This window comes from Macaca fascicularis, chromosome 19 (genome assembly GCF_037993035.2).
Source record: "Macaca fascicularis isolate 582-1 chromosome 19, T2T-MFA8v1.1".
In the NCBI taxonomy this organism is placed as follows: Eukaryota; Metazoa; Chordata; class Mammalia; order Primates; family Cercopithecidae; genus Macaca; species Macaca fascicularis.
In genome coordinates, this window is record NC_088393.1 from 13,216,648 (window position 1) to 13,352,173 (window position 135,526).

At 52.5% G+C, this 135,526-nt stretch overlaps 9 protein-coding genes and 1 pseudogene across 37 annotated transcripts in view; 5 read left to right on the plus strand and 5 right to left on the minus strand.

The window, feature by feature from the left end:
- Positions 1-442: 442 nt before the first annotated feature.
- RTBDN (retbindin) lies at positions 443-11,406 on the minus strand. 12 transcript variants are annotated; one of them, XM_065534516.2, is made up of 7 exons: positions 11,050-11,213; positions 10,752-10,813; positions 5,971-6,157; positions 5,033-5,117; positions 4,820-4,930; positions 2,623-2,719; positions 443-502 (listed from the first exon to the last, which is right to left on the minus strand). In XM_065534516.2, the coding sequence occupies exons 1-7, from the start codon at positions 11,063-11,065 to the stop codon at positions 443-445; spliced, it is 618 nt and encodes a 205-aa protein (XP_065390588.1). In that variant the 5' UTR covers positions 11,066-11,213. The 12 variants fall into 12 exon arrangements, with proteins under 12 accessions (XP_065390588.1, XP_005588211.3, XP_015295959.3 ...); XM_005588154.4 differs by lacking the exon at positions 443-502 and adding an exon at positions 1,328-1,779 and having other exon boundaries at positions 11,050-11,406; XM_015440473.4 differs by lacking the exon at positions 443-502 and adding an exon at positions 1,328-1,779 and having other exon boundaries at positions 5,033-5,192; positions 11,050-11,202.
- MAST1 (microtubule associated serine/threonine kinase 1) lies at positions 9,808-52,831 on the plus strand. Of its 4 annotated transcripts, none has more exons than XM_005588150.5 (27): positions 9,808-9,973; positions 14,110-14,141; positions 16,270-16,358; positions 16,816-16,891; positions 19,263-19,341; positions 23,658-23,818; positions 23,950-24,025; positions 24,186-24,395; positions 28,827-28,928; positions 29,008-29,140; positions 29,221-29,288; positions 36,381-36,460; positions 36,550-36,758; positions 44,145-44,283; positions 44,384-44,516; positions 44,654-44,819; positions 45,056-45,157; positions 45,320-45,442; positions 46,016-46,125; positions 46,843-47,021; positions 47,099-47,346; positions 47,999-48,205; positions 48,410-48,639; positions 49,910-50,032; positions 50,122-50,258; positions 51,187-51,374; positions 51,487-52,831. In XM_005588150.5, the coding sequence occupies exons 1-27, from the start codon at positions 9,935-9,937 to the stop codon at positions 52,746-52,748; spliced, it is 4,701 nt and encodes a 1,566-aa protein (XP_005588207.3). In that variant the 5' UTR covers positions 9,808-9,934; the 3' UTR covers positions 52,749-52,831. The 4 variants fall into 4 exon arrangements, with proteins under 4 accessions (XP_005588207.3, XP_045236150.2, XP_045236148.2 ...); XM_045380215.3 differs by having other exon boundaries at positions 14,113-14,141; XM_005588151.4 differs by lacking the exons at positions 9,808-9,973; positions 14,110-14,141 and adding an exon at positions 14,369-14,485.
- A 253-nt stretch (positions 52,832-53,084) lies between these two features.
- Positions 53,085-59,667, minus strand: DNASE2 (deoxyribonuclease 2, lysosomal). The gene is made up of 6 exons (XM_015440152.4): positions 59,521-59,667; positions 59,204-59,384; positions 59,034-59,112; positions 56,575-56,739; positions 56,287-56,484; positions 53,085-54,256 (listed from the first exon to the last, which is right to left on the minus strand). The coding sequence occupies exons 1-6, from the start codon at positions 59,604-59,606 to the stop codon at positions 53,883-53,885; spliced, it is 1,083 nt and encodes a 360-aa protein (XP_015295638.3). The 5' UTR covers positions 59,607-59,667; the 3' UTR covers positions 53,085-53,882.
- Positions 59,668-62,939: 3,272 nt separating this feature from the next.
- KLF1 (KLF transcription factor 1) lies at positions 62,940-65,719 on the minus strand. Its single transcript, XM_005588163.4, has 3 exons — positions 65,575-65,719; positions 63,830-64,655; positions 62,940-63,575 (listed from the first exon to the last, which is right to left on the minus strand). The coding sequence occupies exons 1-3, from the start codon at positions 65,659-65,661 to the stop codon at positions 63,400-63,402; spliced, it is 1,089 nt and encodes a 362-aa protein (XP_005588220.3). The 5' UTR covers positions 65,662-65,719; the 3' UTR covers positions 62,940-63,399.
- A 4,680-nt stretch (positions 65,720-70,399) lies between these two features.
- GCDH (glutaryl-CoA dehydrogenase) lies at positions 70,400-81,350 on the plus strand. Of its 8 annotated transcripts, none has more exons than XM_074026100.1 (11): positions 70,400-70,632; positions 70,725-70,939; positions 71,075-71,218; positions 71,360-71,422; positions 73,666-73,836; positions 76,471-76,600; positions 76,684-76,900; positions 77,376-77,479; positions 77,768-77,893; positions 78,168-78,328; positions 80,857-81,350. In XM_074026100.1, the coding sequence occupies exons 3-11, from the start codon at positions 71,185-71,187 to the stop codon at positions 80,928-80,930; spliced, it is 1,080 nt and encodes a 359-aa protein (XP_073882201.1). In that variant the 5' UTR covers positions 70,400-70,632; positions 70,725-70,939; positions 71,075-71,184; the 3' UTR covers positions 80,931-81,350. The 8 variants fall into 8 exon arrangements, with proteins under 8 accessions (XP_073882201.1, XP_045236082.2, XP_073882203.1 ...); XM_045380147.2 differs by having other exon boundaries at positions 70,725-70,760; XM_074026102.1 differs by lacking the exon at positions 78,168-78,328.
- On the plus strand, positions 74,562-75,494 carry LOC102118933 (small ribosomal subunit protein eS6-like; annotated as a pseudogene).
- Positions 80,472-100,274, minus strand: SYCE2 (synaptonemal complex central element protein 2). Of its 2 annotated transcripts, XM_005588164.5 has the most exons (6): positions 100,241-100,274; positions 99,339-99,454; positions 85,617-85,791; positions 81,856-82,044; positions 81,385-81,498; positions 80,472-80,775 (listed from the first exon to the last, which is right to left on the minus strand). In XM_005588164.5, the coding sequence occupies exons 1-6, from the start codon at positions 100,253-100,255 to the stop codon at positions 80,731-80,733; spliced, it is 654 nt and encodes a 217-aa protein (XP_005588221.1). In that variant the 5' UTR covers positions 100,256-100,274; the 3' UTR covers positions 80,472-80,730. The 2 variants fall into 2 exon arrangements, with proteins under 2 accessions (XP_005588221.1, XP_065390589.1); XM_065534517.2 differs by lacking the exon at positions 81,385-81,498 and having other exon boundaries at positions 80,604-80,775.
- Positions 100,275-103,226: 2,952 nt separating this feature from the next.
- Positions 103,227-114,498, minus strand: FARSA (phenylalanyl-tRNA synthetase subunit alpha). The gene is made up of 13 exons (XM_005588171.5): positions 114,337-114,498; positions 111,081-111,218; positions 110,898-110,996; positions 110,701-110,819; positions 109,399-109,491; positions 109,179-109,307; positions 108,985-109,100; positions 105,834-105,918; positions 105,648-105,747; positions 105,383-105,551; positions 105,194-105,271; positions 104,876-104,990; positions 103,227-103,634 (listed from the first exon to the last, which is right to left on the minus strand). Exons 1-13 carry the CDS (start codon positions 114,481-114,483, stop codon positions 103,496-103,498), a joined length of 1,527 nt encoding a protein of 508 aa, XP_005588228.2. The 5' UTR covers positions 114,484-114,498; the 3' UTR covers positions 103,227-103,495.
- Positions 114,499-120,773: 6,275 nt separating this feature from the next.
- CALR (calreticulin) lies at positions 120,774-127,257 on the plus strand. The gene is made up of 9 exons (XM_045380150.3): positions 120,774-120,935; positions 121,297-121,398; positions 121,591-121,794; positions 122,217-122,311; positions 122,404-122,613; positions 122,701-122,814; positions 122,904-123,047; positions 126,307-126,399; positions 126,477-127,257. The coding sequence occupies exons 1-9, from the start codon at positions 120,845-120,847 to the stop codon at positions 126,675-126,677; spliced, it is 1,254 nt and encodes a 417-aa protein (XP_045236085.1). The 5' UTR covers positions 120,774-120,844; the 3' UTR covers positions 126,678-127,257.
- Positions 127,258-128,453: 1,196 nt separating this feature from the next.
- Positions 128,454-135,526, plus strand: part of RAD23A (RAD23 homolog A, nucleotide excision repair protein) — a 7,731-nt gene continuing 658 nt past the window's right edge. Inside the window, exons 1-10 of one of the 7 annotated variants that reach the window (XR_012428451.1) lie at positions 128,454-128,612; positions 130,413-130,574; positions 130,735-130,916; positions 131,053-131,108; positions 131,242-131,369; positions 131,637-131,715; positions 131,834-131,964; positions 132,055-132,239; positions 135,227-135,391; positions 135,474-135,526. The exon at positions 135,474-135,526 is cut by the window's right edge and continues 658 nt beyond it. Coding sequence is in view for 5 of the 7 variants with exons in the window: in XM_005588173.4 (XP_005588230.1) it covers positions 128,541-128,612; positions 130,413-130,574; positions 130,735-130,916; positions 131,053-131,108; positions 131,242-131,369; positions 131,637-131,715; positions 131,831-131,964; positions 132,135-132,239; positions 135,227-135,391; positions 135,474-135,526 (1,136 nt within the window). In the remaining 2 variants the exon portion in view is untranslated. Of the gene's footprint in view, positions 128,613-130,412; positions 130,575-130,734; positions 130,917-131,052; positions 131,109-131,241; positions 131,370-131,636; positions 131,716-131,830; positions 131,965-132,054; positions 132,240-135,226; positions 135,392-135,473 lie in introns of those variants that run through there. The other 6 variants (XM_005588173.4, XM_005588174.4, XR_012428450.1 and 3 more) reach the window with 6 other exon arrangements.

Below are 135,526 nucleotides of genomic sequence, written 5' to 3' on the forward strand. Positions count from 1 at the left end.
GCTCTGTCGCCCAGGCTGGAGTGCAGTGGCGCGATCTCGGCTCACTGCAAGCTCCGCCTCCCGGGTTCTCGCCATTCTCCTGCCTCAGCCTCCCGAGTAGCTGGGACTACAGGCGCCCACAACCGCGCCCGGCTAATTTTTTGTATTTTTAGTAGAGACGGGGTTTCACCGTGGTCTCGATCTCCTGACCTTGTGATCTGCCCGCCTCGGCCTCCCAAAGTGCTGGGATTACAGGCGTGAGCCACCGCGCCCGGCCCATGCGTGTAGTCTTAGCACTTTGGGAGGCCGAGGTGGGTTGATCACCTGAAGTCAAGAATTTGAGACCATCCTGACCAACATGGTGAAATCCCATCTCTACATTTTCATCCCATGGTGAAAAATTAGCCGGGCTTGGTGGCAGGCACCTGTAATCCCAGCTACTAGGGAGGCTGAGGCAGGAGAATTACTGGAACCTGGGAGGTGGAGGTTGCAGTGAGCTGAGATCCTGCCATTGCACTCCAGCCTGGGCAACAAGAGCGAAACTCTGTCTCAAAAAAAAAAAAAAAAAAAAAAAAAAATTGGGGTCTGGCTTTTGCCCAGGCTGCAGTACAGTGGCAGGATTATAGCTTACTGCAGCCTCGAATTACTGGGGTCAAGTGATCTTCTTACCTCAGCCTCCCAAGTAGTTTGGAGTTCAGCACATACTACCATGGCCAGTTTGGTATTCTGTGTCTGCATGTCTTATTATTTTTTATTTGAGACAGGCTCTCACTGTGTCACCCAGGCTGGAGTACAGTGGTGTGATCATGGCTCACTGCAGCCCTGAACTGAGCTCAAGTGATCTTCCTGCCTCAGCCTGCTGAGCAGGTAGGAATACAGGCATGCACCACTACACTGGGCCAATTTAAAATTTTCTTTTTGTTTTTTTTTGGTAGAGACAGGTTCTCACTGTATTGCCAAGCCTGGCCTTGAACTCCTGGGCTCAAGCAATGCAACCACCTTGGCCTGTGAAATTGCTGGGATTACAGGCACGAGCCTCTGCACCCGGCCTTGAAGTGTGTCTTGAGGCCTATACAAGTTAGGCAGCTTTTTGGGAGCCCTGGTGGCACACAGTGGGAAGGAACCCCTCCTGCCCTTGTCAGCCCCTGTTCTGACCCCCTCTCCATTTCCAACACCTGGGTGTTCCGAGTTATGTTGACTGCTCTAGGGCACAGGCCATCCATCATTTACACTGTAGTATGAATCAGTCACTGCTTCTAGGATCTGAGGATTAGACGTGAGACATCTGTTACTTTCTGGCAATTCTCCTTCCCACCTGTTTCCCCAAGAAGCAGACACACACATCACGTGCTCTTGCTGGCGACTTTATTCAAAGGGGAGAGGGAAGAGAGAGAGAGTTGGGTCATTTCTGGGATAACCTGGAGAGGGGTGAGTCTCTGGAGCTCCAGGGAGGAGGGACAGACATCTCAAAACTATTATAGAAGGCCGAGAGGGCGAGGGGTGGGGTTCTGGGTGTTCTGAGGGGCAGGGCTGGAGGAAGGGACCCTCCCCCAACTCAGGGCCACGCGTCCGCTAGGGGCCGCTGCCGCTTCCACTGCCACTCCCGCTGCCCCCAGCGTCCAGGATGGAGGTGCGAGGGCGGCGGGAACGCCAGGAGGGAGCTTCCCGGGCCCGCCGTCCTGGTCTGGGACGAGGTAGTGCGGAGATGGAGATATTGAAGCAGTGACGGGCTCCAGGAGCGGCCACCGGCAGGGCGTGGCCCAGAGCCGAGCGACAAAGGTCCGTCCCGTCTGCGAAGGTCTACGAAAAAGTGGAGTTAGGGCCGTAGTGGGCGGAGTCCAGAGGGGCATGGCTTTCTCTCAGGGGCGTGGCCTCGGGAAGGGAAAGTCTGTAAGTTCCTTTGGGATTGGGGTCAGAGGCGGAGTGTGCAGTTTGGGTGTCTGGGTGCGGGGCCAGAGTGGTGGCAGGTCCTTGGGGAGTGTGCATGTTCTTACTGGGCCCTAGCGGGATGAATCAGGGTTGGGGCAGTCGGGGGGCGCGCAGAGAGGTCTGTATCAAGGCTGGGGTTTTGTAGAGGGTGACTGGGCTTCTGGGTCCTCCATGGTAAACTGGATGGACCCAGAGCAGGGATGGTTCCTTGGGAAGGGCAAATCTGGACTTAGGGAGCTTTTGGGGTCAAAGGGCGCAACCCAATGGGAGGTTGGGCTAGGGAAGGGTTGGAGTAGGGACCTGGGGAGTGCCAATCCGGTCTCTGGGGTCTAGACACGGTAAGAAAGAACTTGGTGGGGGTCAGGGGCAGTAGCTCATGCCTGCAATCCCAGCACTTTGGGAGGCCGAGGCGGGCGGATCACCTGAGGTCAGGAGTTCGAGACCAGTATGGCCAATATGGTGAAACTCTGACTCTACTAAAAATACAAAAATTAGCTGGGCATGGCGGCGAATGCCTGTAATCCCAGCTACTCGGGAGGCTGAGGCAGGCAAATCACTTGAACCCGGGAGGCAGAGGTTACAGCGAGCAGAGATTGTGCCACTGCACTCCAGCCTGGGCAACAAGAATGAAACTCTGTCTCAGAAAAAAAATAAATAAAGAACTTGGTAGGGAGGATCTCAGTCTCTTCTCTTCACCTTCTGCCTCACACTAACCTGTCCATAGGTAAGGCAGCTAGGCTCACAGCCCCTTTTTTCTGAGAGTGGGAGCCAAGTCGGGCCACAGGTGATATCATCTTCGCAGTTGGCGAACCTGGAGATGGCGAGTGGAGAGGTGGGTAAAGCTTTTGTAGCTACATGCCAGCGGGATTCCGGTTCTTCTAGACTGTGTTCAGTATATGTCCCCCGCTGGGATCCAGGCCCTGCCTCTTAGAACCACTCCCCTGCTAACTCCAGATTTCATCTCTCCAGATTTCATCCCACCCCATATTCTATCAGATCTTTCCATACTCTGGGCCATGTCACAACTGGCCTCGTCCCTGCAGACCTCAGACCATTTGTTACGGGCCAGTCCCTCATATTTTCCCACTCTTTCATTTTCCTTTTATTTATTTTTGAGACAGGGTCTTGTTCTGTGACTCAAACTGGAGTGCAGTGGCACAATCATGGCTTATGGCAGCTTTGACCTCCCAGGCTCGAGCAATCCTTCCACCTCAGTGTCTCAAGTACCTGGTACTATAGGCACACGCCATCATGTCTGATTAGTACTTTTTTTTTTGTTTTTTGAGATGGAGTCCTGCTCTGTCTCCTGGGCTGAAGTGCAGTGGCCCAATCTCTGCACACAGCAATTTCTGCCTCCCAGGTTCAAACAGTTCTGCCTCAGCCTCCCGAGTAGGTGGGATTACAGGCGCCCACCACCACGCCTGGCTCTTTTTTGTGTTTTTAGTAGAGACAGTGTTTCGCCATGTTGGCCAGTCTTGTCTCAAACTCCTGACCTCAGGGGATCCGCCCACCTTGGTCTCCCAAAGTTCTGGGATTACATGCGTGAGCCACTGCGTCTGGCCCATGTCTGATTAATTTTTAAACTTTTTGTTGAGACTGGGTCTTGCCATGTTGTCCAGGCTGATCTTGAACTCCTGGCCTCAACCAATCCTCCTATCTTGACCTCTCAAATGACGGAGATTATAGGCGCCCTCCCTTTTACCTTCTCTTTTCAATCAGGAGGACTCACTCCTTAAGAAATCTCAGGGCCTGGCTGGGCATGGTGGCTCACCCCTGTAATCCTAGCACTTTGGGAGGCCAAGGCAGGCAGATCACCTGAGGTCAGGAGTTAGAGACCAGCTTGGCCAACATGGTGAAACACCGTCTCTACTAAAAATACAAAACTTAGCCGGACGTGGTGACGGAAGCATGTAATCCCAGCTACTAGGGATGCTGAGGCAGGAGAATCACTTGAACCCAAGAGGCTGAGGTTGCAGTGAGCCGAGATCGTGTCACTGCACTCCAGCCTGGGCAACAAGAGCAAAACTCTATCTCAAAAAAAAGAAAAAAAGGCCGGGTGCGGTGGCTCACACCTGTAATCCCAGCACTTTGGGAGGCCGAGGCGGGAGGATCACGAGGTCAGGAGTTCGAGACCGGCCTGACCAACATAGTGAAACCTCGTCTCTACTAAAAATACAAAAATTAGCCAGGCGTGGTGGTGTGCACCTGTAATCCCAGCTACTCAAGAGGCTGAGGCAGGAGAATCGCTTGAACCTGGGAAGTGGAGGTTGCAGTGAGCCGAGATTGCACCACTGCACTCCAGCCTAGGGGACAGAGTGAGACTCCATCTCAAAAAAAAAAAAAAAAAGAAAAGAAAAGAAAAAAAAAAAGAAATCTCAGGGCTATGAAAAGCCACATCGCCATATGGCAGGTATCTTAAAAACTGGGGGCTTCGGCCGGGTGCGGTGGCTCAAGCCTGTAATCCCAGCACTTTGGGAGGCCGAGACGGGCAGATCACGAGGTCAGGAGATCGAGACCATCCTGGCTAACACCGTGAAACCCCGTCTCTACTAAAAATACAAAAAACTAGCCGGGCGAGGTGGCGGGCGCCTGTAGTCCCAGCTACTCCGGAGGCTGAGGCAGGAGAATGGCGTAAACCCGGGAGGCGGAGCTTGCAGTGAGCTGAGATCCGGCCACTGCACTCCAGCCCGGGCTACAGAGCAAGACTCCGTCTCAAAAAAAAAAAAACAAAAACAAAACAAAACAAAACTGGGGGCTTCTACCTGGGCTCTAAACATTAAGCTGCATCTCTTAAACCTTGGCCCTGTTGGAGGCCACTCCCCTTTACACAGAAGGCCAAGCAAACTGCAGGCTCCGCCCCCTCTCCCCTGCCCAAGTCACAAGCCACGCCCCTTGCCCCCGCATGTCCTACCAGGCCTGGCAGAGCTCCTCGCAGAGCGGCTGTGCTTGGCGTACCCCCAATAGCCGCAGGCGGAAGCGACTGCGAAGGGCATGTTGGAGGTGTTCCAGGAAGGATTCGCACCTAGACATCGGGAGAGAGAGGGTTGGATGGGTTAGGACCCAAGGGGAGTTCCAGGGCAATGGGCAAAGTACGCGAGAAAACAGTGGAGGGTGCTGTACTCACTCGGGGCTCGGCACTCCACAGCGTTCTGGATGGTTCCCAGGGCTCGATATCTCTGTTGTGTCCATCTCTGAGGGACAACAAGTTCCTGGCAAAGGGGAACCCTGTGAGCCAGGGTCTTGGATCCTCAGATAAGGTTTGGGAACTGAGGGCTGGGGATCCCCTGGACAAGGGAGAACCCAATTACATCAATCCTCACAAACCCCTAACTTAAGACCCTTCCTTTGGAATGCAAATGCAGCTTCAAGTAGTAATGATCATTTATTGTTTATAATAATCAACTTATTTGTCATGTGCCTGGTAGTGACACATGTGCTTAATCCTTTTCCTTTATTTTTCTTTCTTTCTTTTGAAACAGGGTCTTGCTCTGTCGCCCAGTCTGGAGTGCAGTGGCATGATCTTGGCTCACTGCAACCTCCACCTCCCAGGTTCAAGCAATTCTGGTGCCTCAGACTCCCAAGTAGCTGGGATTTCAGGCGCATGCCACCTCATCCAGCTAATTTTTGTATTTTTAGTAGAGACAGGGGTTTCACCATGTTGGCCAGGTTGGTCTCAAACTCCTGACCTCAAGTGATCTGCCCACCTCGGCCTCCCAAAGTGTTGGGATTACATACGTGAGCCACCGAGCCCCGCTCATATGCTCATATGCTTAATCTTAACAACAGCTTTGTGAGGTATGTTTGTTATTTCTCTCTTTTTGGGGGTCCATGTGAGACCCAGAGAGGTTAGATGACTTCCTCAGGATCACATAGTTACAAAGTGACAGAGTTGAATTTGAACCCAGGCAGTCTAATTCTTATCCACCATTCTTCAGCACTATCCCTGCCTCCCACCTTCGTGGCCCTGCTAGGCCCCTCTCATAAGGAAATTCTGACATTACCATGGCAGGGTAGGTGTGGGTTTCTGGGTGTTGGTGGTGAGGCAGGGTCTGGGGTGCTCACCTGCCAAGTGTAGCTTGCCTTTGCCCAGATCAGCTGCCAGCCCATGGTGTCGCTGGGACCTGGCTTGGAGTGGGTGGCTCCCTCCACAGGCTTCTAGCAGGATCCATGCCAGGGTCAGTTGCAGGACCCAGGTCAGGCCAATGGGTCGCATGTGGACCCTGCAGGCCATGTCCACCTGAGATAAGAGCTGGCAGGCATAGTGTGGGGTTCAGCCATCCCTTTCTGTGAGCTTAGGGTGGCACCCACCCAATGCATACCCAAGAAGCAGTGCCAGACAGAGTAGGGAAAGTGCAGCTGAGGAGAAGCCTGGGGCAGTGGCCAAGGATATTCAAATCCCAGGAGACCACCAGGGCCTGCCTCCATCCTAGGAACCCCCCTCCCATCAGAACCCTGACCTCTCTGTCCCCCACCAAGTGCCACCCCCACCAAGCTTAGACCACAGTCGCCCTCCCCCATCCAGCAGGATCTCCCACCTTTTTAGTCCTCAAGGGACCCCTTTTTTTCTCAGAATGAAGGGGACCTCCCTAGCTCTTCCAATCCCCCTCTACTGTTCAGTAATTCCTTCTCTTCTATGCGGCCTCCCTCCTCCCTCTCTCACTCTCTGCCAGCCCTTCTCTGGGTCACCTTCTCTCGGCCCACAATCGGCTTAGGGGCCACCCAGAGCTGGGCCTTTGGGACCAAGCGTGGTGTGGCAGGGCTCAGGTTCTGTCACTGGGGCCCAAAACTACAAGGCAGGGACAGCTAGCCGTCTATGGAGACAAGACTGTCCCCTTCCTGCCTCCCCGAGTTCAGCCCCTCACCTGTTAGCTGGATTGGGGTATAGAGGCTGATAAGACACCTCAGGATCCACTCCAGGAAACTGGCAACTGAAAGGGGCATGGCTTAATGCAGAGGCGGGACCTCCCACCGTCCCGCCCACATGCCTGCTGACCAAAGGCTGGCCAACTTGGGCTGGTGTGTATATATCCTTGTGTTTGCTTTTATGTTGAGCTTGTGGCTTAAGCTGTGGTATCTGTATATGAGGGGAGTGCGTGTGTGTGTGTGAGGAAGGTGTGTTTGGCCTGCAAATTAACACACATACAAACACATACTCAGCAAATGCAAACACACGCAAACATCCACAAATACAGATACACACAAACTCACACTCTGCAGCCATACAAACACATGCTTAGGAAACATAGACATACACACACTCATCCAATGCAAACACACACAAACAACACATATAAACACTCAACCAGTGTCAACCAGTTCAGAACTTCAACAACTTCTGAAGTTTCTGCGAATGTGTGTTGCTTGTGAACACTCCCTTAACTCATCCATTCATTCGACAAACATTTATTGAGCACCTACTGTGTGCTAGATTCTGGGGATGCAGTAGTGAACAATACATGAAAATTTCAGCCAGGCATGGTGGTTCACACCTGTAATCCCAGCACATTGGGAAACCGAAGTAGAAGGATTGTTTGAGCCCAGGAGTTTGAGACCAGCCTGGCCAACATGGTGAAACCCCATCTCTAGTAAAAATAATTAAAAAATAAATTAGTTGGGCATAGTGGCACGTGCTTATAATCTCAGCTGTTCAGAAGGCTGAGGCATGAATATAGTTTGAACTTGGGAAGCAGAGGTTGCAGTGAATCAAGATTGTTCCACCGCACTCCAGCCTAGGCAACAGAGTGAGACTCTGTCTCAAAATAAATAAATAAATAAATAAATAAATAAAAATAAAAGACACACAAATCTCAACTTTCATAAAGCTGACATTCTAGGGGGGAGAATCGGATGAGAAAAACATCCCTGCAGTGGGTACGGGTGTGTGTGTCTATGTGTTGTGTTGGGAGAATAATTTGTTTTAGATTATAATTTGTGTGCAACTGGACATCCCTTGGTTTTGGAAATATGTGGCTGTGCTTCCACTGGTTGAGTGTTTATATGTGTTGTTTGTGTGTGTTTGCATTGGATGAGTGTGTGTATGTCTGTGTTTCCTAAGCATGTGTTTGCATGGCTGCAGAGTGTGAGTTTTTGTGTATCTGTATTTGTGGATGTTTGCATGTGTTTGCATTTGCTGAGTATGTGTTTGTATGTGTGTTAATTTGCAGAATGTGTGGGTCTGTGTTTGTGGAGTATATGTTTGCAGAGTGTGTTCGAATAAGTGTTTGCGTGTCTGTGTTTCCTGAATATGTGACTGTATGTAAGTGTTTGTGTGCCTCTCATCTCAGGGCAAGAGAGGCTTTTTGTCTGCCTCTTTTATCGCTGTATTCCCTCCCAGATCCCAAAATACTACATTGCACATAGTAGGTGCTCAATATGTGGTAAGTGAACGAATCAGTAGATACTATCTCTGGGTCCCTCTGTGTGCACCCAGTGATGTGCTGGAGGCCTCAGTAAGCAAGATCTGCCGGACCTAGCCTTCTCCTGGTCCATCTTGAGGTGGTCGCAGATGTTTGTGGGTCAGATCTGTTCAGCTCTGGGCCATGCCTCACGCCAGAGCCTCCGCACCCTTTGTCCTTCCCTAATCTCAGCCCCCGACCCTGCGCTTGGATTTCAGCACCGTGGACAGGAGCGCGCGAGACCAGCACCAAGGAGAGCTCCCGCGGTCGTCATCGTGAGCTAGGTCGCCAGGGGCGGAGTCCGGGCCATGGACTGAGAGATGTGCGAGCAAGGGACTCAGCGAGACGGTGGCACAAACATGCCGACAAACATATAGAGACACAGACAGATATAACCCAGGCAAAGGCGCGAACTTGAGGCGACAAGCTCCTGGGGAAAACCCGGACCCAGCCTCGCCGTCGTCCAGCAGGGGTCGCTCTTACCCAGCAACCACGCCCTCCCGGACCTTGGGGCCAGATACTGGCCACCACCCCTTGGGAAGCCCTTCTGTCCCCCAGTGCCAAGACTTGGAGTTCGGAGGGCTCGGACACCCTCCTCTCCAACTTCGGGAAGCATGGTGGATTTGGCCTCACCTGTGTGAACATGGAGGAGCGTCGAGGGAGCTGAAAAGCGCTTTAACTGCCCCCCTCTCCAACTACCAGCTAATCGCTCCTATAAATACAGACGGCCTGGCCTGGCTCCTTAATCCGGACCATGAGGGAGGGGTCGCTAGAGGGGCTGCAGGGTTCCCTGAGGAGGCTCTGATTGCGGGGGACGGGGGACGTAATATGCAGGCACATGTTTTTCTGAGGTTGCCTCTCCTGTGAAGATGGGTCTCCTCAGTGAAAATGTTTCTCTGTAAGCATGACATCTCCCCTGGGGCTGTAGAGGTCTCATGGGTGGGGACAGTTTTCCACAGAGGATACGGCTTTTAGGGGTCTCTGATTGGAGGTATCCCCCCCAGGGTCTCCACGGGAATTGTTACTCCTGGGATCTTTCTCTTTGGGGAATGCCTCTTCCGTGGGGAGGGGGATGGCTTTTGAGAGGAAAGTCACCTCTCAGGGACCATATCTCTTAGGAATGATTTTCAGGGTTGGGGGACTTCTTGATTGGAGAGGGCGTCCATGTGGAAACTATCTCCCCCGGGAAATGTGTCTCACCAAGGGGGGTCTCTGGGGGATGAATGTGGGGGAAATGTATCTCAGGGAGAAGGCTTCCTTTGGGGTGTTTCTTAAGTGGGGGTTCTACCCCTGAGAATGTCTCTCCCCTGGGGTGTGTCTTTTTATAGGGGTCTCTCGGCAGCTTGGCTCCCATGGGGGCACCAGGAGGCTCCGCCTCCCCGCCCACCCCTTCCCCCCCCAGCGCGGGCAGCGGTGGCTGAGCTCGGGCTCGGGTGCCCAGACGCAGTGACGGCGCCGGGCCCGCCCCACTTCGCTCCGCCCCCTCCACCCCCCCCAACCAGCCGCCGCCGCCGCCGCCGCCGCCGCCGCCGCCGCGGTCCCCGCGGCTTCTCACTCCCTCCCTCCTCCCTCCTCCCGCCGCCGCTGCCTCCCTCCTCCCTCCCCGGGCCGAAGTCGCCGCCGCTGCCGCCATGGACGATTCGGGCCTCATCCGCCGCCGGAGGCTGCAGGTACGCGGCTGCCTGGGCCCCGGGTGGAGAGGAAGGGGTCAGCGCCCTGGGGCGGGGCCGGGCAGGAGGCGGGCGAACTTGCACCAGGGTCGGCCGGGACTCCCCCACCCATGGGCTCGGGACGCTAACCGCAGGGAACGCTGTGGCCGCGCGTCCCGCCGCGCTGGGGACCCCGCCCCTCAGGCGCCGCCCGGCGATCCAGGGAGCTGCCGGAGGGGTGCAGCCTAGCGCTCCCCCTCGAGGATCGCCTGATGGGCGCTTGGCCCGCCCTAGGGGGAGGGGGCTGGGGCCGAAGTCATCGTCCTGGCGCCTCGCCAGGCTGGGGGTGAGGGGGCGCAGAGCAAAGTTATTACCCTAGGGTTCGTGCCCCTCAGGGCCATCGGCGCCGCTGGAGGCGTAAACATGTTTGTGCAGCAGCCTCGCCCCTCACCACCCCAGGAGCCCCCTCCCGAGGCATAGGACGCCCTGCGTCCCCCACGCACCTGCCTGGCCACCAGGATTCTTCCTACTGCCCTAATTGGACAGGCACCTAGACAGCTTTCTCACTCTTCATTCCACCTCCTCCACTACAACATCCGCCCCCCCACCGCGATCCTCAAGTCCAGCCCAGCTTGTGGGTGGGCGGGAGCGATTTTTAGCTCCTTGCAGCCTTAGAAGATGCTGGTCTCGAGGCTGCGCAGGCGCAGGAGGCGTGCGTCCACTGCACGGAGTGGGACACTGAGGATCGCTGTGGAGTGTGGGGAAGGTGGGGACAAACTTAGGTGTCGGGAGCTCCTACCTCCAAGGTGGGGAGGGATTCTGTAGCCGAGAAGCGTCCTCTGCTCGTCTTCAGCTGCGTTTCTGAGGGGTTAGTAGGGAAGTTCAGGGTTAACACAGAGGTTCGGTCCCAAACATTCCAGAGAGGAAGGTGATGATATCTGTGCCCCAAGGCCCTGCGTGGGGTCTGGCCCTTCTGAGCCTCCTTGGAGCTCAGCCCCAGGCTTGGTAATCTGGAGTTTAGATAAAGCCAAGAATCGGCCCAGACTCAGGCTCCATCCCCAGCCTGAATCTTGGGAAAGGAGGATTCAAACCCTCACCTAGGGCTTCGTCCATTTCTAGACTCCCCTAATCCATCATTCCCGAGGTTGAAGACCAAGGGGAGCTGATAGGTCAGTGCAGCAGGAAAAATGGTGATCAGACTGCAGGAAGGACCTTCCAGGCGTCTGGATAACGCTGGAGCCAGACATGAGTTGGAAAACTAATTTGCTTTCAGAGCCCAGATGGCCCGCTCTCTGGAGCTTAGGCCTCTCTGAAGTGCTCCCCACATTCTCTCCCCCTCCCAGGGGTGGGTTAGGAGAGTGGGTTCCGGGAAAAGGGAGGCAGCTGCGGCAAAGTTAGAGCAAGTGCTGCAGCAGCCAGGCTGGGTTCGCGCCGTCGGGTCTCCGAGAAAAGGGAGGAAAGAGGCGGGGCCTGCACTGTGTGTCCCCGCCCTCCGGGCCGGCGTCAACTCTCATTGGCTCGTCGCCACGCGGGACTTTAGACTCCCGCTCAAGACACCGCCCCCAACGCGGGATGCTTTCACTCACCCACCCACCCACTCAACCCGAGGCATGCTCTGGGTCTGGTGACCCATGTCGGAGTCCTGTCCCCACCGCTTCCCTTCTGGTGGGATTAACCACTTCGTTGCCTGGATACACCCACACACGTTGCTGCAACCTCTTAGAAACTGTCGCATCACTGCTGAGCGCCCGAGGGTCCCCTGTGTGCAGCTAGGCTCTAGTAGCTGGGATTACAGGCGCACGCCACCATGCCCGTCTAGTTTTGTAATTTTAGTAGACAGCGAGTTTCGCCATGTTGGCCAGGCTGGTTTTGAACTTCTGACCTCAGGTGATCCGCCCGCCTCGGCCTCCCAAAGTGCTGGAATTACAGGCGTGAGCCACCACGCCCTGGGATCTTATATATAGACAGCATCCTGAGTTCGAATGTCCTGTCTGCAGTGTCAACTATTAATCCCGTGCAGGAGAAGCGGAATCCACTTGGCAGAGCGGCTCTGCAGCTGAGGTTGGAGGTGGCGTCTATCTACACTGACGTCAAAGATCCGAACTTTCGCCGCTCCAGTTTGACCCTTTCTTCGTCCCTAGAATGTTTGGGGGCGCTAGCGGATGGGGCTGGGTTCAAGGTTTTCTTCGTGTTGTGCTTAAAAGCCCTCCAGGGGCTTACCCTCCAAGGCTGGGTTATACGGGTCTGGACCCCCCGGGCTCTGGGCCAGAAAATCCAGGTCTTGATTTCTCTTGGACCATTGCAGACGCGCAGCCAGGTCAACTGGTCCTGGCTGCGGCTCATTCACGCCGGTCGTGCAAAGACAGAGGGAAAACCTGGTTTGGATTACCGGTCACCCGTGGCTCGGGAGGGCAGGGCTGCCCTTTGGCACCGCTTATATGTTTGTTCATTGTACAAGGGGGTGGGACGACCCTCTGGCCCATCCTCTGTCATGCAGCATGTCCCTCCTTAATAACGCCTGTTCTCCGAACTTAGTATTCATTGAGCATTTGCTATGTGCTAGGCACCATGCTAAGGGGCTAGGCATCTGCATCAATTCACAAAATCCTCAAGGAGACACGGGAGTATTGGAAGGTCATTTGCCAAGGTCATAAAAGGCAAAATTGAGATTTGAACCTAGGGTTTTCTGCTTTTAGAGATCCTAGAAATAGTCTAGAACATCCCTCATTTTCCTCTTGTTGGAGGTTTTGAAACTCTCCCCCAAACCTTTCCACCTGCAGCCCCACTGAGTTTTCTTCCTTCCACCTCACCCTGTGGATAGAAAACTGGCTGGAAGGTGCTGCCCCTTGTCCCCCATTCCTTTCCTCAGAAAAGGGCCAAGACCCCATATCTCCTGATCCCTACAGAGACTTCCTGAGAGCTTGACAAATGGAAGGCGACCTTCTTCAAATGCAGACACATAAACTTAATACCCACTAATAATTATTATTATTGTCATTATAAAAAATGACTACGTGGCCATCACCTGAATTTCCATTTTTATTTTTTTATTTTTTAAATTTTTTATGTTTTTGTTTTTATTTTTGTTTTAATTGAGACCGTGTTTCACTCCAGCAGTGGTGTAATCACAGTTCACTATAATCTCGACCTCCTGAGCTCAAGTGATTCTCCCACCTTAGCCTCCCTGGTTCCCATTTTAAATCTCAGTTGTGAGTCACTCTACTTACCTACCCCCCACCCCCTACCCCAACTCTGTGACTCTAGCTGGGAGTCAGATCGATCTGTTGAGGTGTAGATGAGTCATTCATTCTTTCAACCTTTCATTCATTCAACCTTTCATTCATTCATTGAGCATGCCAAGCTTATTCCCGCCTCCAGGCCTTTGCCCTTGCAGTTCCCTCCACCTGGAATTCTCTCTCCACAGATCCTCCCATGGCTGGCTCTTATCTTTCAGCCACCAGCTTAAAAGCCACCTCCACAGAGCAGCCCTCTCTGACAATGTGTCTCCATCCCAGCCATTGTCCATCATATCACCCTGTTTAATTTATTCATAAGACAAATTACTGTCTAAAATGATTTTGTTCACTTCTACACTAATCTTGTTTAGTGTCCCCTTTACCCTACAAATACTAGTCCCAAAAGGCCAGAAACTTTTTTTTCTCCTTGAGACAGAGAGTCTTGCTGTGTTGCCCAGGCTGGTGTTGCCCTGGACTCAAGCGATTCTCCTGCCTCAACCTCCCAAGTAGCTGGGACCAGAGGTGCACACCACCACACCGGGCTTGTAACTTATTCACTGCTGTGTCCCTAGTGCCTAGGATAGGGTCAGCATACAGTAGTGCTCAAGACATATTTTTCAAATAAAGATTCCTATTTCATTTGCACAAACACACACTGAGATGCCAACTCACTTGCCTTTATACGGGACCCCGCCTGTGTACTTGGATCTCTGTTGGTCTCTGAGGGTCAGGAGAGGAATCACCCGGGGATCCTCTCCCCCAAGAAACTTGGCCCGCAGTGCATGGCCAAGGGTGAAAGTGACAGTGCTGAAGAGGGGCCTGTCTTACCCTGCTTCTGCTCCTCCAGGGAGCTGAGCATGCTTGTGGGCAGCAACGGTAGGTCCACGCTGACCTTCATCGTTTTGCTTCTTTGCCTTCCAGAAGGATTTGCCCCTGCCCCGGAAAAGCAGCAGGTGAGCCTTGGGGAGAGACATGGCGGGGGCTGGCCGCCCCTTCTCCCGCCGGGGTGGGGGCGCCAGGCGCGTGCGCGGGCGGGGCCTGGCTCGCCCGCACACAGCAGCGCCCCCTCCCGGCCAGCTGCAGCCGCAGGGCCCTCCCCTTCCCTGCCCTCCCCTGCCCGCTGCGGCGGCTCCAGCCTCCGCCCCGCGCGCTTGCTCCCCGCGCCGCCGCCGCCGCCGCTGCCGCACCTGCCACCATGTCGCCGCCGCCGGGTCATGTCTGACTCTCTCTGGACCGCGCTTTCCAATTTCTCGATGCCCTCCTTCCCCGGCGGCAGTATGTTCCGCCGCACCAAGAGGTAGACCCCCGATCCCCTAGACACTGTCCCAGCCCTCCCCGCAAAAGCCTCCGCTCCGGGTGCTGCTGCAGGGCGGGGCCCGGGATGCTGCGCCCGGTACAGCTGCGCCAGAGGTGCCCGAGCTGCGCCTTCCCGCCGGGGATGGGGTTGAATGGGGGTGGTGTGGGCCGAGTCTGGGGGGATTGCACGCTGGAGAGGACGGCCGCGGGGGGAGGGGGCTGCGCCACTGGGGGTTTGTGGCGTCTTTGTCTGCTGGAGCTGCGGGCTCCAACAGCCTGGTGGGGGTAGAGGAAGAAGGGGAGGCTGGGGGGCTTGGCACCCTCAGAACAATAGCCGCAGCCTGGCCTCCCCCCACCCCCATGCCGCGTGCTCCTGGACGCGCTAATATGCTCAGTCACTGCGGCTGTGGGTGAGGGGACGGACGGAGGGGCTTGGGGCTCCCTCTTCGGGAGTTGGGATGCTGAGGGGTAGAAAAAAGGGGGGGTTTATCATAACACAACCCCCCCCAGAACACAGCCTTACACTGAAAATAGTGACACACAGCGTCACACAGGACATGATGTCACACACACATACACACACAACAGCCCTAGTGGCCCAGATACACTGGGAGGTGCCACACATACCTAGCCTTGCAGCTGCCACAGGTTAGAACCATGCACAGACACACAGGGGCACCACGTCGTGTACACCTAGTAAGATGTCACTTGCATGGTGATCCACACACACAATTATGTCATCCAAGATGCACACATGTGTGGCAATATCCCATCCATGCATCCAACAATGTCACAACACATGATGTCATATCTAGGAATCTCACATACTGTGTCACACTAACATCAACATAAACAGATGTAGGGATCTTACAGAGAGAGAACTACGCAAAATCACACGTTATCACATGCGATACTCACCTAGAGAATGTCATACGTGGTGATATGTTTGGGCATGGCCAGTGTCACAAGATGTTAAATTCACACAATAGATGCTACATACACATGGACACATATGGTGAATGTCACACCCAGACGGAAGGACAGTATCGGACATAGACTCAGAATGCCACACAAAGACATAGATACATGTAGGGGGGATCATGCATCCTGGCCAGGCATGGTGGCAGGCGCCTGTAGTCCCAGCTACTCAGGAGGGTGAAGCGGGAGGATAGCTTGAGCCCAGGAGTTTGAGGCTGCAGTGAGCCACTGCACACTGAACTCCATCCTGGGCGACAGAGCGAGACATTGACTTAAAAGAAAAAAAAAAAAATGCAGCCTCCCTGTGTTACAGCACACATTGTTATGGACAAGTGGCATTTCACACTGTGTCACATAGACACACAAATGCTCAAATTGTGTCACACAAGATAAACCCACGTTGTGTCACACATATCACACTAGAATGCGTTCAGGGTCACACATTGTGGAATTCATACAGTGGATGCCACATGTGGATACCTACAGTGAATGTCCCGCATAGACCGAAACACACTATCACCAATAGTGTCACCTAGACACAGTGACTATCACACCATGACAGACACTGCCGTACACATAATCAACACTGGGAGTTTCTCACACACATGTCACATGCAAATCCCCTGCTATACACAGTCCTGCCGAAGCCTCCACCACCTTTTCCTTCGAGAAACCCTCCCAGGGAGCCTCCAAACACACATAGATGGGAGATAGGCGGGGATCTGAGACGGGAGGTCAGCTGGTGGGGCACAAGAACTCACTGGGCTGCGGCCCGGCCCGGCCCCCCTGCCTTGCCTTCCCCCGCAGCTGCCGCACCAGTAACCGGAAAAGCCTCATCCTGACCAGCACTTCGCCCACGCTGCCGAGACCCCACTCCCCGCTGCCAGGTCACCTAGGTGAGACCAGTGGCAGAGACTTGGTGGGTGCGGAGTGGCCTACAGGAGGCGGGGCCTCGGGCGAGGAAGCGTGGTCATGCTACAGAAGGGGAGCAGTTTGAATGGAGGCGAACTGATTTGGATAAGGAGCGGGGCCATGCTTGTGTGGGTGTGGTCAGTCGTAGAGGGACGGGCATTGGAGGGCGGAGACTCAGGTGGGCGGAGACTCAGGTGGGACGGAACAGAAAGGAGGAGTCGTACCTGAGGGGCGGGGCCATCCCAGATGAAGGCAGAATCTCCTTGGAAGGGGCCGGGCTGAGTTGGCAACGAAAAAATTTAGAAAGGCTGGGCCACAGGCGAAGGGGCGTGGTCTCCCCATAATAGGCGGGACTAGACTAAAGACAGGACATGCTGCTGTTTGCACGCCGCTTTAGGGAACAAGAGGCCTGAAGGGATTTGCCCCCTCTTTCTCTCACAGGCAGCAGTCCCCTGGACAGCCCCCGAAACTTCTCCCCCAACACCCCCGCCCACTTCTCATTTGCCTCCTCCCGAAGGTGAGTCCCTCCCCTCCAGGGCCCCAGAACCCTGGGCAGACCCTCTCCACCCACCGTCTGGGCCACCATCTGTTCTCTTCCTAATAGCACCCGAGCTAGGGCCTGAGGGGACCAGCAAGTGCCCCAAGGTCCCAGTTTTGCGGCTGGTCGAAAGCGCGTGCGCCCTGGGCGTGGAGTCTGTCTCCCCGAGCCTAGCTCTCCTGGCCAGGTGTTTCCATAGCAACAGGACGGGGTAGCCAAGATGAGGTGCGTAAGCGCAGATTGCGCGATGCCTATCGAGGGACTCTTGGTCCCCGAGGTGGGGGAGGACGACTAGGGCTGTTTCTCAAGGGGAGGAATCTCAGGTTTCTTTCCAAGAATCTCTGAGGGTTTCTGGGGTGTCCTTAAATGAATTTTCTATGGGCCTTTGGTGAAACTGGGGGAGGCAGAGAGGTTTCTCTGATGTTTTCTAGAGAAACTTTTCTGGGAGTTTAGGCCCGTCTCTTTTTCTTTGAACTCTATTCATTTTAAAAATGGTGTCTAAACACCTGCTATGTTCTTAGGAGCTGGGCGTATGGGGTCAATGACGTTCTGTCTCTACCCTCTGAGTTGAATAGAGCAGGCAGGCCAGAGAATGGGGATCGTTACAAAGGCTGATGAAGGCTGTGTTGTGAGAGTCAAGAGAGACTGTGGGGACAGAGGACAGCTCCCTTGGGAAAGTGGGGGAAACCGCTTATTGACCATGGAATTTAGCTGAGGGCAATAGAAAGGCAGGGTAAGGCTCTGGGATTGGGTCTCACGTGTTTATCCGCAAGCGGGGAAGGCTGAGCGAGGGGACTGCTGGGAGGAAGGAGGAAGGGAGGAGTCCAATGAATGGGTGTGCGTGTGTCCTTGTAACTGTGCAATCTGTGTGCTGGTGTACGTGTGTGATTGTGACTGTGTGAGGAATTACGTGCCTATGCAATGGCACGAGTCTCCGAATGTGAACGTGTGAACGTGTGTCTGTAGGATTGTAAGCATCCATGAATATTCGAGGGGAGCAAGTCAGGTGTGTCTCCAGGTGAGCGTGCAATCTGTGTGTGGGTGTAAGCGTGTGTGAGTGTGTGGCTGTGAGATAGTAAACGCAAAGTCACAGTGTTTTCTGTCTCTCTCTCTCTTTTTCTTTTCTTGAGACAGAGTCTCACTCTGTTGCTCAGGCTGGAGTGCAATGGCAGGATCTCGGCTCACTGCAATCTCTGCCTCCCGGGTTCAAGCGATTCTCCTGCCTCAACTTCCCAAGTAGCTGGGATTACAGGCGCCCGCCACCACACCCGGCTAATTTTTGTATTTTTAGTAGAGATGGAGTTTCACCAGTTTGGTCAGGCTGGTCTCGAACTTCTGACCTCAGGTGATCCACCTGCCTTGGCCTCCCAAAATGGTAGGATGACAGACGTGAGCCACCGCGCCTGGCCAGTGTTTACAGTCTCACAGCCACACACTCACATGTGCACGTGCCAATGTGTGTTGTGCACTCACATGAGTATGGGCCGATGTGTGTCCCTGTGAGTGTGTATCTGCGTGCAAGTGTGAACGAGCGTGCCGCTGTGTGCAAGTTTCAATGTGTGGCAGTGGGCGCGGGTGTCTGGAACGTGCGTCTGTGTGAATGTGAAAGTGTAGAGTATGTCTGGGTGAGTCTGTGTGTCAGAGTGTGAGTGCTGAGTCTCTGTAAGCTCGTGTGTCTGCAGATGAGCCCATGTCTGGTCTTGCACGTGCGATTGTGCATTAGTGTGTGAGAGTGTGATATTTGGGCCCCTGGATGGGAGAGTCAATACGTGTGGCTGTCTGTGTTGAGGAGTCATGTGTGAATGTGTGTCTTGGGGGTGTGTGAAGTGTAAATGTGTGCACTGCCAGTATGTGAACCTGACCTGATAGTCACACCAACATTAATGGGTTTGGCTACAGCAGTGATTGTGTCTGTGTGCACGAGAGCATAAGGACACAAGATTCTATGTCAGTGTGTTGGGGGATGGGAGGGGTCTTTCTTCTCTGAGAAGATCCAAGGGTCCCCCTCTGAGAGCTTTCTCATGGAGTGTTCACTCGGGGAAAAATTCTAGAATCTCTCTGGAAAGGCTTCATTGGGTGGGGGCTTTTCCAATTCTTGGTGTCCACTCTGGATGATAAGAGAGGGGACCGTGGGGAGGAGAGCGGAGATGGATCCTCCCTCCAATTCCCGGTGTCTGCCTGGAAGAGTCCCTCTTTACCCCCTTGATTCTGAGGGCCTTGAGTAATCTTAGAGTGCAGACATATTCCCCCAGCCCCCACCCTGGCCGTGGCCAGTGGCTTCACCCACACCCTGAGGAGTAGGGGGACCTCTGGGGCCTTGTGGCCTCTGAGCACCTTGGCTGGGTTCCAGGGCGGACGGACGCCGGTGGTCTCTGGCCTCGCTCCCTTCATCTGGCTATGGCACCAACACGCCCAGTTCCACCGTCTCGGTGAGTGTGGAAAGTGGGTGGGTGGGCCGGTGGGTAAGGAATTCAGGGGGCCCTCCAGCCTGAAGACCCACACCCAGGCCAGCAGTCCAGGCTGGGCTTGATGGCAGTTTAGGGCCAGGCACAGTGACTCATGCCTGTAATCCCAGTACTTTGGAAGGCCAAGACAGGATTGCTTGAGCCCGGGAGTTCCAGACCAGTCTGGGCAACACAGGGAGACCCTTGTCCCTACAAAAATTAAAAATTATCTGGGCATGGTGGTGCGCACCTGTGGTTCCTGCTATTTGGGAGGCTGAGATGGGAGGATCGCTTGAGTCTGGGAGGTATAGGCTACAGTGGAGCTGAGATTGCATCACTACATTCCAGTCTGGACGACAGAGTGAGACCCTGTCTCAAAAGAAAAAAATAAAAAAAGACAGTTTGGGTTTCCCCATCCTCAAGGGTGTTCACTTGTCCATCTATTAGAGAGTTATGAGTCTGCTCCACTCAAAGCCCTATGCTCTGCCCTCAACACATTTATGGGAGGGTCCTTCCTACTCATTTCTGACTCACTCATTTACAGCTGGTGACATAAGGCTCTGTGAGTTAAGCCATTTACCCTGATATCAGCAGCTGGGCTGGGCCAGGCCACAGCTTTCACCCAGAGCCCATTTGCTCACCCTTTGCAATACCCAAAGTCTCTCCATCTGCTCCCTTTTCTATCCATGCCCATGGTTCCCTTATTCATCCATTGGCATGATGTTCAGCAGACATTTGTCATGAGACTGTCATGTGGTAAGCGGGTTCTGCAAGCTGGGTCAGAGTGTAAAGATTCACACAGCCCTCATGGGGGAAGACAAGCCAGTAAGAAGGCATTCACAAAATAGAATGGTCAGAACTTTGATGCAAGTAGAACAAGGGGAGGTGATAGCAAAGGAGACGCATGTGATTCAGCTTAGGGGGTTGTCAAGGAAGGCTTCCTGGAGGAGGTGACATTGAATCCAAGACAAAGGACCAGCAGGAGTTTGGCAGGTGGAAGAGAAGGGAGAAGAGTGTTCCAGGAAGGGGAAGAGCATGTGCAAACCCATAGAGGCCACAGAACTTGCTGCATTTGAAAAGTTGAAAGCTTTGTGGGGCTTGGCCGGGCGCAGTGGCTCAAGCCTGTAATCCCAGCACTTTGGGAGGCTGAGGCGGGTGGATCACGAGGTCAGGAGATCGAGACTATCCTGGCTAACATGGTGAAACCCCGTCTCTACTAAAAATACAAAAAAAAAAACTAGCCAGGCGTGGTGGCGGGCGCCTGTAGTCTCAGCTACTTGGGAGGCTGAGGCAGGAGAATGGCGTGAACCCGGGAGGCGGAGCTTGCAGTGAGCCGAGATCACGCCACTGCACTCCAGCCTGGGAGACACAGCGAGACTCCGTCTCAAAAAAAAAAAAAGAAAGCTTTGTGGGGCTGAAACTTTGGGATGCGGGGGAGGAATAGAGACGATGCAGGCAGTGCCCTTGATCAGGCTGGAACCTTGTCAGCTGGGGCAGCAAGGGAAATTTTATTCTAAATCCAGTGGGGGAGCCATGGAATGGCTTTATTTCTTTTTATTAAATTGTACTAAAATTTCAGTTTGAACCATTTGAAATTGTGATTCTGTAGGCCATAGATAATGTACACTCATTTAAAAACTAAAAGAGATGGGTGGGGTGGGGAATTTTAACCAGGGGAGTGAGCAATGTGATGTTTAAAAATATCATTCTGGCCGGGCGCGGTGGCTCATACCTATAATCCCAGCATTTTGGGAGATTGAAGCGGGTGAACCATTTGAGGTCAGGAGTTCAAGACCAGCCTGGCCAACATGGTGAAACCCTGTCTCTAGTAAAAATACAAAAATTAGCCAGGAGTGGTCGTGGGTGCCTGTAATCCCAGCTACTCAGGAGGCTGAGGAAGGGAGAATTGCTTGAACCTGAGAAGTGGAGGTTGCAGTGAGCCAAGATCACACCACTGCACTCCAGCCTGGGTGACAGCTGTATGGCTGGGCACAGTGGCTCACACCTGTAATCCCAACACTACAGGAGGTTAAGGTGGGAGGATTGCTTGAGCCCAGGAGTTTGAGGCCAACCTGGGCAACATGATGAAACCCTGTTTCTAAAAAAAAAAAAAAAAAATTAGCCAGGTGTGATGGCTTGTACCTCAAGTCCCAGCTACTCAGGAGGCTGAGATGGAAAGATTGCTTGAGCTCAGGAGGTGGAGGTTGAGCCACTGCAATCCAGCCTGGGGGACAGAGAAAAACCCTGTCTCGAAATAAAAATAAAATAAAATAAAATAAAATAAAATAAAATAAAATAAAATAAAGCAAGAGGAGGACCAGGCATAGTGGCTCATGCCTGTAATCCCAGCACTTTTTTTTTTTTTTTTTTTTTTTTTTGATACAGAGTCTCACTCTGTTGCCCATGCCTGGAGTGCAATGGCAACGTGTCAGCTCACTGCAACCTCCATCTCCTGGGTTCAAGCAATTCTCTTGCCTCAGCCTCCTGAGTAGCTGGGATTACGGGTGCCCACCACCATGCCTGGCTAATTTTTTTATTTTTTTAATAGAGATAGGGTTTCACCCTGTTGGCCAGGCTGGTCTGGAACTCCTGACCTCAGTTTTTCTGCCCGACTCAGCCTCCCAAAGTGCTGGGATTACAGGCGTGAGCCACCATGCCCTGCCCTCAAGCCCAGCACTTTGAGAGGCCAAAGCAGGAGTATTGCTTGAAGCCAGGAGTTGGAAGCCAGCCTGGGCAACATAGGGAGACCCTGTCTCTACAAAAAAGAATTAGCCACGCATGGTGTAGTCCCAGCTACACAGAAGGCAGAGGTGGAAAGATTACTTTAGCCCAGGAGTTCAAGGCTTCCATGAGCAATGATTGCATTACATCACTCTAGCCTGGGTAATATAAGAAGACCTTGTCTCTCTCTCTCTCTCTCTCTTTTTTTTTTTTTTTTTTTTTGAGACGGAGTCTCACGCTGTTGCCCAGGCTGGAGTGCAGTGGCGCGATCTCGGCTCACTGCAAGCTCCGCCTCCCAGGTTCCCGCCATTCTCCTGCCTCAGCCTCCTGAGTAGCTGGGACTACAGGCGCCCGCCACCGCGCCCGGCTAATTTTTTTTTTGTATTTTTAGTAGAGACGGGGTTTCACTGTGGTCTCGATCTCCTGACCTTGTGATCCGCCCGCCTCGGCCTCCCAAAGTGCTGGGATTACAGGCTTGAGCCACCGCGCCCGGCCTCTCTCTCTCTTTTTAAAAAAATTTGAAATAATTTTAATAAACAGAGACAAGGTTTCATTATGTTGCCAACTCCTGGGATCAAGTGATCCTCCCGCCTTCACCTCCCAAAATGCTGGGATTACAGGTGTGAGTCACCATATTCAGTGGAGACCCTCTCTCTAAAATAATAATAATAATAATAATAATAATAATAATAATAAAGCAAGAGGAAACAAGATAGGGTAGGGATCGGGAAGAATGGGTGTGTGTTCAGAGGACGTCTTCCCAAGGTGTGACATTGAAGCAAAGATTTGAAGGATAAGAAGGAGGGATCCATAGTTGATGTGTTCCAAGCAGAAGGAATAGCTAGTGCAAAGGACCTGAGGAAGGAGGTTGCCTGGCTTGTCCAAGGACCATCAATGAGGCCACTAGGCTGGGCATGGTGGCTTGCGCCTGTAATCCCAGCACTTTGGTGGATCACCTGAGGTCAGGAGTTTAAGACCAGCCTGGCCAACATGGTGAAACACTGTCTCTACTAAAAATACAAAAAATTAGCCGGGCATGGTGACAGGCACCTGTATTCCCAGCTACTCAGGAGGCTGAGTCAGGAGAACCGCTTGAATGCGGGAGGCGGAGGTTGCAGTGAGCTGAGATCACACTCCAACCTAGGCAACAACAGCGAAACTGCAATAAAAAAAAAAAAAAAAAAAGGAGGCCACCATAGCTGGAGCAAAGGAAGTAAGCAGGAGACTGATAAAAACCCATGGCAGGGACACAGGGCGGGATGAGGCAGGACCTTGTATAACTGGGGAAGGACTTGGGGGTTCACCCTGAGTAAGGTGGGAGCCACGGAGGGTTCTGAACAGAGAAGGCTCATGAATTGACCCAAGCTTTAACAGAATCACTGTCTCCACCCCTGTCTGTCCCTGTCCACCTGTGTGTGGCCAAGAATCCCAGTCAAGACCCTAGGATCCAAGGATGGTAAATCAGGTCCTGATCCTGGCCTTGCCCAGTGACCCCATCAGCCTTGGGAGTCCCAGCTCAAGATCCTGAGCTGTTGGGGGGCCCATGGTGGCTCTGACCCCGGCCCTGCCCCTCTCCCCAGTCCTCCTGCTCCTCCCAGGAGCGCCTGCACCAGCTGCCCTACCAGCCCACGGTGGACGAGCTCCACTTCCTCTCCAAACACTTCGGGAGCACCGAGAGCATCACAGACGAGGATGGTGGCCGTCGCTCCCCAGCCGTGCGTCCCCGCTCACGGAGCCTCAGGTGGGCAGGTCTTAGGACTTGTGCATAGAGAGACCCCTGTCCCCGCGAATAAAAGGGTTACATCTCGGGGCGAGGGCTCTCTGCGGGCTTGGAGGCAGAGGACTGGACAGAATGGGCTTCTCTCCCCGCAGTCCCGGGCGCTCCCCCTCCTCCTACGACAACGAGATCGTGATGATGAATCATGTCTACAAGGAGAGGTTCCCGAAGGTGAGGTGGGACCCGAGGCGGTCGCGGGGTGACCTGGCGGCTTGCACTCTCGCTCGCTTTATCCCCGCTCGCCCCCTGGCGGCGTCGGTGCACAGCGCAGGCTCCTGGCGGCCACAGCCTCCGGGCACAGCCCCGTGCCCCTCCTCCGTCCCTCCCGCAGGCCACTGCGCAGATGGAGGAGAAGCTGCGTGACTTCACCCGCGCCTACGAACCCGACAGCGTTCTGCCTCTGGCCGATGGCGTGCTCAGCTTCATCCACCACCAGATCATCGAGCTGGCCCGGGACTGCCTAACCAAGTCCCGTGACGGCCTCATTACCACGGTCTACTTCTATGAATTGCAGGAGAACCTGGAGAAGCTCCTTCAAGACGTGAGTGCACCCGGAGGCCGGGCTGATCTCAGGCTCAGCACCGCCAAATTGTGCCCAATGCACCCCTTTCTTCACCCCACATCCATTTAGGGAGCTCCTACCACGTTCCAGGCACTGGCGTGGAGCTGAGGACTCAGGGGTGGAAATGTTCCCTTCCCTAGGTCTGACTGACTGAAGAGGCAGGAATTTCACCTCGCTCATTACCCTTAGGTCTTTACTCAAGTATCACCTTCTCAGGTGGCTTCTTAGGCGGTCCCCAGCCATTTAAAATATTAAACTCGGCCGGGTGCGGTGGCTCAGGCCTGTAATCCCAGCACTTTGGGAGGCTGAGGCAGGTGGATCACCTGAGGTCAGGAGTTCGAAACCAGCCTGGCCAACATGGCAAAACCCCGTCTCTACTAAAAATACAAAAATTAGCGGTGCGTGGTGGCTTGCACCTGTAATCCCAAGTACTTGGGAGGCAGGGGCGGGAGAATCGCTTGAACCTGGGAGTCGGAGGTTGCAGTGAGCCAAGATCATGCCATTGCACTCCAGCCTGGGCAACAAGAGTGAAACTCTGTCTCAAAAATAAATAAATAAATGAAATAAAATAAAATGTTAAACTCTACTCATATTTATCACCCACTTTCTCTTTAGTTTCTCCTTGACACTCAGCACTATCCATCATACAGTATATTTTTGCTTATTTTATTTCATGTCTATCCTTCTCCAATGTCAGCCCCATAGGTGGCAAGGATGGGGGGGCGGGGTTGTCTGTTCTGTCCACTGCTGTGTCCCTGCTGTTTGGAACAATACCCAGCACACAGTAGGTACTCAATTAATGCTAGGTAAATTGATGCATGAATGTCCCTTTGCAGTGGCATGCACCTGTAGTCCCAGCTACTTAGGAGGCTGAGATGGCAGAATTGCTTGAGGTCAGGAGTTTGAGACCAGCTTGGGCAACATAGCAAGACCCATCTCTAAAACAATAAAAAAAAATTAAGCCAAGTGAGATGGTTCACAACTTTAATCCCAGCACTTTGGGAGGCTGAGGCGAGCAGATCACGAGTTTGAAACCAGCCTGGGCAATAAGGTGAAACTCTGTCTTGACTAAAAATACAAAAAAATTGGCCGGGCGCGGTGGCTCAAGCCTGTAATCCCAGCACTTTGGGAGGCGGAGACGGGCGGATCACGAGGTCAGGAGATCAAGACCATCCTGGCTAACACGGTGAAACCCCGTCTCTACTAAAAAATACAAAAAACTAGCCGGGCGAAGTGGTGGGCGCCTGTAGTCCCAGCTACTCGGGAGGCTGAGGCAAGAGAATGGTCTAAACCCGGGAGGCGGAGCTTGCAGTGAGCTGAGATCCGGCCACTGCACCCCAGCCTGGGCGACAGAGCAAGACTCTGTCTCAAAAAAAAAAAAAACAAAAAAAAAAACAAAAAAATTAGCCAGGAGTGGTGGTGTGTGCCTGTAATCCTAGTTACTGAAGAGGCTGAGGCAGAAGAATCTCTTGAACCCGGGAGGCAGTGGTTGCAGTAAGCTGAGGTTGCACCACTGCACTCCAGCCTGGGCGACAGTGAGATTCTGTCACCAAAAAAAAAAAGTTTTAAATTAGCTAAGCATAGTGGCACACACCTGTAGTCCCAGCTACTTCAGAGGCTGAGGCAGGAGGATCACTTGATCATTCATTAATTCCACCAATATTTATTTATTATTTACTTATTAAAAATTTTTGTTTTTGTTTTTGTTTTTTTGAGACGGAGTCTCGCTCTGTCGCCCAGGCTGGAGTGCAGTGGCGCGATCTCTGCTACCGGCGCCCGCCACCGCGCCCGGCTAATTTTTTGTATTTTTAGTAGAGACGGGGTTTCACCGTGGTCTCGATCTCCTGACCTTGTGATCCGCCTGCCTCGGCCTCCCAAAGTGCTGGGATTACAGGCGTGAGCCACCGCGCCTGGCTACTTATTAAAAATTTTTAGAAATTTTTTGGAGACAGAGTCTCGCTTTATCCCCTGGGGCTGGAGTGCAATGGTGCGATCTTGGCTCACTGCAACCTCCGCCTCTCAGGTTCAAGCAATTCTCCTGCCTCAGCCAGAGTAGCTGGGATCACAGGCACCCACCACCATGCCTGGCTAAGTTTTGTATTTTTAGTCCCAACAGGGTTGCACTATGTTGGCCAGGCTGGTCTCAAACTCCTGACCTTAGGTGATCCACCTACCTCTGCCTCCCAAAGTGCTGGGATTACAGGTGTGAGCCACCATGCCCAGCCCCTACCAATATTTATGAAGCACCTATTATGGGCCTGACACTAGCCTAGAAGCTGGGAAATCAACTGGAAATAAAACAAAAATTCTTGTCTTTGGGGAGCTGACATTCTGTTAATAGCAGGAAGAGACCGAGGATAAACAATAGGTATTAGAAGCTCACCCCTGGAATCCCAGCACTTTGGGCAGCTGAGACAGGAGGCTTTCTGGAGCCCAGGAGTTGGAGACCAGCCTGGGTAACATAGCGAGACCCTGTCTCTACAGAAAAACAAGTCAAACAAACAAAAACCCAATAGACATTAAGGCTGCGACCAGGACCAAGGTGAAGCAAGTGATTATTTCTTCCCCCAGAACATTAGATTAATTTTTGAAAAACTTGAAAAGTAGATAAATGAAAACCCAACATTATTTTAAGTTTACATATTTTATTTATAACCAAGCCAGAATCTGTTATAATTTTACTGTCCTGGTTTTAATGAAAGCAAACTCATCAATAATACTATTTTCATTGAAGCTATTAGCCGTTTCCTAAGACACATTAAAACACATATAGGCCGGGTGCGGTGGCTCAAGCCTGTAATCCCAGCACTTTGGGAGGCCGAGACGGGTGGATCACGAGGTGAGGAGATTGAGACCATCCTGGCTAACACGGTGAAACCCCATCTCTACTAAAAAATACAAAAAACTAGCCGGGCGAGGTGGCGGGCGCCTGTAGTCCCAGGTACTCAGGAGGCTGAGGCAGGAGAATGGCGTAAACCCGGGAGGTGGAGCTTGCAGTGAGCTGAGATCGGGCCACTGCACTCGAGCCTGGGCGACAGAGCAAGACTCCGTACTCTGTCTCAAAAAAAAAAAAAAAAAAAAAAACACACATATAGGTTGGTGCACACTTTTTTTGACTCAAGTTAAAATATGACTAGGCACAGCCTGTTGAATTCTGTCTTTATTTAATTTTCTTTTTCTTTCTTTCTTTCTTTTTTTTTTTTCATTTGAGATGGGGGACTCTCTATGTTGCCCAGAGTGGTCTTGAACTCCTGGGCTCAAGCAATCCTCCTGCCTTAGCCTCCTGAGTAGCTGGGATTATAGGCATGTACCACCACATCTGGCTTAAATTTTGATATTTTGCTTATGATAGATTTTTGGCATTAATTTTAGGCTTTTCAAGTATTACAATAAGATATTAGTTCTTTTTTTTCTTTTCTTTTTTTTTTTTTTTTTTTTTTTTTTTTGAGACAAAGTCTCACTCTGTCACCCAGGCTGGAGTATAGTGATGTGATCTTGGCTCACTGCAACCTCCACCTCCCGGGTTCAAGTGATTCTCCTGCTTCAGCCTCCCAAGTAGCTGGGATTACAAGTGTGTGGCACCATGCCCAGCAAAGTTTTGTACTTTCAGCAGAGATGGGGTTTTGCCATGGTAGGCAGGCTGGTCTCAAATCCCTGACCTCAAGTGATTCGCCCTCCTCTGCCCCCCCAAAATGCTGGGATGACAGGCATGAGCCACCGTGCCTGGCCTCTTTTTCTTTTCTTTTCTTTCTTTTTTTTTTTTGAGACGGGGGATCTCTCTGTAACCCAGGCAGGAGTGCAGTGGTGCAGTCAGCTCACTGCAGCCTTAGTCCCCCCGGGCTCAAGTAATTCTGTTTACTTCAGCTTCCCAGGTAGCTAGGACTACAGGCACACACTACCACACCTGGCTAATTTTAGTTTTTGTAGAGACAGGGTCTCACTATGGTTTTGTTGTTTGTTTGTTTGTTATTGCTTTTGTTTTGAGACAGAGTCTCGCTCTGTCACACAGGCGAGAGTGTAGTGGCATGATCTTGGCTCACTGCAACTTCTGCCTCCCAGGTTCAAGCTATTCTCCTGCTTCAGCCTCCCAAGTAGCTGAGATTACAGGCATCTGTCACCACGCCTGGCTAATTTTGCGTTTTTAGTGGAGATGGGGTTTCACCATGTTGGTCAGGCTGGTCTCAAACACTTGACCTCAAGTGATCCACCCACCTGGGCCTCCCAAAGTGCTGGGATTACAGGCATGAGCCACAGTGCCCAGCCTCATTATTTTTACTGTGTGGCTTGGGCCTCAGTCTCCTCACCTATAAGATGGAACATAGCAGCAGTATGTACTCCAAGGTGCTGAGAGAGGGGCCGGGGTGAGGCAGGGTGCCTGTGAGCCCTGTCCCTCTGTGTCCCCTGCCACAGGCCTATGAACGCTCTGAGAGCTTGGAGGTGGCCTTTGTTACTCAGCTGGTGAAGAAGTTGCTTATTATCATCTCACGTCCCGCGAGGCTGCTGGAGTGCCTGGTGAGGGGGCTGGGCATGGGTAGGGGTGGGGGGGTGGATCTGGGGAGCCTGTGGTGAGCCCACTCCTGCCCTGCCTCAGGAATTCAACCCCGAGGAGTTCTACCACCTGCTGGAGGCAGCCGAGGGACACGCCAAGGAGGGCCACCTTGTCAAGACAGACATCCCCCGCTACATCATCCGCCAGCTGGGCCTCACCCGTGACCCCTTTCCAGGTGCTGGCTGGTGGGCGCAGGGGGACTGGGGGTGAGCAGGCACAGACCCCAGCTCGTGCTCACTCTCGGTCCCTCCCTAGACGTGGTGCACCTGGAGGAACAGGACAGTGGTGGCTCCAACACCCCTGAGCAAGATGATCTCTCTGAGGTAAAGCTGGGTGGCCAAGTGGTCAGTACCCTGGTTCCTGGGAGGGCAGGGCAGGGCCCAACTCCAGCTTCTTTGCCCCCAGGCTTTGTGGATCTCTTGGTCCTGCACTCTGAGCCTCAGTTTTCCCATCCATAAAATGGGGTTAATAATAGTTCTTCCAGGGCCTGACGCGGTGGCTCATGCCTGTAATCCCAGCACTTTGGGAGGCCAAAGTAGGCGGATCACCAGAGGTCGGGAGTTCGAGACCAGCCTAACCAACATGGAGAAACCCCATCTCTACTAAAAACAAAAAAATTCAAAAATTAGCTGGGTGTGGTAGCACATGCCTGTAATCCCAGCTACTTGGGAGGTTGAGGCAGGAGAATCACTTGAACCCAGGAGGCAGAGGTTGCTGTGAGCCAAGATCGCGCCACTGCATTCCAGCCTGAGCAACAAGAGCGAAACTCTGTCTCAAAAAATAAAATAAAATAAAATAAAATTGAATTAAATTAAATTAAATAATAGCTCTTCCCCTGTGACCTCTTTATTTGTCATGTTAAAATCCATGAAACATAAAATTTAATTTACCTTTTTAACCATTTTAAAATGAACAATTCGTGGCCGGGTGCAGTGGTTTAGGCCTGTAATACAGCACTTTGGGAGGCCGAGGCAGGAGGATTGTTCATGCTTAGGCATTTGAGACCAGCCTGGGCAGCATAAAAAATCAGCTGGGCGTGGTGGCGCATGCCTGTAGTCCCAGCTACTCGGGAGGCTGAGGTGGGAGAATTGTATGAGCCCAGGAAGTCAAGGCTTCTGTAAGCCATGATCACACCACTGCACTCCAGCCTGGGCAACCGAGTGAGACCCTGTCTCAAAAAATGAAATTAAAAATAATAAAGAATAGGCCTGGTGCAATGGCTCATGCCTGTAATCCTACTACTTTGGGAGGACGAGATGGGCGGATCACTTGAGGTCAGGAGTTCAAAACCAGCCTGGCCAACATGGTGAAACCCCATCTCCACTAAAAATACAAAAAAATTAGCTGGGCGTGGTGGCACATGCCTGTAATCCCAGCTACTTGGGAGGCTGAGGCAGGAAAATTGCTTGAACCTGGGAGGTGGAGGTTGGTGTAATGTGAGCTGAGATCGCACCACTGCACTCCAGCCTGGGCAACAGAGTGAGACTCCATCTCAATAATAATAATAATAATAGTAATAAAGACTAATACTAATAAGTAAATAATTTAGCAGCATTTAGTAATTCACAATGCTGTATAGTCATTAGATCTATGTAGCTGCAGAACTTTTTTATCACCCCAAAGGGAAACTTCACACCCATTACACCCTCCCTCCTCATTCTTCCCTCCTCGCAGTCGCTGGCAACCTCTAATCTATTTTCTCTCTCTGTGGAGTTGCTTTTTCTGGATATTTCCTTTTTTTCTTTTCTTTTTTTTTTTTGAGACAGAATTTCGCTCTCGTTGCCCAGGCTGGAATGCAATGGCATGATCTAGGCTCACCACAACCTCCACCTCCCAGGTTCAAGCGATTCTCCTGCCTCAGCCTCCCAAGTAGCTGGGATTACAGGCATGTGACACCACACCCGGCTAATTTTGTATTTTTAGTAGAGACAGGGTTTCACCATGTTGGTCAGGCTGGTATTGAACTCCTGACCTCAGGTGATCCGCCCACCTTAGCCTCCCAAAGTGCTGGGATTACAGGCGTGAGCCACATGCCTGGCGTTTTTCTGGATATTTCCTATAAATGGGATCATATGCTCTGTGGCCTCTTACGTCTGGCTTATTTCACTTAGCGTAACATTTCTGAGGTTTATCTATGTTGTTGTAGCTTGTATCACTGCTTCATTCCTTTTTAAAGCTAAGTAATATTCCATTGAATGGTAGATCCATTCATCCACTGGTGAACCTTGGGTTGTCCATCTTTCATCTGTTATAAATAGTGCTCCTATGAACATGGGTGTACAAATATTTGGCTGGACAACTGTTTTGAGTTATTTAGGGTACATGTATAGAGGTGGAATTTCTGGGTCATATGGTAGCTCTATATTTAACTTATAGGGGAATCCTGCATGGGCTTTTGAGCAAGCTAACTGGCTGTATGTGTTAACGGCAGCTCAGCATGGGGAAAATTGCCAATTCTATTTCCAGGCCAGCCACACTTTGGCAGATCTTCCAGATGTCCACTGGAGAGTCCTACCCCAGTGGTCACACATGTGTTTTCTCTGAACTGCCTAGTGTTTTTCAAAAATTTGGGCAGGACATGGTGGCTCACAGCCACCCAGCACTTTGGGAGGGTGAGGCGACTGGATCACTTGAGGTCAGGAAGTCGAGACCAGCCTGGCCAACATGGTGAAACCCTGCCTCTACTAAAAAAATACATAAAATTAGCCAGGTGTGATGATGTCCACCCGTAATCCCAGCTACCTGGGAGGCTGAGGCAGGAGAACCGCTGGAACAAGGGAGACAAAGATTGCAGTGAGCCGATATTGAACCACTGCACTCCAACCTGGGTGAGAGAGTGAGACAGTGAGGCTCCATCTTAAAATAAATAAATAAATAAAAATAAAAGAAGCAAAATATAAAAATTGAAAGATTTCTGCTTCAAAATCTGGGTTTGGGCCTTCTCTTGAAAAATCAGAAGTTCTAGGGCTGGGTGTAGTGGCTCATGACTATAATCCCAGCACTTTCGGAAGCCAAGGTGGCAGGATTGCTTGAGCCCAGGAGTTCGAGATCAGCCTGGGCAACATAGCAAGACCCTGTCTCTACTTAAAAAAAAAAAAATAGACGAAGAAGAAGTTCTAATAAAACTGTGGTGGAACCAGCTGAGTGGGGGTGGTCCTGTGATATTGGGTACCTGCCCCTTTGTCACCCATGGCCTCCACCCTGGTCTACTGGCCCCTGAAGATGCTTAAGTTTGTAATCTTTGTTTCAAATTGTGTCTATACAGTCACACAAATATATACACACACCTTTCCTTCATGTATATATTTAAAAGGAATCTCATGATACATGCCATTTGTTTAATTTTTTGAATAGGTAATGGAATGACATCACTCAAAAGTCTAAAACTCTAAAAAGGTATTTATCTCTCATTGTTTGTAGGATTCTGTTATTCCATTTAATCAAACTTGTTAATTGAGTGATTCAAATCTTCCATCTCCCTATTCATTTATCTTGCCTGATTAATCTAAATAGTTTCTGAGAGATATGTGAAACCTTATTCTAAGCAACTTCTTGTAATTCTGCCAATTTTTATGTCAGATATTTTTAGGCTACATTCTTTGGAGCATATAAGTTCAATATTTTTATATATCATAGGTCTTTTTATGTAATGTCTATGTAATATATCTCTTCGTCCCTAAGAAAAATCAAAATAGCTGGGCGTGGTGGCTCAAGCCTGTAATCCCAGCACTTTGGGAGGCCGAGACAGGCGGATCACAAGGTCAGGAGATCGAGACCATCCTGGCTAACACGGTGAAACCCTGTCTCTACTAAACACAAAAAACTGACCAAGCGAGGTGGCGGGCGCCTGTAGTCCCAGCTACTCGGGAGGCTGAGGCAGGAGAATGGCTTAAACCCACGAGGTGGAGCTTGCAGTGAGCTGAGATCCGGCCACTGCACTCCAGCTTAGGCGACAGAGCAAGATTCCATCTCAAAAAAAAAAAAAAGCCGGGCGCGGTGGCTCAAGCCTGTAATCCCAGCACTTTGGGAGGCCGAGGCGGGTGGATCACGAGGTCAGGAGATCGAGACTATCCTGGCTAACACGGTGAAACCCCGTCTCTACTAAAAATACAAAAAACTAGCCGGGTGTGGTGGTGGGCGCCTGTAGTCTCAGCTACTCGGGAGGCTGAGGCGGGAGAATGGCATGAACCCGGGAGGCGGAGCTTGCAGTGAGCCGAGATCACGCCACTGCACTCCAGCCTGGGAGACACAACGAGACTCCGTCTCAAAAAAAAAAAAAAAAAAAAAAAAGAAAAGAAAAATCAAAATAATCTTCAAGAAAGATATACAGTGAAAAAATCTTACTCCTACCTTTGTTCTCCATTGCCCTATAACCCTGAAATATGATTATATAGTTTTACTTTGCCACTTTTTTTTTTTTTTGAGACAAAGTTCCACTCTTGTTGCCCAGGCTGCAGTGCAATGGTGTGATCTTGGCTCATTGCAACCTCTCTTTCCTGGGTTCAAGCGATTCTCCTGATTCAGGCTTCCAAGTAGCTGGGATTACAGGTGCCCACCACCACGCCTGGCTAATTTTTTTGTATTTTTGGTAGAGACGGGGTTTCACCATGTTGGCCACGCTGGTCTCTAACTCCTGACCTTCAGGTGATCCACTCGCCTTGGTCTCCCAAAGTACTGGGATTACAGGCGTGAGCCACCACACCTGGCCTTTGCCACATTTTTTAACACAAAAACATACAATACATATTGCCTGTTGCATTTTTACACTTCATAAAATACTTTAGAGAACTTTCTAAATCCCTAGACAGTTTCCTCATTATTTTTAACAGTGGCACAGTGTTTCTTTATATAACTACCCCACATGTGTTTGTTTGGCTAATTTAACATGTGGATTATTATTTCCAATCTCACAATGAGCAAGATAGTAGATATACCATTTTTCACATGTGCAAGTATATCTGTAGCATAAATTCAAAAGTGAAATTGCTGAGTCAAAGGGAACATGTATTTGTAATTCTGATCTGTACCAAACAGTAATTTACACTCCCAACAGCAAGGTATGAAAGTACCTGTTCATGGCCGGGCGCGGTGGCTCAAGCCTGTAATCCCAGCACTTTGGGAGGCCGAGACGGGCGGATCACAAGGTCAGGAGATCGATCGAGACCATCCTGGCTAACATGGTGAAACCCCGTCTCTACTAAAAATACAAAAAACTAGCCGGGCGAGGTGGCGGGCGCCTGTAGTCCCAGCTACTCGGGAGGCTGAGGCAGGAGAATGGCGTAAACCTGGGAGGCAGAGCTTGCAGTGAGCTGAGATCCGGCCACTGCACTCCAGCCTGGGCGACAGTGCGAGACTCCGTCTCAAAAAAAAAAAAAAAAAAATAGAAAGTACCTGTTCAGCCAGGCGCGGTGGCTCACGCCTGTAATCCCAGCACTTTCAGAGGCCAAGGCAGGTAGATCACGAGGTCAGGAGATCGAGACCATCCTGGCTAACATGGTGAAACCCCGTCTCTACTAAAAATACAAAAAATTAGCCAGGCATAGTGGTGGGCGCCTGTAGTCCCAGATACTCAGGAGGCTAAGGCAGGAAAATGGAGTGAACCCGGGAGGTGGAGCTTGCAGTGAGAGGAGATCGCAGCCACTGCACTCCAGCCTGGGTGACAGAGCGAGACTCTGTTTAAAAAAAAAAAAAAAAAAGTACCTGTTCATCCACATATTTGCCCATAGAGGGTGTCAGGTTTTGGATTTTTTTTCTCCCAATCTACTAGGTGAAAAATGGTATTTTGTGGTAATTATAATTTGTCTTTCTGTTATTATAAGTGAGATTGAGTTTTTTTTTTTTTTTTTTTTTTTTTTGAGCTGGAATTTTGCTCTTGTTGCCCAGGCTGGAGTGCACTGCCGCGATCTCAGCTCACCACAACCTTAGCCTCCTCTGTTCAAGTGATTCTCCTGCCTCAGCTTCCCGAGTAGCTGGGATTACAGGCATGCACCACCATGCCCAGCTGATTATATATTTTTAGTGTAAATGGGGTTTCTCTATGTTGGCCAGGCTTGTGTCGAGCTCCTGACCTTAGGTGATCCACCTACCTTGGCCTTCCAAAGTGCTGGGATTACAAGCGTGAGCCACCACACCCGGCCGAGATTCCTTTTTTATTTTTTATTTTTTTCTCTTTTGAGACGGAGTCTCACTCTGTCGCCTAAGCTGGAGTGCAGTGGCGTGATCTCTGTTCACTGCAAGCTCCGCCTCCCGGGTTCACACCATTCTCCTGCCTCAGCCTCCCGAGTAGCTGGGATTACAGGCACATGCCACCACACCCTCCTGATTTTTAAAATTTTCAGTAAAGACGGGGTTTCACCATGTTAGCCAGGATGGTCTCGATCTGACCTCGTGATCCACCTGCCTCGGCCTCTCAAAGTGCTGGGATCACAGGCATGAGCCACTGCACCCGGCCCAAATCTTTTAATATGTTTAAGAGCTACAACTGGCTGGGTACAGTGGCTCATGCCTGTAGTCCCTACTCTTTGGGAGGCCAAGGCAGGCAGATTGCTTCAGTCCAGGAGTTCAAGAGCAGCCTGGGCAAGATGGCAAAACCAAATTACTAAAATTAGCCTGGCGTGGTGGCATGTGCCTGTTGTCCCAGCTACCTGGGAGGCTGAGGCAGGAGAATCACTTGAGCCCTAGAGGTGGAGGCTGCAGTGAGCACCACTACACTCTAGTCTGAACATCAGAGTGAGAACCTATCTCGGCCGGGCGCGGAGGCTCAAGCCTGTAATCCCAGCACTTTGGGAGGCCGAGGCGGGTGGATCACGAGGTCAGGAGATCGAGACTATCCTGGCTAACATGGTGAAACCCCGTCTCTACTAAAAATACAAAAAACTAGCCGGGCGTGGTGGCGGGCGCCTGTAGTCTCAGCTACTTGGGAGGCTGAGGCGGGAGAATGGCGTGAACCCGGGAGGCGGAGCTTGCAGTGAGCTGAGATCACGCCACTGCACTCCAGCCTGGGAGACACAGCGAGACTCCGTCTCAAAAAAAAAAAAAAAAAAAAAAAAAGAGAACCTATCTCAAAAAAAAAAAAAAAAACTCTAACTGTAATTTGTAATTGACTTTCCTCACCTACTTTTTTTCTCTTCAATTGTTAGGCTTTTGTTATTGATTTTTGGGAACTCTTTATATATTTATATATTAGGGTGACTATTTTGTAGGTTTCCTGCTATCTTTTCTAAAGGAAGAAAATGAGAATATGTCTTCAGCGTCAGTCTTGGGTTCAATTCCTGACTTTCTCTTTCATTATGGCACTTGGATGAAGGACTTTCTCATCCTTTCTGTGCCTCAGTTTCTCCATGTGTAAAATGAAATTAAAAGCATCCTACCGTCATGATGATGATGGAGGTGTGGTCTTCATCTTTTCCCTGAAGGGCCGCAGCAGCAAGGCCAAGAAACCTCCCGGGGAGAATGACTTTGACACCATCAAGCTCATAAGCAACGGTGCCTACGGGTGAGCCACCCGGGGCTCTGGCGGGGGGAGGGTGGCGGAGGCCGGGTGTCTCGGAGGTGACGGCCGGTCCTCGCTCTCTCCCCCTGCAGGGCTGTTTACCTGGTGCGGCACCGTGACACACGGCAGCGCTTTGCCATGAAAAAGATCAACAAGCAGAACTTGATCCTCCGCAACCAGATCCAGCAGGCCTTCGTGGAGCGCGACATCCTCACCTTCGCCGAGAACCCGTTTGTGGTTGGCATGTTCTGCTCCTTCGAGACTCGGCGCCACCTCTGCATGGTCATGGAATATGTGGAAGGTGTGGCTGCCTGTGGGGAAGATGGGGCATGCTCACTGGTCAGGGCTGCGGGGTGGCCTGCTTGAGCCACATTCACCATATTGATTAGTCAGCCTGTATGTTTATCCATCTATTTATTTCTGCAGTCGTTGATTTGTCCATCCATTCTCCCTATATATTTATTCAGTCGTCTATTGGTTTATTTGTTTTTCATGTCATTCAATATAGATATATTCAGTCTGACCCATTATCCATCCATCTATCCTTCTATCTACTGATTTGGTAATCTATCTGTTTTTCCATCCATACATCCATGAACCTCTTTATTTTTATTTTATTTATTTATTTATTTATTTTTTTTTTGAGATGGAGTCTTGCTCTGTCGCCCAGCCTGGAGTGCAGTGGTGCAATCTCGGCTCACTGCAAGCTCCGCCTCCCGGGTTCACGCCATTCTCCTGCCTCAGCCTCCCGAGTAGCTGGGACTATAGGCGCCCGCCACCTCGCCCAGCTAGTTTTTTGTATTTTTTAGTAGAGACGGGGTTTCACCGTGTTAGCCAGGATGGTCTCGATCTCCTGACCTCGTGATCCGCCCATCTCGGCCTCCCAAAGTGCTGGGATTACAGGCGTGAGCCACCGCACCTGGCCATTTATTTATGTTTTGAGACAGAGTCTTGCTCTGTCACCCAGGCTGCGGTGCAGTGTGCAATCTCGGTTCACTGCAACCTCCGCCTCCCGGGCTCAAGCGATTCTTATGCCTCAGCCTCCTGAGTAACTGGGATTATAGGCCTGTACCACCATACATGGCTAATTTTTCTATTTTTAGCAGAGACAAGGTTTTGCCATGTTGACCAGGCTGGTCTTGAACTCCTGATCTTAAGTGATCTGCCTGCCTGGGCCTCCCAAAGTGCTGAGATTACAGGCATGAGCCACTGTGCCAGGCCTATTATTTGTTTATTTATTTATTTATTTATTTATTTATTTATTTATTTATTATTGAGACGGAGCCTCGCTCTGTCGCCCAGGCTGGAGTACAGTGGCGCAATCTCAGCTCACTGCAAGCTCCGCCTCTGTGGTTCACACCATTTTCCTGCCTCAGCCTCCCAAGTAGCTGGGATTACAGGCATGTGCCACCATGCCCGGCTAATTTTTTGTATTTTTAGTAGAGACGGGGTTTCACCGTGTTAGCCAGGATGGTCTCGATCTCCTGACCTCCTGATCCGCCCACCTCGGCTTCCCAAAGTGCTGGGATTACAGGCGTGAGCCACCACGCCCGGCCCTATTTATTTATTTTTGAGACAAGATCTCACTCTGTTGCCCAGGCTAGAATGTGCGATCACAGCTGTGCGATCGATCGCACAGAAGGTGCGATCACAGCTCATTGCAGCCTCAAATGCCTGGGCTCAAGCAATCCTCCCACCTCAGCCTCCCAAATACCTGGGATTATAGGTGCAGGCCACCACACTTGGCTAATTCTTGGGAGGCCAAGGCGGGCAGATCATGAGGTCAGGAGTTTGAGACCAGCCTGGCCAACATGGTGAAACCCTGACTCTACTAAAAATACAAAAATTAGCCAGATGGCACAGTCCTATAATCCCAGCTACTCGGGTGGCTGAAGTGGGAGGATTGTTTAAGCACGGGAAGCAGAAGTTGCAGTGAGCCAAGATCGTGCCATTGCACTCCAGCCCTGGCGACTGAGCAAGACCCTGTCCCACAAAAAAAAAAAAAAAAAAAAAAAAGTTTTTTTTGGTTTTTGTTTCTTTTGTTTGTTTGTTTTGTTTTTTATGCAGTCTCCCTGTATTGCCCAAGTTGGTCTCCAAGTCCTGGGCTCAAGCAACTGTCCTGCCTCAGCTTCCCAAAGTCCTGGGATTACAGGCACAAGTCACTGAGCCCATCCCATATACCTGTTTATTAATTCACCTTTCCATCTATCCCTCAATTTATCTATGTGGTTGTCCATCTGTTTGTCCATCCGTATGTCTGTTTACCATTACACACCTATTTTTCTTGTTTCTTTTTTTTTTTTTTTTTTTGAGACGAAGTCTCGCTCTGTCACCCAGGCTAGAGTGCAGTGGCCCAATCTCGGCTCACTGCAAGCTCCGCCTCCCAGGTTCAAGCAATTCTCCTGCCTCAGCCTCCTGAGTCGCTGGGATTACAGGCGTGAGCCATAGCTCTCAGCCCATATATTGTTTTTAATCCATCCGTGCATGGATTCACCCAAATGTTAATCCATCTATTGTCCAAAAACACACATGCTGTGGCTATTAGGACACATACATGATCCCTGGGGCCTCAGCTATGCCTCCTCCAAGACTTCCAGTCAACTATCCAGTCACTCAACAAACGCTTCCTCATCATCTCTCTCATGTCACATGCTGTGCTAGGTGCCAGTGACACAGAGGGGGCCCAGGCAAACACATCTCCCTCTCATGGAGGTTCCATTCTGGTCTGTATAGACAGACAATAAACAAGCAGAGCAAGCCAAAAGAGATAAGGACATTTTATTTATGTATGTATGTATGTATTTATTTATTTATTTATTTATTTATTTATTTATGGAGTCTCACGCTTTCACCCAGGCTTGAGTGCCATGGCGCGATCTTGGTGCACGGCAACCTCCATCTCCTAGGCTCAAGCGATTCTCACGCCTCAGCCTCTTGAGTAGCTGGGACTACAGGTGTGCCACCACCATGTCCAGCTGATTTTTGTATTTTTAGTAGACGTGGGGGTTTCCCTGTGTTGGCCAGGCTGGTCTTGAACTCCTGACCTCAGGTGATCAGCCCACTTGGCCTCCCAAACTGCTGGGATTACAGGCATGAGCCGTCACGCCCAGCCAGGACATTTCATAGTGAGGACATGAGGTCCCTGAAGCTGGAGGAGGTGATGGGGAGGCAGGCAGGGAGCTTCTCAGAGGCCTAGGTTATGATGGGGTAAGTGACCTGTTAGTACAAAGTCTCTTAGGTGACAATTTGGATTTGGAGGAGGGGAGGGGAGGGGAGGGGAAGGGAAGGGAAGGGAAAAAACAAAAAGCAAAAAACTACGCTCCAGTGACCTTCTCCTCCCCTCCCCTCCCCTCCCCTTCCTTCCCTTCCCATCCCTGATGGAGTCTCGTTCTATTGCCCAGGCTGGAGTGCAGTGGTGCATCCTTGGCTCACTGCAACCTCCGCCTCCCGGATTCAAGCGATTCTCCTGCCTCAGCCTCCTGAGTAGCTGGGACTACAGGCACGCGCCATCACACCCACCTAATTTTTGTATTTTTAGTAGAGATGGGGTTTCATCATGTTGGTCAGGCTGGTCTCAAACTCCAGACCTCATGATCTGTCTGCCTCAGCCTCCCAAAGGGCTAGGATTACAGGTGTGAGACACCGCGCCCGCCTTTTTTTTTTTTTTGAGATGGCGTCTCACGCTGTCACCCAGGCTAGAGTGCAGTGGGGTGATCTCAGATTACTGCAACCTCCGCCTCCCAGGTTCAAGCGATTCTCCTGCCTCAGCCTCCTGAGTAGCTAGGATTACAGGCATGTGCCACCACATCTGGCTAATTTTTGTATTTTTAGTAGAGACAGATTTTCACCATGTTGGCCAGGCTGATCTTGAACTCCTGGCCTCAAATGATCCATTGGTCTCGGCATCCCAAAGTGCGGGGATTACAGGTGTGAGCCACCACGCCCAGCCTTGTTTTGTTTTATTTTTAGTGCATTGTTCAGGCTGGAGTGCAGTGGTGTGATCACAGCTCACTGCAGCCTTGAACTCCCGGGCTCAAGCGATCCTCCCACCTCAGCCTCCCAAGTAACTGAAATTACAGGCAGGCACCACCATGTCCAGCTAATGGAGGGTTTTAAGTAGATTTGATATGATCAAATTTATGCTTTAAGAAAATCCATTTGGAGGCCATTATGGTAGCCTACGACTGTAAGCCCAGCACTTTGGGAGGCCGAGGTGGGCAGAACGCTTGAGGTCAAGAGTCCAACACCAACCTACCCAGCATGGTGAAACCCTGTTTGTTTTTCTTTTTCTTTTTCTTTCTTTCTTTTTTTTTTTTTTTGAGACAGAGTCTCTCACTCTCCCCCAGGCTGGAATGCAGTGGTGCCATCTCAACTCACTGCAAGCTCCACCTCCCAGGTTCACGACATTCTCCTGCCTCAGCCTCCCGAGTATCTGGGACTACAGGTGCCCGCCACCACACCTGGCTAATTTTTTGTATTTTTAGTAGAGATGGGGTTTCACCGTGTTAGCCAGGATGGTCTGGATCTCCTAACCTTGTGATCTGCCTGCCTCGGCCTCCAAAGTGCTGGGATTACAGGCGTGAGCCACCGCACCCGGCCTCTTTTCTTTTTTTTCTGAGATGGAGTTTCGCTCTTGTTGCCCAGGCTAGAGTGCAATGGTGTGATATTGGCTTACCGCAACCTCCACCTCCAGGGTTCAAGCGATTCTCCTGCCTCAGCCTCCTGAGTAGCTGGAATTATAGACATTCACCACCACGCCCAGCTAATTTTGTATTTTTAGCAGAGATGGGGTTTCTCCATTGTTGGTCAGGCTGGTCTCGAACTCCCAACCTCAGGTGATGCACCTGCCTCGGCTTCCCAAAGTGTTGGGATTACAGGTGTGAGCCACTGTGCCCGGCCAATGAAACCCTGTTTCTACTAAAATTACAAAAATTAGCCAGGAGTGGTGGTGCATGCCTATCATCCCAGCTACTCCGGAGGCTGAGGAACAAGAATCACTTGGCCGGGTGCGGTGGCTCACGCCTGTAATCCCAGCACTTTGGGAGGCCGAGGCGGGTGGTCACGAGGTCAGGAGATTGAGACCATCCTGGCTAACATGGTGAAACCCCGTCTCTACGAAAAATACAAAAAATTACCTGGGTGTGGTGGCAGGCACCTGTAGTACCAGTTACTGTGGAGGCTGAGGCAGAAGAATGGCGGGAACCTGGGAGGCGGAGCTTGCGGTGAGTCGAGATTGCGCCACTGCACTCCAGCCTGAGCGAGAGAGAGAGATTCTGTCTCGGAAAAAAAAAACTGCTTGAACTCGGGGGCGGTGGGTGAGGGGAGGTTGCAAGGGGCCAAGATGGAGCCACTGCACTCTAGCCTGGGTGACAGAGCCAGACTCTGACTCAAAAAAAAAAAAAAAAGAAAAGAAAAGAAAAAGAAAAAATTAAGAAAAGAAAATCCATTTAACTCCTGTGGACAGAGCAGGATCAGGAGAGTAGGAGGTAGGTGACTTCTGTAGTCCAGGCTCATTGCAGAGGAGAAGGAGAGAAGGGGGCTGAATCAATATCTCTATGGTGAGTTCTGAGTACACAATAAATGTGCTCAAATGCAGATTCCTGGGCCCCACTCTCAGAGAGTTTCTGAAACCCAGCAAAATCTCGCAGAAAAGACAACAGAAAAAAGAAAGAAATATACTAGCTTTCTTGGTCATTGGTGATTGAAAAACCAATTATTACCTTCAGGAATGGCTGGATCTAGGCCCTCAAACCATTCCATCAGGAACCTCTCCATCTCTTGGCTCTGTACTCTAACATGTGGGCTTCCTTCTAGACAAGCCCTTATCTAGCAAGGTTGCCGTCTAGCAGATCTCAACTTACATTCTATGAGTGTAGCAATTCTTTTTTTTTTTTTTTTTTTTTTTTAGACAGAGTCTCGCTCTGTTGCCCAGGCTGGAGTGCAGTGGCATGATCTCGGCTCACTGCAAGTTCCACCTCCCGGGTTCATGCCATTCTCCTGCCTCAGCCTCCCAAGTAGCTGGGACTACAGGCGCCTGGCACCATGCCCGGCTAATTTTTTGTATTTTTAGTAGAGACGGGGTTTCACCGTGTTAGCCAGGAAGGTCTCGATCTCCTGACCTCATGATCCGCCCACCTCTGCCTCCCAAAGTGCTGGGATTACATGCGTGAGCCATCATACCCGGCCGAGTGTCGCAATTCTTATGGGAAAAGAGTGAAAATTCCAAGGGCTGAGTCACTGGAGCAACTTGGGTTACATACTGACCAGTTGCTGCACCTGGAAGGAAATCTAGCCTTTGTAAGAAAAAAAAGAAATAGATATTGAGAGACTGAAATACCAACGTCATTTACAGTAAATCTGGTGGAGGGGCGGGTGCAGTGGCCAACACTTTGGGAAGCTGAGGCAGGAGGATCCTTTGAACCCAGAAGCTGGAGGCCAGCTTGGGCAACACAATGAAACTCTTTCCACAAAAAACGTTTTTTTTTTTTTTTTTTGAGACGGAGTCTTGCTCTGTCACCCAGGCTGGTCTGCAGTGGCGCGATCTTGGATCCCTGCAACCTCTGCCTCCCAGGTTCAAGCCATTCTCCTGCCTCAGCCTCCTGAGTAGCTGGGATTACAGTTGTCTGCCAACACACCAGGCTAAGTTTAGTATTCTTTTTGTAGAGATGGGGTTTCACCATATTGACCAGGCTGGTCTTGAACTCCTGACCTCAAGTGATCCACCTGCCTTGGCCTCCCAAAGTGCTGGGATTTCAGGCGTGAGCTACCACACCCGGCCTTGAGCAATTTTTAAAAAATCAGCTGGGCATGGTGGCTCACATCTGTAGTCCCAGCTACTCAGGAGGCTGAAGCAGGAGGATTGCTTGAGCTAGGAGGTCGAGGATGCAGTGAGCTGTGATCTTGCCACTGCACTCTAGCCTGGGCAATGGAGTAAGCCCTAAGACCCTGTCTCAAAAAAAAAAAAAAAAAAAAAAAAAATCCAGTGAAGGCCAAGAATCTGCATCTAAGGCTCCCAGCTCCAAGGTTCAGACACCATGAGATAGAGGGCTGTGCTTCCAGATGCAGTTGATAATTGGGCAGCCTTCCTTCCCCAACTAAATGTCACCTCCTCCAACAACTGCCTGCATGACCCATCCTCTGTTTGAGTCTCCATCCCTTTGTGAATAAGATGAGCTGATGACACCAACTTTGGAGGACAGCTAAGAGGACAAGAAGAACCCAGTAGAGGGTCGGGTGCGGTGGCTCACACCTGTAATCCCAGCACTTTGGGAGGCTGAGGCAGGCAGATCATGAGGTCAGGAGATCGAGACCATCCTGGCTAACATGGTGAAACCCCGTCTCTACTAAAAATACAAAAAATTTAGCCGGGAGTGGTGGCGGGCGCCTATAGTCCCAGCTACTCGGGAGGCTGAGGCAGGAGAATGGCAAAAACCTGGGGAGGCGGAGCTTGCAGTGAGCGGAGATCGCGCCACTGAACTCCAGCCTGGGTGACAAAGAGTCAGAATCCATCTCAAAAAAAAAAAGAAAAAAAGGAAAAAAAAAAGAGAAGAACCCAGCAGAGGACCTAGAGAGAGGGAGGCCCCTCTCAGAGCCTCAGTTTCTCTTATCTGTAAAATGGGTACATAACATGGGAAGTTGGTGCTATGGTGCATGCTCTCTTTACGTGGGCCCATTTCCTGGCCTGCAGGCGGCGACTGTGCCACTCTGCTGAAGAATATCGGAGCGCTGCCGGTAGAGATGGCCCGCATGTACTTTGCCGAGACGGTGCTAGCCCTGGAGTATTTGCACAACTATGGCATCGTGCACCGCGACCTCAAGCCTGACAAGTGAGCTTTGACCTTTCCCATCACTCCCTCTCTGCCCCTTGGGAGGCCAGGAGGCAGAATGGACGGGCCTCATCCCTGAGACCCCCGCCTGTGCCTACAGCCTCCTTATCACCTCCATGGGTCACATCAAGCTCACAGATTTCGGCCTTTCCAAAATGGGGCTCATGAGCCTTACCACCAACTTATATGAAGGCCACATCGAGAAGGACGCCCGGGAGTTCCTGGACAAACAGGTGTGTGTGCGGGCATGGGGGTCGCTGCGGGTGGAGTGACCCGGCAGGACCTCGGGAACCCAGGGCCTGGTGGGGGGCACAGCTCTCCCTCGAGGGCCCTCCTGTGGCCAGGGCGTGGGCTGACAGCCTGCCCCCAGGTGTGTGGGACCCCAGAGTACATCGCGCCCGAGGTCATCCTGCGTCAAGGCTACGGCAAGCCAGTGGACTGGTGGGCCATGGGGATCATCCTCTACGAGTTCCTGGTGGGCTGTGTGCCCTTCTTCGGAGACACGCCAGAGGAGCTATTTGGACAGGTCATCAGTGGTACGTGGCTTTGCAGTGCACAGGGGCAGGGCGTGGTGTGCACGAAGAGATGGACAGGCCCAGTGTTCCAGGGACTTCAAAGCCACCCCCCAGAGGATTGCTTGTACCCAGGAGGTCAAGGCTGCAGTGAGCCATGATCGTGCTACTGCACTTCAGCTGGGTGACACAGTGAGATCCTGTCTCCAAACAACAACAACAACAACAAAAACGCCCCTAAACTCCGTTTTGTTTTGCAGATGACATCCTGTGGCCCGAGGGGGATGAAGCCCTACCCACAGAGGCCCAACTCCTCATATCCAGCCTCCTGCAGACCAACCCTCTGGTCAGGCTTGGGGCAGGTAAGTCTGCCATGCAGAGGAGCTGAGGGTCCACTGATGGAGAGCAGGACTCCAAAACCCCAGGCCCAGCCTGTGCTGTGGCCCCGGGGCGGAAGACATGGGGGGGCGGGGCTCGGCTGCTGGGTTGGCCATCAGCTGTGGCTGGAATTCCTTCCCTCCCAGGTGGCGCTTTTGAGGTGAAGCAGCACAGTTTCTTTCGAGACCTGGACTGGACAGGGCTGCTGAGGCAGAAGGCGGAGTTCATCCCCCACCTAGAGTCGGAAGATGACACTAGCTACTTTGACAGTGAGCTGGGACACCAGGCACGGCCTGGGTCGAGGGGTGGGATCCGGGAAGAGGGACCCTGGGGTAAGTAAAGCCTGGGATAGGGCCCGGCTAAGTACTTAGATGTGATGCCTAGGTGCAAAGGTGGTATTTCGGCGGGGGCGGACTTTATCAGGGGCGGGGCCAATGGGGCGGGGCTGACATGGGATGGGGCTCAGGCTGAAATGTAGGTAAGAACCTGAGATTGGGGTGGGTGTGGGGCGTGGACTGGGGTGAGTTGTGAGCTTGGGCCTGTAACTGAGCTAGAGAGAGGTACTAGCGCTCAGAATGGCCTGGGGTGAGGCCAGGGTGCAGAGCACTGTAGGTGGAATCTGGGGGCGTGGCATCTTTGGAGGCGGGGCTAGACGGTGCCACTGAGAATGAGGCAAGGACCTAGCCTGGGAGCGGAGACTAAATTAAATACACTAATGAGGCACGGACGTGGCCTGACCTGAAGACTTGTAAACCGGGCTTGAACCAGGACTGGGCTCCTGCGGGGATGTGATATGAGGAGGAAACACGTACCCGCAGTCACAGCCCATACCCGCTCCCCAGCCCGCTCAGACAGGTATCACCATGTGAACTCCTATGACGAGGATGACACGACGGAGGAGGAGCCCGTGGAAATCCGCCAGTTCTCTTCCTGCTCTCCGCGCTTCAGCAAGGTGGGCCAAGGCTGAGTGTGGGACAGGGCGAGACCTCGGGAGGGATGGGACTTGGAGACACAGTGAGAAACAGGTTCCCTGGTGCCCAAGGTTTCAGGAGCGGGAAGTTATTGATGGGGTGGGAGTCCGGAAAGTGGTAAGACCACGCGACAGGCAGTTTCGGGAGTCTATGGGACGGGCCTTTGGCATTGAGTGGAATCTAACAGGAATCAGGACAGTTGTGCAGATTGAGGCCATGGTGGGGCGGGGCTAGGTCTGGGCGGGGCGGGGTCAGGACGTGGGAATGAGGCCAGCAGCAAAGGCGGGGTAAGCCCAACAAGGGTGCTTTTATTTATTTATTTATTTATTTATTTATTTATTTATTGATAACAGGCAGAGAAGCCATAGGTTTTGCTTTGAGAAGCAACTTGCAGAGGGGTGCAAAGTCTAGCCTGGGTGAAGGAGACATAAATTAAGGGGGTTGCTGGGAAGATGGGGTGTGTAGAGAGCAGACGGTCAGGGCATTCTAGGGACAGAGTGTAGAATAAAACGCAGGGCCTAACTTTGTGGGGTGGGGCCTGAACTGAAGAATTGTAGGTTGGCGGACCATGCACAATTGGTCGGAGCCAGGCCTCGGAGGGTGGAGTGCGCTTTGCGGGGATCCACTGCCAGGAAGATGATTAGCTCTGGAGTCAAGGTGGAATCCGGGCTGGACTTGCCTCCCACCACCACCTACAGGTGTATAGCAGCATGGAGCAGCTGTCACAGCACGAGCCCAAGACCCCAGTAGCGGCTGCAGGGAGTAGCAAGCGGGAGCCGAGCACCAAGGGCCCCGAGGAGAAGGTGGCCGGCAAGCGGGAGGGGCTGGGCGGCCTGACCCTGCGTGAGAAGACCTGGAGAGGGGGCTCTCCGGAGATGTGAGCAGGGTAACGGCGGAGTTTGGGGGCGGGGTTGAAGGGGGCGTGTCTTCCCTGACCACGCCCCCTCCGTGCAGCAAGCGATTCTCCGCGTCCGAGGCCACTTTCCTGGAGGGAGAGGCCAGTCCACCGTTGGGCGCCCGTCGCCGTTTCTCCGCGCTGCTGGAGCCCAGCCGCTTCAGCGCACCCCAAGAGGACGAAGATGAGGCCCGGCTGCGCAGGCCTCCCCGGCCCAGCTCCGACCCCCCGGGCTCCCTGGATGCACGGGCCGCCAAAGAGGAGACTCAAGGGGAAGGCACCTCCAGCGCCGGGGACTCCGAGGCCAGTGAGTGCCCTATCGTGCTACCTTCCCCAATGTCCTACTAGTCATATAGTGAGCATCCCATGAGCCTGTTGCTGTTTGTGAAAGACTTCACGTACTATTCACATTCTAATTTAGGATTTTTTTTTTTTTTTTTTTTGAGACAGAGTCTCACTCCCTCACCCAGGCTGGAGTGCAATGGCGTGATCTCGGCTCACTGCAACCTCCACCTCCTAAGTTCAAGTGATTCTCGCATCTTAGCCTCCCAAGTAGCTGGGATTACAGGCGCGTGACGCCACCTCCGGCTAATTTTTGTATTTTTAGTAGAGACGGGGTTTCATCATGTTGGCCAGGCTGGTCGCGAACTCCTGACCTCAAGTTATCTGCATTCCTTGGCCTACCAAAGTGCTGGGGTTACAGGCGTGAGCCACCGTGCCCAGCCCTATTTGAGATTCTTAACATTAGAAACACCCCAATGCCATGGTCAGTCAGTGATACAGTCTTATACAGACTATGTCTCTATATGAGCAGCAGTGCGGGATGCAGGTTACCTGCTCAGATGAAACTCACCATACATCAGGGGTAAAAAGTGGGAAGAGCATTGCAGGCAGGGAAACAGCATGTGGGAAATCCCCGGCCTTGGACTGATTCCTAACACACCTGCTTTCTGTTGCAGCTGACCGCCCACGCCCAGGTGACCTCTGCCCACCCTCGAAGGATGGGGATGCATCAGGCCCAAGGGCTACCAATGACCTGGTTCTGCGCCGGGCGCGGCACCAGCAGATGTCAGGGGACGCGGCAGTAGAGAAGAGGCCTTCTCGAACTGGGGGCAAAGTCATCAAGTCAGCCTCAGCCACTGCCTTATCTGTCATGATTCCTGCAGGTAACGCTGGGCCCCTGCCCCCCCGCCATTTGAGGCAGGACAGACCAATGAAAATGCTGCATATTCCCTGTCCACCGTGATTGGCTCCAGGCTGGACCAATGAGAGGCTGCTCTGCCACTTACACTTGGGAGGAGGGAGGAGCAGATACAGGGAGATGTGTGTCTTCTTGGTTCTGATTTCTGACCACGGTTGTATGTCTGTAGTGGACCCACATGGAAGCTCACCCCTTGCTAGTCCCATGTCTCCACGATCTCTGTCCTCCAACCCATCCTCACGGGACTCCTCACCCAGCCGGGACTACTCACCAGCTGTCAGTGGGCTCCGCTCCCCCATAACCATCCAGCGCTCGGGCAAGAAGTATGGCTTCACACTGCGTGCCATCCGTGTCTACATGGGTGACTCGGATGTCTATAGTGTCCACCACATTGTCTGGGTGAGTACTCATGGGTGGAGTCTCTATCACAGAGTGGAGGCTGGGGGGGAAAAGACCCCTCCAGCTCAAACCAGTTAGCCTGGGTGAGACACCTCTGTGACCCTCTATCCCTCTTCCCTCTCTGAACCTGTTTATTTTTATTTTTCTTTTTTATTTTAGGCGGAGTCTTGCTCTGCCGCCAGGCTAGAGTGCAGTGGCACAATCTTGGCTCACTGCAACCTCCATCTCCTGGATTCAAGCCATTCTCCTGCCTCAATCTTCCGAGTAGCTGGGACTACAGATAGCCACGTGCCACCACGCCCAGCTAATTTTTGTATTTTTAGTACAGACGGGGTTTCACCATGTTGGCTAGGATGGTCTCGATCTCTTGACCTCGTGATCCGCCCACCTCAGCCTCCCAAAGTGCTAGGATTACAGGCGTGAGCCACAGCACCTGGCCGAGTCTGTTTCTTCATCTGCAAAATGGGGAGAATAGTCCAGGCGCAGTGGCTCAGGCCTGTAATCCCAGCACTTTGGGAGGCTGAGGTGGTCAGATCGCTGGAGGTCAGGAGTTCGAGACCAGCCTGGCCAACATGGTGAAACCCCGTCTCTATTAAAAATACAAAAATTGGCCAGGCGCAGTGGCTCATGCCTGTAATTCCAGCACTCTGGGAGGCTGAGGCGGGCAGATCACGAGGTCAGGAGTTCGAGACCAGCCTGACCAACATGGTGAAACCCTATCTCTACTAAAAATACAAAAAAAAAAAAAAAAACAAAACACCAAAAAACAAAAAAAACCCACAAAAACTAGCCGGGTGTGGTGGCAGGTGCCTATAATCCCAGCTACTCAGGAGGCTGAGATAGGAGAATCATTTGAACCCAGGAGGCAGAGATTGCAGTGAGCCGAGATCGTGCCATTGCACTCCAGCCTGGGTGACAGAGCAAGAGACTCCGTCTCAAAAAATAAAAATAAAAAAAATAATTAGCTGGAGGTAGTGGCGCATGCCTATAATCCCAGCTACTTGGGAGGCTGAGGCAGGAGAATCGCTTGAACCTGGGAGGCGGGTGTTGCAGTGAGCCAAGATCACGCCACTGTGCTCCAGCCTGGGTGACAGAGTGAGACTCCGTCTAAAAAAAAAAAAAAAAAAAAATGGGTAGGAATAGTTGTTATTTCTCAAGGTGTTATCAGGATTCTAGTGCATGGAGAACTAAGTGTACTGCATATAAGTTTAGGAGCTTTCCTTGTTACCAATCCCACTAACCCTGCCCCTGTGGGGTGCTCTTTCCCCAGCACGTGGAGGAAGGAGGCCCAGCCCAGGAGGCAGGACTCTGTGCTGGGGACCTCATCACCCACGTGAATGGGGAGCCTGTGCATGGCATGGTGCATCCTGAGGTTGTGGAGCTAATCCTTAAGGTGAGTGCAGGGAAGGAAGCACCCTGGGCAGAGGGTAGGGGAGGCCTGAGCAACCCCTAGCAGAGTATTTTCCCCCATTCTTCCCCCAGAGTGGCAACAAGGTAGCAGTGACCACAACGCCCTTCGAAAATACCTCTATCCGCATTGGTCCCGCAAGGCGCAGCAGCTACAAGGCCAAAATGGCTCGGAGGAACAAACGACCCTCCGCCAAGGAGGGCCAGGAGAGGTGAGCACAGCTGTAAACAGCTTAATCTTTGAGCAGTAGGTGGAACTCAGGCGGGAGGGGCACAGGTGAGGATGGAGAAGGCAAGAGCACGGGAAAGGTGGCGGGAACAAGTGACCAACAAGCAAAGAGAAGAGGACAAACAATTAAGAGGGGCTGCGGGCTGGGCGCGGTAGCTCACACTTGTAATCTCAGCACTTTGGGAGGCCGAGATGGGCAGATCTGGGGATCAAGAGTTCGAGACCAGTCTGGCCAATATGATGAAACCCTGTCTCTACTAAAAATACAAAAATTAAGGCCGGGCGCGGTGGCTCACGCCTGTAATCCCAGCACTTTAGGAGGCCGAGGCGGGCGGATCATGAGGTCAGGAGATCGAGACCATCCTGGCTAACACGGTGAAATCCCGTCTCTACTAAAAATACAAAAAAATTAGCCGGTCGTGGTGGCGGGCGCCTGTAGTCCCAGCTACTCGGGAGGCTGAGGCAGGAGAATGGCGTGAACCCGGGAGGTGGAGCTTGCAGTGAGCCGAGATCGGACCAGTTTGGATGAGTGTTTGTAGCCAGGATTGGGAGTGGCCTAAAGTTGGGCGGGGCCTGAAGTAGGAGGAGCTAAAGGACGTTCTATCTTGATAGGTGGGTTGTAGCGGAAGAGGGAGGAGCTAGAGAGGTGGGCGGGGCAGAATAGGTTGGTTTTGTTTGGATGCTTGTTTCTAGGTTGGACTAGGAGTGGCCAAAGCGGGGGTGGGGACTGAAGTGGGAGGAGCCAAGCAGCACTGAGCTAAAGGAAGTTCTTTGTCTTGATAGGTGGGTTGTATCTGGAGAGGGAAGGGCCAGAAGGGGTGGGAGGTTACAGTGGTGAGACCGTGAAGTGGGAGGAGCCCTGAGCTCCGGCTTCCAGGTCAAAGACACTTGGCACCCTCCCTGTCCCGCAGCAAGAAGCGCAGCTCCCTCTTCCGGAAGATCACGAAGCAGTCGAACTTGCTGCATACTAGCCGCTCGCTGTCGTCGCTGAACCGCTCGCTGTCATCCAGCGATAGTCTCCCGGGCTCGCCTACGCACGGGCTGCCGGCACGCTCGCCCACGCACAGCTACCGCTCCACGCCTGACTCCGCCTACCTAGGTATTACCTCTTGCACCTGCGCCGGGACCTGGCTGGTGCTCGGGCTGGTGCGCAGGGTGGCCTGGCTGGTGCTCGGGCTGTATTCACTCGCTTCACCTCCTGTCACCTGCAGGCGCCTCATCCCAGAGCAGCTCCCCAGCCTCAAGCACGCCTAACTCGCCTGCGTCGTCCGCGTCGCACCACATTCGGCCCAGCACGCTGCACGGACTGTCGCCAAAGCTCCACCGCCAGTACCGCTCTGCGCGATGCAAGTCGGCCGGCAACATCCCTCTGTCGCCGCTGGCACACACGCCGTCCCCCACGCAGGCGTCACCGCCGCCACTGCCGGGCCACACAGTGGGCAGCTCGCACACTACGCAGAGCTTCCCGGCCAAACTGCACTCATCGCCTCCAGTCGTGCGCCCGCGCCCCAAGAGTGCCGAGCCCCCTCGCTCGCCGCTCCTCAAGCGCGTGCAGTCGGCCGAGAAGCTGGGAGCCTCCTTGAGCGCGGACAAGAAGGGCGCACTGCGCAAACACAGCCTCGAGGTGGGCCACCCGGATTTCCGCAAGGACTTCCATGGCGAGCTGGCGCTGCATAGCCTTGCCGAGTCCGACGGCGAGACGCCCCCAGTCGAGGGCCCTGGCGCGCCCCGGCAGGTCGCCGTCCGCCGCCTGGGCCGACAGGAGTCACCTTTGAGCCTGGGCGCGGACCCATTGCTGCCCGAGGGTGCCTCCAGGCCACAAGCATCCAGCAAGGAGAAGGAATCCCCGGGGGGCGCCGAGGCGTGCACCCCGCCCCGCGCGACGACCCCCGGGGGCCGGACCCTGGAGCGGGATGTCGGCTGCACGCGGCATCAGAGCGTGCAGACGGAGGATGGCACTGGCGGGATGGCCAGGGCTGTAGCCAAGGCGGCGCTGAGCCCGGTGCAGGAACACGAGACGGGCCGGCGCAGCAGCTCTGGCGAGGCGGGCACGCCCCTGGTACCCATTGTAGTAGAGCCTGCGCGGCCTGGGGCTAAGGCTGTGGCGCCTCAGCCTCTGGGCGCGGACTCCAAGGGGTTGCAGGAACCCGCACCCCTGGCGCCTTCCGTGCCCGAGGCCCCCAGGGGCCGGGAGCGCTGGGTGTTGGAAGTGGTGGAGGAGCGCACCACGCTGAGCGGGCCTCGCTCCAAGCCTGCCTCCCCAAAGCTCTCCCCGGAGCCCCAGACACCCTCCCTAGCCCAGGCGAAGTGCAGTGCACCCAGCAGTGCAGCAACCCCAGCCCCACCGTCTTCCCTCTTGGGCTCGGGCACCAAGCCTGAAGTGGGGCTGACCTCCCGGTGCCCTGCTGAAGCTCTGCCCCCAGCAGGCCTGACCAAAAAAGGAGTGTCCAGTCCCGCACCCCCGGGACCATAGCTAAGGTGGGCGTTGGCCCTTCGCTGTACAGCCTCCTGTATACATATGTACACATATAAATAAAGTGCGTCCGTGCTGCGTGAGTTTTCTGGGGCTCACTCCAGGCAAGGCGAGACATCATCACACGACCCCATCCCATGCCCAGGTGCTTTTTGGGAGGTGGGACTCCAGTTCTGGTTACCATGGAGAGTGGAAGGAATTTTGGATAGACACCTCCTGTGGTCCCACTTCTGGTCTCACCTCTGCACCAACTGTCCCCAAACCTTTAGGGGGAGAATTGATGCTGCGATGCTCTTGTGTCCCAGCGTCCACCTGAAGAAAAGGTTAACAGGCTTGTCCACCAATTTCCATTTATTTACTCCTCAACAATCCTGATGGCAGGTATTATGTTTCCATTTTGCAGACAGACTGTGTCACAGAGCAGTTAAGGCACACTATCAAGGTAATACAGCTAGGAAGGGGATGAACTGGGATTCAAAATCGAGTCCAAACTGGTTCCTGAGCCCTTATATTTTCTTTTCCTTTTTTTTTTTTTTTTTTTTTTTTGAGATGGAGTCTCATTCTGTCACCCAGGCTGAAGTGCCGTGGCGTTGTCTCAGTTCATGGCTACCTCTGCCTCCTGGGTTCAAGCAATTCTCCTGCCTCAGCCTCCCAAGTAGCTGGGACCACAGACACATGCCACCATGCCTGGCTAATTTTTAAATATTTTTAATGGATATGGGGTTTCACCATGTTGGCCAGGCTGGTCTTGAACTCCTGACCTCAAGTGATCCACCCATCTCAGCCTCCCAAAATGCTGGAGTAACAGATGTGAACCACTGCGCCCACCCCCCTACCTTTTTTTTTTTTTTTTTTTTTTTTGAAACAGGGTCTTGCTATGTGACCAAGGTTGGAGTAATCATAGTTCACTGTGACCATGATCTCCCTGGTTCAATCGTTCCTCTGGCTTCAGTAGCTGGGACTACAGGCGTTTATCACCATGCCGGACTAACTTTTTTTTAAGTTCTAGTAGAGCTGCAGTCTCACTATGTTGCCCAGGCTGGTCTCAAATTCCTGAGTTCAAGTGATCCTCCCTCCTTGGCTTCCCAAAGTGCTGGGATTACATACGTGAGCCACTGCACCTGGCCGTGAGGGTTAGATCTTATAATGTCTGCTGGGCTTCCTGGCCATGCCATTACAGGGCTGGTAGTTCTTCACTAGCGGCTGGAAGGCCTTCCAGAGGGCTGGCAGCTGGGCACACAGCGTGCCCCCACCCCGTTGCTCCTCTCCCTGGTTCCGATTCATGTCACCCACGCACGTCCAGGGCCCTTTTGGGGACACGCACCATTTGGAGTGGTCCTCTGTGCTGTTGAAGCTTGGGCCACCCGGTCCAGGGAAAGCTATCTGGTTCACATTCAGAACCTGCCAGATATCCGAGCAGTTAGAGGGCAGGACGCCTACAGTTTTGTGCCAGAACTGGACCTGCAGGTTGGTACCAAGGGCTGCCGCCAACCAGCCAGAGTACAGGTCTGCAAAGGATGGAGAGAGGGCACAGGTAAGGTCAGGGCCACTGCTAGGGAGTCCCTAGGCCACTTCCCCTCTCTCAGCTCAGTTTCCATATATCTTTTTTTGGTTTTTTTTTTTTTGACGTGGAGTCTTGCTCTGTCACCCAGGCTAGAGTGCATTGGTGCAATCTAGGCTCATTGCAACCCCTGCCTCCCAGGTTTAAGTGATTCTCCTGCCTCAGCCTCCTGAGTAGTTGGGACTACAGGAATGCACAACCACACCCGGTTAATTTTTTAATAAAGAGACAGGGGTTTCACCATGTTGGCCAGGCTGGTCTCAAACACCTGATCTCAAGCAATCTGCCCACCTGGGTCTCCCAAAGTGTTGGGACTACAGGCATGTGTCACCGAGCCCTGCCATAGTTTCCATATTTCTGAGCTCCGTTGTCAATTCCCAGCCCTGGGAATGATGACATTAATATTAACTGCCCTTCCCAGATTTTTTTTTTTGAGATGGAGTCTCACTCTGTCACCTAGGCTGGAGTGCAGTGGTGCAATCTTGGCTCACTGCAACCTCTGCCTCCTGGATTCAAGCGATTCTCCTGCCTCAGCCTCCCGAGTAGCTGGGATTACAGGTGCCCGCCACCACACCTGGCTAATTTTTGTATTTTTAGTAGAGATAGGATTTCACCATGTCGGCCAGGCTGCTCTCAAACTCCTGACCTTGTAATCTGCCAGCGCCTGCCACCACGCCCAGCTAATTTTTGTATTTTTAGTAGAGATGGAGTTTCACCATGTTGGCCAGACTGGTCTTGAACTCCTGGGCTCAAGTCATCCACCTGCCTCGGTCTCCCAAAATGTTGGGATTATAGGCGAGCCACTGCGTCCAGCCCTAAGTGTTTTTGATTAATTAATTATTTATTTTGAGACCAGGTCTCATTCTGACACCCCGGCTGGAGTGCAGTGGCAAGATCACGACTCCCTTGCAGCCTCGACCTCCTGGGCGCTATTCTTCCATCTCAGCCTGCTGAGTAGTAGGGACTACACGTGTGCCACCATGCCCCACTAATTAAAATTTTTCTTATAGAGATGGGGTCCCACTATGTTACCCGGGCTAGTCTCAAACTCCTGAGCTCAAGTGATCCTCCTGCCTAGACTGGGATTACAGGTGTGAGCCACTGTGCCTGGCCTATTTATTTATTTTTATTTATTTATTTATTTATTTATTTTTGAGACACAGTCTCGCTCTGTCGCCCAGGCTGGAGGTCAGTGGCATGATCTCTGCTCACTGCAAGCTCCGCCTCCCAGGTTCATGCCATTCTCCTGCCTCAGTCTCCCAGGTAACTTGGACTGCAGGCGCCTGCTACCATGCCCGGCTAATTTTTGTACTTTTAGTAGAGATGGGGTTTCACCGTGTTAGCCAGGATGGTCTTGATCTACTGACCTTGTGATCCGCCTGCCTCAGCCTCCCAAAGTGCTGGGATTACAGACGTGAGCCACCACACCCAGCCTATTTATTTATTTATTTTTAAATAAAGACAGGGTCTTGCTCTGTCACCCAGGCTGGAGCGCAGTGGAGTCATCATAGCTCACTGTAGCCTGAAACTCTGGGCTCAATTTATCCTCCTGCCTCAGCCTTCCAAGTTGCCTGGCTAATTTTTAATTTTGTAGAGATGGGGTCTTGCTATGTTGCCCAGGCTTGTCTTGAACTCCTGTCTTCAAATGACCCTCCTGCCTCAGCCTCCCAAGTAACGGATTACAGGAGTGAGGCACCACCTCTGGTGCCCAAATGCCTTATATGTACCACTTCATTCATAACAATTTTTTAAGTAGATGTCATTATCCCCATTTTTCAGATGAGTAGACTGAGGCTCAGGTGAAATTATACATCACACAGCTAGAACCCAGGGTTTGAACCCAGGTCTGTTCACTGCTTATGTGATTATAGCTCCCAATCAGACCCGGTCTCTACCCCTGACTCGAACTCAGCCATGGCGGCACCAGTCACCCCTTCTGCAGAGAAGGAGCTCTCCACCCTCAACCTTCAGACTCACCATCTCCAAATTTGCTAAACTTGGCAAAGCTCTGGAAAACAGCCCCGGCCTGGGATGTGAGTGTGACGCTGCTGTTCCAGGGTTCTTGGCTAACGTGGTAGCCCTGGATCACATTCTCCAAGTCGGGGAATTCCTGGGCGAAGATCCCTTCCAGATGGTGGTCATAAACCTGGGGGTAGGTGTAGGTCAGCTGCTTGCCTGGAGGACAAGGGGAGGAGGAAATGCAAGATCATTCTAGGTTCTGGTCGGTAAACCCAGGACTCATCCTGTGTCCCTGACTCCACTCACCAATCTTCGAGAACTGAGTGAAGGGAAAAGACACACAGAGCAGGGTCTGCCCGTAGGTACAGGCGCTATGAGGCCACCTGTATGCAGCAGAGGAGGCCAGTGGAGGGAAGTCAGGTACGCTGTGGACCAGCCAGAAGCCTCCGTCGTGGTCGAGGAGCAGGACACCTGGACCAAAAGAAGGCATTAGAGGAGGTCGGGCGCAGTGGCTCATGCCTGTAATCCCAGCACTTTGGGAGACCAAGGCGGACGGATCACCTGAGGTCGGAGTTAGAAATCAGCCTGGCCGGCAGGGCGCGGTGGCTCAAGCCTGTAATCCCAGCACTTTGGGAAGCTGAGACGGGCGGATCACAAGGTCAGGAGATGAAGACCATCCTGGCTAACACGGTGAAACCCCGTCTCTACTAAAAAATACAACAAACTAGCCGGGCGAGGTGGTGGGCGCCTGTAGTCCCAGCTACTCGGGAGGCTGAGGCAGGAGAATGGCGTAAACCCGGGAGGCAGAGCTTGCAGTGAGCTGAGATCCGGCCACTGCACTCCAGCCTGGGCGACAGAGCGAGACTCCGTCTCAAAAAAAAAAAAAAAAAAAAGAAAAGAAAAGGAATCAGCCTGGCCAGCATGGCGAAACCCCATCTCTACTAAAAATACAAAAATTAGCTGGGCGTGGTGGTGGATGCCTGTCATCCCAGCTACTCAGGAGGCTGAGGCAGGAGAATCGCTTGAACCTGGGAGGCAGAGGTTGCGGTGAGCTGAGACCCGCCACTACACTCCACCCTGGGCCACAGAGCAAGATTTCGTCTCAAAAACAAGTAAGTAAGTAAATAAATAAATAAATAAAAATTTTAAAAAAGAAGGCAGGCCTCACACAGTGTCTCATGCCTGTAGTCCCAGCACTTTGGGAAGCTGAGGCGGGTAGATCACCTGAGGTCAGGGGTTCAAGACCAGCCTGGTCAACATGGAGAAACCTCATCTCTACTAAAAATACAACATTAACTGGGCGTGGTGGCACATGCCTGTAATCCCAGCTACTTGGGAGGCTGATGCAGGAGAATCGCTTGAACCCAGTAGGCGGAGGTTGCAGTGAGCTGAGATCGCACCACTGCCCTCCAGCCTGGGCAACAAAAGCGAAACTCCTTCTCAAAAAAAAAAACAAAGGCAATTAGAGGGTATTGCTCCAGGCCTCCCAGCAAGGTCATCTGCAACCAGGAACACCCTCAGTTTGCAGCGGGACTTAGAGAGGGTGCCAGCAGTGTTAGAACCACAGCTGAGCTTAGTTTTTGCAGGCCTAAACTCCTATAGTCCAGAATAACGCCAAGATTAATATAAGGTAGGGAAACAGGTCAGTTGTGGTGGCTCATGCCGGCAATCGCAGCACATTAAAAGGTGAAGGTGGGTGGATTGCTTGAACCAGAACTTCGAGACTAGCCTGGGCAACATGGCGAAACTCCACTCTACAAAAAATACAAAAAGTAGGCCAGGCGTGGTGGCTCACACCTGTAATCCCAGCACTTTGGGAGGCCGAGGCAGGTGAATCACCTGAGGTCAGGAGTCCGAGACCAGCCTGGCCAACCTGGTGAAACCCCGTCTCTACTAAAAAATACAAAAATTAGCCGGGCGTGGTAGGGCACATCTGTAATCTCAGCTACTCCAGAGGCTAGGGCAGAAGAATCACTTGAACTGGGGAGACGGAGATTGCAGTGGGCTGAGATTGCGCCACCAAACTCCAGCCTGGGAGATAGAGAGACAGTGTCGCAAAAAAAAAAAAAAAAAAAAAAAGCCAGGCGTGGTGGTGGGTACCGACAGGCCTGGTACTTGGGAGGCTGAGGTAGGAGGATCACCTGAGCCCTGGGAGGTCAAGGCTGCAGTGAGCTGTGATACTGCACTCCAGCCTGGGTGACTCTAGGTGAGACCTTGTCTCAAAGAAAATAAAATGGGGGAAAAAGATGACTAAGGTCTGATAGGGGAGATCTCCCACCCGGCTATGGAGATCAGGGGTGAGTTTGGAAAAATGTATAGGAACTTGGCTGGGCAGGGTGGCTCATTCCTGTAATCCCAGCACTTTGGGAGGCCAAGGTGGGTAGATCACTTGATGTAGATCACAGGAGTTCAAGACCAACCTGGTCAACATGATGAAACCTCGTCTGTACCAAAAATACAAAAATTAGCCTGGTGTGACAGCGGGCGCCTTTAATCCCAGCTACTTGGGAGGCTGAGACAGGAGAATTGCTTGAACCCCAGAGGCAGAGATTGCAGTGAGCCAAGATTGTGCCACTGCACTCCAGCTTGGGTGACAGAGTGAACTCCCTCCGTCTTAAAAAAACAAAGAAAAAAAAATGTTGGAGGGAATAGATGCCCAGGGTCTGACAGTGCGGATCTCCCCAGCCACCCAATGCAGTCAGGGGTTAGCCTGGAAAAATGTATAGGGACCCAAGTCTCTCCCCAACCCCCAATCCAGTCCTCACCCTTCGTGTGCCCACGTTTGGAAGAGTTGTGAGCCTTGCTGGCTTGAGGCGGTTGGTCATTGTAGAGCAGGAAGGCGAGCTGGGGGCGAATAAACGGAGACAACGTGAAATTCCTCCCAGGCAGGGCGGCCCTAGAGTTTCACCCTTACTTGGCCCCGGGCCCCCTTCACCTGGCTGCTGTTGCTCCGGTACAGCGGCTGTAGGCTTCGGCCCACGGCCCCCTCCGGGCTGTCGATGAGTCCCCTGCCGTCCCGCCAGCCTCCGGAGCTCTCGTCCAGATACTTGTACTGCAGCCCTCTCTGCGCCGCCTCCCCGGACCCTCTAAGAGCTGGCAGCTTGTAGACCACGAACCTGGAGGTCGGAGAATGCACAGAAATAGGGGAGAGGGAAGAGAAAGCACCCCAGGGTTCCCCGAGGAGGCAGCCATCCCGGTCGAGTGACCCCCGCCGGATCCCGAGGCGATGGTAGGCCCCCGCTGCACACTCACCAGTCTACAGGCTGCCCAGAGTCCCCGTAGCAGGTCAGGGCCCCGGCGGGGACGCACAGCAGCGCGGCCAGCAGCAGCGGGATCATCGCTGCTATGGGGCTGAGATCCAGGAATCTGTGTCGGGGCTGCGGGGCGATGGGTTGCAACAGAGGCCAGGACTGGCACCTGGCACCTTTTATTTCCCTAAACTTGCCTGGGAACCCGGGCGGGGACATCACGAGGGTAGAGACTCCTCCCCCGAGACGCGACGCTGCGTTTTGGAGAGGCAAAATGCAGCCCCGAGTCTGCTCAGACCACGCCCACGACGGGCCAGGCGCTCCAGCGTCTCTTGGAGCCTGGTCACCGTTCCTTTTAGTGGTAGCTAATCCCAGCCCATGCACTTCTGTTCGACCCAACTCCTGCCTCGGTTTCTGGATCAGGCACAAGTTTGATTTTATTTCCAGCCCTACGACCTGGGTCCAACTCTTGTGACCTTTGTTATTCTTCTTCTTCTTTTTTTTTGAGATGGAGTTTCACTCTTGTCCTCTAGGCTGGAGTGCAATGGCACAATCTCGGTTCACTGTAACGTCCGCCTTCCTGATTAAAGCGATTCTCCTACCTCAGCCTCCCGAGTAGCTGGGATTTCATGCGCCCACCACCACGCCCGGCTAATTTTTGTATTTTTAGTAGAGACGGGGTTTTTCCATGTTGACTAGGCTGTCTCGAACTCCTGACCTCGTGATCCAACCGCCTTGGCCCCCGAAAGTGCCAGGATTACAGGAGTGAGCCACCGTGCCCTGCCATGATCTTTGTTCTCTTAAGAAGCATTTGTGCTCCAGTGGATCTTCCCCTTTTTCTTTCTTGGGTTTTTTTTTTTTTTTTTTCCTTCCTTCCTTTTTTTTTTTTCTTTTTTCCCCAGACAATATCTCACTCTGTTGCCCAGGCCGGAGTGCAGTAGCATGATCTTGGCTCACTGCAACCTCTGCCTCCCCAGTTCAAGTGATCCTCTCACCTCAGCCTCCTGAGTAGCTGGGATCACAGGCACATGCCAATATGCCCAGTTAATTTTTGTAGTTTTTTTGGAAACACGGTTTCACCATGTGGCTCAGGCTGAACTCCTGAGTTCAAGGGATCCACCTGCCTTGCCTCCCAAAGTGCTGGGATTACAGGCATGTAATCCACCCCACCCAGACTCCCCTTTTTCATTCTGCACGTTTTCCCCAGGACTCCCTGAGCTAGCAAAGACGTGACTTTATGTTTGTTTTTTGTTATTTTGAGACAGGATAATGGTTTCTCACCCAGGCTAGAATGCAGTGACTCCATCACGGTTCACTGCAGCCTCAACCTACTGGGCTCAAGTGATCCTCCCAGGTAGCTGGTACTCCAGGCCTGTGCCACCACGCCCAGATAATTGTTCATTGTGGTGATGAGGGTCTCACTATGTTGCTCAGGCTGCTCTGGAACTCCTGGGTTCAAGTGATTCTCCCATCTCAGCCTCAAGGGATCATGGCAGGGCAAAGGGCTATGGGAATCTGAGTACTGGCTTGAAACTGCCTTTGCAAAAATTATAACAGAAAACCAACTCCATCTTGCCTTTAATCCCCAAACTGCCCTTGCTTGGTCATTCCTGGGTGTGGGGCCAAGCTATTTTTTTTTTTTTTCAGACGGAGTCTCACTCTGTTGCCCAGGCTGGAGTGCAGTGGCACGATCTCGGCTCACTGCAAGCTCCGCCTTTCCAGTTCATGCCATTCTCCTGCCTCAGCCTCCTGAGTAGCGGGGACTACAGGTGCCTGCTACCACACCCAGCTAATTTTTTGTATTTTTAGTAGAGACAGGGTTTCACCGTGTTAGCCAGGGTGGTCTCAAACTCTTGACCTTATGATCCACCCAGCTCGGCCTCCCAAAGTGCTGGGATGACAGGCGTGAGTCACCGCGCCCGGCCAACATTTTTTTTTTTTTTTTGACACGTTGTCTCGCTCTGTCACCCAGGCTGGAGTCCAGTGGCATGATCTCAGCTCACTGCAACATCCGCCTCCTAGGTTCAAGCAATCCTCCTGCCTCAGCTTCCTGAGTAGCTGGGATTATAGGCATGCAGCACCATGCCCTGCTGATTTTTGTATTTTTGGTAGTGACTGGGTTTCGCCGTTTTTGGTAGAGATAGGGTTTCGCCTTGGGGCTCAGGCTGGTGTTGAACTCCTGGGCTCAAGTGATCTGCCCACCTCGGCCTGCCAAATTGCTGGGATTAAAGAGGGAGCCACCTATGCCCGGCCCCAAGCTAATTTTGGGAGAAATTTAGTTTATAGCTTAAATGATAATAGCCCTTCCCCAAACTAAACTGCCTTTGTAGAAATAATGAAAGGGCACTAGGTTAGGAGGATGAGAGGAGCCTGAATTCTGCTAAAATGTAGTTGTTGTAGTAGTTAAACTATGACCAGCCATTATTCTGGCCGGGTGCAGTGTCTCACGCCTGTAATCCCAGCACTTTGAGAGGCCGAGGCCGGGGGGTGACCTGAGGTCAGGATTTCGAAACCAGCCTGGCCAATATTTCGAAACCCCGTCTCTTCTAAAAATACAAAAATTAGCCAGGCGTGGTGGCACGTGCCTGTAATCCCAGATACTCGGTAGGCTGACACAGGAGAATCACTTGAACCCAGGAAGCAGAGGTTGCAGTGAGCCGAGATGGCGCCACTGCACTCCAGCCTGGCAAGAGCAAGACTCTGTCTCAAAAACAAAAACAAAGATGGCCAGCCATTATTCTGGAGGTCACAAGGTTTGCAACTTCCCCAGTTATTTCTGCAAATAACATGAGTATTGCAAAACCTTACACTGGCCTTTTTAGATGTCTTTTGAGGCTTTTTGTATATCTGACAACTGGATGACCCCACCCAGACTAGTGACTGTATGGTCCCTATCCAAAAGCTGACTCAGCAACTGTTTTCCGCAGTCCCATGATTGCATCAAGGCACCCATTCCCTAGCCCTTCTGCCCACCAAACTGTTCTTGAATAACCCTAGCCTCTGAATTTTCAGGGAGGCTGATTCAAGTAATAAAACTCCCATCTCCCATTTAGCTGGCTGTATGTGGATTAAACTCTTTCTCTATTGCAATCCGTCTGTCTGGATAAATTGGCTCTATCTGGGCAGTGGGCAAGATGAACCCCCTGGGCAGTCGCAGGCTGTGGATTCTCAAATGCAGGGAGATGTTTGCTGTCAATGTCCCCAGGGTTTGAGGCAGAAGACAAACATGGTGCAGCCCGAACTGGGCAGGAAAAGAGAGGACAGCAAGGCCTGCAGTGCCCAAGGAGGCTTGTTGGAGTTAAGGGGTGTCACTGTAGTTTAGGAGATGAGGGTGTGTAAGGCCCTCTAATATGACCTCTAGGTTTACAGCCTCCTGCTATCTTCCAGCCTCCAAAACCCAAAAATTCAGGCAAACGCTGAAGCTTTATCTGGGAGGGGCATTTTTATAGGACCCATAACCATTGACAGTTAATATCAGCCACAATAAGGGACCTTCAGGAGCCCCTTTCTAGACCCAGGGTCTCTGGGAAGCCTCACCCCACACCCTCTTCTGCTGTCCAGGGCCATCTGGGAGCTGGTCTGAGTGTCCACTGAGTCCGTTTATTTGGTGGTCTGTCTCACTGGGTCTGCATGACAGTTTGGACATCTCTGTGTGGCTCCCTGTGGCTGAAGACTTGTCGGATTTCCGTGGGAGGCTCCCCCAGGGCTGTCTATGGGTCCGTTTTTGATATCTGGGTGAATCTTTGGGACAGCGAGTCCAGGAGAGGGTCCATTCGTGGGAAAACCACCCGGCATTGTGTCACTTGTCCGTGTAAAGAAACCACCAAACAGGCTTCTTGTCCCATCCCCAATCCCCAGGACAGTCCAAGTGCCAGGGCAGGGCTCAAAGGTGCCGCTTCATGTGCAAAGCCAGGTGGTCTGAGCGCGAAAAAGCTCGTGGGCAGAGCTGGCAGCGGAAGGGGCGTTGCCCCGTGTGTTTCCTGTAGTGGCGGGTCAGCTCGTCCGAGCGCGCGAACCTCCAGCCGCAGCCTTCCCACGTGCAGGCGTATGGCTTCTCCCCTAGGGGACGAGGAAGTCATAAGCGCTATTGTCAGCCCAGTCATGTCCCCGGGTCCCCTGCATCTGGCCACACCCCTTTACTCAGTCTGGGCTGGGACTAGGATGAACAAAGTGAGGCCCCTAGGGCACAAAATTTAAGGAGGCACTCACTCTCAGAGCCAGCCAAGTCCAAGTCCCGCCCTCTGCAACCCTTCTTCCCCGGTAACTACAGCAGGTGCCACCCGCTTTCTCATGTCCGGGTCCCACCCCCTCACCTGTGTGCGTGCGCAGATGCGCCTTCAGGTGGGAGCTCTTGGTGTAGCTCTTGCCGCAACCCGGGTGCGCGCACGTGTGCGCTGCCTGCCTCTTGCGCGCCCACGAACGTCGGCCGCGCTTGGATGGCGCGGCCTCGGCTATCACACCGGGATCCCCTGCAGTCCCCCCGAGTCCAGTGCCCACCGTCCCGGGTCCCAGGCAACTCAGGAAGGAGGGGGACGTGGCGGGGCCGGGCGCGGGTCCCTGGAGCCCGCGGAAGAGCTGGAAGTGCCCTTGGTACTGAGGCGCCGGGTACACCGCGGGGTACCCGGACAGCAGCCCATAGGGGGCGCCCGACGCCGCAGGCACTGAAAGCCCGGTCCGCTGGAAGTAGCCGCCCGAAGAGCCGGCGCCGGGCCTGGGGTATACCGGTTGCAGCGCCAGCGCCTTGGGCTCGGGGGCCGGGGCTGGAGCCAGGGCTGGGCCCACGAAGGCGTCGGGAGCCGGGGCTCGCAGGGCAGGACGCACCCAACCTGAGTGATCCTCCGAACCCAAGAGCCCAGCCACCATCCCCGGGCCGCCCGCATAGGCTCCCAGAGTCTCGGGGGGCGGCGGGTATTGCACCCCGGGGGCCTCGCTGGGCGCCAGAGCGCAGGTCTGGGGCGCGCCACCCGGCTCCGGGCCCGAGAAGTTGGTGAGGAAGAGATCCAGGTCCCAGGTGGCGTCCGCGCCCCTCTCATCGTCCTCCTCCTCCCCGGGTTGGTCCTCAGACTTCACATGGAGGGGTGGCTCCGTGGGGTCAGGAGGACCCGGGCCCATGTCCTGCGCCTCTTCGGAGCGCCACCACTGCGGGAGGGAGCAGGCAGCTTGAGGTTCGGTGGACACTGAGGTGCCCTGCCCAGGGACATCGCAGGCTGGGTACTCTTACGGGGAGAGGCTGGCCAGAGGCTTTGGAAAAGGGTCCTGTTTGCCTGTCTCTCTGTCCCACTTCCCCAACACTAGCCGCCCTCTAGCCGCCCCTCTCCCCCCTCTCCCCCAGCTCCAGGGACAGAAGCCGATCAGGTCTGGCTGGAGACAGGAGATAAGACTTCCACTATCTGGAACCACACTTGGGGATGGGGGAAGGGGTAGCAGAACTGCTGGAGATGGAAAACTGGCGGGGGTTAGGGGAGAGGGTGCCAGCCTTGACTTAGTTTCCCCCTGGAACATCTCTCTCCTTCCCTGTCTCCTAAAACAAGAATAATTCCGAAATTTTGGATGTCCCCCAGACACACTCATCATTTCCCTCTGATATCTGGAAGGTTGTGAGCCTAGATCTCGTTCCTTTTTGTTTGTTTGTTTCTTGAGATAGGGTCTCACTCTTTTGCCCAGGCTGGAGTGCAGTGGTGCAGCTCACTGTATCCTTAATCTCTTGGGCTTTAATAATCCTCCTGCATCAGCCTACAGAGTACCTGGGACTACAGGCACATGCCCCCACGCCTGACTAGTTTTTGGTATTTTTTGTAGAGATGGGGTTTCACCATGTTGTCCAGGCTACCTTCGTTTTCTATTACAGAAATAGATCACACCTAGAACCTCAAGCCCCCAGACCACCCTCCTCACCCTCTGCCAGACTAAGCTGAGATCCCCTCACCTGGACTGAGTGTACCTCAGTTCTGGTTAAGTCCCTTGATTGCAGGGCAAGATGCAGGTCTGGACCCCAAGATCTGTGACTGTGGCCCTGGATCCCAGCCAGCCCACCTAGACCCCACCTTCTAGGCCCCACCTTGAGGAAGTCATCCTGTGTGTCCGGGAAGGGGCCCAGGGCGGTCAGTGTGCTGATGGAGGGCAAGGCGGTCTTGGCTGTGGCCATGGCTGGCTGGTGCCCACCCTGGGCCTCGAGCCTCCTCTTCCTTGGCTGCCTGGTGAACTCTGAGGCTGTGATAGCCCCTTCGAGGGCTCCTCTCTGCCCTTAGCTGATTGGCTGCAGCCTCTGATAAGGGGAGGCAAGGCAAGGCAAGGCGGGGGGGTCACTGTTTCTGAGGCACAAACTTCACATTGGCCTGTCTGGGGTTGGGACTTAAAGACTAACCCTGTGTCCAAAGCCAAGTCAAATATCAGGGGTTGAGGGGTTCAGGGTTTGAGGGTCCAGGTGCTGGGTAAAAGGAGACATTGGGTCTCCAAAGAAGGAGAGACTTGGGGGTCTGCCCTCAGTTTACTTTCCTGGAAAAGGCAGAAAGGGTATTCTGGGAAGAAGCTGTGGGACCCCCTGTCCCCCTGATTGAGGCTCTACAGCCCTCCCCCTCCCCAGTAAACAGCAAAAACCGTGCCGATGGCGGGACTTGGCACAAACTCCCCGCCAAGCATTATCAGACACCCCAGACGTTGGAGGCTGCTATCAGGTGGGGGCCCAGGCCAGCTAGAGCTCTGTCCTCCGGTGAAGGGGAGGGCTGGGGGTTGGGTCTTCAAATTAGCCTGGCTTTCAATTTGCCTGGGTTGGGACCTCCCAGGGTCTGAGCCCTATAGCAGGAGGACACCCCTGCCAACTGGCCCACCATTGTCTACTGGGGACTCTCGGGTGGCACTGCATGGGACTGCATGGAGGCTGGTTCAGTGCCAGCTGCTTTAGTGCGATGGGGGCAGCCATGGGAAAAGTGACCCTGTCTCATCCTGGGTGGGATAGGACCGTTGGACCAAGCCATAGGCAGTATCTGACCTGCAGGAGACCAGTACCCTGGCTCTGGGCCTGGCTGCTCCTTGATTCTGCCCAAAATGAGGAGAGGATCTGAGTTACTACAACAGGGACCTCCACTCTGGTGCCCTGGGAGCCTGGGAAGGGGACATGGATACATATTACAGACACATAATTCATAGTCACTCATTGGAAGACTGAGGCAGGAGGATCACTTGATGCCAGGATTTCAAGACTAGCCTGGGCAACATAGAACCTATATTTCCAAAAAAAAGCTGTGAGTGGTGGTGCATGCCCATAGTCCCAGATACTTAGGAGGCTGAGATGGGAGGATCGCCTGAGTCCAGGAGGTCGGGGCTGCATTGAGCTATAATCACAACACTGCAATATGACCACACCACTGCAGTCCAGCCTGGGGGACAGAGAGCAAGACTCTGTCACTGAAAAAAAAAAAAAGAGAAAAGTTGGGTGGCCATCTTTATTCCTGGCAGATCAACCTGGGTGACATAAACAAAAACAAGGCCAGGCGCAGTGGCTTACGCCTGTAATCCCAGCACTTTGGGAAGCGGAGGTGGGGAGATTCGAGAACAGACTGGCCAACATGTTGAAGCCCTGTCTCTGCCAAAAGTACAAAAATTAGCCGGGCATGGTGGCATGTGCTTGTAATCGTGGCTACTTGGGAGGCTGAGGCTGGAGAATTGCTTGAAACTGGGAGGCGGGGGGCCAGGCGCAATGACTCACGCCAGTAATCCCAGCACTTTGGGAGGGCGAGGCTGGCAGATCACCTGAGGCCAGGAGTTCAAGACCAGCCTGGCCAACACAGTGAAACCCTGTCTCTACTAAAAATACAAAAATAGGCCGGAGATGGTGGCACATGCCTCTAATGCTAGGTACTTGGGAGGCTGAGGCACAAGAATCACTTAATCCTGGGAGGCAGAGGTTGCAGTGAGCCAAGATCACACCACTGCACTCCAGCCTGGGCTACAGAGCGAGACTCCCTGTCTAAAAAACAAAAACAAAACAGACTGGGAGCAGTGGCTTATGCCTGAAGTCCCAGCAATTTGGGAGGCCAAGGTAGGAGGAATGCTTGAGCCCAGGAGTTCGAGACCAGCTTGGGCAACATAGTGAGATCCCATCTCTAAAAACAAAAACGAAAACACAGTTACTCACGGGACCATGCAATTGCATAATGACATGAGTTCCTGGTCCCTCAGTCACACTGATCAGATCATATAATTCCTGCACATGTAATTGTGCGTCTGTCTGTGTATATGGACTATACACAGACACACAATTCCCAGGCACTAAAACACAACCCTATGTTATATTGGTTACACAGTGTCATAGCCAAACAATCCCTAAAACACAGAATTCATAATCCACAGGCAGGCACAGTTACACAATCCTACTGACACAATTTAGCTATAATTGAGCAGACAGTCAGATACATTGTCACAGAACTTTTTCCTTTTTAGACTGTGTCTCTCTCTCTCACCCATGCTGGAATGCAGTGGCTTGATTTTGGCTCACTGCAACCTCCACCTACTGGGCTCAAGTGATTCCTCTGCCTCAGGCTCCCGAGTAGCTGGCATTACAGGTGCCTGCTACCACACAAGGCTATTTTTTTTTTTTTTTTTCTTGAGACAGAGTTTCACTCTTGTTGCCCAAGCTGGAGTGCAATGGCATGATGACGGCTCACTGCAACCTCTGCCTCCTGGGTTCAAGCAATTCTCCTGCCTCAGCCTCCCGAGTTGCTGGTATTACAGGCATCCACCACCACATCTGGCTAATTTTTTTTTTTTTTTTTTTTTTTGAGATGGAGTCTCGCTGTGTCACCCAGGCTGGAGTGCAGTGGCGCGATCTCGGCTCACTGCAAGCTCCGCCTTCCGGGTTCACGCCATTCTCCTGCCTCAGCCTCCTGAGTAGCTGGGACTACAAGCGCGCACCACCACACCTGGCTAATTTTTTGTATTTTTAGTAGAGACGGGTTTTCACCGAGTTAGCCAGGATGGTCTCGATCTCCTGACCTCGTGATCCGCCCGCCTCAGCTTCCCAAAGTGCTGGGATTACAGGCGTGAGCCACCGCGCCTGGTGGTCTGGCTAATTTTTGTGTTTTTAGTAGAGATGGGGTTTCCCCATGTTGGCTAGGCTGGTGTCGAACTCCTGACCTCAGGTGATCCACCCGCCTTGGCCTCCCAAAGTGCTGGGATTACAGGCGTGAGCCACCTCACCCAGCCAAAACCTACACTTTATATGATCACACCACCCATCACTTTTGCAATATGTAAGTAATTATTTAGTCACACAGTTGCATAGCTACCAGTGCCCAACCATAGGGGATGCACCCAGTTAAATACAGACAACCACAAGGGCATGGCATCATAGGTCCTGAGAGACATACACATTTCTCAACGGATACACAATCAGAGTGGGTGCACCACAAACACATTACACAAAAGACAAAACAGGCGGAGTGTGGTGGCTCCCGGAGTGCGGTGGATCACAGGAGGCCAGCCTGACCAACGTGGTGAAACCTTGTCTCTACTAAAAATAAGAAAAAAGGCTAGGCATGGTGGCTCACAAACCTGTAATACCAGCTACTTGGGAGGCTGAGGCAGGATAATTGCTTGAACCTGGTAGGCAGAGGTTGCAGTGAGCCAAGACTGCATCACTGCACTCCAGCCTGGGCAACAGAGCGAGACTCTGTCTCAAAATACATAAATAAATAAATACATTTAATTAAACAAACAAACAAACAAAACCATAAAAATGGGCAACGAGCAGCCCTCGGAGTTGTTCTGCCTATGGAGGTTGCAGTGAGAAGAGATGGCGTCACTGCACTCCAGCCTGGGCAACAGAGTGAGACTCTGTCTCAAAAAAAAAAAAAAATTAGCCAGGCATGAAGGCATGCTTCAGTGGTCCCACCTACTTGGAGGCTGAGGTGGGAGGATTGCTCAAGCCCAGAAGGTGGAAGCTGCAGTGAGCTATGATCGCTCCACTGCACTCCATTCTGGGCGACAGAATGAGACCCTGTCTAAAAAGAAAAAACAAAAACAAAACAAAACAACCCACATAGACTCACAGAATCATACAAGTACACACACACACACACACACACACACACACACACACAGTCACAAGTATCGACATGTGCTTCTTTTTTTTTTTTTTCTGAGACGGAGTCTCGCTCTGTTGCCCAGGCTGGAATGCAGTGGTGCGATCTCGGCTCACTGCAAGCTCCGCCTCCCGGGTTCACGCCATTCTCCTGCCTCAGCCTCTCGAGTAACTGGGACTACAGGCGCCCGCCACCTCGCCCGGCTAATTTTTTGTATTTTTAGTAGAGATGGGGTTTCACCGTGTTAGCCAGGATGGTCTCGATCTCCTCACCTTGTGATCCGCCCGCCTCGGCCTCCCAAAGTGCTGGGATTACAGGCGTGAGCCACCGCGCCCGGCCTACATGTGCTTCTTGGGACAGACTGGCAGACAAGTTTACTAAGATCGCCCACTCGGAGATCATCTTCCCCATAACCAGCGCTCAGAGAACTCGAGACTGGCCTCCTGGGTTGGGGAGGACGCCTAGCGCTCGCGCCAGAATTTCTTTGTTTAATTCTTGGCTCCCTCCGCACACACCCCCTGCAACTGACCAACCAGGAGTGGGCCGAGCACTTTTCTACGGCCAATAAGAGGAGAAACCCAGCTGGCCAATCGATTTCCCTCACTCGTCTTCCGCCCCTACCCCGTCCGCTTCTTAAAGGGGCTAACCTATCTCTGTATGGGCCCTCCTATTTCCACAGGCAAGGCTACCTTAGCCCTTTTAAAAGGCAGAGCGAGGAGGGGGCCGGATTCTACGAGGAACCAATGAAAAGCCTCACTCGGCCTCCGCTCCTCCCACTTTTTGCTGAGGTCAAAGGCCTGCGTCAGTTGCACTCTAGCCTCGGCAGTGAGCTGGGAGGTACCAGGTAAGGAAGGTAAGGTGGCTCCAGCCGTGGATGAGAGGATCTCCGCTGTGACACCCCGGTTCCTGTAGGTCGCCGTCGTTGCTCCGCTCGCTTTGAGAGAGCATGGCCCTGAGAGGCGTCTCTGTGCAGCTGCTGAGCCGCGTTCCCGGCCTGCGAGTCTTTCGCACGTGGGTCTCGTCGGCTGCGCAGACCGGTCAGTGCGGGGTCGGGAGTGTGGAGGGAAGGAGTGAGGAACTGGGGGCTTAGGGACTTTCCGGGGTTGACTTTCCCGTTCTGTGCTTGCAGAGAAAGGCGGGAGGACACAGAGCCAACTGGCCAAGTGTAAGGACCTCTGGTCGCGCCGTGTGTCTGCTGCCCCTGTTCAGCTGTCTGTCTGCCCTAGGTGGACTCTGTCCCAGAATCCGAGGGCTGCCCGAGCAGGGTGGCAGGGTCGTGGCCAGGGTCAGAGGCACTAAGGCAGTGAGTGCGCTGTGCCTGCGGGGCCGGAGAAAGTTCACCTGGTCAGTCTCGTTTGCAGCTCCCAGTACCCGGGAGGCGACATGGGTGTGGAGCGGTAGGGCTGATGAGGGTCCGAGAAGGGAGGGCACAGTGATCGGGCGGACTGGACCGAAGCGAATTCCTTCTCCCCTTCCCAGCCTCGCGTCCCGAGTTTGACTGGCGGGACCCGCTGGTGCTGGAGGAACAGCTGACCACAGATGAGATCCTCATCAGGGACACCTTCCGCACCTACTGCCAGGAGAGACTCATGCCTCGCATCCTGTTGGCCAATCGCAACGAAGGTGGGCGGGCTGGTGGGTGCCCTGAGGCTGCTCCTCCCCCTGGAGCCACAGCCACCCCGCCTCAAGGCCCCCTTGTCCTTGGGGCTGGGGTTTCCTGTGGCCTAGGGCTGGGCCTGAATTTGGGCACTTGTCCCTTTGCAGTTTTTCATCGGGAGATCATTTCGGAGATGGGGGAGTTGGGTGTGCTGGGCCCCACCATCAAAGGTAGGAACAAGTGTCTCTCCACACACTGCAGACCCCTCTGTATTCTGAAAGCTTCTTCCTCCTTCCCTCCCTCCCGCCCTCCTTCCCTCCTCCTCCCTCCCTCCTTCCCTTCTTTCTCTTTCTTTTCCTTTCCTTTTCTTTCCTGTCTTTTTTTTTTTTTTTCCCCTGGAGTCTCCCTCTGTTGCCGAGGCTGGAGTGCAGTGGCACTATCTTGGCTCACTGCAAACTCCGCCTCCCAGGCTCAAGCGATTCTCCTGCCTCAGCCCTTCTAGTAGCTGGGATTACAGGCACCTGCCACCATGCCTGGCTAATTTTTGTATTTTTAGTAGAGACACGGTTTCACCATGTTGGCCAGGCTGGTCTCAAACTCCTGACCTCAGGTGATCTACCCACCTCAGCCTCCTAAAGTGCTGGGATTATAGGCATGAGCCACCGCATTCAGCCTTTTTTTTTTTTTTTTTGAGACAGAGTTTTGCTCTTGTTGCCCTGACTGGAGTGCAGTGGTGAGATTTTGGCTCACTGCAGCCTCCACCTCCCGAGTTTAAGTGATTCTCTTGCCTCAGGCTCCCGAGTAGCTGGGATTAAAGGCGTCCGCCACCACGCCTGGCTAATTTTTGTTTTTGTTTTTGTTTTTTTTTTTTGAGACAGAGTCTCCCTCTGTTGCCCAGGGTAGAGTGCAGTGGCCGGATCTCAGCTCACTGCAAGCTCTGCCTCCCGGGTTTACGCCATTCTCCTGCCTAAGCCTCCCGAGTAGCTGGGTCTACAGACGCCGCCACCTCGCCCGGCTGGTTTTTTGTTTTTTTTAGTAGAGACGGGGTTTCACCGTGTTAGCCAGGATGGTCTCAGTCTCCTGACCTCGTGATCCGCCCGTCTCGGCCTCCCAAAGTGCTGGGATTACAGGCTTGAGCCACCGCGCCTGGCCAATTTTTGTATTTTTAGTAGAGACGGGGTTTCACCATGTTTGCCAGGCTAGTCTCGAACTCCTGACCTCAGGTGATCCACCTGCCTCAGCCTCCCAAAGTGCTGGGATTACAGGTGTGAGCCACTGTTGCCCGGCCCTTTTCTTTTTCTTTTTTTTTTTTGAGATGGAGTCTCGCTCTGTTACCCAGGCTGGATTACTGGATTACAGTGGTATGATCTTGGCTCACTGCAGTTTCCTCCTCCCAGGTTCAAGCACTTCTGCCACCTCAGCCTCCTAAGTAGCTGGGATTACAGGGGCGCACCCCCATGCCTAGCTAATTTTTTTTTTTTTTTTTTTTTTTTTTTGAGACGGAGTCTCACTCTGTCGCCCAGACTGGAGTGCAGTGGCCGGATCTCAGCTCACTGCAAGCTCCGCCTCCCAGGTTTATGCTATTCTCCTGCCTCAGCCTCCCGAGTAGCTGGGACTACAGGCGCCAGCCACCTCGCCCGGCTAGTTTTTTGTATTTTTTATTTTTTTTATTTTTATTTTTTTTATTTTTATTTTTTTTTTTTTTGAGGCGGAGTCTCGCTCTGTCGCCCAGGCTGGAGTGCAGTGGCCGGATCTCGGCTCACTGCAAGCTCCGCCTCCCGGATTTACGCCATTCTCCTGCCTCAGCCTCCTGAGTAGCTGGGACTACAGGCGCCCGCCACCTCGCCCGGCTAGTTTTTTGTATTTTTTAGTAGAGACGGGGTTTCACTGTGTTAGCCAGGATGGTCTCGATCTCCTGACCTTGTGATCCGCCCGTCTCGGCCTCCCAAAGTGCTGGGATTACAGGCTTGAGCCACCGCGCCCGGCCTTTGTTTTTTGTATTTTTTAGTAGAGACGGGGTTTCACCGTGTTAGCCAGGATGGTAATTTTTTATTTTTAATAGAAATGGAATTTCACCATGTTGGCCAGGCTGGTCTTGAACTCCTGACCTCGGATGATCCACCCGCCTGGACCTCCCAAAGTGCTGGGATTATAAGCTTGAACCACCATGCCCGGCCCCTTTGTTTCTTTTTTTAGAGACAGGGTCTCACTATGTTGCCCAGGCTGGTCTCAAGCGATCCTCCTGCCTTACTGAAAGCCCCCTTCTTTCCCTAAGCCACAGTTTCCCAGTCTGTAAAGTGGGGCTGTTGTCCCACCCTCTGAAAGTGGCTATGGAGATGAAATGAATAAACCTCAGCTAGGGCCAGCTTGGTGCCTGCCTCCTTGTGTGTCCCTATCCCGCCCTGTCTCTTGGGTCCTAGCTGGGCAGGGCGGTGTTCTCTATTGTCCTGCTTTCCCCTCCTACTGCCACCAGGATATGGCTGTGCTGGGGTTTCGTCTGTGGCCTATGGGCTCCTGGCCCGAGAGCTGGAGCGGGTGGATAGTGGCTACAGGTCGGCGATGAGTGTCCAGTCTTCCCTCGTCATGCACCCCATCTATGCCTATGGCAGCGAGGAACAGCGGCAGAAGTACCTGCCCCGGCTGGGTGAGTGGCTGGCCATGGGGCCTGGTGGAAGGAAGATAGTCCCTGAGGTCTGGAACTCAAGGGTGGGGCTGTCCCCTGAATCTATTCTGTCCCTATCTCAAAGATAGCATAAGTGGCCACCTGGACCCCCTGCCAGACCCTGGGCTTCACCTAGAGATCTGATCCCTGGCCAGCCTGATTGTCCCCCTCTGTGACCACCATCATCTCCCTACGCTTTCTATGTTCCCCAGCCCAGCCCAAAGTGTAAAGTCCACCAGGTCCCTGCTGGCCATGTGCAGTGGCTCACACCATAATCCCAGCACTTTGGGAGGGTGAAGTGAGAAAATCCCTTGAGCCCAAGAGTTCGAGACCAGCTGGGCAACGTAAGGAGACCCCATGTCTATTAAAAAACAAAAAAAGGGCCAGGCGCGGTGGCTCACGCCTGTAATCCCAGCACTTTGGGAAGCTGAGGCGGGCGGATCACAAGGTCAGGGGATCGAGACCACGGTGAAACCCCGTCTCTACTAAAAATACAAAAAATTAGCCAGGTGTGGTGGCGGGCGCCTGTAGTCCCAGCTACTCAGGAGGCTGAGGCAGGAGAATGGCGTGAACCCAGGAGGCGGAGCTTGCAGTGAGCTGAGATCGCGCCACTGCACTCCAGCCTGGGCGACAGAGCGAGACTCCGTCTCAAAAAAAAAAGAAAAAAGGAAAGTGCTTATGTGGCCTGAGCTAAGCGGACGTTGACCCTCTTTTCCATGGCGCCTCGGAGGCGTTCAGCTGCTTCATGATGAAGCTGAACATCTTCCCAGCCACTGGCTGCCAGAAACTCATTGAAGTGGACGATGAACGCAAACTTTGTACTGTTTAGGAGAGGCATATGGCCACAGAAGTTGCTGCTGACGCTCTGGGTGAAGAATGGAAGGGTTATGTGGTCCGAATCAGTGGTGGGAACAACAAAACAAGGTTTCCGCATGAAGCAGGGTGTCTTGACCCACGGACGTGTCCACCTGCTACTGAGTAAGGGGCATTCCTGTTACAGACCAAGGAGAACTGGAGAAAGAAAGAGAAAATCAGTTCGTGGTTGCATTGTGGATACCAATCTGAGCATTCTCAACTTGGTTATTTTAAAAAACAAAAAGGAGAGAAGGATGTTCCTGGACTCATACTACAGTGTCTCGTTGCCTGGGGCCCAGTAGAGCTAGCAGAATCTGTAAACTTTTCAATCTCTCTAAATAAGATGATGTCTGCCAGTATGTTGTAAGAAAGCCTTTAAACAAAGAAGATAAGAAACCTAGGACCAAAGCACCCGAGATTCAGCGTCTTGTTACTCTACATGTCCTGCAGCATAAACAGCAGTGTATTGCTCGGAAGAAGCAGTGTACTAAGAAAAATAAGGAAGAGGCTGCAGAATATGCTAAACTTTTGGCCAAGAAGGAGGCTAAGGAGAAGCACCAGGGACAAATCGCAAAGAGACGCAGACTGTCCTCTCTGCGAGCTTCTACTTCTAAGTCTGAATCCAGTCAGAAGTAAGATTTTTTGAGTAATAAATAAGATCAGATTCACAAAACAAACAAACAAAAAAACCCACAAGGCTCTATGTAACCAGGCCTCTGCTGACCTTCCCACCTCTTCTCTGGCCACTCACGTGCTCCTCCCAGCCAGACTTAGCTCCTGGAAATTCTCCAGAAGTACCGCCAGTCCTTTGCACATCTGTTCCCTCTCCTGGCACTGCTGTTCCCCACAGCCTCCTCCTGCTTAACTCCTCACGCCCTTCCAGTTTGGCCAACTCCTTCCTGACTCCCTGGGTTCCCCTCCTCATCTTGACATTGTGATCATGACTTTGGGGTAACCTGTCTCCTGAAAGCAGGGCCAGACCTAACTTAGTTATGAGGCCTGACTCAGGGGCAAGGGTAATTTTTTTTTCTTTTTTGAGACAGAGTCTTGCTCTGTCCCCCAGGCTGGAGTGCAGTGGTACCATCTTTGCTCACTGCCACCTCTGGCTCCCCAGTTCAAGCAATTCCCATGCCTTAGCCTCCTGAGTAACTGGGATTATAGGTGCTTGCTACCCATGCCTGGCTAATTTTTGTATTTTTAGTAGAGATGAGGTTTCACCATGTTGGCCAGGCTGGTCTCAAACTCCTGACCTCAAGTGATCCACCCGCCTCGGCCTCCCAAAGTGCTGGGATTACGTGTGTGAGCCACCTCGCCTGGTTTAATTTTTTGTATTTTTAGTAGAGATGGGGTATCACCATGTTGGTCAGGCTGGATTTTTTTTCTTTTTTTGAGATGGAGTCTTTCTCTGTTGCCCAGGCTGTACTGCAGTGGCATAATCTTGGCTCACTGCAACCTCTCCTGCCCAGGTTCAAGCGATTCTCCTGCCTCAGTCTCCTGAATGCTGGGATTACAGGCACACGCCACCACATCTGGCTATTTTTTTTTTTTTTTTTTTTTTTAGTAGAGATTAGTAGAGATGGGGTTTCCCCATGTTGGCCAGGCTGGTCTCGAACTCCTGACCTCAATTGATCCACCCGCCTCGGCCTCCCAAAGTGCTGGGATTACAGGCGTGAGCCATTGCGTCCTGCCACAAGGATAATTTTTGAGTGAGGGGATGTATTGGGGAGCAGGCAGCCATGTGACCTTGTCTTGTGCCTGCAGCCAAGGGAGAGCTCCTGGGCTGCTTCGGGCTCACAGAGCCCAACAGCGGAAGTGATCCCAGCAGCATGGAGACCAGAGCCCGCTACAACTCATCCAACAAGAGCTACACCCTCAACGGGACCAAGACCTGGTAAGGGGTCTAGGCAGTGGGCAGGCAGTGAACAGGGGCAAAGGGACACTGGTCAGACCCCTCACCGACTGTTCCATCCCCAGGATCACCAACTCGCCTATGGCCGACCTGTTTGTAGTGTGGGCTCGGTGTGAAGATGGCCGCATTCGGGGCTTCCTGCTGGAGAAGGGGATGCGAGGTCTCTCGGCCCCCAGGATCCAGGGCAAGTTCTCGCTGCGGGCCTCAGCCACAGGCATGATCATCATGGATGGCGTGGAGGTGCCAGAGGAGAACATGCTCCCTGGTGCATCCAGCCTGGGGGTGAGTGGCAGCCACTTTGGGAATGGGTGTTGGGTCACCTGCGGGTGCGGCTTTGTCAGGCAGGCTCCGTGCTGGGGACACAGCTCCCTGTTCCTGTGGAGCCCACACAGCGGTGATTCTTACTCAGCCGGACTCACTGATGTGCTGAAAACTGCCCCTGTTTGGTGACCGTCTCGCTCATCCCGGCTCTGCCCGGGACACATGGGCCTGAACCAGCTCAGTCGTTTGACTCACAGTGCTTCTTCTGGCATCCATCAGCCTCCTAGCTTTGAGCATGGAACCCAGATCCCAGGCTGGGTGGGACTGTGTGCAAACCAAGTGAGCAGGCACCGAGCGTCGGTGCCAGGGCCATCTGTGATGTGAACCCCCTGTGTGGGGTGGCTGGGGAGGAAGCTTTCCCTGCTTCAGAGTTGGTTCTACATAGGCATTCTTGGTGTCTCTTGGGTGGGGCTGAGGTGCCATCTCAACCCTACAGGGTCCCTTCGGCTGCCTGAACAACGCCCGGTACGGCATCGCGTGGGGTGTGCTCGGAGCTTCGGAGTTCTGCTTGCACACGGCACGGCAGTACGCCCTGGACAGGTGTGGGGGGGCTGCAGTGAGATCCCCTGGGGTTGTGGGGCAGCTTGGGTTTCATTCTCTACCCCATGGGTGACTCCCCAGCCCCCACCCACCAGGCCTGAGTTCCTTGCTCTGGAATGACCAGTGACGTCCTTCTGAGCAGTCATGGGCTGAGTCAACAGCAGGGCCAGGGCGAGCTCGGGGGCACTGAGGCAGCCTGGGAGGCTTCCTAGAGCAGGGGGCCCCAGGACAGGGACGGGGTGGGAGAGTGGACCTCCCCTCACCCTTACCCTGCCATTGCCCCTGTAGGATGCAGTTCGGTGTCCCGCTGGCCAGGAACCAGCTGATTCAGAAGAAGCTGGCAGACATGCTCACTGAGATTACCCTGGGCCTTCACGCCTGCCTGCAGCTCGGCCGCTTGAAGGACCAGGACAAGTAGGGGTTGTGTGGCGGGGGTTGGGGGATGGCAGCTGTGGGTGGAGGACCTTGTGTCTTTCCTGGAGAGAAAGGTCCTTTCTGCCTGGTGGCCCCGGGGACCTGAACTTTCTGCTCTCCCTCTTGTCTTTGATGGGCTGGGCTGAGGACAGCCCCACTGGTCCCTCATTGGGAGCTTGGCTGCATCAGGAAATCCCCACCCCGGGCTAGGTTTGCTTGGGGCATCGGGATGCCAGGATCCCCAGTCCTTGTTACCCTCATATGCTGCTCCCAGGGCTGCCCCCGAGATGGTCTCTCTGCTGAAGAGGAATAACTGTGGGAAAGCCCTGGACATCGCCCGCCAGGCCCGAGACATGCTGGGGGGGAATGGGATTTCTGACGAGTATCACGTGATCCGGCACGCCATGAACTTGGAGGCTGTGAACACCTACGAAGGTGGGAGCTGGACCTCAGAGGGCTCACTGCAGCCTCAGTGTCTGGGGTGGGGGTACAGCGAGGTGGTACGGGGACAGGCCTGAGTCTGACTCCACCTATCACTAAGTGACAGTGTGACCTGGGGCGAGCCTCACCCCTCTGTCCCTCATCTGGAGTTGCTTACACGGGGACTGTGGAAGTGAAGTGCTTCATGCACCACATGGAGGCCCCATCATGCCTTGCGAGGGGCTCCCAGCTCTTTTTTTTTTTTTTTTTTTTTTTTTTGACGCGGAGTCTTGCTCTGTGCCCCAGGCTGGAGTGCAGTGGTGCGATCTCGGCTCACTGCAAGCTCCGCTCCCCCGGGTTCACGCCATTCTCCTGCCTCAGCCTCCCGAGTAGCTGGGACTACAGGCGCCCGCCACCTCGCCCGGCTAATTTTCTTGTATTTTTAGTAGAGACGGGGTTTCACCTTGTTAGCCAGGATGGTCTCGATCTCCTGACCTCATGATCCGCCCGTCTCGGCCTCCCAACGTGCTGGGATTACAGGCTTGAGCCACCGCGCCCGGCCTTTTTTTTTTTTTTTTGAGACGGAGTCTCGCTCTGCCGCCCGGGCTGGAGTGCAGTGGCCGGATCTCAGCTCACTGCAAGCTCCGCCTCCCGGGTTCCCGCCATTCTCCTGCCTCAGCCTCCTGAGTAGCTGGGACCACAGGCGCCGCCACCTCGCCCGGCTAGTTTTTTGTATTTTTAGTAGAGACGGGGTTTCACCGTGTTAGCCAGGATGGTCTCGATCTCCTGACCTCGTGATCCGCCCGTCTCGGCCTCCCAAAGTGCTGGGATTACAGGCTTGAGCCACCGCGCCTGGCCTGGGCTCCCAGCTCTTTCTCCCACATGCTGGGGATGAGGAATGTTCCTGAGACAGGTAAGCTCCGAAGGCAGCCCAGGGATGAGGCCCAACTCCTAGCAGGCTGGTGGGTGTGAGCGAAGCTACACGTAGGACTCAACGCTCCATTTTATGTTAAGAGACAAAAGTCATCTTCAGATGACGGTGTTTGCACCCTGCAACTGATGGTGATTTACATGGCGGCCCAGAACCCCTTGCTTGGTGGGAAGACAGATGTGGAAAAAGATACTTAAAAAAAATAAAGTGCAAACCCAGTGTGCACTATGCAGGAACAGAGGGAGGTATGAGGACCCCCCCGCCGGCAGAGAGGCTTCCAGACAGAGGACAGCAAATGCAGGAGGGGTGCCTTCCCTGCGCCACAGCCCCAGATCTTGTCTCTATCTGGCAGCTGGTGGGTGGGGGGATCCTACAAGTGTGAGAATGACCTTGAGGACAAGCAGAGGGCGCCGTGAGACGGTTTTATGCAGAGATGGCATGAGTCAGATTTGGTGCTTTACAGGCTGGGCGCAGTGGCTCACACATGTAATCCCAGCACTTTGGAGGCTAAGGTGCGAGGATTGCTTGAGTCCAGGAGTTAGAAGTTACAATGAGCAATGATCACTGTGCAACTGCACTCCAGCCTGGGTGACAGAGTGAGACTGTCTCAAAAAGAACAGAAACAAAGGCCGGGCGCAGTGGCTCAAGCCTGTAATCCCAGCACTTTGGGAGGCCGAGGCGGGCAGATCACGAGGTCAGATCGAGACCATCCTGGCTAACACAGTGAAACCCCGTCTCTGCTAAAAATACAAAAAATTAGCCGGGCGTGGTGGTGGGCGCCTGTAGTCCCAGCTTCTCAGGAGGCTGAGGCAGGAGAAGGGCATGAACCTGGGAGGCGGAGCTTGCAGTGAGCCGAGATCGCGCCACTGCACTCTAGCCTGGGCAACAGAACGAGACTCCGTCTCAAAAACAAAACAAAACAAAAAATAGGTTTGTACTTTAGGAAGTAAACAGAATTGGCTCTAAAAAGGAGGCTACAATCTTGCCTTCTGCTCCATGGAGCTGGGGAGGAGCAAAGGATGAGACACCAGGGCGTGAGGTGTGGGAGAAGCGACCTCTTCTCTGGGAGAGGTGGCTTCAGGTGGGCAGAGGTCAGCTGAGGCAAGTGACTGCTTTTCCGACGTGCTGTCCCTCCCGTCCCTCCCAAGGGTAAGAAAGGGGGTGCTGTGTTTCTCTGGAGCTCAGGGGTGCTTTTAGCCTCTGCAGCAAGGAAGCGTGGCCAGGTTGAAAATCAAACATTTAATAAACTGTGGGCCTGGGGGTGAGGAGAACTTGCCAAGGGTGGGGAGCATGAAGGCTGGGCCCATGGCAGGGGCTGGACTTGCTATGTTTTGGGAGTTCAGCACAAGGAGCTTTGGGTTTTTGTTTTTTTTCTTCTGCCAAGATGCATTATAGAACCATGAAAAACAATTTCTCAGTGTGGCCCAAATGGTGGCCTCACAGTCTTCTGGAGGCTGTCACTAAGGCGTGAGTCTCCCGGCAGCTGTCAGCATTCACCATCTCTGTGGGTCTGTTCTTCTGAAGCAGTGGCCTGGGGGGACATGAAAATTCATTTTAAAGGAAGTTGTGAGCCGTGAAGACTCCAAACCAACTCTATATTAATCTTGTCCAGGTACACATGACATTCACGCCCTGATCCTTGGGAGAGCTATCACGGGAATCCAGGCATTCACGGCCAGCAAGTGAGCCCGTCCCATCAGGGGCCTAAAACTCTGAAGCCCCTTTCTGGAGAGAGGCCTGGCTGGACCGCAGGAGCGCCATGCTCTGAGAGGGAGGTGGCGGATGGCGTGGGAAGTGAGAGACACTGATTTTTAAATATCAAAATTTCCCTTTGAAGTCGTTCCGATGTGTTCCTTAAAAAGAAGATGGAATTCTCTGTAGAGCGTCTCAATCCACTTTTAACCATGGATGAGAACAGACTCCATTTACCCTGAAATAGCAGCTTTTCTTGAGAGGAGAGTGACATTGAAGCAACTCCGTCTGCTCCAGCCGACCCCTCACACCGAGTTCACAGTGTGCCCTCCGTCCCTCCCGTCTGGGGGTAGTGCCTTATGCTGGGTGTTGGAGCGGAGTGAGGGAGAGGAAAATAAAGAGCTGCACATCTGACCCCAAGGTGTCAGGCCAGCTTACTGGTAACCACCTGAGAAGTAGTTTCAGCCACGGAAGAAACGAACACGTCTGGGGGCTGTGAGTCGCTGGGACGTGGTGGGGACTTCCCCCTAGAGTGGTCTGGCCCCCGTCTGAGTCTTAGGCTCTGGTGTGAAAAAGAAACCCAGGTTAGCAGTGACAGGCTGTGCCAGGGCTGCAGGGCTCAGGGCTGTGGGCAGAGGGGATGATTTCTGAGTGGCAGGGGTGCAGGGGACTTTGTCCTTTCTGTCACCACAGAGCTGCTCATACAACAGTGGGACATGACAATGGGTTGGCTTCTCAGCTCAGACACACCATGTTATAGGGGACCACAAACAAGATGGTAAGTGCACCAGGGGCTTTGCAGGGACTGTGGCCTGGTGGGGTCAGTGCTGGGTGCCTGGTTTCTGTTCACATTTACTCTTGGCTGGGCCATCCCTGTCCTCTTCCTCAGGCAGCGCCCCCCATGTGAGTTTCCTCATACCTCAGGCTGGAGACACAGGTCTTTGTACACAGTCTCCACGCTGTGGCAGACTTGTTTGAGCTCTGTCTCCAAATGGCTGATCTTTGCCATTTTCTGGGTGAACTCTTGGAGCTTTTCCTGGATGATCTTGTTGTGGTCATTATAAATCTGATAGATCCTCTCCTCTAATTTCTCTGTCAGATCCGAAACCTTTTAAAGAATAAGATGTGTTCTTGGAAAATCAAACAAGAGGTATCATAAGACATATGTGTTAAGTGGGTTTCTTAGATTTCTGTAATTTATCTTATGAAAATGGCAAAATAGGCCGGGCATGGTGGCTCACGCCTATAATCCCAGCACTTTGGGAGGCAGAGGCGGGTGGGTCACTTGAGGTCAGGAGTTTAAGACCAGCCTGGCCAACATGGTGAAACCCCGTCTCTACTAAAAATACAAAAATTAGCTGGGCATGGTGGCACATGCCTGTAATCCCAGCTATTCGGGAGGCTGAGGCAGGAGAATCACTTCAACCCAGGAGGTGGAGGTTGCAGTGAGCCGAGATTCCACCACTGCACTCCAGCCTGGACAAGAGTGAGACTCCGTCTCAAAAAAAAAAAAAAAGAAAGAAAGAAAATGGCAAAATAGGCCAGGCATGGTGGCTCATGCCTGTAATCCCAGCACTTTGGTAGGCCGAGGTGGGTGGATTACTTGAGGCCAGGAATTCAAGACCAGCCTGGCCAACATGGTGAAAACCCATCTCTATTAAAAATATAAAAACTAGCTGGGCATGGTGGCATGCGCCTGTAATTCCAGCTACTTGGGAGGCTGAGGCAGGAGAATTGCTTGAACTGGGGAGGTGGAGGTTGCAGTAAGCCAAGATGATGCCATCGCACTCCAACCTGGGCAACAAGAGTGAAAGTCCATCTCAAAAAAAAAAAAAAAATTAGCAAGGCATAGGTGACGGGCACCTGCAGTCCCAGCTACTCGGAAGGCTGTTGCAGGAGGATCAGTTGAGCCCAGGAGTTAGAGGCTACAGTGAGTCATGATCACACTAATGCACTCCAGCCTGAGTGACCCTACCTCAAAAAAAGAAAAGAAAAACACCAAAAACTAAAACCCAGTGCAGTGACTGGGGGTCAGATTGCCTATATGTTAAATTTTCTTGTTTTCTTGAGGCGGAGTTTCACTCTCGTTGCCTAAGCTGGAGTTCAATGGCATGATCTCAGCTCACTGCAATCTCTGCCTCCTGGGTTCAAGGGATTCTCCTGCCTCAGCCTCCCGAGTAGCTGGGATTATAGGCAAGCGCCACCACGCCCAATTAAGTTTTTGTATTTTTAGTAGAAATGGGGTTTCACCATGTTAGCCAGGCTGGTCTCAAAATCCTGACCTTAGGTGATCCACCCCCACCCCCCGGCCTCCCAAAGTGCTGAGATTACAGGCATGAGCCACCGCACCTGGCCTGTTAAATTTTTTTAACAGGCAAAAGTATATACAGTCGTGTGCTGCATATTGACATTTTGGTCAATGTCAGACTGTATATACAATGATGGCCCATAAGAATATAATGCCATATTTTTACTGTACCTTTTCTGTGATTAGATATATTTAGATACACAAATACTTACCATCGTGTTATAAGTGCCTACAGTATTCAGTATGGTAACAGGTAACAAGCTGTGTGCAGGTTTGTAGCTTAGGAGCAATAGGCTCTTCCACGTAGCCTAGGTGTGTAGTAGACTATACCATCTAGGTTTGTGTAAATTCACTCTATGATGTTCAGATGATGACAGTGTCACCTAGGGATGCATGTCACAGAACTGTACAGGACAAGCTCAGCCAGGTTAGGAAGAAAGTACACAGAATAGAAGAGGCATCCAACAAAGTGGCCTCTGGGTGGTGTATCAAAAAAAATAAATAAATAAATAAATGTTTTTGTATCTTTTCTACTAGAGGCCAAGGCAGCGGGGTGAGGAGTTCAAGACCAGCCTGGGTAACATAGCAAGATTCCAACTCTACAAAAAAATGTTTAAAGAAAATTAGCTGGGCAAGGTGGTGCACACCTGTAGTCCCAGCTACTTAAGAGGCAGAGGTGGGAGGATCACTTGAGCCCAGGAGTTTGAGGCTCCAGTGAGCTATGATCGTGCCACTGCTCTCTAAGCCTGGGCGATAGAGTGAGACACCACCTCTAAAACTATAAATCAACACAACACAACACAACAATACAACACAACAACACAACACAACAATACAATACAATAAAACAAGTGAGCCGGGCTTGATGTTGCACACCTATAGTCTCAAGCTACTCGAGAGGCTGAGATGAGGATTGCTTGAGCCCAGGAGATCAAGATTGCAGTGACCTATGATTCCACCACTGCACTGCAGCCTGGGCAACAGCAAGTCTTGTCTCCAAAAAAAAAGAAAAAAGAAAATAATCTGTCATCAAGACACCTAGAATCAGCAAGCTGTCCCACTCACATGACCCATTATGTATTTTTTTGTTTGTTTGCTGGAACTATAGGCATGTGCTACCATGCCTGGCTAATTTTTTTTCGAGACAGTGAGCCAAGATCGTGCCGCTACTCCAGCCTGTGCAACAGAGCGAGACTGTCTCAAAAAAAAAAAAAAAGAAAAGAAAACCAGAAAGAAAGAAGCAGTCTCCTTTTTCTTCTTCTTCTTCTTTTTTTTTTTTTTTTTTTTTGAGATGGAGTCTCGCTCTGTCACCAGGCTGGAGTGCAGTGGCACAATCTCAGCTCACTTCAACCTCCGCCTCCCAGGTTCAAGCAATTCTCCTGCCTCATCCTCCCGAGTAGCTGGCATTACAGGCACGCACCACCAGGCCCAGCTAATTTTTGTATTTTTAGTAGAGACGGGGTTTCACCATGTTGACCAGGATGGTCTCCATCTCCTGACCTTGTGATCCCCCCACCTCAGCTTCCCAAAGTGCTGGGATTACAGGCGTGAACCACTGTACCTGGCCCCTATTTATTTATTTTTGAGACAAAATCTTGTTCTCTGGCCCAGGCTGCAGTGCAGAGTGACTGCACCAAGCCAATTTTTCTATTTTTAGTAGAGATGTGGTTTCACCATGTTGGCCAACCTGGTCTCTTAACTCCTGGCCTCAAGTGATCCACCTGCCTCAGCCTTCCAAAGTGCTGGGATTACAGGCATGAGCCACTGTGCCTGGTCCCCCCATTATATATTTTGAACAGGCATCAGGCGCAACCATTCATGTAAGACCTGAACATCACACCAGCTTTTGTAAGACGTAAGCCCCAGGCATGTTGAAAAACCTCCACTGCCCCATCACAGCCCATTTGATGGCTTCTGCTGGACATACGGTTGTGACAATGCAAGTTATGCCTTGACCCACTACTCCCATGGCTGCTTCACCTTGTGTGAAGTAAGAGGGCTGGGTGTTGGAGGCAGGAGGGTATCCAATGCCCTGCTCCTTCAGCCTGGCTCTCTCATCAGGCAAATCACTCATTTCCAAGCCTTATCTATAAAATGGGTCCAATCTCTTCACTGTAGGACTATTCTATGGGTAAATTGAGATACAGATGGTCCCCAACTTACTACAGTTCAACTTACTACATTTTTCACTTATAGCATTTTCAACTTGCAATGGGATTATTGGGATGTAGCCCCATCATACGTGGAGGAGCGCCTGTGCTGTGTGTGAATGGCCTAGCACCGTGCCTGGTGTACAACAGACATTCATCAGTGGTTCATTCCCTCCCCTTTTGCATAAGGAATCCCCCCTCTCGCTGGGTGAAGTCTGTCACCTTGGTCTTCAGGCTGTTCCTGAAGTTGGTCATGAGCGCATGGTCCTTTTGCCGGCTCTCGTTGATGTTTTCGATCAGCTCCTGGGCTCTCTTCTGCAGGATGTCGATGCTTGAGTCCAGAGAGGAGAAGTAGAGTCCCGACTTCCCTTCCAGCACTGTCAGCTGGCAACTGGCACTGGAGATGGCGACACAAGGGCAAGAAACCTGACTTCACAGAGTACAGGATGCGGCCGGGTGCGGTCGCTCATGCCTGTAATCTCAGCACTTTGTAGGCCGAGGTGGGCGGATCACAAGGTCAGGAGTTCGAGACCAGCCTGGCAACATGGTGAAACCTTGTCTCTACTAAAAAAAAAAAAAAACAAAAAATTAGCCCGGCACAGTGGCATGTACCTGTAGTCCCAGCTACTTGGGAGTCTGAGGCAGGAGAATTGCTTGAACCCAGGAGGTGAAGTTGCAGTGAGCCAAGATCATGCCACTGCACTCCAGCCTGGGTGACAGAGCGAAACTCCATCTCAAAAAAAAAAAAAAAAAAAGTACAGGACACTGAGATCAGCACCAGACTCTTCCAAGACTAGCTGATCTGAGAGAGCTACATGGTGGGAGGGGACCCACATTGTTGCCTTCCATGGGTGATACGAGGCATGCTTCCTAGGTTATTCCATTCACACACATGCCCTGAACGATGAGAATGGCACCGCATTTTATAGCTGAGAAAACAGACCAAGACGCACGACTAAATATGCACAAGGTTCCAGACCAAGGAGGTCTGTCTGACCCCAAAGCCCACTGTTATTTTATGACACCAACTCGCTTCTTTGGAATACCAATAATAGTATCAATGCTTTCTTTCTTCCTTTTTTTTATAGAGACAGGTCTTGCTCTGTTGCTCAGGCTGGAGTGCAATGGCACAATCATAGCTCACTGCAGTGTCAACCTCGCAGGCTCCAGTGATCCTCCCACCTCAGCCTCCTGAATAGGTGGGACTACAAGCACGTGCTACCATGCAGAGCTAATTTTTAAAATTTTTAAATAGAGACTGGGGTTCACTATGTTGTTCAGGCTGCTCTCAAACTTCTGGCCTCCCAAAATGTTGGGATTACGGGTATGAGCCACTGTGCCTGACTGATGTAATCAGCAATCTCCTGCAACCTCCACCTCCTGGGTTCAAGCGATTCTCCTGCCTTAGCCTCCCGAGTAGCTGGGACTACAGGTGCACACCATCACACCCAGCTAATTTTTGTACTTTTAGTAGAGACAGGGTTTCACCATGTTGGCCAGGCTGGTCTCGAACTCCTGACCTCAAGTGATCCTCCTGCCTCGGCCTCCCAAAGTGCTGGGATTACAGGGGTGAGCCACCGCACCCAGCCTGATGCTTTCTTAAGTGACCGTCCTGTCATTAACCTGCTGCATCCCTTTCCAAACCTACTGGGTGATGTTCACCACCTGGGGCTACAGAGTACTTACACCTCCTTGCTCCCACCAGGTGAGGTAAATACCTGTTGAATTATATTTAAAGAGCATTTAAAGAAATGTGCACACACGCAAAAAGTTGTTGATCCCATGCTGTACATGTAACTAATGATATAATTCAAATATTGTGTTAACTAGTGAAATAGTGGCAGAAGAGTGACAACTGTCTAAAAAGCTAAACAGAATGAAAAATGTTGAGTAATATGTAATGTTATGTAACTTCATAATATTCAATGTAATAAAATGGAACTTCGGTTGGGTATGGGGGAGATGACTAAAATTGAAGCAAAGATCATAAAAATCTAGAAAAATTCTGCATATAGATTGCTCTGCCAAGGTTTTGTTCTCTGCTTTAAAAACAGAACTGGGGCCAGGAACGATGGCTCAAGCCTGTAATCCCAGCACTTTGGGAGGCCGAGGTGGGTGGATCACAAGGTCAGGAGTTCGAGACCAGCCTGGCCAAGATGGTAAAACCCCATCTCTACTAAAAATACAAAAAATTAGATGGGCACAGTGGCGGGCACCTGTTATCCCAGCTACTCGGGAGGCTGAGGTAGTTGAATTGCTTGAACCCGGGAGGCATAGGCTGCTGTGAGCCAAGATCGTGCCACTGCACTCTAGCCTGGGCGACAGAGCAAGACTTCATCTCAAAAATAAATTAAATTAAATTAAAATAAATTAAAACAGAACTGAAAATTGTGGGTAATGCATTGTGAATGAAGTTTATACTGTGATCTGATAAGGCAACCCATTGGTATTTTAAATTAAGACATATTTTTGGCCGGGCGTGGTGGCTCAAGCCTGTAATCCCAGCACTTTGGGAGGCCGAGGCGGGCGGATCACAAGGTCAGGAGATCGAGACCACAGTGAAACCCCGTCTCTACTAAAAATACAAAAAATTAGCCGGGCGCGGTGGCGGGCGCCTGTAGTCCCAGCTACTCAGGAGGCTGAGGCAGGAGAATGGCGGGAACCCGGGAGGCGGAGCTTGCAGTGAGCCGAGATCGCGCCACTGCACTCCAGCCTGGGCAACAGCGTGAGACTCCGTCTCAAAAAAAAAAAAAAAAAAAAAAAAAAAAAAAAGACATATTTTTTCTTCTTCTGATTCTCTGGTTTATTTGACCTGTTTGATGTCTGATCAGTTAGTGGTTCTGGCCAGGTAGAGCTGCCCCTGTGAGTCACAGCTAATATTTCCTCAGCCATGTTCCCGGCACTGAGCTAAGCCACATGCCTTTTCTTCGTGCAGCCTCACGACCACACTCGGGTCGTCTGCTGTTCTCTTTACTTTATGGCTGAGGACATGGGCTTAGAGTGGTTACACCACCTTCTCAAGGTGGAGGACAGTCTGTGGTAGAGCTGGGCTTTGTACCCACTAGGCCTGACTTCCCAGCTGGTATCCTGCTTCCTACTAAGGCACTCAGGCGCCACTCCCCTCCTGGATCTTACATTTCCTCTGAGGTCCTCCAGCTCTGAAAGGCCAAGCCCTGTAGGTGTGGACAGAGCAGTTCCTGAATGCAGCAGGTCACACAAAACCTTAAAGTCAGCTGTGTCCACAAGCAGGTTACTGACTACTTAGAAAAATAAATCTTGGCCAGACATGGTGGCTCACGCCTGTAATCCCAGCGTTTTTGGAGGCCAAGGCTGGTGGATCACCTGAGGTCAGGAGTTTGAGACCAGCCTGGCCAACATGGTGAAACCCCATCTCTACTAAAAATACAAAAATTACCCGGGCATGGTGGCATGTGTCTGTAATCCCAGCTACTAGGCATGCTGAGGCAGGAGGATCGCTTGAACCTGGGAGGCAGAGGTTGCAGTGAGCCGAGATTGTGGCACTGCACACTAGCCTGGGCAACAGAGCAAGACTCTGTCTCAAAAATATAAAATAAAGAAAAATAGGCCGGGCGCGGTGGCTCAAGCCTGTAATCCCAGCACTTTGGGAGGCTGAGGCGGGTGGATCACGAGGTCAGGAGATCGAGACTATCCTGGCTAACGTGGTGAAACCCCGTCTCTACTAAAAATACAAAAAAAAACTAGCCAGGCGTGGTGGCGGGTGCCTGTAGTCTCAGCTACTTGGGAGGCTGAGGCGGGAGAATGGCGTGAACCCGGGAGGCAGAGCTTGCAGTGAGCGGAGATCAGGCCACTGCACTCCAGCCTGGGAGACACAGCGAGACTCCGTCTCAAAAAAAAAATAATAATAATAATTTTCAGCTATCTGAACCAGGCACAGTGGGCACATGCCTATAATAGCAGCACTTTGAGGGGCTAAGGCAGGTGAATCGTGAGCTCAGGGTTTTGAGACCAGCCTGGGCAGCATGGCAAAACCCCATCTCTACGAAAAACACAAAAATTAGCTGGGTGTGGTGGCGTGCACTTGTAGTCTCAGCTACTTAGGAGGCTGAAGTGAGAGGATCACTTGAGCCCAGCAGTGGAGGCTACAGTGAGCTTGATCATGGCACTGCACTGGAGCCTAGGTGACATGACGCCACTGCACTCCAGCCTGAGCGACAGAGGGTGACCCTGTTTCAAACAAAACAACCACAACACACAAATACATCCCTCCCTTCCCACCCAGTCTCCCCCAGCCAACCACCTCCCTCTTCCCTCCCCATCAAGGCCAGGGTTCTAGAAGGAGCTGCTTACACTTTCTGGGCTTTTTTTTTTTTTTCAGACGGAGTCTCGCTCTGTCGCCCAGGCTGAAGTGCAGTGGCGTGATCTCGGCTCACTGCAAACTGCCTCCCGGGTTCACGCCATTCTCCTGCCTTAGCCTCCCAAGTAGCTGGGACTACAGGCGCCCACCACCACGCCCGGCTAATTTTTAGTAGAGACGGGGTTTCATCGTGTTAGCCAGGATGGTCTCGATCTCCTGACCTCGTGATCCTCAGCCTCCCAAAGTGCTGGGATTACAGGCATGAGCCACTGTGCACGGCCTTTTTTTTTTTTTTTTTTTTAAAGAGAGAGGAGGGTCTCACCCTGGACTTCTTTTCTTTTTCTTTTTCTATTTTTTTTTTGAGACGGAGTCTCGCTCTGTTGCTCAGGCTGGAGTGCAGTGGCGCGATCTCGGCTTACTGACCTCGTGATCCACCCGCCTCAGCCTCCCAAAGTGCTGAGATTACAGGCATGAGCCACCACACCCAGCCATCCTGGGCTTATTTTCTTACCCCTCATTCACTTTTCAGTCCATTGCAATCAGATTCCTACCCCGGTTCTCAAATGAAACAGCTCCTACCAGTCCCCATGACCTTGTGGTTACAGCGGTAGACATCTCAGACCAACATGCTGACCTCTTGGCAGCAGCCAGCACTGCTGACCACCCTTCCCTGCTACTCCTGACATGTGGTATCCCAGGGGTCTGTGCTTGGGCCTCTGCTGTCTTCTTCCCAGACACCCTCAATCACACACTTGCTCTGCAGTGAGGCCTCCATGCCTCCTCCCTGCTGGCCCCTGCAGCTAATATTCCAGCCACCATTCCACAGTGCACAGGCTGTTACTCTCCAAAGGCATTCATTCCCGTAGCATGGGATCCCTGAACAGTCCCCTTTCCCACCTACGTCCTGTCTCCTCCGGAAAGTGTTCCTTTGCTGGATTCGGTGCACACAGCACCTACGGTCTCACTGTCTACACCTTGGCCTCCCCTGTAGTCTCCTGAAGGGCCAGGGCCATGTCTCATTCCTTTGTCTTTGTATCTTCAGTACCTACTCCTCATGAGAGAAGCAATAAGTGTGCTGCTAATAAATAAATGACTTGCAAGTACTTTCCATTACCATCCACACTTTGGATTCTATCATCTAGATTCTATCATCCCAGCCCATGCCTCTCTCCTGAGCTCCCAAGAATATATGAAACCTCCCAGTCTCCCCACATGGCTGTCTCAAAGGCATCTGAAACTCTGCATTTGCACAACCAAAAGCATCATCTTCCTGGCAACCCAATTTCATCTTCCCTTCCCTTAGTGAATGACATAAAAAGCCACCTGGTTCCCAAGCCCAAAACTTAGCAGCAAGTCTAGAGTCCGGCTTCTCTCTGTCCCTCCGCATCCTGTCTCAAAATCCTCTCATTTCTACCTTTTTTTATATTTATTTATTTATATATTTATTTGAGATGGAGTCTTGCCCTGTCGCCCAGGCTGGAGTGCAGTGGCGCAATCTCGGCTCACTGCAAGCTCTGCCTCCCGGGTTCACGCCATTCTCCTGCCTCAGCCTCCTGAGTAGCTGGGACTACAGGCACCCGCCACCTCGCCCGGCTAATTTTTTTTTGTATTTTTAGTAGAGACGGGGTTTCACCGTGTTAGCCAGGATGGTCTCGATCTCCTGACCTCGTGATCTGCCCGCCTCGGCCTTCCAAAGTGCTGGGATTACAGGCGTGAGCCACCGCACCCAGCCTTATTTTTATTTTTAATTTTTTTTTTCAGACGGAGTTTCACTCTTGTTGCCCCGGCTAGAGTGCAATGGCGCAATCTCAGCTCACCGCAACCTCCACCTCCCAGGTTCAAGTGATTCTCCTGCCTCAGCCTCCCGAGTTGCTGGGATTACAGGCATGCACCACCACACTCGGCTAATTTTGTATTTTTAGTAGAGACGGGGTTTCTCTATGTTGGTCAGGCTGGTCTTGAACTCCCAACCTCAGGTGATACGCCCGCCTCGGCCTCCCAAAGTGCTGGGATTACAGGCGTGAATCACCGCGCCCAGCCTTTTTGTTTATTTTTGAGACAGAGTCTTGCTTTGTCGCCCCGGCTAGAGTGCAGTGGAGCGATCTCAGGTCACTGCAACCTCCAACTCCCGGGTTCAAGCGATTCTCCTGCCTCAGCCTCCCAAAGTGCTGAGATTACAAGCGTGAGCCGTGGGTCAGCCCCTAGTGACCTTCTACACTATAATCTGATTTCCTACTCCTGTTTGTCAGCCTAAAACTGGCCCCCTCCAGCCACAAGATCAAGTCTAAATTCCTTTGCACAGCATACAGGGCCTTCCAGGGCCCTGGCCTCCCCTCTCTTCCAGCCTTAATGGGTTTTTTTCTTTTTCTTTCTTTCTTACTTTTTTTTTGATAAGGGGTCTCACTCTGTCGCTCAGGCTGGAGTGCAGTGGCATGATCTCGGCTCACTGCAGCCTCTGCCTCCTGGGTTCAAGCAATTCTCCCACCTCAGCCTCCCGTAGCTGGGATTACAGGTGCCTGACAACCATGCCTGGCTAATTTTTGCCTTTTGTTTTTTTTTTTTGAGACAAGTTCTCGTTCAGCTGCCCAGGCTGGAGTGCAGTGGTGCGATCTGAGCTCACTGCAACCACCATCTCCTGATTTCAAGCAGTTTTCCCATGTCAGCCTGATGAGTAGCTGGGATTACAGGCACCCGCCATCATGCCCATGGGGTTTCACCATGTTGGCCAGGCTGGTCTGGAACTCCTGACCTCAGCTGATCCGCCTGCCTTGGCTTCCCAAATTGCTGGGATTACAGGCGTGAGCCACCGCGCCCAGCACAGGCTTAGTTTCCTTTTTTTTTTTTTCAAGACAGAGTCTTGCTCTGTCACCCAGGCTGAAGTGCAGTGGTGTGATCTCAGCTCACTGCAACCTCTGCCTCCCGGGTTCAAGCAATTCTCCTGCCTCAGCCTCCCAAGTAGCTAGGATTACAGGTACCCGCCACTGCACCCGGCTAATTTTTGTATTTTTAGTAGAGACGGGGGTTTCACCACGTTGGCCAGGCTGGTCTCGAACTCCTGACCTCGTGATCTGCCCACCTTGGCCTCCCAAAGTGCTGGGATTACAGGCGTGAGCCACCAAGCACAATCTAGCCTTACTGTTTTCTACAGTCCCTCCATCTGCAGCAATTGGGGACCTTCCACAATTTCCCCAAACATGTCAGCCTTTGCCTGGAATGACTTTCCCTGCCTGCCTCCTTCAAAATGGAACATTTGGAATTTTACTTCTCTACCCCCACTACACTTTGGCCTTGCTGGTCACAAAGCTGCCACAGTTTATGAACATCAGTCCCCTGTAGCACACGACACCTTGAGGGTGCAGACTACACCCTACTCATTTGTTCTGCAGCACCCCAAAGGCTTCATCAGTTTGCTGAATATCTAAATGAATGCAGCACTGACATTGGGACTCCCACACCTCCTCCTACTGAGTTTGCTTTGTTATCTCGACCTCTCCTGGATGCTCTCAACAGTTTCAGACCCTAAAATTAAAATCAATGAGAGCACCAGGTGTTTCTTTGTGTGTGATTGTTCACAACCTGCTTGAGCTGCTAATGGTTCAGAGCTGCTCCTTTCTAAGGCTCAAGGGATGAGGCTGGAACCGGTTTTCATGGCAGCTAAGCAAACAGTTAAAAAAAAAAAATCACTTGAATTCAGCTAATTCAAGTTTCATGGTAGGACAAAGGCCTGCATCAGATGTCTGCTGAGAGCTTCTTTAGTTTTCCAACCTCTCCTTTGGGGATTTATTCCTTTCGATTTCATTTTTCTTAATACTCAGCAGCTGCATATTAATCAGGATGCTAATGAATCATAGGCTTCCCTGGGCCTGCATTCACCAATTAACTTTAATAAACAAAATGCGCGGTGTCCTCTCTGCTGGCTTTCCCGGTTCCTAGGCCGGCTTCTGTTGCGGAACCCTGGACCGAGGCCAGAAAATGCAAGTCAGCCCTACACAGCACGTTGGGTGTGCATGGCCTGCGCCCGCATTGGGCAGTGGGCTGGGGGCTGTGAACACAGCGCTTCGTTCATCTATTATGGTCTGTCCTTCTAAGAAGTCCCTAATTTGGCTGCGAGGATTAGGACATAGTTCCCAAGCAGGGCCCACGCTGGCAGGGGGCCCAGGAGCTGGGGAGGAAATGGGTCTAAGCGAAGAGACCATCTGTTCGCTCCAGGTAAAGCTGTGATTGGCAGGCGACTGAGCCAGAACCGCCCGCTGGCGGAGCCCTCCCTCCGTGGCCTCTAACAGATATACAAGTAAACAATCCGCCAGCCACTTATGACCACCGCGGGTGGCAGTCCCGGTAGAGGAGGCAAGCTAATCAAACATTCAAAGGGGGAACACAACAGAATCTCTGGCGCTTAGGCAAAACAATGTTTTGCTGAAGTACAGCCAGGAAGGGGGAAGGTTTGAATGGGAGCTGATGAGCCAGTTCCTCAACCTCTCCTTTTCTCTCTGGAAACGTGTTAACATTTTAATCATGTTGCTGAGTATCTGCTGCTGGATCTATTAACTGGCCCCTGCACTGGTTTTAATCCATCTGTTTTTTGGCCCAGAGTTCCTGTGGAGCTCCTTGAAGTCTCTAAATGATTTGCAGCAGTCTGTCTTTTCACTACACAGATCCTGGTCTAAACATGCTATTCCGCAGTAAGGTATTAGCAAACAAACGACTTCAACCATTGCTTCCCTTTTTTTTGGTCTCCAATTGATAGCACACACTAGAAACCATTTCACACCCGTGGCCTGCTTTCCAGCAGAGGAATGTGCCAGGTGAGGGAAGCTGACTGCTTTCTGCCTGGAGTCCTCAGGGCCCTGTCCTGACCCTCCTCTCACTCCTTCCCCAGGTGAGTTCATTCATTCCACAGCTGCTGCTGAAACAGTGATTCCCACAGCACCATCTCCAGCCCCTCGCCCCATCCCGAGTTCCGGGTCAGAAAGTTCAACTGTATCCTGGACAGGTGGATGTCCCTGGCCACCTAAAATGGCTCAGAAAAACAAGGACAACACAGAACTCGTGTTCTTGTCTCTGCCAAGAAGCCACCACCTACTGGAAACCACCACAAGCTGGAAAGCAGGCAACAGTGATGTGCTGGTAAGCATTTAGCAACTGGCTGTGTGATGGGGGGGAAGCCCTGATTCATAGCGTTTGCCAGTTTCCGTGGTGCAGAGCCTCCCACCATAACCAACTTCAGGCTACCAACATGAAGACAAGACACTAAATGCTAAGTTGGGAAGAGATGTGTAGAATCGGCTCTTGCAAGCCGGTAAGAGCTCGCTCCAGCACGTCATGGCCGGGAAACATCCTCCCTCATCCCCTTCCTGTGCCCCATGGTACAAGGCACTCCCTCCACCTGCCCTGCTAAAGGCCACGCCCCCACAGAAGCCTCTCACTAGGCCTCCCTACATTCACACATTCTCCCTCCCAGCCATTCTCTACAAAGCAGCCATTTTTAAAATTAATAGTATTTTTTGAGACAGAGTTTCGCTCTTGTTGCCCAGGCTGGAGTGCAGTGGCGCAATCTTGGCTCAGTGCAACCTGCGCCTCCCGGGTTCAAGTGATTCTCCTGCCTCACCCTCCCAAGTAGCTGAGATTACAGGCATGCACCACCACGCCTGGCTAATTTTGTATTTTTGGTAGAGACGGGGTTTTGCCATGTTGGCCAGGCTGGTCTCGAATTCCTGACCTCGGGTGATCCATCTACCTCGAACTCCCAAACTACAGGAGTGAGCCACCGTGCCCGGCCTGCAGCCGTATCTTTTTATAACTGGAAACTGAGCATGTCACTTCTGTGAGCCAGCAGTTCCCTTCCTAGGTATGAGTATGCCCAGGAGAAATGAAATCATCTGTCTACACGCAAACTTTTCTAAATAGATTTCATAGCAGTGCTGCTCGTAACAGCAAAAAAGTGAAAACCACCTGAATGACTATCAGCAGATGAATGGATAAACAAAATGCGGTAGACTCATGTGGAATATTATTCAGCCATTGAAAAGATGGAAGTCCAGATGCAGTGGCTCACGCCTGTAATCCCAGGACTTTGGGAGGCCTGTACCCAGCCTGGAGTGATGATGTTTTAAAGTTGACTATGAGAATGGTTGTCCAGCTCTGAATATACCAAAAGCAATCAAATCATACACTTCAAGGAGGTGAGTTGGGCGCGGTGGCTCATGCCTATAATCTCAGCACTTTGGGAGGCCAAGATGGGCAGATCACGAGGTCAGGAGATTGAGACCATCCTGGCTAACATGGTGAAACTCCGTCTCTACCAAAAAAAAAAAAAAGCCAGGCGTGGTGGTGCATGCCTGTAGTCCCAGCTACTCGGGAGGCTGAGGCAGAATTGCTTGAATCCAGGAGGGGGAGGTTTCAGTGAGCCAAGATTGCACCACTGCACTCCAGCCTGTGCGACAGAGCAAGTCTCCGTCTGGGGAAAAAAAAAAAAAAAAAAAAAAAAAAGAGGTGAACTGGATGGTATGTGAATTATATCTGAAAGCTGTTACTGAAAAAACCTCTAGGGTAAAGTCTGTAGCCCACAAAATGCCTCATGACCTGGCCCCTTCTGCAGCCCTCACCTTGCCCTCACCTTTGTACCCCACTTGCCCAGCCACACTGGCCTTCCTTCAGCTCCCCGAATGCCACAAGCAGGGACTTTGCACAAGCCCTTCTCTCAACTCCTCCTTCCCCGCCCAGCCCACACCTTCTGCTTCCACATCTCTTCTACAAGGACACCTTCCCTGGCTCCACGTTCGTCTGGCTGCCCCCAGGGGAAAGGTCTCCCAGCACCATGATCTGTTCCGTGTTGGTGCTTGGTCAGATGCAAACACCAGGAGGGTATGAGCATGTCTGTCTGGAGGACTGGGGTGTCCCTGCTGCCAATTACAATACCTGCCATATCAGCCTCTTTCCCCGAGACAGAGTCAGGCTCTGTTGCCCAGGCTACAGTGCAGTGGTGCGATCTTGGCTCACTGCAACCTCTGCCTCCCAGGTTCAAGCAATTCTCCTGCCTCAGCCTTTGGAGTAGCTGGGATTACAGGCACACGCGACCACACCCGGCTAATTTTTTGTATTTTTAGTAGAGACAGGGTTTCACCATGTTGGCCAGGCTAGTCTCAAACTCCTGACCTCATGATCCACCCACCTCTGCCTCCCAAAGTGCTGGGGGCCAACATCAGCCTTCTTGCTCTTTTGAGAACACATCAAGCTTATTCCTACCTCAGGGACTTCATACTTGGGGCCCCCTCTTCGTGGAAGTTTTGAGCCCAGAATGCCTCCTGGCTGGCCCCTTCTCATGTGACCTCTTCAGAGTTCTCCAACTGCTCTAAGGTCCCTGTAACTCTACTTGCTCCTTACTATATTTTGTTTCTTCATTCCACTTACTTGCCACCAGTTGAAATGACATTATTTACTTATTTATTTTTGAGACAGGGTCTTGCTTTTCCAGTGCAGTGAAGCAATCATGTCTCACTGCAGCCTCGACCTTCCGGGCTCAAGTGGTCCTCCCACTTAAGCCTTCCAAGTAGCTAGGACCACAGGTGTGTGCAACCACACCGTGCTGATTTCTTTCTTTTATTTCTTTTTGGAGAGATGTGTCTCCCTCTGTTGCCCAGGCTGGTCTCAAACTCCTGGGCTCAAGGGATCCTCCTGTCTTGGCCTCCTGAGTAGCTAGGACTACATGTGTGTACCACCACACCTGGCTGATTTTTGTATTTTTAGTAGAGACAGTTTCACCATGTGGGTCAGGCTGGTCTCGAAATCCTGACCTCAAGTTATCTGCCAGCGCCAGCCTCCCAAAGTGCTGGGATTACAGGCATGAGCCACCGTGCCCAGCCTCTACTAAATATATATATATATATATGTATGTGTGTGTATATGTATGTGTGTGTGTGTATATATATATTTTTTGAGACGAGTCTTGCTCTGTCACCCAGGCTGGAATGCAATGGCATAATCTTGGCTCACTGCAATCTCCGCCTCCCAGGTTAAAGCAATTCTCCTGCCTCAGCCTCCTGAGTAGCTAGGATTACAGGCATCTGTCACCATGCCTGGCTAATTTTTGTAGACACAGGGTTTCCCCATATTGGCCAGGCTGGTCTTAAACTCCTGACCTCATGATCTGCCTGCCTCGGCCTCCCAAAGTGCTGGGATTACAGGCACGAGCCACCGGTGCCTGGCCTACTAAATTTTTTTTTTTTTTTTTTTGAGACAAAGTCTCACTCTGTCGCCAGGCTGTAGTGCAATGGCATGATCTTGGCTCACTGCAACCTCTACCTCTGGGGTTCAAGTGATTCTCCTGCCTCAGCCTCCAGAGTAGCTGGGACTACAGGTGTGTGCCACCATACCCAGCTAATTTTTGTATTTTTAGCAGAGGTGGGGTTTCATCATGTTGGCCAGGATGGTCTCCATCTCTTTTTTTTTTTTTTTGAGATGGAGTCTCGCACTGTTGCCCAGTATGGAGTGCAGTGGCACGATCTCGGCTCACTGCAACCTCCGCCTCCCGGGTTCATGCCATTCTCCTGCCTCAGTCTCCCGAGTAGCTGGGACTATAGGCGTCCGCCACCACGCCCAGCTAATTTTTTGTATTTTTAGTAGAGACGGGGTTTCACTGTGTTAGCCAGGATGGTCTCGACCACCTGACCTCTTGATCCACCCACCTCGGCCTCCCAAAGTGCTGGGATTACAGGTGTGAGCCACCACTCCTGGCTTTTTTTTTTTTTTTTTTTTTTTTTTTGAGACGGAGTCTCGCTCTGTCGCCCAGGCTGGAGTACAGTGGCCGGATCTCGGCTCATTGCAAGCTCCGCCTCCTGGGTTTACGCCATTCTCCTGCCTCAGCCTCCCGAGTAGCTGGGACTACAGACGCCCGCCACCTCGCCCGGCTAGTTTTTTGTATTTTTTTAGTAGAGACGGGGTTTCACCGTGTTAGCCAGGATGGTCTCGATCTCCTGACCTCATGATCCGCCCGTCTCGGCCTCCCAAAGTGCTGGGATTACAGGCTTGAGCCACCGCGCCCGACCTTTTTTTTTTTTTTTTGAGACAGAGTTTCGTTCTTTTTGTCCAGGTTGGAGTGCAATGGCGCGATCTCAGCTCACCGCAACTTCTACTTCCCAGGTTCAAGCAATTCTCCTGCCTCAGCCTTCCGAGTAGCTGGGATTACAGGCATGTGCCACCATGCCCGGCTAATTTTGTATTTTTAGTAGAGATAGGGTTTCTCCATGTTTGTCAGGCTGGTCTCAAACTCCTGACCTCAGGTGATCCACCCACCTTGGCCTCCCAAATTGTTGGGATTACAGACATGAACCACTGTGCCCAGTCAATATATTTTAATAAATTAGCCAGACATTCTGGCATGCCTCTAGTCCCAGCTATTTCGGAGGCTGAGGTGGGAGGATCACTTGAGTCTGGGAGGTGGAGGTTGCAGTGAGCTGTGATCATGCCGCTGCACGGTGACAAAGCAAGATGCTGTGTTAGGAGGAAAAAAAAAGAAAGAAGCAGACACTGGCAGAGCCTTGGGGAAGAAAACAGTGAATGAGAGGGACCCAGGGGCCCGTGTGGACCCACAGGGCTGGGATCTTCCTCACCTAGCTGGCCCTCCACCAGCTTCCTCCTTGCAGTTCTCTTCCCACCGCTGATGCTCCTTGCTCTCCCCCAAGGGCTGTGGCTCCTGGTCTTTGCACTTCACATGGGGCACGTCCACCTGCGAGCACAGTCAGGAGGGAGGCCAAGGAGGGAGGATAAGGAGTGAACAGATCGTCCTCCTGCCGACCCTTCAACCCTGGGCACCTCTATGTGCCGCTGCGGGACGGTGGGGACCCGCAGGAGAGACAGGCAGGGCTGGGCAGGTGCCATGAGGGCAGGGGCGTGGGGTGAAAGGACACTCTGTCCCTAGGGGACACCTGGACACCAGACCTAGAGCGGCCGGGTGAGGGCAGGACTGTAGGAATGTAACTGGGGGACCTGGGCTCCTAACTGGTATGTGTGTTGGCTGGAGTCCTTTCAGAAAGAAGAGGTAGGAGAAAAGAAATGAGGCTGGGCGTGGTGGCTCACGCCTGTAATCCCAGCACTTTGGGAGGCCGAGGCGGGCGGATCACGAGGTCAGGAGTTCGAGAACAGCCTGGGCAATATGGTGAAACCCCGTCTCTACTAAAAATACAAAACTTAGCTGACGTGGTTGGGGCATGCCTATAATCCTAGCTACTTGGGAGAAAAGAAATGAAAGAAACGGGTGCGGTGCGTGGGTTTTTGTGCCTTTCTCTACTCCATTTCGGCCACGCGCCATGTGTGGAAATCAGACCGTCAGTGCGTCAGTCAGGGCCGGGTTCAGTCAGTCAGGAAATTTGGGGCCAGGCCTGATGAGAGGCAGCCCCAGTAGCAAAGGACAAGCGGCGGGGCTCAGGTCCGCTGGAGAAGGCTGGGATCGCAGCCGTTCCCTGCCCATCTGTCCGCCCGCCCCACGCGCGCGAAGGAAACAAGCGCCGCGTACTCCCTGTCGCTCCATTACGTATTTTCCCGCCTTCAAGCTCGTACCATCTGCGCATGCGCCGACCCGCCCCTGGTGAGCTCCGCGCCGGCGCGTGCTTGTTGTGCGACTCGTGCTCCCAGCCCCGCCCCCTTTGAGAACTTGCGCGGCCAATGGGGCGGGGCCGACCGTTAAGCAGCAGTTTCGTGGTCCTGGGGCTGCGCGCGCAATAGGCGCTGCTGGATAACAGGAGGCTAAGCTCTGTGTGCCCGTGTGTGCCCCTGTGAGGCTCCGGGGTCACACGCAGCGCTCAGGTTATAGGGATCTCAGAGAGTCCTGTATTTATTCTGTACATCTAACTTCATCCACTCTGCCTTGGAAAATATTCTCAATAACAATTTTTTTTTTTTTTTTTTTGAGACAAGGTCTTGGTCTGTCGCCCAGGCTGGAGTGCAGTGGTGCGATCATGGCTCACTGCAGCCTCGACCTCCCAGGTAGCTGGGACTACCAGTGTCATCCACCACGCTCTTTTATTTATTTATTTATTTTCAGACAGAGTCTCGCTCCGTCACCCAGGCTGCAGTACAGTGGAGCGATCTCGGCTCACTGCAAGCTCCGCCTCCCGGGTTCACGCCATTCTCCTGCCTCAGCCTCCTGAGTAGCTGGGACCACAGGTGCCCGCCACCCTGAGGCAGAATCGCTTGAATCTGGGAGGCAGAGGTTGCAGTAAGCTGAGATCATGCCACTGCACTCCAGCCTGGGTGACAGAGTGAGGCTCCGTCTCAAAAATAAATAAATAAACACATATACACATAATTATATATATTTTTTCCTGTAGAAATGAGAATTCTCTGTGCTGAGCCCAGGCTGATCTCCAACTTCTGGGCTCAAGCCATCCTCCCATCTTGGTTTCCCAAAGTGCTGTCTCAAAAAAATAAGAAATTATCTGACCTACCCTAGTGACTGTAGGTCATAAGACCTCCGTTTCAAAGAAGTTTCTGCCCCACACAAGGCCTACCTATGTAGATTTTTCTTGGTCTCTCTGAGCATGCATTCCTGAGATTCCAAGAAGAATCTAGACAAACAGGCCTTGCAGGCTTTCCCGACTCAACCTATTAGTATTAGACAACCCCCCCACCTTTTTTTTTGAGTCTTGCTCTGTTGTCCTGGCGACACTGGAGTGCAGTGGCGAGATCTCAACTCACTGCAACCTTGGCCTCCCGGGTTCAAGCGATTCTCAGCCAACCGAGTAGCTGGGATTACAGATGCACCATGCCCAGCTAATTTTTGTATTTTTAGTAGAGATGGGGTTTTTCCATGTTGCCCAGGCTGGTCTCAAACTCCAGGCCTCAAGTGATCCACCCGCCTCAGCCTCCCAAAGTGTTGGGATTACAAGCGTGAACCACAACACACCCTTTTTGTCCAATTAGATTTCTACCTGGGTGTTCAAACTTTGTTGAACCTAAGCATAAGACACTTTTCATTAATCAGGCATGGTGGCAGGCACGTATAATCCCAGCTATTTAGGAAGCTGAGGCAGGAGAATCCCTTGAGGCTGCAGTGAGCCAAGATCACCCGTACACTCCAGCCCAGTCAACAGAGCCAGACTCCATCTCTAAACAAAAGTTTCCCCTTATCTCTGGGTCTTCATTCTGAAGGCTTGTCAGGTAACACTATGATCAAATACATTCGTATTCCTTTTCTCTTATTAATCTGCCTTTTGTCAGTAATTTTTAGTGAAACTTCAGAGAGCAATAAGGAAGCTTTCTCTTCATCCCTACACAGCCGAGGTTCAGATTTGATGGAAATGGCAACAGATTCCAGGGTACTTATGTTTATTTAGACACATAAATATGTATTTATTTAATGACAGGGTCTCACTGTGTTGCCCAGGCTGGAGTGCAGTGGTGTAATCACGGCTCATTGCAGCCTCGACCTCCCAGGCTAAACTGATCTACCTGTCTCTGGAGTACCTGGGATTATAGGCATGAGCCACCATGCTGAGCTAATTTTTGTTTTTTGGGGACAGGTCTCTCTCTGGCCTATGCTGGAGTGCAGTGGTGTGATCTTGGCTCTCTACAACCTCCACCTCCTGGGTTCAAGCGATTCTCCCACCTCAGCCTCCCAAGTAGCTGGGACTACAGGTGCCTGCCACCATGCCTAATTTTTTTTTTTTTTTTTTTTTTTTTTTTTTGAGACGGAGTCTCGCTCTGTCACCCAGGCTGGAGTGCAGTGGCCAGATCTCAGCTCACTGCAAGCTCCGCCTCCCGGGTTTACGCCATTCTCCTGCCTCAGCCTCCCGAGTAGCTGGGACTACAGGCGCCTGCCACCTCGCCCGGCTAAGTTTTTGTATTTTTAGTAGAGACGGGGTTTCACCGTGTTAGCCAGGATGGTCTCGATCTCCTGACCTCGTGATCCGCCCGTCTCGGCCTCCCAAAGTGCTGGGATTACAGGCTTGAGCCACCGCACCCGGCGTTTTTTTTTTTTTTTTTTGAAACAAGAGTCTTGTTGTGTCACCCAGGCTGTAGTGCAGTGGCACAATCTTGGCTCACTGCAACCTCTGCCTCTTGGTTCAAGTGATTCTCGTGCTTCAGCCTCCAGAGTAGCTGGAACTACAGGCGCTCGCCACCATGCCCAGCTGATTTTTTTTTTTTTTTTTTGTATTTTTAGTAGAGATGGGTTTTCACTGTGTTGGCCAGGCTGGTCTTGAACTCCTGACCTCAAGTGATCTGCCTGCCTTGGCTTCCCGAAGTGTTGGGATTACAGGCGTGAGCCACCATGCCTGGCCTAATTTTTTTATTTTTAGTAGAGATGTGGTTTCACCTCTTTGGCCAGGCTGTTCCTGAACTTCTGACCTCAAGTGACCCACCCACCTCAGTCTCCCAAAAGTTCTGGGATTACAGAAGTGAGACACTATGCCTGGTCCAGTACCCAGATTTTTGACCATCAAGTGGCACACTGAGCTAGGGGGACCCAACAAGACATGTCACCCCTAAGGAAAGCCACCAGATGGGGGCAACTGCCCACTTTATTAGACAGTAGGTGGCCCACAGGTCTCCTCAAGGCCCACCCTCACAGTGGACACACCACACAGGACAACAGAAGGAACCTGCTACCTGGTCCTCTGTCCCTGGGATTCTGGTTCTGGGACAGGTGGGAAAGAGAAAGGTGGGGGCTGGCCTCACAGAGGCCTCATAAATACAAGGTCACTGGCCAGGGATGCAAAGGAGTGCAGCAGCAGGGACTCAGGGAGGATGAGCTGTCCTAGACTGGCCCATGTCACGCAGCCTCCTGTGTGGGAGGGGGCCTCGGCTCAGCATCCAGGCGGCACAGGGGACTGTCGTACACCATCTGCAGGTTTACCTTGTGGCCCACCAGGTCCCGGATGTTGTTGATGCCATATTTGATCATCGTTGGGCTTGTAAGAAAGGGAACAGAGTTTACCATGAGGTCAGCACATGCACTCTTTGGCTTAGGATGGCTCCCATCTTCCTCAGAGGAAAAGTTCAAGTTCTCCCCATGACCCATAGGGCCCTGCGCCAACTGCTCTATCACCTCTCACCCTCTGCCTTCAGCCACACCAGCCTACTCGTGCTTCTCCTAATACAAAAGGCACATTCCCACTTCTGGGCCTTTGAACTGTGACCACTACCTAGAACACCCTTCCCCAGATACTCTCACAGTTTACCCCTTTATCTACCTCCAGATTTTGCTAAGATGGCACTTCTTCCTCCATGATGCCTTCACTGACCACGTAGTTGCCTTAGCCCTCCCTATACCACTTACTGCCCTGGTACACACTTGTGTCTTTATTTGCTGAGTGCATTTGTTTTTTGAGACATAGTCTCACTCTATAACCTAGGGTGGAGTGCGGTAGCACAATCTCGGCTCACTGCAACCTCCACCTCCCAGGTTCAAGTGATTCTCATACCTAGGCCTCATGAGTACCTAGGACTAGGACTACAGACGCACGCAACAGTGCCCGGCTAATTTTTGTAGTTTTAGTAGAGACGGGAGATAGAGTCACACTCTGTTGCCCAGGCTAGAATAGAGTGCAGTGGCATGATCTTGGCTCACTGCAGCCTCTGCCTCCTGGGTTCAAACAATTCTCCTGCCTCAGCCTCCCAAGTAGCTGGGATTACAGGCACCTGCCAACACACCTGGCTAATTTTTATATTTTTATTAGAGACGAGGTTTTGCCATGTTGGTCAGGCTGGCCTCAAACTCCTGACCTCAGGTATACACCTGCCTCAGCCACCCACAGTGCTGGGATTATATGCATGTGCCACCACGCCTGGCCTGTTTTTATTCTTTGTAGAGATGGAGACTTGCTCTATTGCCCAGGTTGACCTCAAACTCCTGGCTCAGACAATCCTCCTGCCTTGGCCTCCCACAGCACTGGGAGCTACCACACCTGGCCTGATATGCTTGTTGGTCTTGCTAGTTATCATCCTTCTCGCTCCACTGGGACCCCAGGTTCAAAGGCAGGGACATGAGCTGTCATGTTCACAGCACGGGGCCGGGTGTTCAGTTTGTGCTTACTATGAAAGTTTTGTCCATTGGATGAATGAATGGGTGGTGCTGAAACCACGCAGGCCCCTATGCCTGGAGAGTTGTTTGAGGCAGCTGGACACCCAGAGTTTCCACCTGGGCACTTACCGCTCCAGGGAGAGGCCCCAGGCAATGACCGACACATTCTCGGGAAGCCCCATGGGCAGCAGCATCTCTGGACGGAAGACCCCCGAGTTTCCGACCTCCACCCACTTCTTCAGGCCTGTAGGGGCAGGACAGAGAAGACAGGGGCAGCGCGTGTTGAGTTTCTGGGCACTGCTGGTACAGGTTCTGAGTCTGGTGGTGAGCTTGGGAGGTGGGGTACAGGTGTGGCGGTGGGGTACAGGTGTGGCAGTGAGGGGACCCAGGCTGAACCATGGTAGCCTGAGACCTCCCTCCCACCCCAGTACGAGGGCCCACCCTGACCTTGGTGGTAGCTGAACACCTCCATGCTGGGCTCTGTGTATGGGTTGTAGGCTGGCTTGAAGCGGAGTTGCGTGATACCTGCAGGGAGTAGGGGCGGGCAGGAGAGCAGGGGTTTGGAGGATAATGCTGGTGATCAACACACCCGCCTGCTGCCGCACCACCGCTGCCCACCCCTGCCCCCCTGCTCACCCAGCTTGGTGAAGAACTCCCGCAGAACGCCCATGAGGTGGCCCAGGGTGAGGCCGTGATCCGCCACCACACCCTCGATCTGGTGGAACTCAGCCAGGTGCGTGGCGTCCAGGGTCTCATTCCGGAATACGCGGTCGATGGAGAAGTACTTGACCGGCGTGAAGGGCTTCTAGGGGTGACAACCGAGCCAGGCCCAAGTATGGGTCAGAAGGTCCCTTTGACAGCACCCTCTCCCCACTCTGGCCCCCACCTGGGCCAACCGCACCTTTTGGGCAAGGCGATAGAGTGCACGGGCGCTGGCTGATGTGGTGTGGGTACGAAGTAGGTTTTTCCGGGCCTCATCCAGCTTCCAGGTATACTTGTACCTTCAGGAGGGAAGGTGGGAAGTCCATGCAATGGCCCAGGGGTCCCCAGCTTCCTTCCCTTCCATACCAGGTGAGTCCTGCCTCACCCCTGTGAGCCGTAGCCGCCCTGAGAGTGGGTCCGCTTGACCCGCTGGACGTAGTCCATTGGGAGCTGCAGGGCCTCAGCTGGATCTGGGCAGGACAGAGCAACATCAGGTCAGTCAACGAGCATTTCCCTTTCTTTTTTTTTTTTTCAGACAGGGTCTCACTTTGTTGCCCAGACTGGAGTGCAGTGGTGCAATCTGGGCTTACTGCAACCTCTGCCTCCCAGGTTCAAGCGATTCTCGTGCCTCAGTTTTCTCATTTGTGTGTATTTTTTTCTTTTTTTTTTTTTTTTTTTTGAGACGGAGTCTTGTTCGATCACCTCAGCTAAAGTGCAATGGCTCAATCTTGGCTCACTGCAACCTCCCAAGTAGCTGGTATTACAGGTGCCCGCCACCACACCTGGGTAACTTTTGTATTTTTAGTAGAGGTGGGGTTTCCCCATGTTGGTCAGGGTGGTCTCGAACTGCTGACCTCAGGTGATCCACCCGCCTCAGCCTTCCAGAGTATTGGGATTATAGGCGAGAGCCACTGCACCTGGGCTTTATTTATGTACATATGTATGTATGCATTTATTTATTTATTTTGAGGTACAGTCTTTTTTTTTTTTTTTTTTTTTTTTTGAGACAGAGTCTCGCTCTGTCTCCCAGGCTGGAGTGCAGTGGCGCGATCTCGGCTCACTGCAAGCTCCGCCTCCCGGGTTCACGCCATTCTCCTGCCTCAGCCTCCCGAGTAGCTGGGACTACAGGCGCCCACAACCGCGCCCGGCTAATTTTTTGTATTTTTAGTAGAGACGGGGTTTCACCGTGGTCTCGATCTCCTGACCTTGTGATCCGCCCGCCTCGGCCTCCCAAAGTGCTGGGATTACAGGCGTGAGCCACCACGCCCGGCTTGAGGTACAGTCTTGCTCCACCTCCCGGGTTCACGCCATTCTCCTGCCTCAGCCTCCTGAGTAGCTAGGGCTACAGGCGCCCACCACCACACCCGGCTAATTGTTTGTATTTTTATAGTAGAGACGGGGTTTCATCATGTTAGCCAGGATGGTCTTGATCTCCTGACCTTATGATCCGCCCGCCTCGGCCTCCCAAAGTGCTAGGATTACAGGCGTGAGCCACCACGCCTGGCCCTAACATGGAATCTTGCGCCACTGCCCAGGCTGGAGTGCAGTGGCACACTCTCGGCTCACTGCAACCTCCTCCTCCCAGGTTCAAGCAATTCTCCTGCCTCAGCCTCCCAAGTAGCTGGGATTACAGAAGTGTGCCACCACACCCAGCTAATTTTTTATATTTGGTAGACATGGGGTTTTACCATGTTGGCCAGGCTGGTCTCAAACTCCTGACTTGAAGTGATCTGCCTGCCTGGGCCTCCCAAAGTGCTAGGATTATGCCACTGCGCCTGGCCTTTTGTTTTCTTTTTTTTAAGGTATAGAGTCTTGCTCTGTTGCTTGGCCTGCAGTGCAGTGATGCAATCATAGCTCACTGCAGCCTCAAACTCCCAGGCTCAAGCAATCCTTCACCTTAGCCTCCTGAGTAGCTACAACTACAGGCATGCACCACCATGCCCAGCTAATTTTTTTTGTAAGATGGGGTCTTTCTATGTTGCTCAGGCTGATCTCAAACTCCTGGGCTCAAGCAATCCTCCTCCCTTAGCCTCCCGAACAGTGGGATTATACCCACTGAGCCTGGCCAAGTTTCCTTCTTTGTAAAAAGGGGTAATAGTAGTGCTTCCAGTAGTTGGCAGGAAGATTCGAATAGTGGCTAGCATGTGATGAGTGCTTAGTAAGTTTTGGGTGCTATGACAATGATGACAAGAATGATGTTGCTCCTCCTGGCCAGGTAAGTCGGCACCCAATGACCTCAACTGCCCTCTTGGTCAGGAAGGCCACCCCATTGTGGGAAGTCATTCCATTCCGGACAGTGCTAAGGGCAATGAAAGAAAGAAATGTGACAGAAGAATAAACACTAGGGGTGAAGGGCTTCTGTAGAACTGGGGGTGAGCCTGGGAGTGTTAGGCTGGCCTGTCTCTGGTGACACGTGAGCAGAGGTTTGAGGCTGCAGCCTGCCTTGAAGATCTGGGAGAAAACAGCTCTCAGCTAAAGACAGAATATCAGCAAAGGCCCTGAGGTGTGCACAGCCTGGAATGCTCAAAGAAGACATGCAGGCAGGCAGGGTGTAGGGGCTCACACCTGTAATCCCAGCACTTTGGGAGGCTGAGGCAAGAGGACTGTTTGAGCTCAGGAGTTCGAGACTAGTCTGGGCAACATAGAACAAGACAAAACAATACAAAAATACACTAATTTTTAGCTAGGCGTGGTCGCTCATGCCTGTAATCCTAGCACTTTGGGAGGCCGAGGCAGGAGGAATACTTGAGGTCAAGAGTTCAAGACCAGCCTGGCCAACATGGCGAAACCCTGTCTCTACTAAAAACACAAAAATTAGCCGAGCATGGTGGCGGGTGCCTGTAATCCCAGCTACTCAGGAGGCTGAGGCAGGAGAATCGCTTGAACCTGGGAGGTGGAAATTGCAATGAGCTGAGATCGTGCCACTGCACTCTAGCTTCAGCGACAGAATGAGACTCTGTCTGAAAAAAACAGCCAGGTGCAGTGGCTCACGCTTGTAATCCCAGCACTTTGGGAGGCTGAGGCAGGCCGGAGCTTGAGACCAGCCTGGCCAACATGGCGAAACTCCATCTCTACTAAAAATACAAAAATTAGCCGGGCATGGTGGTACGAGCCTGTAATCCCAGCTACTCGGGAGGCTGAGGCAGGAGAATTGCTTGAACCCGGGAGGCAGTTTGCAGTGAGCCAAGATCGTGCCACTGCACTCCAGCTTGGGCGACAGAGTAAGACCCTGTCTCAAAAAAAAAAAAAAGACTGGAGGTGATATAATGAGAACAGAGCTTGACACATTCAACAAGGATGGACTTTAATTAATTTTTTTAGAGGTAGACTCTTCCCTAGGTTGCCTGAGCTGGATTTGAACTCCTGGGCTCAAGCAATCCTCCTGCCTTGGCCTCCCAAATAGCTGCACTACAGGTGCACACCACCATGCCCAGTTCTAGACCTAATTTGATAAAATGGGATGCCCATCCTGTAAAGGCTCTACCCTGGCGCCTGGTGTCTCTCATGTCTCAGGGAGGCCCTAGGGGCTGACCCACCTCGAAGGAAGAAGGTATCATGCTGGTCACGGGCTGGGTGCTGCTGGGGCTGGAAGAGGGCGTCAAAGTTCCAGAAGGAGCTCTCAATGAAGTTATCGGTCGGCATCTCGGTGAACCTGGTGGGAGACGCGGCCTGACTACCCCTGCCTGTACCCAGCAGCAGCACCAGGCCCTGCCCCCAGCCCTGTGCTCACCCCATCTCCAGGAAGATCTGTCGGAACTGGGAGCGGACCTTGAGCAGGGGGTGAAGGTGACCGCTGTCGGGGAGGACACCGTGGGCCAAGAAGTTGTAGGGCTTGAAGGGCCGGTCCCGCCAAGAGCCACTGGGGGAGGATGCAAGGGCCTGGTAAGGGCTGCCCGTCCCCGCCCCCTGCCCCAGCTCCCATCCGCCCTGACCCTGGGGTTGACCCCTACCTAGAGATCATCTCTGGGCTCAGTTCTGTCTCTTGCTTGGAGATGCTGGTACTAAAGGCACTGCCTTTGCTCACCCAGTAGGTCTTCAGGGTCCTGTGGCCAGGGGAACAAAGGAGATGCCACTGCTATCTCCTCTTAGAGGACTTCCTTGATCTCCCGCCTGATGAGGATCCCCACGCTACCTACCAAGTCACTCTGCTTTATTTACATCCTGACATTCATCACTACCTGAAATCCCCCTATGTGGCCATGTCCTATCTCCCGTACGCACTTACTTATTCATTCAAAAAACGCTTATTGAGAACCTAATGTGTGCCAGAGTCTGTTCAAGGTGCTAAGTACACGACTGAGTGATGAAATTAGGGAAAGTCTAGCAGATTTATTCTGTGCCAGGCTCTGTTCTGCGAAAGTCTCCCCGCAAGCCCCTGAAAGAGGGCAGTTTTTTTGGTTTTCTCCTTTTCCTTTTTTTTTTTTTGTTTGAGATGGAGTCTCGCTCTGTCGCCCGAGCTGGAGTGCAGTGGCCGGATCTCAGCTCACTGCAAGCTCCGCCTCCCGGGTTTACGCCATTCTCCTGCCTCAGCCTCCCGAGTAGCTGGGACTACAGGCGCCCACCACCTCGCCCGGCTAGTTTTTTGTATTTTTTAGTAGAGATGGGGTTTCACCGTGTTAGCCAGAATGGTCTTGATCTCCTGACCTCGTGATCCGCCCGTCTCGGCCTCCCAAAGTGCTGGGATTACAGGCTTGAGCCACAGCGCCCAGCCCCTTTTTCTTTTTTGAGACGGAGTTTCACTCTTGTGTACTTCAATTATGCATCCCAGCTCTAGTCTCTTCTCTCTGCCACTCTGTGTCTGCTCAAAGGGGACATTTGTTCTGTGAGAGGACAGCCCCTAGACCATCTAGGTTCCAGGAGCCTGTCCAGCGTGTGTTCATTAAACTTTAGACCACACTAAGGACAGTGAAAGAAATGAACAAGCACCAAAGATGAAGACTAGGGGTGATGGGCTTCATGGAACTCAAGAGGAGAGGAGGGGTGGCAGGGTGGCCTCTTTAAGCGGACGCAGGAGAGAGACTTGATGAGGAGCCAACTTTAAAGATCAGAGGGAAAACAGTTCTCAGCAGAAGGGTCCTCATGGACAAAGACCCTGAGGCACATACGCTTGACAACTATGGCATTAAGCGAGCTGGGAGGAAACTGGCCACACCTGTGCCTGGTGTGGGCAAGGTGTCTGTCTCCCTCCCACCATGCCTCCACCATGCCATGCAGGTGGTGGGGGCCTGAGCCTGCAGGGGGCACGCACTCACACTTCAGCCAACAGCTTCCTCTTCCTCAGCTCGCTCCTCTCCTTCTCCCCCAGCTTCTCAGCCTGTCCCCCCTGGACCAGTTGGAGCCGCCGCTGCACCTCGTCCTCCATGCTGTCCACCTGCCGGGATAAGGGGTGTGAGGGCCAGGGGCCCACGTGCCTGTCCACCTGCCCCCTGGCCAGCCCGCAGGAACGCACCACTCGGAACACCCGGGGCCCGTCGGCTGCACTCTTGTCTACCCGGATCCACTTGTTGGACATGGCCTTGCTGAAGCCCACTTTGCCACTGGGCAGTCGCTGGAAAAGAGAGGCTGCAGTGAGTGGGGCACCAGGGCCACCTTCACCCCATCACTCACTCCCCTTTCACCCCACAGCTCCTACCATAAGCTCGCTCTGGGCCAGGCCCTCCGGGGGGATGCTTCGAAACACACGGGCCTCATGGCTGCCCTCCCGGGCAATCTCCTCACCCTCCGCAGTAAGCTCCCAGCGCTTGGTGGACCGAAGTTCAGCCTCGATGACCTAGAGAGAAATGGCGGGGGGTGGGGGGTCCAGGCAGGGGTGAGGCTCAGAGTCAGGCACCCCCTTTCGGTAGCACTGGGTCCCAGGTTCAAAGCATAGCCCTTGAAGCTGGCTTCATATCCCAGCTATGCAACTTTACAGTCAAGTGGTCTCAAGGGAAAGACCTTGTTGTGTCTCCATTTCCCTTATGTAACACAAGGGTAATAATAATGGTAGTTTACACCTCCCTGGGTAAAGTATACCACTAAGGATGTTACCTGGCGGAGGACAAATTCTTACTGTCAGTTTTGAACCTGTGACAGATTTTAAGGTGAAAAATTAGGTGAACTGATTCACCTTCACATTTTTTTCTTTGTTTTTGTTTTCACTGAGAGGGGGCCTAACCCTGTTACTAGGCTGGGGTACAGTTGTGTGATCATAGCTCACTATAGCCTTGAACTCTTGGACTCAAGTGATCCTTCCGCCTCAGCCTCCTGAGTAGCTGGGACTACAGGCACGTGCCACCACACCTGGTTAATTTTTAAATTACCCTTCTTTTTTTTTTTTTTTTTTTTGAGATGGAGTCTCACTTTGTCGCCCAGGCTGGAATGCAGTGATGCGATCTCGGCTCACTGCAAACTCAGCCTCCCAGGTTCAAACAGTTATCTGCCTCAGCCTCCCAAGTAGCTGGGATTGCAGGTGTGTGCCACCATGCTCTGCTAATTTTTGTATTTTCAGTAGAGATGGGGTTTTGCCATGTTGGCCAGGCTGATCTCAAATTCCTGACCTCGTAATCGGCCAGCTTGGCCTCCCAAAGTGTTGGGATTACAGGCGTGAGCCATTGCACCCAGCCCTTTAAATTACTTTTTTTTTTTTTTTGAGACGGAGTCTTGCTCTGTCGCCCAGGCTGGAGTGCAGTGGCTGGATCTCAGCTCACTGCAAGCTCCGCCTCTCGGGTTCACGCCATTCTCCTGCCTCAGCCTCCCGAGTAGCTGGGACTACAGGCGCCCACCACCTCGCCCAGCTAGTTTTTTGTATTTTTTAGTAGAGACGGGGTTTCACCGTGTTAGCCAGGATGGTCTCGATCTTCTGACCTCGTGATCCGCCCATCTCGGCCTCCCAAAGTGCTGGGATTACAGGCTTGAGCCACCGCGCCCGGCCCCTTTAAATTACTTTTTAAAGACAGGGTGTTGTTATGTTGTCCAGGCTGGTCTCAAACTCCTAGTCGCAAGTGATTCTCCTTTCTCAGCCTCCCAAAGTGCTGGCATTACGGGCATGAGCCACCACGCTCAACCTGTCTCCATGTTTAAATGTTCACATGTCAGTGCCCAGAATGTCAGACAAGGGCCCTGGAGGTACACATTACAAACAAAAACTGAGGTTCCAGGTCCAGAGTCACGAAGAAAAGGACAAAAAGGATAAATAGAGTGCACAGGACCTGGCTCCCACTTCGTTCTAATCCTACCTCTGCCCTTCATTTCCTGTGTGACCTCGGGAAAGTTGCTTAACCTCTGAGCAACTCTTCTCATCCATAAGAGAAAGGTGTGATGGGTTCTACCTCAGATGATTTTAAGGAGTAGCTAAATTAATACTCAGAAAAAATATATAGTGCCTACCATGTGACAACTGCTGCATAAATTTTTTTTTTTTTTGAGATGGAGTCTCGCTCTGTCGCCCAGGCTGGAGTGCAGTTGTGCAATCTTGGCTCACTGCAACCTCCACCTCCCAGGTTCAAACAATTATCTGCCTCAGCCTCCCAAGTAGCTGGGATTACAGGCGCCCACCACCACGCCTGGCTAAATTTTTTGTATTTTTAGCAGAGACGGTGTTTCACCATCTTGGCCAGGCTGGTCTTGAACTCCTGAACTCATGATCCACCCGCCTCGGCCTCCCAAAGTGCTGGGATTACAGGCGTCAGCCACTGCACCCGGCATAAATTCTAACTACTATAATTATTTTTATGGCTATTACTGTCATTAGATTTAACCTTACCTCCTTATATTATTTAACTCTCTGTGACGTATACAAATGTCAAATCATATTGATCAAAGCACTGTCACCCAACAGAACACAGCTGCCTCTGCATTGAGGACTATGGGCTCTGCAGCCTGAGTGCCTAATTTCAAATCTGGGTTCATCGGCCTCTTCTATTCACACTGATTATGTTACTGACCATCGGTTGTCACATCTGCAAAATGGGAATAACATGGCCATCAGCCAGGATTATGGAATGAATTGGACAAACAAGCTGAGACCAAAGTGGGGCGCAGAACGTGAGCTCTAAGGATAAACAGCCCAGATCCTGGCCTCATGGATCTAGCCTTCTGGGTGGCCCACGGGCCCCTCAGCATCCTCCTCCTGTGACTCTGTCACTGTCTACTTGCCCAAGTCAGAAGGCTGGACTTCATCGGTGTGCCCCCTGCCTTGTCCTGAATCCCATGCCTTCCCCACCTCCCCCAAGCTGCCTTCCCATAGCCAGACATCATGCCATCCAGCTTGGGGAAGTGCCAGCTTCTGCTTTCATCCCTTCACCTCCTGTCCTGTCCCTGCCAGTTATTCCCAAAGGTGATGTGGATAGCACACTCATCTGACCGGGCTCTAGCTCCTGCTATCGCTCCCCAGTTCCCTCGTGAGGTAAAGACCTAAGAGGCCTTGCAATTACAGCTATGCTGGTCTCCCTCGCCGCCTGCCATCCCCGAATATCCCGGCCACTGATCTCTAAAGTGGTATCACTTTCCTCTACAGAGAACCGACTCAGCCGTCACCTGCACCAGGCCGCTCTCCCTGACCCCCAAGCCTGGGTCAGCTGTCACAGCTGGGTCCCCTGTGTTCCCCCCATCACTCTAGTTCTTGAAGCACCTTCCTATAAGGTCGCAACCTGCGTGAGGGCAGCAACCGCGTCCTCCTCGTCCATTATCGTTCCCCCTACCCACGCTGACCGCGCCTCAATAAACGTTTATTGCATGAGGAACATCTGGGCCCTCACTCGTCCCACTTCCCGTCCGCGCATCCCGGGGTGGACACATATACAGCTACCCCAAACTAGGCCTGAGGGAATTTGGTCTGGACGTAGAGCCCTCCTGGCAAGGGGACCGTAGGTGCAAGGGCAAGGCGGCCCGGCATCACGGGCCCGGCTCACCTCGCCCAGTGCCTGAAGGCTCTTCACGGCGCCCACCACCGCTTGGTGCTCCATGCCCAGCTCAGCCGCCAGCTCGGCGCTGTCCAGGCCGCCATCGGACGCCTCCAGCCGCCGGAGCAGCAGTTCCGCCACCGGACCATCCGCCATGGCTGCTTCCAGTGTGCTCAGCGTGTCCTGGCCGGGGCCTGAGCCACCGGAACCGGAATCCGGGCTGTGCATCGCCATCTTGAATGTGTCTAACCGCAGAGCAGGGCTCAATGTGTCGTCATCTTGAGTGTGGCGACGGAGCCTCAGAAGGTGCACGGCACTCAGTTCCCACCTCCACCCTGGCTCCATCAGTGGCGTCTGGTTGACCAGAGAGGAAAATCGATTATCTCAAGGTCAGAAGCACCGCCCTGTTTTGAGCTTTATCTAGCCTCACTTCGAGCGGGCTGTGTGACCTTGGACTTAACCCTCTCTGGGTTACAGAAATGTCTGCCCTTCTGGTATTCTCTCTTGCCCTACGAGAGGCGGTGGGTGGTGGGCTCCAGAGATGGTCATTTTGGCGATGTCAGCTACTTTTAAAATTTCAAAGGAAGGCTGGGTAGGTACCATCCCTTTTTATAGAGGGGAAAAGGATTCATCTAGTAAGTCAAGGTGGCACCTAACCTGTGTGGACTACCTCCTATGTGGTAGTACTTAGCCCAGAACTAAGTACTTCACGTGTAGAATTTCATTTCTCCCCAAAACTTTATGATGTAGATACTGATATAACCGCATTACACAGATGAGAAAACTGAGGCTCAGAAGGTGGTATGACTTGCCCAAGGTTCTACAGAGAGTTGGTGGAAATTAAGCCATAAATTATAAACCTTCCAGATCCCCCACCCCTGTGCACTGAGAGCAACGTCGGTGCAAATACTGCATGGCCTAGATTAGCACTGTCCTATAGAAATATAGTGCAAAACATCTTTCTGGTTTTTTTTGGGTTTTTTGTTTTGTTTTGTTTTGAGACGGAGTCTCCCTCTGTCGCCTGGGCTGGAGTGCAGTGGCCGGATCTCAGCTCACTGCAAGCTCCGCCTCCCGGGTTCACGCCATTCTCCTGCCTCAGCCTCCCGAGTAGCTGGGACTACAGGCGCCCGCCACCTCGCCCGGCTAGTTTTTTGTATTTTTTTAGTAGAGACGGGGTTTCACCGTGTTAGCCAGGATGGTCTCGATCTCCTGACCTCGTGATCCGCCCGTCTCGGCCTCCCAAAGTGCTGGGATTACAGGCTTGAGCCACCGTGCCCGGCCAACATCTTTCTTTTTTGAGACAGGGTCTTGCTCTGTCACCTATGCTGGAGTGCAGTGGCGCAATTATGGCTTACTGCAGCTTTGACTTCCCAGGCTCTAATGATCCTCCAACCTTAGGCTCCTGAGTAGCTGGAACTACAGGTGCGTGTCACTACACCCAGCTTTTTCTTTTTTGTCTTTTTTTTTTTTTTTTTTTGTAAAGATGGGTTTTTGCCATGTTGTCCAGGCTGGTCTCAAACTCCTAGGCTCAGGTTATCCTCCTGCGTCGGTCTCCCAAAGTGCTGGCATTACAGGCATGACCCACCGTGCCCAGCCAGCCAGACCCTGACTCTTAAGAAAAAAAAAAAGATGACTAATAAAATATTTTGCACTCGGCTGGGCGCGGTGGCTCACACCTGTAATCCCAGCACCTTGGGAGCCCGAGGCGGGCAGATCACCTGAGGTTGGGAGTTCGAGACCAGCCTGACTAACATGGAGAAACCCTATCTCTACTAAAAATACAAAATTAGCAGGGCATGGTGGTGCATGCCTGTAATCTCAGCTACTTGGGAGGCTTAAGTAGGAGAATCGCTTGAACTTGGGAGGCAGAGGTTGCAGTGAGCCGAGATCATGTCATTGCACTCCAGCCTGGACAACAAGGCGAAACTCCGTCTCAAAAAAAAAAAAAAGCACTTTTTTTTCCATACTAAATCTTCAAAATCTGATGTGTATTTTATACGTACAACACATCTCAGTTCAGACCAACCACGTTTCAAATGGTCAGTAATCACATGTGGGCAGTGGTGATTTATGTCAGCACAGGTAGATTGGAATCCTAGATCTGCAGGCCAGGTGCAGTGGCTCATGCCTGTAATCCCAGCACTTTGGGAGGCTGAGGTGGACGAATCACCTGGGTCAGGAGTTCAAGACCAGCTTGGCCAAGATGGCGAAACCCCATCTCCTCTAAAAATACAAAAATTAGCCAGGTGCGGTGGGGATGCCTGTAATCCCAGCCACTCAGGAAGCTGAGGCAGGAGAATCACTTGAGCCTGGGAGGCGGAGCTTGTAGTGAACGGAGATTGCCCCACTGCACTCCAGCCTGGGTGACAGAGCAAGGCTCTGTCTCAAAAAAAAAATAAAATAAAATAAAATTCTAGGTCTGCCATTTATGTCATTCAACCAGAAGGCTTAATCTTTCTGTGCCTCAGTTTCTTGCCCACATGGAGATGATTGGAGCCCAGGTTATTGTGAGAATTTAATGCCCACACATATTCACACTGCTTACTAAATTGAGTGTGGTCCACGTTCGAACACTCTTATAAGCAGAACACATTTATTCCTTTTACATCACAATTATTATTTGAGTCTGCAAAATGGGATGACTCATATCCCCCAGTCCTGACCCTATATGAGGTTCTGTATTCAGGATACATTTCTCAAAGTCCCTTCTCTCCTCCCATTTTTTGTTGATTATTTATTTATTTATTTAGAGAGTGGGTCTCACTTTGTTGCCCAGGCTGTAGTGCAGTGGCATGATCTTGGCTGACTGCAGCCTCCACCTCCTGGGCTCAAGTGATCCTCTCACCTCAGCCTCCCAAGTAGCTGGGACTACAGGTGTGTGCCACCAGTCCAGGCTAATTTTTTTTATATATATATGTGTATATATATATGCCAGTTACATATATATGTGCCAGGTGTGTGTATATATATATAACTATATATATAACTATATATAAATATAGTCAAGTTAATTGTTATATATATCTTTTTTTTTTTTTTTGAGACGGAGTCTTGCTCTGTCACCCAGGCTGGAGTGCAGTGGCCGGATCTCAGCTCACTGCAAGCTCCGCCTCCCGGGTTTACGCCATTCTCCTGCCTCAGCCTCCTGAGTAGCTGGGACTACAGGCGCCCGCCACCGCGCCCGGCTAGTTTTTTGTATTTTTTTTAGTAGAGACGGGGTTTCACCGTGTTAGCCAGGATGGTCTCGATCTCCTGACCTCGTGATCCGCCCGCCTCGGCCTCCCAAAGTGCTGGGATTACAGGCTTGAGCCACCGCGCCCGGCCTTGTTATATATATCATAATACATGATATATGATATATGTGACATACATATCATATCTCATATACAATTTATGTATCTCATATATTTGACATATATATATATAGTGTATTTTTTTTTTGTAAGAACAAGGTTCCACCATGTTGCCCAGGCTGGTCTTGAACTGCTGGGCTAAAACAATCTGCCTGCCTCAGTTTCCCAATGTGCTAGGATTACAAGTGTGAACTACCGTGTCCAGCCTATTTTTATTTATTTTTGAGACAGGGTCTTGCTCTGTCACCCAGGTTAGAGTGTTCAGTGGCAAGAACACCGCTCACGGCAGCGTCAACCTCCTGGTCTCAAGTGATCCTCCTGCCTCAGCCTTCTGAGTAGCTGGGAACACAGGCGGGCGCCACCATGCCTGGCAATTTAAAAAACTTTTTTTCGGCCGGGCGCGGTGGCTCAAGCCTGTAATCCCAGCACTTTGGGAGGCCGAGACGGGCGGATCACGAGGTCAGGAGATCGAGACCATCCTGGGTAACACAGTGAAACCCCGTCTCTACTAAAAATACAAAAACTTAGCCGGGCGAGGTGGCAGGCGCCTGTAGTCCCAGCTACTCAGGAGGCTGAGGCAGGAGAATGGCGTGAACCCGGGAGGCGGAGCTTGCAGTGAGCTGAGATCCGGCCACTGCACTCCAGCCTGGGTGACAGAGCGAGACTCCGTCTCAAAAAAAAAAAAAAAAAAAAAAAAACTTTTTTTCGCTGGGTGCGGTGGCTCACGCCTGTAATCCCAGCACTTTGGGAGGCTGAGGCGGGTGGATCACGAGGTCAGGAGATCGAGACCATCCTGGCTAACATGGTGAAACCCTGTCTCTACTAAAAATACAAAAGCAAAATTAGCTGGGCGTGGTGGCAGGTATCTGTAGTCCCAACTACTCAGGAGGCTGAGGCAGGAGAATGGTGTGAACCCGGGAGGCGGAGCTTGTAGTGAGCCGAGATCGAGATCACGCCACTGCACTCCAGTCTAGGTGACAGAGCAAGATTCCGTCTCAAAAAAAAAAAAAAAATTTTTTTTAGTAAAGATGGCATCCTGCTATGTTGCCCAGGCTGGTCTTGAACTCCTGGCCTCAAGTGATCCTCCCATCTTGGCCTGCCAAACTGTTGGGATTATAGGCATGAGTCACTGTGCCCAGCCTGTTTTTAGTTAATTTCTACAAGTCCTTCCTTCCTCTCTTCTGTCATGCAGCAAGTAGTTTTTAATCCTGTTCTGTGCCAGATGCTGCAGGTGACACTGGAGGATGCAAAGTGAACAAAACAGGCAGTGTCTAATCTCAGGTAGGAAGTGCCAAGCCCACAGGTGCCTGACACAGGAACAGGAGGAAGGGTCAGCCAGAGGCCTGGGATGGTCCTCGGGATCCTCATTGAGGGGACCAGACTAGGCAATACTGAATACTACCTAGAGGAAGGGGTAGAACCCCAACTTCCCAATTCATTCTCCCCCTTCTTTTTTTTCGAGATGGAGTCTTGCTCTATCACCTGGGCTGGTGGCCTGGAGTGGTGTGATCTCGGCTCACTGCAATCTCTGGCTCCCAGGTTTCAAGTGATTCTCCCACCTCAGCCTCCTGAGTATTGGGATTACAGGCACCCACCACCACGCCCAGCTAATTTTTTTTTTTTTTTAGTGGAGACGAGTTTTCGCCTTGTTGGCCAGGCTGCTCTCGAACTTATGACCTCAAATGATCCGCCTGCCTCGGCCTCCCCAAGTGCTGGGTTTACAGGCGTGAGCCACCGCGCCCGGCCACCATTTCTTTTTCTTTTCTTAACCAAAGACCCTTGCCAAGTCATTCCCCCACTCCACTTTGTTTTCCTTTTCATTTTTTCCTTCCTCCCTTTTCTGAGTCACAACCATTAGCCAGGAAGCACCCCCTCCTCACCCTCTTTCCTGGATCCCCCTCATTCCCTCCTTCCATAGTCCACTCCCGTGTTCCCAGGTCCAGGGCTTATTTGCCCAGAGTTTGGAAAACCCCCAGATCTCCTTTCTACAGCGTGGGGGCAGGGTACTGGTGCCAGTCACGTGCCTCTGGCTTCAGAAGACTCCAGACTGGGGTGGGGTGGGGGGGTCCTGCCCATCTCCCTAGCACCTTATCTTCGCTACCATCTGTGTCTTTTTTCCCTCCCCAAACGGAACCCCCTGCCCTCTCGCCTATAGTCGTTTAATTGCAAAAGCCAGGCCGTTTGTGGGAGACCACAGACAGCGACCTCCTTCATTTACCGGTTGAGACGAGAGTAAAGGGGCTGCTGCAATCTGGGTAATAACCCTATCCCCACCCCAGGAGTCACAGTCACATCGTTAAGTCTTCCTCCCCTCTTGTCCCAGGCCAGCTTTAAAAACGTTAACAGCATTTCTGCTGGGTAGCACCTGGCCAGGGTCACCCCCTCTGTCTGCTCAGGAACGTCTGTCACTTCAGAGAGGTTAAGTGACTTGCCCCAGTCACACAGCAGCAGTCTGATAGGCTGCCAGGGCCCTAGGGGCAGAATGAGGAGAGGGCTGGCATTCTTCCCACTGGCCCGCGTGGCTGTAGCACCGGGGTGCAGCGTAGCCCCAGGGCCCCAACCCATGAGCTCTCTCCTATCCTGGGCGGGGGTTGGGGAGCAGCAGTGGGGTGCTGGTTCCCAAATGCAAGATAAGAACTGGCTAGGAAAGCCTTGCCCAGCCCCTCCACCTAGAGGGAACGGGAGGAAGAGAAGCTGAGGCGGGGTCCCGATCCCGCGTGGAAACACCTGCGCTCCCGCGGGTTCTTTAAACGCTCAGATGGGGAACGACGCGCACGGGCAAGGGCGGTCTTAGGTTCAGGTCTGGTCACATGACCTGGCCTGAGGGGCTCGCGGCCCCCACCCCACCAGTGGGCGTCCCCCACAACGCGTGGTCGACCATCATTGGTCAGTGGTGAGGCCAATAGAAATCGGCCATCTGGGAACCCAGCGTTCCGAGGCGCAGCCTAACCTAGTGAACTGACGAAGGTCCAATGGAAAGAGACGGCCGTGGGCGCAGGCCAATGATAAAGTGTCAGGGGCGGGCCCAAGGGCTGGGTCAGGTTGGTTTGAGAGGCGGGTGGGTATAAAAATGCAAGGCGGGCGGCGGCGTCCGTCCGTACTGCAGAGCCGCCGCCGGAGGGTCGTTTTAAAGGGCCCGCGCGCCGCCGCCCCCTCGGCCCGCCATGCTGCTATCCGTGCCGCTGCTGCTCGGCCTCCTCGGCTTGGCCGCCGCCGAGCCCGCCGTCTACTTCAAGGAGCAGTTTCTGGACGGAGGTAACGCCTGGTCCCACCTCGAGGCCGTCCCGGCGACGCGGCCGGCCCCCCATCTCGGATCTGCGTCGTCGCCCGTAATTACCGCTTAGAGGGCCAACACAGTGGTCCCCGGCGACTGGAGCTGCGGGCGATCCCTCTTCTGCGTCCCTGGGGAACGCGGAAGGCGTAGCGGCCTCCCGCGGCGGGAGTTAGGGTTCGCCCGAGGATCGCTGAAGGCACCCGACGTGTCAACTAGAGGTTGGGGTGGGGAGAGTCGGGGATCTCCTTCCCTGTCCCCAGCAGCTTGTGGTTCTCCGCAGATACTTGGTGTGGGGGGGATTAGCAGAGCCGCGCTGACCTAACTCTCTAACCCCCCACTTAGACGGGTGGACTTCCCGCTGGATCGAATCCAAACACAAGTCAGATTTTGGCAAATTCGTCCTCAGTTCCGGCAAGTTCTACGGTGACGAGGAGAAAGATAAAGGTAAGAGCTTAGGAGTGGGTGCTCAGATCCGCGAGGACTTCCTGGCAGAAGTCCTTGTCCGCACATACACAGCCGGGACAGTCCCCTAGGAGCAGGGCAGGTGGAGGAAGTGGGGGAGTCGTCTGTATCGTCTAAATCGAGGATCCTCGCGGGTCAGGACCCAACGGTGACCACACTACCGTCCCGTCTCAGGTTTGCAGACAAGCCAGGATGCACGCTTTTATGCTCTGTCGGCCAGTTTCGAGCCTTTCAGCAACAAAGGCCAGACGCTGGTGGTGCAGTTCACGGTGAAACATGAGCAGAACATCGACTGTGGGGGCGGTTATGTGAAGCTGTTTCCTAATAGTTTGGACCAGACGGACATGCACGGAGACTCAGAATACAACATCATGTTTGGTGAGGGGCTGCTTCCTGGTGCTGACCTCTGTCCCATTAGTTGGAGGGAGACCCAGACCCCATTGACTTTCTTAATAGTTATGATTGTCTTTGGAAGGGGCGCTAAAATAATTAAGTCACAGCAACAATTTATTGCGTTATGATCGCAGATCTAGGCTGTTAATTAATTTGTGTCATTGTATATAGTTATTTCCCAATCTTACAAATGAGGATGTTGAGTTCTAGAGCACTGATTTTTTTTTTTTAATTTAAACTTAAGGCTTCACCCACAACCCATTCAGGACAGAATCAGGGTCTGAGTTTCTCTTTTCAGCCTTGACAGACCCGAGTTTAGGAACCAGGTCTTCCTTTTGTAAAGAGGGGTGAGGAACTCGAAATGGTGGGTAGTCTCTGACTTTTAACTGGATCTGCTTCACACCTAGGTCCTGATATCTGTGGCCCCGGCACCAAGAAGGTTCACGTCATCTTCAACTACAAGGGCAAAAACGTGCTGATCAACAAGGACATCCGTTGCAAGGTGTGCCTGGGGGTGGTGGCAAATGGGTGTCATGGGGAGGTTCAGAGGTCAGCCTGATTGAGGGGGGGCTGCTCACCTTCTTCCTTCTTCAGGATGACGAGTTTACACACCTGTACACACTGATTGTGCGGCCAGACAACACTTATGAGGTGAAGATTGACAACAGCCAGGTGGAGTCGGGCTCCTTGGAAGACGATTGGGACTTCCTGCCACCCAAGAAGATAAAGGATCCTGATGCTTCAAAACCTGAAGACTGGGATGAGCGGGCCAAGATCGATGATCCCACAGACTCCAAGCCTGAGGTTGGTGTTTGGGTGGGGGCTCTGCTCTCCACATTGGAGGGTGTGAGGACATTTGGGCCAACTCTGACCTCTTCATCTATCCTCCAGGACTGGGACAAGCCCGAGCATATCCCTGACCCCGATGCTAAGAAACCCGAGGACTGGGATGAAGAGATGGATGGAGAGTGGGAACCCCCAGTGATTCAGAACCCTGAGTACAAGGTGAGTTTGGGGCTCTGAGCAGGGCTGGGGCTCACAGTGGGGAGTGCACCAACCTTACTCACCCTCTAGTTCCCTTCTTCCTTCTGCAGGGTGAGTGGAAGCCCCGGCAGATCGACAACCCAGATTACAAGGGCACTTGGATCCACCCAGAAATTGACAATCCCGAGTACTCTCCTGATCCCAGTATCTATGCCTATGATAACTTTGGTGTGCTGGGCCTGGACCTCTGGCAGGTGAGACTTGGAGGAAAAAGGAGGATCCCTGGGGTACCTCAAGTGCATAAGATCACCCAAGGGGAAAGTGACAGGATACGATCACACCCCAGGCGGGTCTGACTCAAAAATGGTACTTTTTGTAAACAGTACTTCCTGGTCTGTCCCTGTGGAGTCCTCACAGCAATGCTTTTGAGGTTGTACTTCTTGTGAACTAAGTACTTCCCCAAGTACTTTTATGCAAATCAACTTCTTTAAATACCCCCAAAGAACTAGAAGGTGGTCAGGTAACCCACTTAGTTAGCTGGGGCTGGGCACAGTGGCTCACCCTTATAATCACAGTACTTTGGGAGACTGAGGCAGGAGGATTGCTTGAGGCCAAGAGTTAGACAACCTTGCTTGGCAACGTAGTGAGGAGACCCTATCTCTACAATTTTTTTTTTTTTTTTTGAGACGGAGTCTCACTCTGTCCCCCTTGCTGGAGTGCAGTGGCCGGATCTCAGCTCACTGCAAGCTCCGCCTCCCGGGTTCAGGCCATTCTCCTGCCTCAGCCTCCCGAGTAGCTGGGACTACAGGTGCCCGCCACCTCGCCCGGCTAGTTTTTTTGTATTTTTTAGTAGAGACGGGGTTTCACTGTGTTAGCCAGGATGGTCTCGATCTCCTGACCTCGTGATCCACCCGTCTCGGCCTCCCAAAGTGCTGGGATTACAGGCTTGAGCCACCGCTTTGAGACGCAGTTTCACTCTTGTTGCTGAGGCTCGAGTGCAATGGCACGATCTCAGCTCACTGCAACCTTCGCCTCCTGGGTTCAAGCGATTCTCCTGCCTCAGCCTCCCCAGTAACTGGGATTACAGGCATGTGCCACTATGGATGCCAGGCTAATTTGTTTGTTTTTTGTTTTTGAGACCAAGTCTTGCTCTGTCGCCCAGGCTGGAGTGCAGTGGTGCGATCTCAGCTCACTGCAAGCTCCGCCTCCCAGGTTTACGGCATTCTCCTGTCTCAGCCTCCCGAGTAGCTGGGACTACAGGCGCCTGCCACCACGCCTGGCTGATTTTTTTTTTTTTTTTTTTTTTTTGAGACGGAGTCTCGCTCTGTCGCCCGTGCTGGAGTGCAGTGGCCGGATCTCAGCTCACTGCAAGCTCCGCCCCCCGGGTTCCCGCCATTCTCCTGCCTCAGCCTCCCGAGTAGCTGGGACTACAGGCGCCGCCACCACGCCCGGCTAGTTTTTTTGTATTTTTTTTTTTAGTAGAGACGGGGTTTCACCGTGTTAGCCAGGATGGTCTCGATCTCCTAACCTCGTGATCCGCCCGTCTCGGCCTCCCAAAGTGCTGGGATTACAGGCTTGAGCCACCGCGCCCGGCCGATTTTTTTTTTTTTTTTTTTTTTTTTTTTTAAGTAGAGACGTGGTTTCACCATGTTAGCCAGGATGGTCTCAATCTCCTGACCTCATAATCCACCGGCCTCAGCCTCCCAAAGTGCTGGGATTACAGGCATGAACCACCGTACCCAGCCTTTTTTTTTTTTTTTTTTTGGTAGAGACAGGGCTTCACCATGTTGCCAAGATTGGTCTCGAACTCCTGGCCTCAGGTGATCTGCCCGCCTCGGCCTCCCAAAGTGCTGGGATTACACGGGTTGAGCCACTGTGCCTAGCCTCTACAAAAACTTTAAAAATTAGCCAGATGTCCTGCATACCTGTAGTCCAAGCTACCAAGGAAGGAGGATGATACTTGAACCTGGGGCATCGAGGCTGCAGTGAGCCATGATCATGTCACTGCACTCCAGCCTGGGTGACAGAGTGAGACCCTGTTTCAAAAAAAGCTGGGGCTGAATTTTTGTCTTTTTTGGTCACTGAAATACCTTCTGTGCCCAAGACATTTCTTGGCATTTAGTAGGTACCTGAAAAATACCTGAATATAAGAGAGTGAGAAACAGAAGAAACAGGTGCAGAGAACTGAAGTCAGTAGCCCAAGGTCATGGGGACAGGAAACCACAAAGCTGGGGTTTGAACCCGGGCAGTACAACACCTGAGTCGCTCCATCCTTTTTTTTTTTTTTTAAATATAAAGACAGAGTCTTGCTCTGTCACCCAGGTTGGAGTGCAGTGGCTTGATCTCGGCTTACTGTAGTCTCTGCCTTCCAGGTTCAAGTGATTCTCAGGCCTCAGCCTCTCGAACAGCTGGAATTACAGGCATGTGCCACAGCGCTGCGTTTTTTTTTTTTTTTGAGATGGAATTTCACTCTTGTTGCCCAGCCTGGAGTGCAATGATGCAATCTTGACTCACCACAACCTCCGCCTCCCAGGTTCAAGCGATTCTCCTGCCTCAGCCTCCTGAGTAGCTGGAATTACAGGCATACCAGGCATGTGCCACCACAGACACCGGGCTTTTTTTTTTTAGTGGAGACAGGGTTTCACTATGTTGCCCAGGTTGGTCTTGAACTCCTGGCCTCAAGTGATCTGCTCACCATGGCCTCCCAAAGTGCTGGGATTACAGGCGTGAGCCTGTGCCTGGCCATCTCTCCATCTTTTTTTGAGATGGAGTCTCTCTCTGTCGCCCAGGCTGGAGTGCAGTTGCCCGATCTCCGCTCACTGCAAACTCCGCCTCCTGGGTTCACGCCATTCTCCTCCCTCAGCCTCCCGAGTAGCTGGGACTACAGGCGCCCACCACCACGCCCGGCTAATTTTTTGTATTTTTAGTAGAGACGGGGTTTCTTTTTTTTTTTTTTTTTTTTTTGAGACAGAGTCTCGCTCTGTCGCCCGGGCTGGAGTGCAGTGGCCGGATCTCAGCTCACTGCAAGCTCCGCCTCCCGGGTTCACGCCATTCTCCTGCCTCAGCCTCCCGAGTAGCTGGGACTACAGGCGCCCACCACCGCGCCCGGCTAATTTTTTGTATTTTTTAGTAGAGACGGGGTTTCACTGTGTTAACCAGGATGGTCTCGATCTCCTGACCTCGTGATCCGCCCGTCTCGGCCTCCCAAAGTGCTGGGATTACAGGCTTGAGCCACCGCGCCCGGCCGAGACGGGGTTTCACCGTGTTAGCCAGGATGGTCTCGATCTCCTGACCTTGTGAACCACCCGCCTTGGCCTCTGGGTGAGGATTACAGGTGTGAGCCACCGTGCCCGGACTCTCCATCTTTTTAACTGCAATGTCAGCAGCGTTCCTTGTCTTCTCTGCAGATGCAGGCAGCAGGGTATAGTGGTTATAGGAACACAGGTGGAAACCCTGTCCAAAGGAAGGGCTATCGGGTGTCACCTCTGACCATCCTTCCCATTCATCCTCCAGGTCAAGTCTGGCACCATCTTTGACAACTTCCTTATCACCAACGATGAGGCATACGCCGAGGAGTTTGGCAATGAGACGTGGGGCGTGACAAAGGTGAGTCCTGGTCCTGATGTGGGGGGCGGGCAGGGAAGGCAGGGTGCAAGGCCCTGAGGTGTGTGCTCTGCCTGCAGGCAGCAGAGAAACAAATGAAGGACAAACAGGACGAGGAGCAGAGGCTTAAGGAGGAGGAAGAAGACAAGAAGCGCAAAGAGGAGGAGGAGGCAGAAGACAAGGAGGACGATGAGGACAAAGATGAGGATGAGGAGGATGAGGAGGACAAGGAGGAAGATGAGGAGGAAGATGTCCCCGGCCAGGCCAAGGATGAGCTGTAGAGAGGCCTGCCTCCAGGGCTGGACTGAGGCCTGAGCGCTCCTGCCGCAGAGCTGGCCGCGCCAAATAATGTCTCTGTGAGACTCGAGAACTTTCATTTTTTTCCAGGCTGGTTCGGATTTGGGGTGGATTTTGGTTTTGTCCCCTCCTCCACTGTTCCCCCCCGCCCCCCACCTTTTTTTTTTTTTTTTTTTTTAACTGGTGTTTTATCTTTGATTCTCCTTCAGCCCTCACCCCTGGTTCTCATCTTTCTTGATCAACATCTTTTCTTGCCTCTGTCCCCTTCTCTCACCATATCTCTTAGCTCCCCTCCAACCTGGGGGGCAGTGGTGTGGAGAAGCTGCAGGCCTGAAATTTCATCTGCTCTCCTTCCTGGAGCCCAGAGGGGGGCAGGAGAAGGGGGTGGTGTCTCTAATCCCCCAGCACTGAGGAAGAATGGGGCTCTTCTCATTTCACCCCGCCCTTTCTCCCCTGCCCCCAGGACTGGGCCATTTCTGGGTGGGGCAGTGGGTCCCAGATTGGCTCACACTGAGAATGTAAGAACTACAAACAAAATTTCTATTAAATTAAGTTTTGTGTCTCCCTCCTGTGTCTCCTTTTGGGGAAAGACAGACTTCAGGAAACCCAGCAGTGGTCTTTTTGGGGGTGGGGAGGGTTTCCAGTATATCTCCTTTTTCAGCTGTTGCTAGAGAGGTTACTGACTGTTCCACAAGATTCCAGGGACCCGTATTTACCCCATAACCCTCAAAACCAACGGGGGAATGACTGTTGCTGCCGTAAATACTCCACATATTAATTTACTGAATCCTTGAACCTAACTGGTAAGTTTTGGTTCTGTTTATTGGTTTTATTTTTAAGATAGACTGTTGCTCTGTTACCCAGGCTGGCCTACAATGGCTTAATCTGGTTTACCCTGCCTCTTAAACTGGCCTTCTTCATGCTTCTATTCCTTTGGGGTCCTGTGGCTCAGCCCAACCCCTCTGGGATGCCTCTAGGACTGGCAGATCCAAGGGAGAATTCTGTTTTTAATGTCGTGAGGCTTTGAAAGTTAACATCTTTAAATACTTTTGGGGTCAGATTGGGGATAGTACAACAAAGTACTCCTGGCGGGAGACCCAGGAATTAAAATAGTAGGTTCATTCCAAAAATCCGGATCCCTAAAGAATGAATGAGGCTACAAAATGGCACCTTGCCCCTGCTACCAATGTAAGGTTTTTTTCCTCTGCTTGGTGGCCTTTCAGGTATTTCTAGTCTTGAGTAACTTCCACTTTGCCCTATCTGCCAGAATAAAACTCGGGGCCAGGTGCAGTGGCTCGTGCCTGTAATCCCAGCACTTTGCCAGGCCGAGGCGGGCGGATCACCTGAGGTCAGGAGGTGGAAACCAGCCTGGCCAACATGGTGAAACCCTGACTCTATTAAGAATGCAAAAATTATCAGGGCATGGTGGGGGTTCCCTGTAATCCCAGCTACTCGGGAGGCTGAGGCAGGAGAACTGCAGGAACCCGGGAGGCAGAGGTTGCAGTGAGCCGAGATCGCGCCATTGCACTCCCGTGACGTCACCGCTAACGGGCATGGCGTCACTTTGGAGATCTCGTGTGCTGGCAGAATGAGAAGCCCCGTCCCCGCCCACGCCCACAACGCGGAGTTTAGTCTGCGCATGCCTCGCTCGACACCGCGCTCGTGCGCATGCCCATAAAGGCCAAGGAGGGTGCGCACAGGTCACGTGCGCCGGTGGTCAGCGCGCGCATCGCCTGCCCCGGAAGTGGTCGGCGCGCGGCGCGGCGCGCCTGGGAGCTAAGATGGCGGCGGCGTGAGTTGCATGTTGTGTGAGGATCCAGGGGCCGCCGCGTCGCTCGGGCCCCGCCATGGCCGTCACCATCACGCTGAAAACGCTGCAGCAGCAGACCTTCAAGATCCGCATGGAGCCTGACGAGACGGTGCGGGCCAGGCCAGAGCCCGGGGGCGGGAGTGACGGGTGCCGGGGATGGGGTGGGGGCGGGGAGACTAGGATCCCAACGGGAGGGGCAGGGAGGACGGCGCGGGTCGGCCCTGTCCAGACCCCCGACCTGCCCGACTTTCCTGGACCCCCCGATGGTCTTTAGCCCAGTCCCCAGCGGATCGGGCGGCGCTCCTGGGCCGGTCTCCGGGCGAGGCCCCACCCCCGGGCCTCTGGCCAGGTCCCGGCTCCAATGTCAGCGCTCTCGCGGGGCGCGGGAGTCACAGGCTCGGAGGCCTGGGCAGGCCAAGCTCTCCAGGACTGGGCTCCACGTTCTCAGCTTTGCAGGCTTCTCCTGGGGACACTGGTGGTGGAATCTAGGAGTAATGACCAGGAGATAACGAGTAGTGACGACAACAACGATGTTAATGATAATAAAGGGATCTCAGTCTTTATAATTTTGGTGGTCCGTGTTTGTTGGGCGTTTATTTTTTATCAGTCATCGAGTGTTTTAGTGTTGTTTTACTGCTCTGCAGAACGGGCTTGTCATTGAGGACCTCTGACCATTTTACAGATGTGGAAACCTTGGGGTTAAGGAACTTTGTCACAGTCACACATGTAATGTCAGAGCTGGGATTCACATTCGGTTCTGCCTCGTGTGAGCGTCCACTATATAAATATTATGCTGCCTTTTTAGTCAAAAATAGAATTAGGACCTAATTCAAACATAATGACTATTGGGTACTTGGCACTTTTTGCACAGTGAGGGAGACATTGAAGTCCACTTTTTGTAGAAAAGGAAACACACATTTTTTGATCAGCTCAACGGTTTGGCTTTGGGCAAGTTAACCTCTCTGTGCCTCCGTTTTCTCAAAATATCAAATGAACCTGTCGCCTGCTGGCTTCCGCCTGTAATCCCAGCACTTAGGGAGGCAGAGGCAAGAGGAGCGCTTGAGCCTGGGAATTCAAGATCATCCTGGCAACACAGTGAGACCCCATTCTCTACAAAAAGAAGAAACAAAAATAAATAAAAGGAGGTCAATTAAATGTATTTCATAGGAGGCTTAAAAGGTATGCCACATACACACTTACAGTAGCACTATTGGCCAGGCATGGTGCCTCATGCCTCTGTAATCCTAATGATTTGGGAGGCGTAGGCAGGAGGATTGCTTGAGGCCAGAAGTTTGAGACCAGCCAGCCTAACATAAGGAGACTCTTATCTACAAAAATAAATTTTTTTAAAATTAGCCTGGTGTGGTGGTGTGCACCTTTAGTCCTAGCTACTCCCGAGGCTGGGTGAGAGTACCACTTGAGCCCAGGAGTTTGAGGCTACAGTGAGCTGTGGTCGTGCCACTTCAATCCAGTGTGGGCAACAGTGAGATCCTGTCTTTTAAAAAAGAAATATCACTGTGAACTATTAGTCACTGTTATTGTCCAAGATACAGTGTAGAGTGGGGGACTGTCCCCTTTATTCTGTTATCATACTTTATGCCACCTGAAATTAACATTTTCTTCACATTAGTGTTCTCTCATTGAGAGCAGGGACTTGTGTTATGTTCTGTGCTGTGGCCTCCATGTCTAAAACAGCACCTGGCACGTAATAGGTGTTTAGTATAAATAAATACTGTGTTGAATGGCATGATGATTGAATGAATTCTTATCTAGCATGCTTTAGATGCTGAGAAAGCTTAAAAATTCCAGCATGCTTGCCTCTCTGCCATCAGGGCTTGCAGCTTCTCCGTCCTAAACTAGAAGAGAGAATCTTGGGGTCTCCAGTGACTGTCTGTACTACTTCTTCTAGGTGAAGGTGCTAAAGGAGAAGATAGAAGCTGAGAAGGGTCGTGATGCTTTCCCCGTGGCTGGACAGAAACTCATCTATGCCGGCAAGATCTTGAGCGATGATGTCCCTATCAGGGACTATCGCATCGATGAGAAGAACTTTGTGGTCGTCATGGTGACCAAGGTGGGTGACGTGTGCTGGCTGGGAGGGACGAGCAGGGGAGCTGGCAAAGAGCCTGTGTGCCCAGGAGAGATTAGCCATGAACAGGGCGGGGCCACAGCGGAGCGGGTTGTTGGGTCTGATAGGGTTGCTGATGCCAGCTCCCTTTTTCTTGCTGTTGCAGACCAAAGCCGGCCAGGGTACCTCAGCACCCCCAGAGGCCTCACCTACAGCTGCCCCAGAGTCCTCTACATCCTTCCCGCCTGCCCCCACCTCAGGCATGTCCCATCCCCAACCTGCCGCCAGAGAGGACAAGAGCCCATCAGAGGAATCCGCCCCTACGACGTCCCCAGAGTCTGTGTCAGGGTAAGGCGGGGCAGCAGTCCCAGCTTGGGCCCTGTCTTCCTAGCACATTCCAGTGTCCACATAAGTGGCCCACACACCTGGAGGGAGGGCAAGCCGCCAGAAGCCAGGGTCCGATTTCTCTCTCTTGAATTTGCAGCTCTGTTCCCTCTTCAGGTAGCAGCGGGCGAGAGGAAGACGCGGCCTCCACGCTAGGTGGGTGGGTGGTCCCCAGGGCAGAGGCGACTGGGTGCCCCAGCCATCAGCTGGGCCTTGTCTGGGTGCGGGAGGGCCTGGGAGCTGCCCTTTCCTCTTCCTGGTGACCCAGGCTTTTCTGCTCCCTCCACAGTGACGGGCTCTGAGTATGAGACGATGCTGACGGAGATCATGTCCATGGGCTATGAGCGGGAGCGGGTCGTGGCCGCCCTGAGAGCCAGCTACAACAACCCCCACCGAGCCGTGGAGTATCTGCTCACGGTGAGGTGGGGCTGCTGCCTCCTGGGAAGGCCTTGAGGGTGTATACGGGCCTCACTGCCCTGATGGGCGGTTGGGAAGGCAAAACCTGCCCTGAAGAGCCTTTGGGTAGTGATTCTAGCCACTAAAGGCTTCCCACAGGAGGCTGGATGTGAGTGGTGGGTGGGCCTCTGGAGGGCAGGGCCGAGGCCTCATCTGTGTCCAGCCAGGGCATGGAGGAGGGTGGCAGCAGGAGGTCTGTGCATTAGAACTAAACAGGACCCCTGACAGGGAATTCCTGGGAGCCCCGAGCCGGAACACGGTTCTGTCCAGGAGAGCCAGGTATCCGAGCAGCCGGCCACGGAAGCAGGTGGGTGTGCACGTGCTGCATCTGCCCTTCAGGTACCTGACTCACATCACACTCCACCCCGCAGTGCTCCTAGGAGCCCGGCATGGTGTCTGACTGCACCCCTTCCTACTATCAGCAGGAGAGAACCCCCTGGAGTTCCTGCGGGACCAGCCCCAGTTCCAGAACATGCGGCAGGTGATTCAGCAGAACCCTGCGCTGCTGCCCGCTCTGCTCCAGCAGCTGGGCCAGGAGAACCCTCAGCTTTTGCAGGTGTGATCCCAAGGGCAGAGGGAGCCATGGCAGCCACCATTTTTGTTCCCTGTGGGCACCAGAGTCCATAACATGTAGGAATTGTTCTAGGCCTGGAAAGCAGGACTAAGCACATGCTTCCCCCACGCCCCCATGCTTCCTGTGACCTGTTGATCCCCACGGTTTCTCAGTCTTCCCAACCATCTTGTGAGATGTGGGTGCTGTCAACATCACCTCCCACAGAAGAAGACACCAGAAGCTTAGAGCAGCCTGTCATCCCCAGGGTCATACAACTGGTAATGTATGTGTCTGCCTGCTGCCTCAGGGTCCTGGGCTGGGGCTCTGGCTCTGGCTCCACATACAGATGGTGCTGCGTAAATGTCTGTAAGGTGGCATGACATCACCCAGGACAGCTGTGCCCCAGTTGGCTCTGGGATGACTCTGCTCTGTGAGGCTCCACCTTGCCCTTGAAGGTTCACAGGAAGAGTGGGGGAGTGACCCCCCAGCTGCAAGCAGGTTCCTCTGGGTCCTTGGTGAAGTGCCTACCGGTCTTGGCTCAGGACCCTGCTGTCTGCCCATTCTCCTCACTTCTCAGTCCTTTGCCGGCTCCTCCTGCTCGATCCTGTTCTTCATCTGCACTCAGCCCTCCCTCATAATGTCCTGGGGCCTTCAGTCTGTATGGGAACCCCCACATCTATGTAGCCAGCCCAGGCCTCTCTGAATGCCACACTCCATGGCTGGCTTAATCTCTCCATCAAAGTGCTCTCTAGACTAGACTTCTAAGACTTAGAACAGACCTCCTCAGTCCTCCCCAATCTCTGCAAGGACTAGCCTGGGGTTGCTTCAGCCCCAGGCCCTGGGGACCTGCTGGGGTCCATCCCTCGTCCTGTCTGCTCTTCCCACTCAGCGCCTCCTGCACTCCAGCTCCCTGGCAGCCTCTTCCTGGGCCTCTGCCACTGCACAGTCCCGCAGTCCACTTTCCATCATGAGGCAGATAACTGAAAAGCACTTTCTGCTTTAATGCGAAAATGGTCAAATGTAGACAATAGTAGAGTTGCATGAAAGCTTCCAGATACCCAGGCAGGGCACAGTGGCTCGTGCCTGTAATCCCAGCAGTTTGGGAGACTAAGGCAGGCGGACTACTTGGTCAGGAGTTTTAGATCAGCCTGGTCAACATGGCAAAAACCTGTCTCTACTATAAGTAGAAAAAGTAACTGAGCATGGTGGCAGGCCACTGTAGTCCCAGCTACTCGGGAGGCAGAGGCATGAGACGTGCTTGAACCCAGGAGGCAGAAATTCCAGTAAACTGAGATTGCCCCACTGCACTCCAGCCTGGGTGACAGAGTGAGACTGTCTCAAAAAGAACAGAAACAAAGGCCGGGCACAGTGGCTCACGCCTGTAATCCCAGCACTTTGGGAGGCAGAGGCGGGTGGATCACGAGGTCAGGAGATTGAGACCATTCTGGCTAACATGGTAAAACCCCGTCTCTACTAAAAATACAAAAAATTAGCCGGGTGTGGTGGCGGGCGCCTGTAGTCCCAGCTATTGGAGAGGCTGAGGCAGGAGAACACCGTGAACCTGGTAGGCAGTGCTTGCTGTGAGCCGAGATCGCGCCACTGCACTCCAGCCTGGGCAGCAGAGCGAGACTCCGTCTCAAAAAAAAAAAAAAAACAGAAACAAAAATGAACAAACGAACTTCCAGATACCTAAACCCAACACCCAGATGAGTTCACTTTTTTTGGTTTGGTGGCTGGTGGGTGGGAATAGAGACACAGTCTATGTTGTCCAGGCTGGTTTTGAACTCCTGGGCCCAAACAGTCCCTCCTGCCTTGCCTCCCAAATTATTGAGGTTACAGGTGTGAGCCACCACACCCAGCCAAGTTTACCTTTCTAAAAGATCCACAGACCACGTCTTTTCCCCTGTAACTGTCACCATCGTGGCTTCCCCCTGCTCTAGAAAATGGGTCTGACTTGGGCCTTCCTCTCTGGTGTCATTGTCTGCTTCCTCCCCCTTCCCTTTTTCGCTCTGTTTTTTTGTTGTTGTTTGTTTTTGAGATGGAGTTTTGCTCTTGTTGTCCAGGCTGGAGTGCAGTGGCACAATCTCGGCTCACTGCGACCTCCACCGCCTCGGTTCAAAAGATTCTCCTGCCTCAGCCGCTGGAGTAGCTGGGATTACAGGCTTGTGCCACCATGCCCTGCTAATTTTGTATTTTTAGTAGAGACGGCGTTTCTCCATGTTGGTCAGGCTGCTCTCAAACTCCTGACCTCAGGTGATCCGCCTGCCTCAGCCTCCCAAAGTACTGGGATTGCAGGCGTGAGGCACTGTGCCCAGCCACATTCACTCTGTTCTTGCTTCTGTTTCTGAGACTTCCCAGATGCATCCACCCTGGGCCTTTGCACTTGCTCTTTGCTTTACCTGGGGGAAACCTTCTGCATCCCCTATACTGCAGGCCTGTCCTCCAGCCCTCGTCTGCAGTTCCTTCCTAGCCAGACACCTGCAGTTGTCTGGTTCATTTATTGGCTCACTTACTTACTATTTTTGAGACTTTGTCGCCTAGGCTGGAGTGCAGTGGCGCTATCTCAGCTCCCTGCAACCTCTGCCTCCCAGGTTCAAGTGATTTTCCTACCTTAGCCTTAGCCGTCTTGAGTAGCTGGGATTACAGGCACGTGCTATCACACCCAGCTGATTTTTGTATTTTTAGTAGAGATGGGGTTTTACCATGTTGGCCAGGCTGGTCTCCAACTCCAGGCTGGTCTCAAATCACCTCAAGTGATTACTGGTGTGAACTACTGCACCCAGCCTATTTGTCTATTTATTTATTCAAGACAGGGTCTTGCTCTGTTGCCCAGGCTGGAGTTCAGTGGCTTACTGCAGCCTCCGCCTCCTGGGTTCAGTCTCATGCCTCAGCCTGCCAACTAGCTGGGATTACAGGCGTCTGCCACCACACCTGGCTACTTTTTGTATTTTTAGTAGAGATGGGGGGTTCACCACGTTGGCCAGACTGGTCTCGAACTCCTGACCTCCAGTGATCTTGACCTGCCTCTGCCTCTTAAAGTGCTAGGATTACAGGTGTGAGCCACCACGCCTGGCCTATTTCTTGGCTCACTTAAAAGCCCATCATCAGCTCCTCCAGGGCAGGGCTTGTGTTGACTGCTATGTTGTGTTTGGCCAGAATAGGCTCCTCTGGATATTTGCCTGACTGAATGAAAAAGCAAGGGCTCTGATGACCTGGGGAGAGGAGGGGCTGTGAATTACCTTCCCTTCCCCACCCTCTCCTGCAGCAAATCAGCCGGCACCAGGAGCAGTTCATCCAGATGCTGAACGAGCCCCCTGGGGAGCTGGCGGACATCTCAGATGTGGAGGGGGAGGTGGGCGCCATAGGAGAGGAGGCCCCGCAGATGAACTACATCCAGGTGACGCCGCAGGAGAAGGAAGCTATAGAGAGGGTAAGAGGCCTGGCTGAGGGGTGACTGCGGGTGGGCAGGACCCCTACCCTCTGCTGCTCACACTTAACCCATCTTCCCACAGTTGAAGGCCCTAGGCTTCCCAGAGAGCCTGGTCATCCAGGCCTATTTCGCGTG

Coding starts and splice junctions, on each gene's coding strand:
- SYCE2 (XM_005588164.5), bottom strand. Junction 85,792..99,338: donor GCTGGTGGAGGGCCAGCTAG/GTGAGGAAGATC, acceptor CGCCATCTCCAG/TGCCAGTTGCCAGCTGACAG. Junction 81,499..81,855: donor ACCTGTGTCTCCAGCCTGAG/GTATGAGGAAAC, acceptor TTTTCACACCAG/AGCCTAAGACTCAGACGGGG.
- FARSA (XM_005588171.5), bottom strand. CDS start 114,483: ATGGCGGATGGTCCGGTGGCGGAACTGCTGCTCCGGCGGCTGGAGGCG. Junction 110,820..110,897: donor GGCCCCGGGTGTTCCGAGTG/GTGCGTTCCTGC, acceptor TTATCCCGGCAG/GTGGACAGCATGGAGGACGA. Junction 105,272..105,382: donor GGAGTTCTTCACCAAGCTGG/GTGAGCAGGGGG, acceptor TACTCCCTGCAG/GTATCACGCAACTCCGCTTC.
- GCDH (XM_045380147.2), top strand. CDS start 70,542: ATGGCCCTGAGAGGCGTCTCTGTGCAGCTGCTGAGCCGCGTTCCCGGC. Junction 70,761..71,074: donor ACAGAGCCAACTGGCCAAGT/GTAAGGACCTCT, acceptor TCCCCTTCCCAG/CCTCGCGTCCCGAGTTTGAC. Junction 77,894..78,167: donor CGCTTGAAGGACCAGGACAA/GTAGGGGTTGTG, acceptor TGCTGCTCCCAG/GGCTGCCCCCGAGATGGTCT.
- MAST1 (XM_005588151.4), top strand. CDS start 14,403: ATGTCTGACTCTCTCTGGACCGCGCTTTCCAATTTCTCGATGCCCTCC. Junction 19,342..23,657: donor CGCCCAGTTCCACCGTCTCG/GTGAGTGTGGAA, acceptor CCCTCTCCCCAG/TCCTCCTGCTCCTCCCAGGA. Junction 28,929..29,007: donor CGAGGCTGCTGGAGTGCCTG/GTGAGGGGGCTG, acceptor GCCCTGCCTCAG/GAATTCAACCCCGAGGAGTT.
- DNASE2 (XM_015440152.4), bottom strand. CDS start 59,606: ATGATCCCGCTGCTGCTGGCCGCGCTGCTGTGCGTCCCCGCCGGGGCC. Junction 59,385..59,520: donor TCTGGGCAGCCTGTAGACTG/GTGAGTGTGCAG, acceptor TCCGACCTCCAG/GTTCGTGGTCTACAAGCTGC. Junction 54,257..56,286: donor GTTTAGCAAATTTGGAGATG/GTGAGTCTGAAG, acceptor CATCCTTTGCAG/ACCTGTACTCTGGCTGGTTG.
- RTBDN (XM_015440473.4), bottom strand. Junction 6,158..10,751: donor AATCCCTCCCCACCTTGGAG/GTAGGAGCTCCC, acceptor TATGCCTGCCAG/CTCTTATCTCAGGTGGACAT. Junction 5,193..5,970: donor AGGCAAGCTACACTTGGCAG/GTGAGCACCCCA, acceptor TCCCTTGTCCAG/GGGATCCCCAGCCCTCAGTT.
- CALR (XM_045380150.3), top strand. CDS start 120,845: ATGCTGCTATCCGTGCCGCTGCTGCTCGGCCTCCTCGGCTTGGCCGCC. Junction 120,936..121,296: donor GGAGCAGTTTCTGGACGGAG/GTAACGCCTGGT, acceptor CCCCCCACTTAG/ACGGGTGGACTTCCCGCTGG. Junction 126,400..126,476: donor AGACGTGGGGCGTGACAAAG/GTGAGTCCTGGT, acceptor CTCTGCCTGCAG/GCAGCAGAGAAACAAATGAA.
- KLF1 (XM_005588163.4), bottom strand. CDS start 65,661: ATGGCCACAGCCAAGACCGCCTTGCCCTCCATCAGCACACTGACCGCC. Junction 64,656..65,574: donor CACAGGATGACTTCCTCAAG/GTGGGGCCTAGA, acceptor TCCCTCCCGCAG/TGGTGGCGCTCCGAAGAGGC. Junction 63,576..63,829: donor GCATCTGCGCACGCACACAG/GTGAGGGGGTGG, acceptor CTCGTCCCCTAG/GGGAGAAGCCATACGCCTGC.